At 38.7% G+C, this 144,179-nt stretch overlaps 2 protein-coding genes across 3 annotated transcripts; one reads left to right on the forward strand and one right to left on the reverse strand.

The window, feature by feature from the left end:
• The first annotated feature begins 24,583 nt into the window (after nucleotides 1-24,583).
• On the forward strand, nucleotides 24,584-29,994 carry Ermn (ermin). Of its 2 annotated transcripts, none has more exons than XM_051183998.1 (3): nucleotides 24,584-24,827; nucleotides 25,522-25,614; nucleotides 29,467-29,994. In XM_051183998.1, the coding sequence occupies exons 1-3, from the start codon at nucleotides 24,584-24,586 to the stop codon at nucleotides 29,976-29,978; spliced, it is 849 nt and encodes a 282-aa protein (XP_051039955.1). In that variant the 3' UTR covers nucleotides 29,979-29,994. The 2 variants fall into 2 exon arrangements, with proteins under 2 accessions (XP_051039955.1, XP_051039956.1); XM_051183999.1 differs by having other exon boundaries at nucleotides 24,584-24,809.
• Nucleotides 29,995-37,604: 7,610 nt separating this feature from the next.
• On the reverse strand, nucleotides 37,605-76,912 carry Galnt5 (polypeptide N-acetylgalactosaminyltransferase 5). The gene is made up of 10 exons (XM_051184668.1): nucleotides 75,324-76,912; nucleotides 61,418-61,584; nucleotides 58,998-59,117; nucleotides 55,487-55,622; nucleotides 54,840-54,959; nucleotides 54,143-54,260; nucleotides 52,517-52,840; nucleotides 48,480-48,560; nucleotides 45,947-46,111; nucleotides 37,605-38,364 (listed from the first exon to the last, which is right to left on the reverse strand). Exons 1-10 carry the CDS (start codon nucleotides 76,685-76,687, stop codon nucleotides 38,224-38,226), a joined length of 2,736 nt encoding a protein of 911 aa, XP_051040625.1. The 5' UTR covers nucleotides 76,688-76,912; the 3' UTR covers nucleotides 37,605-38,223.
• Between the last annotated feature and the right edge of the window lie 67,267 nt (nucleotides 76,913-144,179).

Genomic DNA, 144,179 nt, shown 5'->3' on the forward strand with positions numbered 1-144,179 from the left:
CTAAGAGTAAACAGATCATTCGATTAAAATTCTACAAAGGAGCTGAGAGGATGGCTCAGTAGTTAAGAATGCTTGCGGTGCAAGCATGATAGTCCAAGTTTGGATATCCAGCATCCACATTAAAAAAAAGTCAGCTATGACCTTGGATATTGTAATATCAGCATTGTGTAATCTTTGTAATAATGGGGCTGCTGGGGTCTGGTGGCTGCCAGCTGAGCTCTGGGATCAGTGAGACACTCTGACTCAAGTAAGTGCAGAGTGATGGATCAGGATATCCAGCAATTGTGGTCTCCATAGGTTGACTTACAATGACTGCAATCCAGAGAATGGCTTCACACCCACAAATACATAAATTCAACTTTGTGGGTTATATATAAAAAGGTAAATGCAGATCTGAGACAGAGAGGGTAGATGGACTGGGTGAGAACGGATTGGGGGAAGAATAAGGAATGAACACAAACAAAATGCAATTGTATAAGTACATGAAATTCTCAAAGAATTTGTAAAAATAAATATTTAAACCAAAATATAGAAACAAATATACTGCTGCTGTGACATTTACAATTCATGCTACAATTCATGAGGCAACTGCATGAGTTTGAGGGAGAGAGAAAGAGAAATGTGAGTCAAGGTCTGCAGATCAGTTTGTTAGACTAGACTCACAAGTAGGCTTTTCTCCAGTCAGTTACTGTTTATAGTGGTTACTTTTAGGAATGGGCATAGTAATTATACACAACTCTAAAAGAAAGACAAAAAGGTGAAGCCACGACACCCATCTGATGAGTGTTGTTAGGTGAGACTAAATGACATTATCCTTTGCACTTAACCCTAAAATGAGCCTTGCAAAAGGATGCTCTCAGGACTTTAATAAAGAACAGAACTAAAGTCATACACTGCATGCAGATTCCATACCTTCCAGCCAATTTTGGCAGCTGGCACATCTCTGTACCTATCTGCCATTCAGCTCGCCATACATTCCACCTCCTGCTGGGAAGAGAGAGCTTCCAGGACTTTGACTCCAGCCCATTACAGAAGTTAAATATCAAAATTTTCTGTGCATGCATTTTTAATATGTGACTGAGGTATGCCATCATGTCTCTTTCCTCTCAAACAACAATACAAATAGCCATTGGATCCATGGATCTCTATCATGGGCTACCGTGGTTAAGTAATTTACCCCTGATTACTTTAATTGTCACAACACACCAAGTGCCATGATTCCCTAATAGATGGATCCATGGATCTCAGGAAGGTTGAGGGACTTTTCTAAAGCCACATGGCTTGTAGTAAAAATACTGGTAATGCAACTAATAGAAAATAGTAATAAAACAAATGTGTAAAAGTTACCTAATATGTCACACTGTTCTAAACCCTTACCTAAGTTAGATAATTTGTTTTCCAAGTTTTAAGGAACATATAAGTATCTATCTTTAATTTATGCAGAATCTAGTATGTACAGTGTGTTGTATGTGGAAAATGACCATACATCCATGTGGTGTTGTGCATAAACATACATACACACACACACACACACACACACACACACACACACACACACACACACACACACACATTAACTACAGGAAGACATTGGTTTCTCCTTCTATCCCTCTTTACCTTAGTTCCTTGAGACAAGCTACTCACTAATCTGGAAGCTCACCATTTATTTAGCCAGGCTGGCTGCTTAGCAAGCATCCAGGACCTGCCGGTATGGGAGTTACCATGCCCAGCCTTCCTATATGGATACTGAGAACTCAGACTCAGGTCCTTATGCTTGCACAGCAAGTTCTTTTACCCATTGAGCCATTTTCTCTGCCTTACAATCTTGTTTTTTTAGTACGGAAAGTATCTACTAACTGTTTGCCATTTTCATTTTCTGTGGGCATTTTCCTGCTCCTGGGTGGATTCTTCCCAGAATTTGACAGCTAGAGCATCCATATAACCCCTCTTGTTATCAAAGTTGGTTAGGAAATTAGTCAATATCCCACACTAGCTCTATAGAGGCTATCACTGGGACATTATTCATGGGGATAAAATTAACTCTAATAACTTCATGAGATATAGTTACTAGATGATTATTTACCAAGATATGTGGAGTGTTTGCTTAAGAAAAATCCAATATAAAGGAAGTAGGACAATGAGAATTGTGAACTTTCCGGAAGCCAGAATAAATCCTACTACTATTGTATCTGCATTGGGCCAAATCCCTTCTTATTTTCAACTAATGAGACATGGCAAAGAAAGGAGTACCATGGATGGGATTTAGATTATAGACCTTAAATTGTGGGATTACCTCAATGAGAAACAGAATTTGCCCCTTCATAGGTATCAAAATGACCACCACTGTGACAAATTACACCTTCAAATCTGGAGTCGTATTTCTAGATCAAGACTGAGTTGTTGGAGACTTGTTAGAAAAATTTCAGGATGTTAGACAGTTTGTGACTTTCTTTCTTTTTTTTTTAATTTATTATTTTACATGTCGATTCCAGTTCCCTCTTCCTCCCTCCCTCCCTCCCTCCCCTCCAGCCCTCCCTCCCTCTCTCCTTCCCTCCCTTTTACCCTCTCTACCCTCTCACATGCACTCTAAACACCCTCCCCTCCCAACCCCCCACCACAATACCATATGTAGGGTAATGCCATCCAGTTGGGGTCATGTGGATCTGACAGGTCCTGTGAAGTAGGGACTAGGGCTTCTCTCCTATCTCTAGAATAAGACAGTTATCCCTCCATGGGGGATATGTTCGCAAAGTCCTTTTGGGCACCAGGGATACATCCTGGCTCCACTAGACTGCTCAGACCTTCTGGCTGAGACCCATATTCAGGGGGGTCCCAGTCAGTCCCCTGTTGGCTTCCCAGCTATCAGTCTAGTGGCCCTTAGCTCCTCCTTGTTCAGGTAAGCTGTCTCTATGTGCTTCTGTCGCATGGTCTTGTCCTCTCCATCTGCTTCTGGGTTCTAGTTCGACTCAGTGTTTATGTATGGGTGTTTGCTCCTATTTTCAACAGGTATTAGTTGTGGGCTCCATGGAGAAGTTAGTTGTTGATCTCACTCTCCGGGAAGGGCATTTATGATAGCCTTTCCACGGAAGCTGAGATTGTTAGTTGGGAGCAGTCTTGTAGTTCCCTCGACCTTTCTTTGTGTTCAACTATATCTTCAAACCAATATTGGCTCCCTCTTTTATGTTCTCTCTCTCTGTCTCTGTCTCTCTCTCTCTCTCTCTCTTTCCTATTTTCCATTCCTAACCAGGCTCAATCCTCCTGGTCGCACATGCCTTCCTCTCCTCCCCCTCATTTTCTCCTACTTCTCTCTCCATTAGCTGTCCTCCCCCACTTTACCTGAGCTCTGAGAGACTTGTCCCTTCCCAGTTCTGTGAAGGACTTTATATGAATCTCTTAGAATACAACTTGTATCCTAGTTCCTCTGGTGATGTGAATTATAGGCTGGTGATCATTTGATCTAGGTCTAAAATCCATATATGAGTGAGTACATACTGTGTTTCTCTTTTTGTGACTGGGTTACCTCATTCAGGAAGGTTTCTTCAAGTGCCATCCACTTGCCTGCGAATTTCAAGGTACCATTATTTTTTTCTGCAGAGTAGTGTTCCATTGTGTAGATGTGCCACATCTTCATTAACCATTCTTCAATTGAGGGGCATCTAGGTTGCTTCCAGGTTCTTGCTATTACAAATAGTGCTGCTATGAACATAGTTGAACAGATGTCTTTGTTGCATTGATGTGAATCCTTTGGGTATATGCCTAAGAGGGGGGATTGCCGGGTCCTGTGGTAAACTAATTCCCATTTTCCTGAGGAACCGCCATACTGATCTCCAAAATGGCTGTATGAGTTTGCACTCCCACCAGCAGTGGAGGAGTGTTCCCCTTTCTCCACATCCTCTCCAACATAAGTCATCACTGGTGTTTCTAATTTTAGCCATTCTGGCAGGGGTAAGATGGTATCTCAAAGTCGTTTTGATTTGCATTTCCCTGATAGCTAAGGATGTGGAGCATTTTCTTAAGTGTCTTTCAGCCTTTTTGATTTCCTCCATTGAGAATTCTTTCTTCAGTTCTGTACCCCATTTTTTAATAGGGTTATTTGGTGTTTTGTTGACTAGTTTCTTGAGTTCTTTGTATATTTTGGAGATCAGCCCTTTGTCGGATATAGGATTAGTGAAAATCTTTTCCCAGTCAGTGGGCTGCCGTTTGGTCTTGTCAACTGTGTCCTTTGCCTTACAGAAGCTTCTAAGTTTGAAGAGGTCCCATTTATTAATTGTTTCTTTCAGTGTCTGTGCCCCTGGAGTTATGTTCAAGAAGCGGTCTCCTATACCAATTTGTTCAAGGGTACCTCCTACTTTCTCTTCTAAGAGGTTCAATGTGGCTGGATTGATGTTGAGGTCTTTGATCCATTTGGACTTGAGTTTTGTGCATGGCGACAGACATGGGTCTATCTGCAGTCTTCTACACACCCTCATCCAATTGTGCCAGCACCATTTGTTGAAGAGGCTGTCTTTGCCCCATTGTATAATTTTAGCTGTTTTGTCGAAAATGAGGTATTCATAGGTGCGTGGATTAATATCAGGATTTTCAATTCGATTCCATTGGTCTACCTGTCTATTTTTATGCCAATACCAGGCTGTTTTCAGAACTATAGCTCTGTAGCAGAGCTTAAAGTCAGGAATGGTGATGCCTCCTGATGTTCTTTTATTGTATAGGGTTGTTTTGGCTATCCTGGGTCTTTTGTTTTTCCATATAAAGTTGATTATTATCCTTTCAAGGTCAGTGAAGAATTGTGGTGGGATTTTAATGGGGATTGCATTGAATCTGTAGATTGCTTTTGGTAAGATTGCCATTTTTACTATGTTAATCCTACCTATCCAAGAGCATGGGAGGTCTTTCCATTTTCTGGTATCTTCTTTAATTTCTTTCTTTAGAGTCACAAAGTTCTTATTATATAGGTCATTTACTTGTTTGGTAAGCGTTACACCAAGATACTTTATGTTGCTTGTGGCTATTGTAAAGGGTGATGTTTCACTGATTTCTTTCTCTGCCTCTTTGTCGTCTGAAAAAAATAGGGCTACTGATTTTTTTGAGTTTATCTTGTATCCTGCTAGTTTGCTGAAGGTGTTTATCAGCTGTAGGAGTTCCCTGGTAGAGTTTATTGGGTCGCTTATGTATCGCTTAACTATCATATCATCTGCAAATAGAGACAGTTTGACTTCTTCCTTTCCAATTTGGATGCCCTTGATCTCCTTTTGTTGTCTTATAGCATTAGCTAGAACTTCTAGTACGATATTGAAGAGATATGGAGAGAGAGGACAGCCTTGTCTTGTTCCTGATTTTAGAGGAATTGGTTTAAGTTTCTCTCCATTCAGTTTGATGTTGGCAGTTGGTTTGCTGTATATTGCTCTTATTATGTTTAGGTATGTTCCTGTTATCCCTGACCTCTCTAATACCTTTATCATGAAAGGGTGTTGAATTTTGTCGAAGGCTTTTTCCGCATCTAGGGAGATAATCATATGGTTTTTGTTTTTCAGTTTGTTTATATGGTGGATCACGTTGATAGATTTGTTAAACCATCCCTGCAATCCAGGTATGAAGCCTACTTGATCATGGTGGATGATTTCTCTGATGTATTCTTGAACTCGGTTTGCCAGTATTTTATTGAGTATTTTTGCATCGATGTTCATCAGGGATATTGGTCTGTAGTTTTCTTTCTTAGTTGTGTCTTTGTTAGGTTTGGGTACCAAAGTTATTGTGGCCTCATAAAAAGAGTTTGGCAATAAACCTTCTGTTTCTATCTTGTGGAACAGTTTGAGGAGTAGTGGTATTAGTTCTTCCTTGAATGGCTGGTAGAATTCTGCACTGAATCCATCTGGCCCTGGACTTTTTTTCATTGGAAGGCTTTCGATGACTGCTTCTATTTCAGTGCGGGTTATAGGTCTATTTAAGTTGTTTGTCTGTTCCTGATTTAATTTTGGTAAGTGATAGTTATCCAGAAACTTGTCCATTTCTTTTGAATTTTCAATTTTTGTGGAATACAGATTTTCAAAGTATGACCTGAAAATTGTCTGGATTTCCTCTGTGTCTGTTGTTATGTTCTCCATTTCTTTTCTGATTTTGTTAATTTGCATGTTCTGTCTCTGCTTTTTCGTTAATTTGGCTAAAGGTTTGTCTATCTTGTTGATTTTCTCAAAAAACCAACTCTTTGTTGCATTGATTTTTTGTATTGTTTTCCTGGTTTCTATTTTGTTGATTTCAGCCCTCAAGTTGATTATTTCCTGGCGTCTGCTCCTGCGGGGTGAATTCGCTTCTCTCTGTTCTAAGGTTTTCAGTTGGGCTGAAAACCCAACACATTCTTTTATGTGACTATCCTCTGTTTTCTTCATATGGGCACTTAGTGCAATGAACTTCCCTCATAGCACTGCTTTCAAGGTGTCCCATAAGTTCGGGTATGTTGTATCCTCATTCTCGTTGAATATTATAAAGTCTTTAATTTCTTTCTTTATTTCTTCTTTGACCCAGGAGTGGTGCAATTGCACATTGTTAAGTTTCCATGAGTTTGCATGTTTTCTGCTATTTGTGTTGTTGTTGAATTCCAATTTTAAAGCATGGTGGTCCGATAAGATACAGGGGACTATTCCTATTCTCTTGTATCTGTTGAGGTTTGTTATGTCTCCTAGTATGTGGTCGATTTTAGAGAAGGTTCCATGTGGAGCAGAGAAGAAGGTATATTCTTTTGTCTTTGGATGGAATGTTCTATAGATGTCTGTTAGCCCCAGTTGAGACATAACTTCTGTTAATTCTTTTGTTTCTTTGTTGAGTTTCTGATTTGTGGTCCTGTCTAGTGTTGAGAGTGGTGTATTGAAGTCTCCCACTATAAGTGTGTGAGGTTTTATATGAGCTTTGAGTTTTAGTAGTGTTTCTTTTACGAATGTGGGTGACTTTGTATTAGGGGCATAGATGTTCAGAATTGAGACTTTGTGTTGATGGATTTCTCCTGCGATGAATATGAAATGACCGTCTTCATCTCTTTTGACTAGTTTTGGTTTGAAGTCTAACTTGTTAGATATAAGGATAGCTACTCCTGCTTGCTTCTTATTTCCATTTGATTGGAAAATCTTTTCCCAACCCTTTACCCTGAGGTAATGTCTATCTTTGGAGCTAAGATGTGTTTCTTGTATGCAGCAGAAGGATGGATTCTGTCTTCGTATCCATTCTGTTAGCCTGTGTCCTTTTATAGGTGAGTTAAGACCATTAATGTTGAGGGTGAGTAAGGACCATTGATTGTTGATGCTTGTTTGATTTAGTTTTGTTTTTGGCAGTGGTATTGTGAATATAATTGTTCTGCTTCACCCTAGGTTTCTGGTATAGTTGGATTATCTGTTGCCTACATTTTTGTGGGCGTAGTTACCTTCCTTGGGTTGGAGTTTTCCTTCCAATACTTTCTGTAGGGCTGGATTTGTAGATACATATTGGGAAAATCTGGTTTTGTCATTGAATATCTTGCTCTCTCCATCTATATTGACTGAGAGTTTTGCTGGATATAGTAGCCTAGGCTGGCATCCGTGTTCTCTTAATACTTTTAGAACATCTATCCAGGACCTTCTGGCCTTGAGGGTTTCCATGGAGAAGTCAGGTGTAATTTTGATAGGTCTGCCTTTATATGTTACCTATCCTTTTTCCTTCGCTGCTCTTAATATTCTTTCTTTATTCTGTATGCTAGGTGTTTTGATTATTATATGTCGAGGGTCTTTTTTTCTTTGGTCCAGCCTATTTGGGGTTCGGTATGCTTCTTGTACTTTCATGGGCATGTCCTTCTTCATATTTGGAAAGTTTTCCTCGATGATTTTGTTGAATATGTTTTCAGCACCTTTGAGCTGGGCTTCCTCACCTTCGTCTATGCCTATTATTCTTAGGTTTGGTCTTTTCATGGTGTCCCACATTTCTTGGATGTTTTGTGTTAAGGATTTGTTGGATTTATGATTTTCTTTGGTCGATGAATCTATTTCTTCTAGTTTATCTTCTGCGCCTGAGATTCTCTCTTCCATCTCTTGAATTCTATTGGTTATGCTTGTGTCCGTGGTTTTTGATTTTTTGCCCAGTTTTTCAATTTCCAGCCTTCCTTCCATTTGTATTGCCTTTATTTTCTCAATTTCAGTTTTCAAGTCTTGAACCATTTCCTTCACCTGGTTAATTGTTTTTTCTTGGCTTTCTGTACTTTCCTTAAGGAATTTGTTCATTTCTTCCACTTTTTTGTTTGTTTTTTCCTCCATTTCTTTAAGAGATTTTCTCACATCTTCTTTGAGGGCCTCTATCATTTTTATGATGGTGATTTTTAAGTCGTACTCTTCTGCTTCCTCTGCTTTGTTGTTGTGTTCCATTCTAGTTGGTGTAGATTACCTAGATTCTGCTGGTGTCATGTTTGTCTTTCTGTTGTTAGGTGTTCTTTTGTATTGCCTTCTTCCCATAGTTTCTTCCAGTAGGTGTTGGTGGTGTCTCTTCCCTCTCTCTATGGTCCTTCCCTGATGGGCTTATGTGGATCTGAGTTTCAATATCTGTAGCTCTGTGTGGTCCAAGCTCTCTAGGAGGTTTCTCAGCAGACAGGGATCCAGGGATGGGGTCAAGGATGAGGATCCAGAAGATGCCAGCAGGTACTCACAGTGGTCCTCTGGCCAATAGCTCTGGCCAATAGCTCTGGCCAATAGCTGGCGGAAGAGGACGAGGGCTGCTCTGGAACTTGAGAAGGTTTTGCAGGGTAGTGGGATCTCACTGGAAACTGGCACTCTCCAGCTGAGACCTCGTTCTTAGGCAGAGGCCAGGATTTGGGGGTCAAGGATCTAGCCCTCAGGAACTCCGAGTGGACCAGCAGAGATAGGCGGATCTCTGGGAGGGGCCCGGGACTCCAGCAGAGGACTGGAGGCGGGGTCAGAGACCAAGCTGGTGGAAATTACAGGTGGTCCTGCGTGGATAGTCAGGTCTCCTTTGTTTGGAGTTGCTCCGAGAGGTCTCCCAAGTAGGGTGGACTGTTGGCTCCCAGTTTGTGACTTTCTTATAGCTTTTAGAAAACTAAGAAATTTTAGACAAACCTAGATTGTCAGCAAGATGATGGGGAGCATGCAGCCTTGTTAAAGAGATTATTTTTCTCAACAAGAAATAATCATAGATAGTTAAAATTAAGGAAATATGGATCTGATAACTGGTCCCAGGAGCTGAATTTTCTCCCTCTAGCCAGTTAATGAGATTGAAGACAGAAAGGCAGCATTACGGTGCCCAGTTACTGCTCTAACAAATTAACAGGCATTCAATGGCTTAGAAACTGGAAAAATTTGTTCCTGTTCAGTTCTGTAAGCTCGAAATATAAAGCCAAGGTGTTGATGGAGCTGTATGTCATTTAGAGACATCAAAAGATGACATTTCCATCTTCTCTGACTTCTCTATGTTTACTATGCTCACTGGTTCATGGACCCATTTGTATCACTGTACGGATTTTACTTTCAAGTTACATCCCATTCTATTTCCTTTGACTTCCTTGCTTTCCTCTGTTCAGCATCTTTGTGCCTGTATCCAGTCCCTAAATCTAGGAAAATATCTCCATCTCAGATTCTTAATCTGATCTTAACCACCATGTAAGGTAGTATCTCAAAGTTTCCACAGATGAGGATCTTGGTGTCACTGGCATTATTTAACCTGCTACTAAATACTAGAGACAGTAGGGAATCCAGAAAAGTGTGGGCCCAAATGCCCACCCAAGTATTTCCAATATTCTAAAGTGTCACTTTTTGTGATCAATAGTTATCAGTTACCTGTTACATTATTTACTTTAAGGCTGGCTTTAAACTCCTTGCATAGATGGAAGTGGCCTTGAACTCTTAATGCTCTTGCCTCAGCACCCACCCACCACAGTGCTAGTTGCATCATGCACCACCATGCCCTGTTTCTTAATTTTAACATTTATATTCTTAGATCCAAACAAATGCAAGGCCAATCTTAACATTTATGTATACTGCTAAATCTACTCCATGCTGAGTCTGTAATCTGTATGTCCAAAAGGTTCAATGTATATACTTCTCCAAAGTCAGCTGGGAACAAGCTAAGTTTCTGATGATAGTGTTTGCTTGTCCTCTAAGGGTCACTAAACTCTTTATTTAGTGCTATTACTCCCTGTTACCTGCTTTCACCTGTCCTGGCCATAATGAGATACATGTGGCTCTTGTTTAGGAACAAATGCTCCTCTAGAAATACTTGACCTGTTCAATCCAGCATTTTTCTTTCAAATACTGTTCAAGGATTCACTGGAAGGCTAAGCTCTCAACTCTAAAACCACAAAGAGATATACCTTCCTTGGGGTATAAAAGGCTTTGCCATTCAAAATAATAAATAATCAATAATCTTGAAAGATGCAATTGGAGTTTCAAATTTGGCTGGATTTAATTTTTAAAACTAACTGCTTCGGATGAGAGATGTCATTCTGTAAATATGGTTCTCTAATTGGTTAATGAATAAAGCACTGTTGGCCAATAGGAAAGCATGAGAGGTGGGACTAGGAGACTAGGAGGAGAGAGGAAGAAGTGGGGAGGAGTCAACATGTAGACTTGAGAGAACAGAGGTCCGAGGTCTGAGCCCTCTTTCTGGTAAGATGAGACCATGTGGAAATACTTAGATTAATAGAAATGGGTTAATATTTAATATAGAGCTAGCCAGTAAGAAACTAGTAATTTGGCCAACAGATTTATATATACTACAGCATATCTGTGTGTTATTTGGGGCTGGCACAATGGAGGAACCAGACTGGCAGGGAAAAACTGCAAAACTGCTCATAACTTGCTTCCACTAAGTTTTCTTTTCTTTTCTTTCTTTTTTTTTTTTTTGGTGTTTTTTTGTTTGTTTTGTTTTGTTTTGTTTGTTTGTTTACTTCAGGATCTTATATCAGCTGAATGGCAGTTGTTACTTTGTATGGGCATAAGAAGCCACATCAGGCACTAACATGGCACGGGATGTTCAACTTTATCTTAATTACACTAAGTGGCAAGAAAGTAGTGTTCCTTGAACTGAAACATGTTCATGGTGACTGAAGGTAGGATGTGGTATTCTGTTTTCATAACACTCTCCCTAGCTGAAATGCCACTTTATTTGGATTTTTAACTCTTTAAGTATAACAATCTGGATGATCATGTCTTTTGTGAGTCATAGGGCTGTACATTGCTCAGAAGCATTACTCTATTTCTTACAGCAGACACAATGACTTATTGGCAGGAACAGTGACTCCATGTGTCTCTGCTTAATTAGTCTAAACTATGCTTCCCAGGATTACTTTCCCAAATTTCAAGAAAAAGAAAAGTAGGGCAAAGGAGATGTTTCTGTGTGCATTGTGAGACTGAACTGGAGCAGCAGCTAATTGCAGCTGAAAGAAACTGTTGATTTGTTGACTCACCTAGTACACGGGACATCATCTGTGCCTGAAACCTCTCCATCGTCCCTTGCATGTCCTATCAACACCAATGGTTCTTGGGCTATGACGACAAGGACCAAGTTCACTTGGAGGACATTTATATCAGTGGGGTTAGAAGCAGTGGGAGCTCATTCTTACGTCTTCTATTTTGTTGCTCTTCCATCTGTGCATCTAGTTAGGTAGACTGCAGGCTTTAGGTTAAGACAGAATTGCAGTCTCATGGAAGAAATTTGATACAGTTGTATAAGATCAGGTCCCTTCAGATACAAGGCAGTAGGTAAGTGGGGGGATAGACCAACTGGAGGCAGGTCTATCCACCTACCCAGGCACTATGGGTTTGTGTTTGTTTTATTATGTTGTTTCACGGCTTTGTCAAAATACTTGGGATAACATGAAAGGATGTAAGATGTATATTGACAAGTTTTTTTCTCCCCATGGGATTCAATCCATGGTTTCTTAATTCATGTGCTTGGTAAAACATCACGGAAGTGGGAGTGTGTGGCAGGGGAGAAGTATCTATGTAAAGCAGCAAAAGAGGAAGTGTGGAGACAAAGGGGATTGGAGACATGGTACAACCTTCAAAGCACACTGCCAATGACCCACCCCAAAAGTCTCTCAGCTAATATGCAAAAGTTCATAACTAGATCCTGTAGGGGATAATTTTGTATTAGAACCACAATATTCCTACTCTAATCTTCAAGGCTGATGAATATACTGTTCAAATGTTCAATTTTTCTCTAAGACTCAAGTGTGAACCTACGTACAGTCCCAAAAAAGGTTTTATTTTTCCAAGACATAGCAACACATCCAAATAGCAATAAAGACTAGGACTAAAGCAGACTGATGTGGGATGAACCTTTGTATAGACAGAAGGGTCCCATCTGGTCCTGCAGCCATTCATTTCCAAATAAACACACAGAGGCTTATATTAAGTATACATTGTTTGGCCTAGTGCTCAGCTTTATTTCTAATAAACTGTTACAACTTAAATTAACTCATAATTCTTATCTGTGTTTAGCCACGTGTCTTGGTATATTTTCTCAGTAAGGGATCTCATCTTGCTTCCTCTGCATCTGGATGCTACTCTTCTGCCTTTCCTCTTCCTGGAATTCTCCAAGGATGCCAGCCCTGAGTATGCTTCCTGCCTGGCTAACTAGTCAATCGACATTTTATTAAACCAATATGAGTGAAAAATCTTTACAGTGTACAAGAGCATTCATTATCTCACACATTACCTTTGTATGCTGTGAATGTGTTTTATTATGATTTATCAGTAAGGGAGCTGATTTTGTCTATAGTCAGGCAGAGTACAGCTAGACAGGAAATCCAAACAGATACAGAGAGAAAGAATAAAGTCAACATACGACTTTTAAAAAGCTGTAAAAAGATTATAGGAGCACAGAAATGGAGCCAATGGACTTTCTAGTATCTCATGCCAGACGTGGTGCAGAGACACATCTCCAACAGCTCCAACAGCCACCATAAGCTAAGCAGTGGTGCAGGTTTCTGCAGTCTCACACAGACCTTGCTTGATACAGAGAGGCTAATCAGCTGTGCACTGTGTGGGGGATTTAGCTTTTGATCATACAGACAAAAAAAAAAAAAAAAAAAAAAAAAGAAAAAAAAAAGAAAGAAAGAAAGAAAAAAAGAAAGAAAGAAAGAAAGAAAAGGTTTATGGGCAGCGTGCTACAAGCTCATTGGATGCAGCGTGTATCCACTACTTCCCAGAGTTGGGACAGTGAGCATGGCTCCTAGAGCTGGCAACACACATATTTCCCACATGTTGGAAAGCAGAGCCAGGGCTGTGCAAGCAGCCAAAGCCACTGCTTAACATTTTTAAAACTCCCTTGGTCAGACAATGATTGCAGATGTGCAAGAAAGACAGATTCAGACAAAAACCCTCTCAGTGAGACACGGTGTGTTTTGAAAAGCGTATTTAAGCTTAAGAAAGAAAGACAAAAAGAAAGAAAGAAAGAAAGAAAGAGAAAGAGAGAGAAAATGGGTATAGGCAGTTGTAGAAAGACGCAAATGCTCTAAAAAAAAAAAATAAAATAAAACCAAGTCTTTAAAAAGACAGGAAAAGTGACATTTAAAAAGCCATGTAATGATGGAAAATACACAGAGAATCTGGATTATGTGTACTATTGTATTTTTTTTGATTGTTAATGAACTAACTGCAGAGAGACAAGCTAAACAAACATAAAGGTATCTTGACTTCAAAATTTGAGTCTAAGGATATGTTGCTTTTTGGAAAAGAGGTTCTGTTTTTGTTTCCATAGAAGATGAAAAAAAGCTGTGGATTTCTTCAAAGCCAATATTATTTGATCAAGACCCCAATGAGGTCTCCAATGGCAGTGATGGCCCAGGTGAGCCAACATCTGAAACAGCTTCAAAAGGCTGAGATAATGTAGCCTTTGAGACGATTACAGCCAAGATTTAAGTGTAATCCTAAATCTTTTCAGGATCCCCAGTGGCGCCAATGAGCAAGAAGTAGTAAACTATGCCAAAATTCTAAAATATATTGTTTATTTTCATGTATAGGGGGTTGGTTATGCATAATTAATGGTCAAAGTCAACTTCTTTCTAAAGAAAAATGGGAATATGCTATAGAAATGAATATTTATGGTGGTATGGATCTTGGCTTGTTGATACACATTTGAAGTCAATTTTGTTATATGTGTATTTCTACTCTTATTTAAGGTATTATTTTTATGCAGTTCATTTAAAATGTAACATATAGTTAAGAAATACAAATTAATTGGCATCTATAATAGTCAAATTTACAGTCATGTTAGTTAGGTTTTCTAGATGTACAGAGATATATTTCATATGGATAGGTAATCCTCAAATACTTCAAAGACCCACAGAATATGGTGTTTAAAATGTTTTAGGAAACTAGACTCTTTTTTTTTTTTTTTTTTTTTTTTTTTTGACAGTGAGACACATCTGCTCCTGGCAACACCAATTACTTCAAGAGGATGTTGGGCATCAAAGAAACTCCTTATGGAGTTTGCTTTCAGTGTGGCAAGGCTAACCATTTGGGCAAGAACTGCTCTTGCCTAGACTATTTGACTGTATGCTGTATAAACTGGACATACAGGACCCACATGAAAATGGCTGCTAAACTTGCCAAAACAAGATGGGACAGTTCTTCAGGGTCCCTGCTTCATGGAAGGGTTCACCAGACATTCTACAGGACACAGAGAAACATGACTGACAAAGTGCCAATGTAGGCAGGACAGTTTCAAATTTCCTGTTTCACTGAGAAGTCAGCCAGAGAATCTAGGCCTTTAGGCTAAAGATGGATGCCCAAATGATACAGAAGAACTTGGGGTGACTGTCTAAGCAGCCAGATATCTCTGTCATTTCTAGAGTTCTGGAAGTTGTTTACAATGTATTTCCTATTGACTTGGGTAATATTATACCCTTCTGGGATGGAGGTGAAGAGTAGTTATTTATAACCATAGTTTTCCTTAGTTATGGTAAAAGATTAATTATATATAAAACTTTAGAATTACAAAGATAAGACAGATGATAGAGAATTTATTTATGCCAAATACAAATAGACTAAATATTATAACTGCAATCTTGCTTGTTACATGTTTTGTTATATGTAACATTTTCAATGTTAAAGTTAAAACCTTCCTTTTTAATTAGACAGAAAGGGAGAGATGATATGGGATGCCACTCTGTATGCTGTGAATATGCCTTATTACCATTGGTTAATAAAGAAGCTGATTTGGCCAATAGCCAGGCAGAATATACATAGGTGGGAAATCCAAACAGAGATACAGAGAGAAAGAAGGTAGAGTCAGGTAGAAGCCATGTAGCCACTGGAGAAGCTAGATGTGAGGTAATAAAGCATGAGCTTATGGTAAATTATAGACTAATAGAAATGGGTTAATTTAAGCTGTAAGAGCTAGTTAACAAGAAGCTTGAGGTAATAGACCAAACAGGTTGTAATTAATACTAAGCCTTGGGAACTGGAAGGCGGGAAAGAATACTCTAGTTACACAAGACTAACTCAGCGAGGAAAAACATCAAATTTTTTAGCTCCCTTTCTGGCATCTAAGATATGTAGTGGCATGATCCTTGTCTCAAATGATTAAGGAAACTTCACCTGTATGGCATTGCCACATGACTCCCATAGGCTTTTCTCTTGGTATGGGTCACTTCTTGCCTATGGCTTTCCTAAGCAAACATTGCATGTTCCTGAAATCTCTAACACTCTGGAGCTCCCATTGTAACATAGTCTTTACCCTCACAGTGGCTGCTTGCTGGAATTCTTATTTGCCCTTGTAATCATCTGCCCTCCACACATTCCTCTGAAATCTTGGCCAAGGCAATATGACTCTGTGACTCTTGCATGTTGCATGTTGGTAAAACCCAAACTAAATGAGCAATGTCAAGTTATACATCAGCTTGAGTAGTCTCCAGGCTTCCTTGGATCAGGCCTTAAACTGCTTTCGAGCTGGAAGACTGAACTCAGGAAAAAAATTGATAGGGGTAAGTCTTTAAAATGACTTTATAATTCTGCATATTGGAGTGGACAGTGGGTGGGATGGGTGGGATCTGTCTAATTTCTGTAAAGCTGTTTAGACATTCTTCCAACTATCCTAGTGCAAAGTGTTTGACTCTTTCTAAAACAAACAACAATACAAAGATTTATTTTTTCATTTTAACTTATGTGTGTATATGTGGTGGTTTGAATAAAAATAGCTCCTATAGGCTCCTGTATTTGAAAGCTTAGTTATCAGGAAGTAGTACTACTTAAGAATGATTAGGAATGATTGCCTTGTTGGAGGAAGCCTGTTACTAGAGTTAGGCTTTATGTCTTTGTGTGTCAAGCTGACAAAGTGTCAGTTGTGGGGGATAGTTTTATGTCAACTTCATACAAGCTAAAGTCATCTGAGGGGAGGGAATGTCAATTAAGGAAATGCCTCCATAAGATTGGGTTATAGCCAGGCTTCTAAGACATTTTTTTTAAAATCAGTAATGGATGGGGAAGGGCCCAACCCATTGTGGGTGGTGCCATCCTGGGCTGGTGTTCCTAGGTTCTATAAGAAAGCAGGCTGAGCAAGCCAGTAAACAGCATTCCTCCATAGCCATCAACATCTATGTTCATGTTCCTGTTTTGCTTGAGTTTCTGTTACGATTTCCATTGATGATGAACTGTGAGATGGAGGCATAAACCTAATAAGCCCTTTCATCCTTAATTTGCTTTTTGGTCATGGTGTTTCTTCACAGCAATAGAAACCATAACTAAGATAGGGTATATGTGTCTGAGTGGGGATGTGTACATGTAAGTTCATAATCAGATGTCAGGTCCCTGGAGCTTGAGTTACAGATGATTGTGAGCTACCTAACATGATCTCTGGGAACTGAACTGAAGTCTCCTTGGAAGAACACTAAGCACCATTTACCACAAACCACATCTCCCACCCCTTGGCTTTCTTTTAGAGACATTAACCTTTTAATAAGCAAAACTTTTTTTGCTCACAACATGCCCTATTTCTGAATAATTATGGTATAGCCTAAATATTATGCTATCTTAAAATTTCCTCTATCAAATTAATTAGCCTATTAGTTTTGAAGTCAGTCTTATTCAAAGACAGGACATGACAAAAATGTAGACAAATTCTTTATTAAAATGTAACATGAATGGTTTCTAGTCTAGTTTCAAATACAGCCCTCTTTCCCATCTGAAATCTCATGGCCTTCACTGTCTCTAGTATTGTAGGAATTCTGATCCATTGCACTCCCACCAGAATTGCTCATTAAGGTCTGTTAGCAGTGTCCTGGTTTTCTCTAGTCAGCTTCTCAACACTCTTCCAAATTCCTCCCACAACTAGTTAAGAATCGTGATCAGTTTGTTAGTGCAATTGCCTCACTTCTCTGGTACTAACTTCTCGTGTCATATAGCTTTCTTACTGCTGTGATAAAATTCTTGTCTGACACACATATGAAGAAGGAAGTATTTATTCTGACTTAATATTTTAGAAGTTTTACTTTAGGTTGCTAAGCCCTATGTGTTTGGGCAGAATACCACAGCAGTGAGAGTGTATGGCATGTGAGAAATGGATTGTTTTTCCTATTGAGGATAGTTAGCTCTGTAAGATGCCCTATTTCCTTAAGTTCACATCTCTCCTTTGTGCTGATTGGTCAGTTATGCCAAAGCATGAAGTTGATTCCCACTAACGGTATCAGACTCAGTCATCACCTATGCCAGGGATAAAAGACAGCATCCGGTCTGTCTAGAGTTTGCTACTTCCTTGCCCCGTTTGGGGTCTGCTGCTTCCCCTTTTCAACAGAAGTTGCCTTTCCAACTTGCTCTCTCTTTGTTGGTGTGTCCCTTATTGTTTTCTGACAGGCAGAAAAGAGTCATGTCTCTTTGGAGGCCAGGAAGCGCAGCGATGAGAATGTGACTGTTGGAACCTTCAAATGCACATATCCAAAGGCCCAGTGCTCCAACAAGGCCCTGTTTCCCCACGTTCCTAGAGTCTCTTACATGGTGGTAACAGCTGGATGCTCACACCATGATAAGCTGTAAATGACACTTCATATTCAAGACATAACAGATGGGGTCAATTATTTGATCTCTTCATGGTTCTAATTTACTCCAGCAATTCTGATTAAAAGAGTAAGCCTGTCTCAACTATGCAAACTTCCATTTGCATGACTGTTGGTTCCATGCTTCCAGGATCAAAAAACTATCATTGGAATTAATTTTTTTAAATGTAGTGTTTATTGGTCATTCCTTAGCTCCAACATAATTAATGGCTTGTCTTTCATATGTTCTGTGATTTATTTTTCTTTCAAGTTCCTGTTTATGTTTTTTGATCCCAGTCATTACATATTTGACAAGCATCTGCACATTTATTTCAAAGCTCCTTTCATTTTGTTTAGCTGAAGATGTGATAAAGATTAAAGTTTTATTATAACTTTACCATTAAGAACAATAGAGAGCATTTACTGCTCTTGCAGAGGCCCTAGGTTGAATCCCCAACACCCACACTGTATCTAACAACTGTCTGTAACTCCAGTTCCAGGGGATCTGACACCTGCTTCTTGCATTCATGTGCACATGTACATGGCTCACAGACATACATGCAGTTAAAACCACCCAAAACCATAAAGTAAAACTAAATCCTTAAAATAATGAAAATAGAGAAAAAGTAAAATACCTCAAGATATTATATAAATTAAAATAATGTTTCACTTAATGAGTATAAAGCAATAGAATTTGAATTAAAACCCACTAGCCCAGATGCCAACAGCTTTTCTAAGTCATATTTGCTATAACCAATGGGTGATAACTCTCCTTTGTAAGGACAAAATAACACGTTTTATTGAATACTTAGAATCATCTGGGTGTCAAATGTATCTCATGGTTCTTCCTGTGTGTGTGTGGGGATTAGCACACTATCCATTATTCACCTGTTCTCCATTTCTCTGTAGTTTATCAAACACTTCCTACAGAAGCAAGCACTCTGGTTAGCCAAATTTGACAAGATTCTGAATTATTTTTTTTTCTCTCCAAACCTGATGTAATTTTAACTTCACAAAAGATCAGAGCATGCATTGACAGAAAACAGTCACAGGCAAATAAAGTTCTATTTTAAAGCTAGGGTACAAGTATATGCTACACTTGCTAGGGGCAATAGTCACGTGGAAGTAGAAAAGACAATGGTTTTAGACTCCAAATGTTGTGGTGATTCTGAAGTGAGGTCCTTGGAAACCTCCACTGAGAGTGGTTGGGGATTGGCTTCTTAAAACTAACTTGAGTGTTGCTACATATGTATTTACTACTGGCCATTTGGTTGAATTAGGGTCACTTCTTGCTTTTAAGGATTTAATATGTTCCCACTTGTACCTGAACTTTAGTTTCAACTTCTGCACACCCTCGTAGCTTCCCTTCAATATTCCCTCATGTGTAGGCTTCATGATTATTTCTTATGTGGACAAACCCTTCCCTGTCTCCAGCAGCTCTCCTGTGCCTTCTGGGAAAGACAGCCATGGCCTCCATTCCTCTGCTGCCCTCTCATGGCTGCAATTCTCTCAGATGCTAAGGTGGTTGGTGATGGATCCTTGTGGGAGCTGTGGTCAATACAAATAAACACTGCTCAAAGGCTAGGGCTGGCAGGCAGCCTCATTTATGGTGTGTGCCATTAAAGGTAATAAGAGTAGGAGAGAAAAACTTGTCAGTTTTAAGGGCAGCAAGCCTGGCAGTGAACAGTTTTAATTATTTTCCTTGAGTAAAACTGTCATTAGTCATATAAAAAGCCCCAAGATTATAGCAAGCGCCAGCTACACAAGACCTCTGAGTCCTTTCTTTTTCTTTAAGTTCCCCATAGGTAAACTTCTTTCCAAAATTCACCCTTTGCAGTCTACTTCAAATCTCTAGATCATATCTGGAGCTACTGGCCCAGCATTTTTTTTCTGTGATTGTGAGATTCTGATTTAGCTTCCTAAGTCCTGAGTGAAACCCTTCCTGATGTGTGAAGACCCCCACTGAACTGAGAATCCCCCACCATCACACCATTTCACCTGAGGACATGGCAGCTATGTAACACCCTACCCATCTAACAAATAGTCAGTGTGCTAGAGATAGAAGAGCTGGTAATGACAAGAGACGGAGTATTAGTCTCTGTTGGAGATGTTTCTCTGGGACAGGATTGAGTAGATGATGTCCAAGTAACATGTGTTTGTCGTCCCTGACATAGACTCATCCTTAGACACACATTATTAAATTTTTAAATCTTTTAAATTTCAGTTTATGTGTATGGGTGTTTTGCCTGTTGGTATGTCTGTGCAGCACTTGTATGGCTGGTTCCAGCAAAGGTCAGGAGAGGTCAATGGATCATCTGATATTGGAATGACAGATGTTTGTGAATGAGCGTGCAGGTCCTCTGGCAGAGCAGCCAGTGTTTTTAATCACTTAACCCTCTACCCAATCTCTTAGACACAATTTTAAAAGAGATAAATTTACAAGCACATCTCAGTCTCTATTCTTGATTTCCCATAAAAATATTCTCAAGTGTATTTTCTTGGAGGCATAGACTTACTCATTTCTTCAAACACGCACTTATTTAAATATTAAAAATAGAATGTCGGTTGCCAGAGCTTTTAGGAAAGTTTAATGAAAGAGTAATATTGAAGGTCCATTAAGGGAAAGAGGGTATCCCCATATGATGAAAAAAAGAATCTACTTCTAGGTAGAGACATGTCATTTTTCTCACCATCATAAGTTAATCCAGCTGAGCCAGCAAACCAAGTGGTCAAGGTACCACCCATTGAAGGTGAGCTCATACTAATCCACTCTACACAGTTAGGAGAAAAATTATGCCTTTAAAGAGATAATGTCCTTTTATTCCCCAGATTCCCCACTCTGTAGTGCAGTACCTTCACTCTTTCAAGAAGTTCTGTTAGGTCTGCCTCTCTTTCTGAGTCCTAACTCAGAATCATGTAACTTTTTCCTTTTCTTTCCTTCTTGCCCTTTTGGGTGTTGGCCTGAATCTGAATTTAAGTGTGCTTTTTTTTTTTTTTTTTTTTTTTTGCTATCTGGGCCTCTTTACCCTTTCTCTAATGCTTTCCCCTGTGGTGTGTGGTTGCTTGTCCATCACATGGCTGACTTCTCCACAGGCTATAGTGCAAAGGGTACAGCTTCCCCTCTTCCTCTTCTGTATATTTCTTTCATAGACAGGTGCAGGGATTTAGAGCTCGTTTGGTTGGGGATTTTCTTTTCTTTTTTCAGATGAATTATGCTGTTAATTTTATTTTTTTCCTTTTTTCTTTTTTAATATATATTTATTATTTTTTCTTATTTTACGTATCGATCACAGTTCCCTCTCCCTCCCATGCCCCCATCTCCCCTCCCATCCCATACCCCCCCACACTCCACAGGGAGGGTGATGCCTTCCAGGAGGGATCATAAAAATCTGTCAAGTCATTTGGAGTATGGTCTAGGCCCTTCCTCCTGTCTCTAGGCTAAGGGAGTATCCCTCCATGGGCAATGTGCTCCCAAAGTCGTGTACCAGGGATACATCCTGATTCCACTGTCAGAGGTCCCTTAGACTGCCCAGGCCTTCTAATTGAGACCCATGTTCAGGGGGTCTGAGTTGGTCCAATGCTGGATTCCCAGCTATCAGTCTGGGGGTCCATTAGCTCCCTTGTTTGGGTCAGCTGGGTCTGTGGGTTTCTGTAGCCTAGTCTTGACCCCTTTTCTTATTACTCCTCCCTCTCTGCAACTGGATTCCAGGAGTTCAGCTCAGTGTTTAGCTGTAGGTGTCTGCTTCTGTTTCCATCAGCTACTAGATGAGGTCTCTATGGTGGCATATAAGTTAGTTATTAATCTCATTATCAGGGAAGTGCATATAAGGTAGCCTTTCCACTGTTGCTCAGATTGTTAGTTGGGGTCATCCTTGTAGATCTCTGGACATTTCTCTAGAGTCAGTTTTCTCTTCAAACCTATAATGGCTCCCTTTATTATGGTATCTCTTTTTTTCCCCTCTCGTCTAAGAAAGTGCTCAACATCCTTAGCCATCAGGGAAATGCAAATCAAAACAACTCTGAGATATCATCTTACTCCTGTCAGACTGGCTAAAAGCAGAAACACCAATGAAAGCTTATGCTGGAGAAGATATGGAGAAAGGGGAACACTTCTCCACTTCTGGTGGGAGTGAAAACTTGTGCAACCATTTTGGAGATCAGTATGGTGATTCCTCAGGAAAATGGGAATCAGTCTACCACAGGACCCAGTAATTCCACTCTTAGGCATATACCCAAAAAATGCACATCCATGCAACCAAGACATTTGTTCAACTACGTTCATAGCAGCATTATTTGTAATAGCAAGAACCTAGAAGCTACCTGATGCCCTTCAACTGAAGAATGGATAAAGAAGATGTGGCACATTTACACAATGGAATACTACTCAGCGGAGAAAAAACAATGGAATCTTGAAATTCACAGGCAAATGGATGGAACTTGAAAATACCATCCCGAGTAATGTAACCTAGTCATGAAAAGAGGAACATGGTATGTACTCACTCATATATGGATTTTAGACATAGATCAAAGGATCACCAGCCTATAATTCCCACCGCCAGAGAAACTAGGATACAAGGAGGAACCTGAGAGATTCATACAAGGTCCCTCACAAAAGGGGAAATGAAGAAGATCTCCTGAGTGGAGAGGGCAGTGAGTGGAGAGGGAGTTGGGAGAAAGAGAATGGGAGGAGAGGAGAACATCTGGGACCAGGAAGATTTAGTTAATTGAGTTAGGGGACTTAGTTAATTGTCTTAGAGGGGCTTTTCTTTTAAACTAGTAAGATGATTGAGTTTCCATTTGAGTCCATTGTTAAATCATTTATAAATGAGACCAGGAACATCAAGTGGTCTGCTTTCCTAAGTAGCATATGGTGATGTGATCATGAAAGGGCAGCCACAATTTCCAGTAGCACTAACAAATTCGGCTTGGCTACTCATTATCAGCAGACCAACTGTAGAGTCAGATGCAGCCAAGCCAAGAGCAGAGAAGAGTCATTCAGTGTAGAAGATCGGGCCATACACTCAAGTTCATCATGGAGTGTTGACATGAGCTTTGGGTTAAATGGGTGGCAAGAGCTATGCCTAACTATTACTTAGTCTTTGCCAACATGTGGTTTTGCCCACCTTGGTCATAGTTCCATCCCCTGCTGCAAGGTGGTCTGATGACATTGCAGAACTGGATGAAAGTCTTCCTGGGAGAGAAGTGCCTTCTCTGGCTGGCACCAGGCTGCATCCTATTTCTTCCCCCATCTTGAAATGCCTAAGGAAGTTCCAATTCCCTGGGAACTGCTGTTCAGTAATCTGAGAGCTGAAGAAGGGGCACAAGTGCTTCACCATTAGAATGTGTTCATTTCTTCCAGGGTAGCTTCAGATCAAGACAGGTAATGTATGCTAACAACAAGAGCAAGCAGACTCCCATTAACCTGCTTTGATGAAGTTTAGACTCAGTGGTAAAGTGTCATCATTGTGTAATTACCTAGTCAACCATAACCAATTAAACTGAGGAGAAAAATGTGGGTCAGGGAAAGAGATTGAAGGAAAGATATGTTAGTCCAGAGCCTGAAGAGGTGCTCAGGCCAAGGGTTTGGCCTTGAGGAAAGATTGGGCAATGTATCCTTTAAAAAGGAAAGGGAAGTGAGCTGCTGCCTAGTTTCAACCAATCACCTGAGGGCAGACTACATCACAAATACCAGTAGAGAATGCCAAGGATAATTTTCTTTGCTGCAAGGGAAAACTTCATGGGAAAGTTATACTAGGGTTTTATTGGATAAGGTGTCTACCACAGACATAAAGAAGCTGGAAAATCAGAGGAAGCCTTAGACAAGATGAACTACACCAAGATTGTGAAATTCTTGCTCTTAGCACATCAAGAAAATTTGCTTTCTTTTTTTCCTTAGGTCCCCTCTCAGCTTCCTGAAGGCGTACCATAAAATCTGTTGCCAAAGGCATTTACAATCAAGTTGTCATGTTTACAGGTCCTTGAAAAGCTGGTTTTATTCTTTAATAAATGAGAAAAGATGGCTTTGTTTCCTACAAAATAGGTGAGGTTTTACTCAACCAAATCTGTTTGGAAATGTTAAGCTGGTTACACAGAACTAATGTGCCTCAAGGTGGTCATTCTCTCTGGATTAAAGCCTGGGAACAATTGTGGCTCCTGTTACAAGGAAAATTACAATGGGCCATTATGGAAAAGGACAAAAATCTCTGTTCCCAGAGGGGGACTGACAAGCTGCAAGTCCCTCCCCCCCCCCTGCATACCAACACAAAAGCATGATTGCTTCAGATTGTTTGTTTATGAAAATTGAAGGGCAACATTAATTCTGAGAGTGGGGCTGTGGGGGGCTAAGTGGGGAGGTTACTGATTGGCTGGTTTTTCTCCTGGGCAGGCAAGCAAGCTGACGTGCCCTATCACATTCCTTCTGAGCCCAGGAAAACCTTTAGAAGGAAACTTGTTATTAGATTTCAGAGTGAAAGTTTATGTTTTTAGGATAGGTTTTGGAACTATAGGATCTGCAGCATTAGATCTTATCAAAGACAAGTTCCCTTACTTTCTCCATTGCTTTTCTCAAAGCAGACCTCAGTGATCATCATGACAGATGCTCCTGTGACACTGAGTGGGACAGAGTGTAATGGGGACAGACCACCTGAGAATGGCCAACAGCATATCACTCAAACCAGCAAGGACATAGCTGATGCAGATGAAACTCAGCCATACTACAGGATTGAGCCCAATCTTGAAGATTCACCTGCAAGAGGACATCAAGAAGATCGTGGAAACACTAAAGAAAACATACTACTACCCAAAGAGCCTGCAGGTGAGAAGATTCTGCATGGTAAAGTATTTCCTCTTCTCAGTTGATTTGTTTTGATTTACAAACCAACTTGGTCCCCCCTCTTTTATATAAACAAGTATTATATAAGTAAGCTGGACCTTAGAAATATAGTCCTGTATCCCAATAGGGGCTTCCTATCATGGAGACTCATAGTCTAGGTTTGTCTGGTAGCTCTGTACCTGTTCTTTCTCTTCTGAACTCTTTCTGAACTTTCACTCAGAATAAGAAGAATAATAGTAACCACCTTTATTGAGTTGTTAGAATAATTTCTAAATGTTAATTCAATCTTAACCACTGCTATTTATTGTTAGACCTAAAAGTCCATTATTGTTTGAAAAAGGAGAACTCAGAATTTTAAGGTTTCCTTCTGTGCATGTCAAAAGAGCTCTGAATGCATAGTTCTGTATTTACTAAATGCATGTATATATACAGGATTTATAATACATATGATATGTATAATCATAAATATATATAGTATTTAAGGAGATATATATACACATATATATGAAAGACTCTCATTATGGAAGCTAATTATTAAATATACACATCACATTTTTAAAAAATCAGAAAAGTAGAATGATAATTTTAACTAAGCATAATTACAACTGAAAACATTACCTAGAATCAGAATTGATCATTTGTGAACCTTTATCCATATGTGTTGTCAATGTTACAATATTTGTGTTTCCCCCAGAAAACCCAGAAGAGAATGTCTTTGTTGTTCACAAGACCATCAAAGATCTTTCTCTCCAAGAAGCAAATGCTGAGGACATGGCATTCAGAGAAGGTAACAGGAATCCTAGTTTCCGAACATAACTGTTCCACCAGATAGGATGACAACACTGCATGCAATGCTTGGTGTGTGTGCTCTTGGGAAGCAATTCCAAACAATGACTTCAAAATCTTGAAACTGCTTTGGGCAAATTTGAAAATGTTTTGTCTTCTGTGGGTTCTACCTTACCCAGCTTTCCAGATGCCTCAAGCCCCAAATTGTATGGATTGGTCTGACTGGCTTGTCAACACGATAGCCATGTCTTGATAGGTGAGCTCCCTACATCAAGCTTTCTTTTCAGTGTGGTGCTCCATATTGGTGTGGGGCAGCGTTCAGGATGGTTTAAAAACAGGCTCAGTATCAAGTCTCCTTTTGACATTCAGTCTAAAGTAACTTTATGAAATGAGCTACTCTGTGGGAAAATTACATAGGAAAAAGGTACAGAATTGTTAACTATTTCTTGTCCCAGAAACTTGCCCCAGAATGATGAGCTTGATTTTTTGCTGTTTACACAACTGTGAGACAAAAGGTACATGGAAGTGGCTATGTTACTTTTCAAGGAGAGCCAGTAGACAAGGTCACAAAATCTTCTAAACATTTTCTTCTAAGGAGATATTTATGTTCAAATCCTTTCTGTGTGCAGAGCAGAATAGAATCTGTCAATTAATCATTCATCCCCTCTCTTGAAGTTGTAAACAGCTTATTTCCAATTTGAAGTCAGCATGTAGTGCCTAACCAATTTAGTTTAGGACCATACCAGGGAAATCATAGGGGAGCCGCCAAAGGGACCAAAGGGACATTAGAACACCCTGTAAATAGCAGATTCCAAGGGGAACAGGGAGGTGCCTGGGGATTTCAGAGTTTTTCTCTTTGCTTTACCTAGACTACTCCCACACTCTGCTGGAAAACATGTAAACAGTTACAGGAAAGTGTGGCCAGCAGCAGCTGGTATTACAGAGATATCATGAAATACTATCTCACCAGAGAGGAGTAGTCTGTAAAAGTTAAGACGCAACAAAAGGAATTACATAATTTTTTTTTTACCCTTCAATCCTGCTTTTAATGTGGCAAGTCTATCAAAGAAGGGCTCACCATTGTCCACATATAGCTTCTTTATCTATCAGGGGACCTGCTGCAAAAAAAAAAAAAAAAAAAAAAAAAAAAAAAAAAAAGCTCTTGCCAACCAGGTGGAGAGTGAGGGACCCTCTCTATGGTACGTGGTGGTGTCATCAATGAATTTGACCCTACTTAAATCCTTCCCCTCTGTTTTCTGTTTTCTTTTTAAATTTATTTATTTATTTTACATTTTGGCTGCAGTTCCCCTTCCATCCTCTCCTCCCAGTCTCTTCTCCCAACCGCTGCTCCCCCTGCTCCCCACCAATGGGAACAGTTTCCTCCACTCCTCCTGTGTTCAGGAAAAGGCAGGTCTCCCATAGGTATTAACAAAACATGGCATATCCAGTTGCAGTAAGACTAAGCCCCTCCCCGTGTATTAAGGCTGGGCAAGGTGACCCAGTTTGAGGAGTAGAGTCCCAAAATCTAGCAAAAAAGTTAGGAGTCAGATCCTGTTCCTGCTGTTAGGAGTCCCACAAGAGGTCCAAGCTACACAACTGATACATACATAAAGTTTCCAGGTCATTTCCATGCAGGCTTCCTGGTTGTCAGTTCAGTCTCTGTGAGGCCCTTGAGCCCAGGTTAGTTGATTCTGTGGATTTTCTTATGGTGTCCTTAATCCCTCTGGATCCTACAATCTTTTCTGCCCCTCTTCTGCAGGATTCCTTGACTTCCAATTAATGTTTGGCTGTGGGTCTGCATCTGTTTCTATCAGTTGCTAGATGAAGCCTTTCTGATGACGATTGGGCAAGGCACCAATCATGAGTGCAGCAGAGTGTCATTAGACATCATTGCCTTGACATTTCACCCTCCAGTCATATTTGGTTCTATCCCAGGTCTCTGGGTCATCCACTCTGTGAGTCCTGATACAGCATACTTCTACTCTGTAACAGAAGTGCTGGTTGCAGTGCCCTTTATTTTCAAGATGGCAAACATCTATAAAATCTCCAAAGAAGATGATACCCACTAAGAGTATAAAGATGCTGAAAGTAATGAGGAAAAACAAAGGCTACTATCACAGCAAATATCCAATGCACACTGCAATGTGAAGAATAGCAAGTGGAGGATTGACAGCAGCTGTTTAGGACTAGTGTGGGTGGTAATTCATGCTTACTCCTCTCTTTCACAGTACATGGAAACTTGGACTCAGAGAAAAAAACAAAAGCCTTTGATGAAAACAGATTTATAGGGAGAACTGTGAAGGGAGAACAAAGCTGACAATTGCCCCCCCCAGTTTGTAGGGTGTTCTTGCATAGAAACAAGAAGGTGAAGCCACACACTCTAGTATGTTCACTGTGGGTAGTTGGTTTCCCACAGAAGCCTGTCATGTATGCATGTTCAGAAAAGCTTGTGCGCCCTTACAATTCATTCTTGTACATTAAGAAATACTATTGTAGCATGTTAATACATTCCAGCTGTTTAGAAACCAATGATTAGAGTGCTTTAAGCCTTCTAAAAGCCACAATATGGCACCAAACAATGTTCCTCAGCTATCATTTGCAACAACAGGAGAATCTAGCATCCTGTATATCCAAGCCCAATGTGACCATTAGACCTGGAACCCTACAGGTCATTAGAAGGTCCTAAGCCATGATGTGTATGACTCAGTTGCCAGCACATGAGTTCTGAACATCTATGAACCTTTGATCATCTTCTTAATTTTATTCTACGTATATGAGTGTTTTGCCTGCATGTATGTAAGTGCCCTTATTTCCTGCCTGGTGCCTGAAGGCAAGAAGAATACATTGATCCTCTGGAACTAGAGTGACAGAGAGTTGTATAGGTTGCCATGTGGGTGTTGGAACCAAACCTGTGTCCTCTGAAATAGAAAGTACCTCTAACCATTAAGCCATATCTCCAGCCTGCCTTCGCTCTTTTTCATACTTTTTCATTTTTTGCTTCATTTTATGCATATGAATGTTTTCCTGCATGTATGTCTGTGTACCATGTGCATGACTAGTGCCTATAGGGGCCAGAAGAGTGTGTTTGATTGCCTGGAACTGGAGTTAGGAATGGTTGTGAGACACCATGTGGATGCTGGGACTGGAATCTAGGTTCTCTGGAAGAGCAGCAAGTACTCTTAACAACTGAGTCATCTTTCCGACCCAAGCTGTTCTTGTTTACCACTCAACAGACAGTATCAAATGTCAATTCTACTACTCTGAGTGTGACTAGACATGGGCAGTCATCATTTTCACATTGGAATACAGCTTTTTCTTCTAAGGTATTGTTTTCATTGTCCTTGTAGGATATATTTGTGGATGTGAAGTAAAATCCAAACGTTTTACTGGGTACATATATACACACACATAAAATATATACATGTACACACATGCATGATACAAATACAAACATACATACATATGCACACACTCACATGTAAGTTCATTTCTCATTTTGGCAAGGCAAATATTTTAAGTGTGCTTCAGAGAATGGTAACCCTACTAAATACACTAGTCTATGACAATAAAATTTCAGTCAAATGTGGTTGGGTTGTAGACATTCCTGAAAACATACAATATTTGTTAGCATTTTAAAAACTTCAGTTTAAATATGTGAAATGCAGTGTTTTGCAAACTGTTTTGACTGTGAAGCCTGTTTGATTGTCTAGACTCATCACACAGCCCAGAGTCACAGCCCATAAGGCACAAGTTTGGATCTGATTGTCCAGAAGAATGAGTTAGAATATTATGCAATAGCAGCTAGGTGCTCTGAAACCACAGCACATCTCACAAGTAGTCCATTTTGCTACAGGGCATCCATGGAAGAAGATTCCCCTGAGCAGCAGTGACCTGGAAATGAGTACAGAGAAGAAAAGCCTTGTCTACAAATCTCAGGAGCACAGAGAAGATGAGAACACGGCCTACCAGGCAACTGAAATTGAATGGCTGGGGTTCCAGAAATCTAGGCAAGTTGGCATATTGCATTCTAAATGTGATGAAGAACCAGAAGTCTGGAATGAAGAAATTAATGAGGAAGATATTGACGATTGCAATGATGATGAAGATGAAATTCGAGTAATAGAATTCAAGAGAAAACACAGTGAAGGTTCTCAATTAAAAGAGGAAAACCATGTAAGGCAAGACTCCCCACTAAGCAGCCCCAGCTCTCAGCCGGGGACCCCTGATGAGCAGCCTATGTTAGGAAAGAAGGGAGATATCTTCAGGAATACTTATTCCAGATACAATACAATATCCTATAGAAAAATTAGGAAAGGGAACACCAAACAGAGAATCGATGAATTTGAGTCAATGATGCACTTATAAGCTAAATGGGACTGAGAAACATTATGAGTACTACAGAATAGCTAACTCCATTGTGCTGAGACATCTTCTTCAGCCATATTTGCAAGATGTGCAAGCTTAATGCCTTTTTCACCATAAAACATCATGGAAATAACCATATACAAAATTCATTCTGGTAACCTCAAATCAAAAAAGCTTTTGACTCATTCCTGGTTGTTTGCTCTTTAAAAATTAACTAATGTAGCATTATGTGATAAGCATTGCCCCAGAGGCAGATCTGGTATGATTAGACTTTAAAAGTAGCAATAGTAAGACAGGCAGTCAAGGGAAAAAGAACTGTTGATTATAATTCTTTTTGTGTCTTTATTTCTTCAGGCCAATAGGAAGCCTGATATTAAACCCCTCCTCCATTAAAGCTGGTCTTTAGAAATTCTGCCAATGATATTTTGCTCTTCTATTTATCTTTAAAAAAATACTGCATCTTAAGTTGTTTTCTTTGGTATCTACTGGGTTGGAATATTATACAGAAAATTCAACAGATCAGCTTTCTAGGTGTCACCATTCAGTGAATTTCCTCACTTAAAGGCTGAGCAATTGTCAGTCAGAATTGTGTGTGCTAAGTGCTGGCTTTATGCTTTCAAAATGAATTAAATCCATTGTGAAGTTGATCCAGGGAAGGATCACTGGTGAGTGAGCAATAGACTAGAGAATTTGCATTGGATAATTTTATTTTTGTTACTGAAAACAGAATCTTGTCTAACACAATGAAAATAATTAAAAATAAAAGTGGCAATTTTAGCACAATTTTAAGGAAGTGCCTTACTCCATTACCACACTTTCTTGTATTAACAGTGTTTTGAAACCAATTTCTTTGCTTAGAGATGAGAGACAATGACAGTCATAATTGTACTAGTTACTATGAAGATGGAAATAATTATCTTAGACTATTTTAGAAGTAGGGTATGAGCATGTATTTTTAGTGAAAAAGCTGATAGCTGTGGGGAATATATACTTTATTGGACCAAAGCCCAAACCAAGAAGCTTAAAACTGCACATGTGGAGTTTCATTTGAACCAATATGTCAAATAATGCCTTGAATATTTATGAAAAGCGTGGAAAGCTTGGATAGTTTATTCCACAAATTTTCATTTTGGTCTTCTGTATATATTTCTCTGAACTTTCTGTTACCACAGATAAAAATATCTTTTGGCTCCAAATAAAAGACAATTCTCTATTGTCTGAATGTAATACAGTCTTCATTGTGCTATTCAACCCTTTGTGTCTTTCTCATTTGGTGCAAAAGCCTGGATTAGTCCTACTTAGAGGATTGCTTATTTACGTGTAACAAATCCCACTCATTCTCATGGCAGGTTCCTTAATTCTTCCTGGTCATATAATACACTTCCATAGTATCATATACTATTATGGAATATTTAAAAGACTCAATTTTGAATTTGATCAAAGTGCTTCTTTTAGTCTTGAAACCAATAATGTACAACCTGCCCACATAAGATCTGTTGCCCTTAACACGTTGAGCCTGCTAATTTCATTTGGAACAAATACAAGTTTTCCAAATAAAATGAGAAAAATTCAATATTTATTGATTAACTTGGGTAGGGGATTGATGGACTAGAACAATTTCTTGTTTTAATTTAGATCCTTTGGTCACTACACAGAGGTAACCTATTTGCTTTCCTGGGTTCCCAATGAGCAGTATCATTTTCTATTCAACTTCAAAGCACAGTTTTATGTAACAGGACTACATTGCTGACCTACCCACATGATAACTTGTTTGTTAGATGTAATTGACAAATTTCCATGGAGTTGAAGTGGGATGAGTAATATATGGCTAAGAGTCATGAAGAAACTCTTAACATCTATGGTCCTCCATAACCTTGGACTTTTTAGCTGTGTTCTCTCACCACAGAATTCACTAACTATAAAACATTCTGTCCACAGACTGTTTTAAGGTATATTCAACTGGGAAACCATTCATGCTTACAGACAAGGTCATGAAGTAGCAGGACAGCACCGGTAACACTCTTTAGTATCCTTGCATATTGCCATATCTTATCACATACAGCAGGCCCAGAGTTAACATCTGGATGAAGTGGTGGTGGTAGGTGCATATTTAGGTCCTGGTAATCTAGAAATAGCAAAGGTCTTGTTCCTATTTCACAGAGTACATATTTATATCTGTATCACCATTAATTGATAACCATGCATGAATATTTGCTGAGATTTTCTGATCCAAGTTTCAGGGGTGGTAAGAACACTGGTACTTGATACCCAATGGGAGATTATATGAATACTGGAATTTCTTAAGTGACTTAATTCTCTTTTGTTGCCAGATGAACGGGAATTAAAGACAGCTCTACTTCTTTGTAAATTTTAATTTACTTTTTATTTGTACTATATTTAAAGGCATGGAATTTGCCAAGTTCTATGTTTGTATCTATCATTCTATCTATCTATCTATCTATCTATCTATCTATCTATCTATCTATTATCTACCTACCTGCTGCTAAATAAAGAATTTCCTTGTCTGATTTGCTTTCAATAAAAGTGTATGTTCATTTTCTTTATGTTCCCAAACTATTTTCTTAGAATTTGGTGGGTAGGTGTATATATATATATATATATATATATATATATATATATATATATATGAAAAACTTCCAATACTTTAAAAGAAAATGATATTTTGCTTTAGATGCATATTGGCACTAACAGTATGAAAAACACATGTTTTCTTTGTAGTAATTGAGGTTATGCACTTAAACTTTTCTGACACATTGGTATTCTGTGTTTTCACCCAGGGTGCTACTTGTGGCATATTTTTCATGGAATAACAGACATTAAGCTTTTCAAAGTGATCAAAAAACACATTTAAAATAAGTAATTCTAGGAAAGGATGAAATTCTAGAGTGTAGTAAATAAGAAATGTGTTTAATGTTATGAGAAATGCAACCATTTCTCTTGAGGTCCAAACTTTCATTGTTTTACAATAACAAGAGGGTTATAAAATCCAATGTCAAAAGTTACACTTCCCAATATTAAAATGGCATTTCATGACATGATAGAAGAGAAAAATGTATGTTCATCTCTTGAGGCACATAGGAAGGCAAAGCCAAACAATCAACACACACACACACACACACACACACACACACACACACACACACACAATGTATAGTGGGCACCAGAAGTCAATCACCCAGATAACTGAGAAAACACAATAGTTGGTCAGAAGCAAAAGAGGTCACTATTTAGAATTATTAACTCCAACATTCCTTCTATGAGTTTGCTCTATCATTAACAAACTTGTTGGGGTGATCACTAGCAAAACCATTCCTTTGATATTTGCCTTGTCTTTCTTTAATGATCATTTCCTACACTTAATTTGTATAAAACTAGAAAAATCTTGTCAGTTTTTAAAAGAATCAAGATGTATGTGGAATCCTTTAAACTTCCACAAATGTAATTTGATTTCACTTTTTAAGTCAGAGAAACTGGTCAGGGCGAGTCTACTTGAAATGCTTCTTGTAGAGGGTTCAGAGTAGTAAATGCTATTGAACTCGGAAAGTTCCAACTGTCCCTTGCCATTGTTTTATTTTTTTATGCTGTCACAAGATATTTAGGGCTTTTATTCCCTCCTAATTTAAAGAAACACATGCTGCAGGCTGCTGTTTTGTCTTGTTGACTGTGTCTTTGCCTTACAGAAGCTTCTCAGTTTCAGGAGGTCACATTTATTAATTGTCCATCTCAGTGTGTGCTACTTTTGTTATGTTCAGGAAGCGGTCTCCTATACCAATTCCTTCAAGGGGGCATGTGATGGGGGGGGGTGTCAGTGGGGAGCATGAGAGGATGGGAGAGAGAGGGAACTGGGATTGATAAGTAAAATAAGGATGTATTTTAAATAAAAAAAAGAAGCACATGCACACACAATGCGTGTCAACACACAAGGCATATATTTTCACAACTGATGGTTTCAGACAATTGAGTGAATCTTAAAATATATTTTTATTATGTTGACAAAAATTTTAATTGCAATGTAGAATACAAAGGTCTTACCTGTGTACTTATTTATAACCAATATATTTGAGAGGGTAAATAGCTTTCAGTATAAACAAATTTCTTTTTACTCGTTTGAATATGATTGCTTTATTTATTTGTTTGTTTGTTTTGGATTTTCAAGACAGGGTTTCTCTGTGTTGCTTTAGAGCCTATCCTGCTACTTTATCTGTAGACCAGGCTGTTGTAGACCAGGCTGGCCTCGGACTTATAGAGATCCACCTGCCTATGCCTCCCGAGTACGGAGACTAAAGGCATGTGCCAGCATGGCCCAGCCTTGCATGTACTTGTTATTATTAGGTGTTTCACATATTTTAAGTTGGTCTGCATGTTGGAAAATGGGCATTTTCACAATGGTTTCTGTTTTACAAGAGTGGACTCACATAAACTTGCAGAGGGTTCCTGATTGAGCGAAGAACTGTCAGCTATCATCTCAGGTTAAAAGAGACATTGAATTAGCACTATGGAGTTGCTTTTACTGTCTTTCATTCACAGGCACCCCAGCATCTGAAACATCACCCACCAAGCCTCACAGAGGAACGAAAGCAGGCACTCCAACATCTGAAACACCATCCTCCAAGCCTCACAGAGAAACATAACACTTTATGTGACTTAAGCAAAATGTCCATGGAATGAGTAGTTGTCAAAAATAAACATTCTGTACAATAGCTTTGGTTAGCATTTCCCTTTTCCTAGGTAATTAGCCTGCAGCCATCATTGAATACCTCATGTGGCAGTTGTAAAATCTCTATGACACAATCTGTAAAGTGAGTTGAAGTTAAAATCTGTGACTTGTATTCTAAAGTGAAGGGTTTTTCATTTTAAAATTTTATTTCCCATCTCTGTTAAAAATGAACTGTCTGTTAGTTTTGCTTAAAGGCTGGAAGGGAGAAAGGTGGGAAAAGAGTTGGGCACTGCCCTTCACAAAGAAGCAGCTCTCTGTATTTCTGTTGGTCAGTTTGATCCAGCAGGTGGGGAAGTTCTATTTCACATCAAGGCTGTAGATCACTACAAGATCTACAAGGATTGTCACAGACATCTATACTTTAGCTGCTCAATCGAGAGGCCCAAATGTTGATTTCCTCCTTATGAAACATTCAAAAGAGACTAAAAAGTTTTTGGCCAACCATATTTCCTTATCTTTAATCCAACAATGTGCAACCCATGGGTCTTACTTGAGCTAGCCTACATTGATAGCCCTATTGCCTTAAAAAGGAATGCTCATGGCATTTGGTAGTGGAAATACTTTTGGGCACACCAGATAGAATGGTCCCTGGGTTTTATCCATTGTTGATGAGATGGTTATATCCTTCCTTAGTGTAAGGAAGCTGGTGCTACCTGGCATGCCTCAATCCCATTATCTTGCCTGAGAGTTTCCTAAAAATCATTGTAAGCCATTCATGAAATTAGGACTAGGAATGTTGAAGTGATATCCATGGCATGTTGCACTCTTTAAGCCAACACTTGAAAGAAGGTTTTCTAATATCTAGAAGAATGCTTCCAATGAAGTTTGGGGGGAAGCTAATGATGTATTGCGATTGTGGCATGGATAGTTTTTCAGTCCTATGAATGACAGATAATTGAATGTCAGCAAGCAGAACTGAGCAAATTTGACACTCGTAATAAAACAGCACTGTAGCAACAACAGCTGTGTCATCCCACAGGAGAGGAGGGGGGAGCCTACATAAATGTTGAAAGGAGAAAGCCACTGTAGATGCTGAAGGGTGAGACAGCTCTTCCAGCATTCAGGAAGCTAGTATTTTGATCAAATTAGTTCTGTAAATTATTGGCAAGTCTATTCCATGTTCAAGTTGACAAGGTATATAGGCACGTTTTTAAGAAAAGGTAATAATCTAAACCAAGTCAAGGAAATGTAAAGCCTATGATAACTCACCCTCCTGCTGGAGAATTCACTTGGACCACAAAGTGTTCTTTCCATCAAGGGTTTGTCATTACATGTAAAAGATGCTATACTCATTCTTGTTTTCTAAAGACAAATTTTAAAATGTTGGCAGTAGATTTGACGATCAGTCAGTACTTCCAAGACGAGGCCTACAGATTCCTAGCTCATGACTAATTCTTTGCATTTTAGGGCAAGTGGAAAAATGTACGGCACACAGTTTGTTAACATTTTACCCCTACATGAATACATCATGTTACAAACAAAGCCTTTGTTCTACTGACAGTGCTCAGAGATCACTGTATATAAGAAGTATGTCAAGGTGAAGTTGCATACATTGAGCAGACTACACAGAAGGTTGTCTTGGAAAAAAAAAATTACTTTCTTCACTTACAAAGGTGGGTCTATCCAAAGTACAAATCATCTGTTGCTAAAGGACTTGTCTTTGAAGACATTGTCCTTGGATAAAATAGACACTCCATAGACCAGTGTTGGGGGTGTTCAAGGTGTCTCAGTTACTTGAAAATGACATAGGTCACTCAGTGTACTGTTTTGTCACTAACTCAATTAGTTCATTGGCAAAAGACTTGTTTTGTTTTCTTCCCATATGGCTGTTTTGGAAAGAATTATCTCATTTTCAAATTATTCCCTTATCTCATCTCTAATCATCAGTTACTGGAATGAAACATCTTAAATATACAGTATATGCTGGTAAACGTATAAAAAATGTTTCTTTTCCTATTATTCACTGATAGTCGTGCTTTCTTGTAACTAATTGGAAGTTAAATTAAGTGTCAAATAGGAACCCAGAGTTAAAATGCTCAGTTTTATGCTAATCTCCTGTGAATAAAGATTGGAATTCATCTGCAAGAGTAAGCCTGGCTGACCTGCAGGGGTGAAGTGAAGCTTCAGTAAGGAAGTTCACTTATCTCCTTTGAAGGAGCAGACTGGGCACACTCAGAATGATGGTGGAAACAATAGAATGAGTCACAGCTGGAGATCTGAATTCTTACTCTGCTCATCCCATTGGCCTGCCTGTAGAAGTTTTTAGATATGCATTTGTTTCTCCCAATACCCGTTTCCTTATGAAAAGGATTAGAGTAGACCTTGGTCACTAAGCTTTCTTCTGCAATGTCTAAAGATTGGTGTATGTCACATGGGAGCTCAGTTTGGATGAGGAAACACTTAGCTTTCCGTGGCTGGGCTGTATTATCCTCACATCCACATTAGGGTTTTGCTCTGTCTTTCCCTATCAGTAGTGTCACATCCCCTTTCTTGTTGTGCCAGGTCTGTGACACGTCTTCCTCATTCAACTCTCTCCTTAAATTGCTCATCTCATTTTTCTCCTTTTACATCCAGGTCTGTTTTGGCATGTTTTAGAATCTACTTTTAGCACATTTCATCCAAGTGAATGAATATTGCTGAATCTTAAACAGCAATTTTATTGTTTTCATGTTTTACATGTTGTCTTATTATCATTTCCGCTGTGATTTTATCAGTGCCTTTCTCTTCACTTTGTGTTGCAATATTCAGTGATCAAGGGCAGGTGTTGTTAACACAGTATGTTATTACCCAACCACATTTCTTTATCTTAAAAAATACAAAAATCTAAGAAATTATTGTTATGACTAGTTTTTTTTTTAATGTAGTATTGTTAAGAAGCATGGAAAAAGGGAAAGAATATACAGAATTAATTACATTACAGCATTGTCCTTTTCACTTAGTTTTTTCCCCCTTAATGCTTCCTATTTAAAAGAAAACTTCCTAGTCACCCAGATCAACACTTCCATTAGGAAGTGTCATGGAGGGCTGAGCAGTATAACTATATGTTTTCAGGTAAACATAGAGATGTTTCAATAGGTCAGAATCTCTGTGCATCTTGCTGAGTGGTCCAGGTCTCAGAGTCCATGCAGATGTATTTGATGAGAACGGAATCCAGTTGGTTTTATCTGTACTTGTGGGCCATAAGAACTGCTTGATGTCAGTTATGGTCATGACATTATTATATGTCTTCAATTCTAGTTACCTGTCAGAGTATACAAGGAAGACTTGCAGTATGCACTACAGCACAGGGCAAGGACACAGACACTTCCAAGGCCACATATAGCTGAAGAATTCCAGTCCAATGGTGGCCTTTTTCCCTGAGTTATTATTTAGTGCTTTAAAAAGAAAATCTTCCACTAAAATGCTATTAACACGGAAAATTTAAACCACCACGGGGAGAAATAGAGTCACCAGCTTTAGTCTTATTTTCACAGAATTTGGTGGATAAACCAGATAAAACAATCCTCTTTAGCCTTCATAGTATTTTTCAAATTTCCACTTTTGGTATGGTTTCATTGGGTTACACGCAGCCACTTTCAGGGTCTTCTGAGAGAAATCCCCTTCCATGCATAACAATTGCTGGTAGTGTTCAAACACAATGTGATCCACCTGAAGAGAAAGAGGATATGGGAATGAGCTAGTGACTAAACTTGACATATGAAGATATAATAAGCAAATTCTATTTTCATTCCCCCAGGAACACTGAATTAAATTAGTGACATAAGCACTAGGTTTGGAAAACATCAAATTTGTCTCTGTCTCAAACTAATTGATCTAGCTTCTTTAGCTGTAAGATTTTAATTCTGCAGGAAGAAAACAGTCATTTTTTTTTTCTAGTGATAAGGCTGATAACTATATTATTTAAAGAAAAAAAATCTGGTTGGTACTTAATACATTGGGTGACTATTTCATTGATGATGGCAAAGCAAAAACCATGTAGTATGGACCTCCTGAGTATAGGAGATAGTGCAGGCACAGGGGAGCTCATCCAGACAGACTGGCCTGCCCAGAGTCTGCCAGTGTCCTGGTCCCCCCTCCACCCACAGAAGGAGTCCACCTTCTAGTGCTATACTTAGAAACTCCTGAGGACTGGGGACTATGTGCAGGGGAGGCCAGTCCCAGCAGACTGGCCTTCCCAGAGTCTGCCAGCATCCTGGTTCCACCTCCAACCACACCACAGTAGGAGACAAACTTGGACCTGTTTCCAGCCTGCCTTCTGGGGCCCTGCTCAGAGCCTGCTGAGGACTGGGGTCTGTGCACAGGGTAACCCATCCCAGTGTAGCAGCCCATCCAGAGTTTGCCAGTGCCCTAGTCCCACCTCCACCCACTGGGCAAGGAGAGCCAGTAGAGTATTGAACATGCTTGTACCCACGAGAAGAGAACTTCAGTCCTGTATCCACCAGGAGAACTAGAGACCTCACCAGTATACACTGGAAGATGGGATGGGTAGCTGACAGTATAAGAACAAAGTCAACAACAGGAAATTCAATAGGATACCCCCAGAGACTAGGGAATCCACACAAGCAAGACCTGAACATCCCAACACAGAGGAAGCAGAAGAGGACAACCCTAAAAAGGTTCATGGAGATGATAGAGACCCTAAAAGAGGAAATTAAAAAATCATTTAAAGAAATGGAAGAAAAAAACAAATCAAAGAATGCAAGAAAGCAGCAAATGTCTTAAAGAAAGCAAGGAAAGCCTAGAAAAAATACCAAAAAACAAAAACAAACAAACAAACAAACAAAACCCAATCAAACAGATGAAGGAAACAATTCCAACAGTTCATAACCTGAAAACTGAAATAGAGACCATAAAGAAAACACAAACTGAGGGAATGCTGGAAATAGAAAAACTTGATAAATAATCAGGAACTAAAGATACAAGCATACATAACCAACAGATTACAATAGATAGAAGAGAGAATCTCACGTGTTGAAGATACACTAGGAGAAATAGATTTGTCAACCAAAGAAAATCTTAAATCCACAAATCCCCATCACAAAATATCCAGGAAACATGGGACACTGTGAAAAGGCAAAACCTAAGAATAATAGGTTTAGAAGAAGGTGAAGAAAACAACTCAAAGGTGCAGAAAATATTTCAACAAAATCATAGAAGAAAACATTCCCAACCTAAAGAAATACATGCCAATGAAAGCACAAGAAGCTTACAGAAAACCACATAGAGTAGACCACAAAAAATTCTTCTCACCACATAATAATCAAAACACCAAACGTACAGCATAAAGAAAGAATATTGATAGCAACAAAGGAAAAAGGCCAAGGAACATATAAAGGCAAACCTATCAGAATTACGTCTCCATGGAAACTCTTAAGGCCAGAAGGTCCTGGATAGATGTTCTACAAACACTAAGAGCCCACAGATGCCAGCCCAGGCTACTATACGCAGCAAAGCTTTCAATCACTATAGATGGAGAAGCCAAGATATTCCATGACAAAACCAGATTTAAACAATCCAGCCCTACATTAAGTTCTGGAAGGACTCCAACCCAAGGAATACGACTACACCAACAAAAACATAGGCAATAGATAATCCCACTTTACCAACAGCCAAAAGAAAAATGGGGGGAAATCCACACGTAATACGCACCTATAAAAAGGCACAGGCAAGCTGAATGGATATGAAGACAATCCATCCTTCTGCTACATACAAGAAATACACCTCAACTTCAAAGACAAATGTTACCTCAGAGTTAGGGGTTTGGAAAAGACTTTACAATCAAATAGACCCAAGAAACAAGTATGCGTACCACTCATAATATCTAACAAATTAGACATTAAACTAAAATCAATCAGAAGAGACGAAGAAGGTCATTTCTTATTTATCATAGGAGAAATCCATCAAGATAAAGTCTCAGTTCTGAAAATCTATACTCCAAATACAAAGGCAATCACATTCCTAAAAGAAACATTACTAAAACTCAAATTACACATAAAACCTCACACACTTACAGTGGGAGATTTCATCACCCCACTCTGCTAGACAGGTCCAGCAGACAAAAACTTAACAAAGGAACTAACAGAGGTTATGACCAAATTGACCAAATTGGTTTTAACAGACATTTATAGAACATTCCATCCAAACACAAAAGAATATACCTTCTTCTCAGTGCCACATGGAACCTTCTCTAACACTGACCTTTGTATTTTATCAGACCACCATGCTTTAAAGTTACAATTCGACAACACAAATTGCAGAAACCCTACAAAATCATGGAAATTGAACAATGCACAATTGCACCATTCCTGTGTCAAGGAAGAAATAAATGAAGAAATTAAAGACTTCCTAGAACTCAGTGAGAATGAAGATACAACATACTCAAACTTATGGGATACTTTGAAAGCAGTACTAAGAGGAAAGTTCCTAACACTAAGTGCCCACATGAAGAAACTGGAAATTAGTCACATTAGAAAATTAACAGCACAACTGAAAGCTCTAGAACAAAAATAAGCAAACTCACCATGGAGCAGTAGATGCTAGGAAATAATCAAATTGATGGCTGAAATCAATAAACTAGAAACTAGGAAAACAATACAAATAATAAATATAACAAAGAGTTGGTTGCTTGAGAAAATCAAAGATAGATAAACCTTTATCCAAACTAATCAAAAGTCATAGAGAGAACATGCAAGTTAAAAAGATCAGAAATTCAAAAAAGAGCTAACACCAATACTCCTCAATTTGTTACACGTGATAGAAGCAAAAGGTTCAATACCAAACTCTTTTTAGGAGGCTACAATTACCTTGGTATCCAAGAAACACAAAGACACAACTAAGAAAGAGAACTACAGACCAATATCCCACTTGAACATTGATGCAAAAATACTCAATAAAATACTGACAAATCAAATCCAAGAACACATCTGACAAATCATCTACTAGCACCAAAGAAGCTTCATCCCAGGGATGCAGAGGTGGTCAACGTATGAAAATCCATCAATGTAATCCACCATATAAAAAAATGGAAAAAGAAAAACCACATGATCCTTTCACAAGATGTTGAAAAAGCTTTTGACATAATCCAACACCCCTTCATGATTAAGGTATTGGAGAGATCAGGAATAACAGGGAATACATAAATATAATAAAAGGAATATACAGCAAACCGACAGCCAACGTCAAAAATAAACATTGAGAGAAACTCAATGTGATTCCTCTAAAATCAGGAACAAGACAAGGCTACCCACTCTCTCCATATCTCTTCAATATTGTACTTGAAGTTCTAGCTACAGCAATATGAAAACAAAAAGAGATCAAGGGATACTAACTGGAAAGGAAGAAGTCAAACTGTCACTATTTGCAGATGATATGATAGTTTACATTAGTGACCTGAAAAACTCTGCCAGGGAACTCCTACACAGATAATCACCTTCAGCAAAGTGGCAGGATACAAGATTAACTCAAAAACAAACAAACAAAAAACAGTAGCCCTACTATATACAGATGATAAAGGGGCTGAGAAAGAAATCAAAGAAACATCACCTTTACAACAAACAGCATAAAAAATCTTGGGGGTAATGCTAACCAAACAAGTGAAAGGCCTATTTAATAAGAACTTTGAGTCTTTAAAGAAAGAAATTAAAGAAGATACCAGAAAATGGAAAAATCTCCCATGTTCTTGGATAGGTAGTATCAACATAGTAAAAATGGCAATCTTGCCAAAAGCAATCTAAAGATTCAATGTAATCCCATCAAAATCTTAGCACAAAATTATTCACAGACCTTGAAAGAGCAATACTCAACTTTATATGGAAAAACAAAAGATCCAGGATAGCCAAAACAACCCTGTGCAATAACATTCCTGACTTCACGCTCTATTATAGAGCTATAGTCCTGAAGACAGCTTGGTATTGGTGCAAAAATAAACAGTAAGACCAATGGCATCGAATTGAAAATCCTGATATTAACCCACAAACCTATGAGCACCTGATTTTTAACAAAGAAACTAAAATTATACAATGGAAAAAAGAAATGGTGGTGGCATAACTGGATGCTGACTTGCTGAAGACTGCAGATAGATCTATATCTATTGTCATGCACAAAACTTGAGTCCAAATGGATCAAAGACCTCAACATGTATCTAGCCACACTTAACCTCTTAGAAGAGGAAGTGGGAGGTACCCTTGAATGAATCTGTACAACCAGTGGCCCCATAGACTTCCCAGGCCTCCCAACTAACACCCACATTCAGGGAATCTGGGTCAGTCCTATGCTGGTTTCCCAGCTATCAGACTGGGGTCCATGAGCTCCCCTTGTTCAGATCAGCAGTTTCTGTGAGTTTCTCCAGGCTGGTCTTGAACCGTTTTCTCATTACTCCTTCCTCTCTGCAACTGGATTCCAAGAGTTCTGCTCAATGTTTAGCTGTGGGTGTCTGCTTCTGCTTCCATTAGCTACTAGATGCCTTCATCTCATTAATCTCATTATTGGGGAAGGGCATTTAAGGTAGCCTCTCCACTATTGCTTAGATTGTTAGTTGGGGTCATCCTTGTAGATCTCTGGACATTTCCCTATTGTGTGATTTCTGTTAAAACCTATAAAAGCTCCCTCTATTATGGTATCTCTTTTCTTGCTCTCCTCTATTCTTTCCCTGACTCAATCTTACTGCTCCCTCATGCCTTACTGCTCCCTCATGCCCAACTCTCCTCATCTCTTCTTCCTAATTCCCTCTCCCCTTTCTCCATGCTCCAAATATGCTTGGGATATCTTGTCCCTTTCCCCTTCTCCAGGGAACCATGTATGTCTCTCTTCGGGTACTCCTTGTTTCCTAGCTTTTCTGGCCGTGTGAATTGTAGGCCAGTAATTCTTTGCTGTATGTCTAAAAATATATATGAGTGAGTACATACCATGTTTGTCTTTTTATGACTGGGTTACCTCACTCATGATGGTTTCTTCTAGTTCCATCCATTTTCCTGAGAAATTCAAGATTCCATTGTTTTGTTTTGTTTTGTTTCCTCGCTGTGTAAATATACCACATTTTCTCCATTCATTGTTCAGTTGAGGGGCATTTAGATTGCTTCCAGGTTCTGGCTATTACAAATAATGCTGCCATGAACATAGATGAGCAAATGTTCTATGAAAGTGCGTCTTTTGGGTATGTGCCTGAGAGGAAATACTGAACCTTGAGGTAGATTGATTCCCATTTTCCTGAGGAACCACCATACTGATTTCCAAAGTGGATGTACAAGTTTGCACTCCCACCAGCAGTAGAGGAGTTTACTCCTTTCTCCAGTTCCTCTCCAGCATAAACTGTCTTTGGTGTATTTTATTTTAGCCATTCTGACAGGTCGTGAAAAGTAGGTGACTTGGAAACAAATCATTGAGCATTGTCTTCAATGTTCTGTGGTGAATGACAGAGGTGAGTAAACCACTTCCTCCTATCTGAATACACATAGAGACCAGTGATAGGGAGGCCTCCTCTACTATGCTCTGACTCACACACTGAGAGGGCAGAGTATCAGGGCGAGGACTGACTTGGGGAGCATTTTACAATGAAAATTTAGCATTTAATAAGTCATCACTGTCTAGAGTCAAACATTAAAAAGAAAGAAGTTCCCCTTATTCACAGTGTCTCTATTTCTCTTCTTTACAACGTAGATATCTCAGGGACTGCTATACTTGTATCTTGAATACCAACCCTCCCCTCAAAACTGATGAGGCAGAGACTTGGTCGCCAGCATGCAAGGGGATGGTGAAACCTTAGTGAGGCTTAGTGGAGGACACATAGGTCACTGCAAAATGTCTGTGATGAGGACTGTGTGGCCTTCTTTCTACTCTCCTTTACCTCCTAGCCATGAACTGAGCCATGTTCAAACCTGTGCTCTTTCTGTAATGTGTTGCCTCACCACAGGCCTCAAACAACAAGGCCAGCCTACGATGGATTTAGACCTCTAATTGTCTGAGGCAGTGGTTTCCAACCTTCCTAATGCTGTGCCCCTGTAATACAGTTCCTCATGTTGGGGTGACCCCAGCCATAAAATTATTTCATTGCTACTTGATAACTTGTAATTTTGCTGCTGTTATGAATAATAATGTAAATATCCGTGTTTTCTGATGGTTTTAGGTTCAAAGAGTTGAGACCCGAGGTTTAGAACTGTTGACTTAAGGTTGTTTTCTAAAGTGATAGTTAATCGAGGGACTTACGGGGAATTTTATGAGAACTGTCAAAAGAAAAAAGAGAAGAGATAGAAAGAGACTGAGAGAAAGTCAGTACAGGCCACCCACATGTGTGAACATCTACACACATCCATAACTAGGACACATCCATAACTAGGAGACTGAAAGGCAGAAGGACACATGCAACACATCACAGACAGATTTCTAGTTTCTGTTATCTTAGTTAACTACCTTTTTAAAATCAGCTTACTGGGTAAAATTAACCTTTAAACACTTGCTCACTTCATAGCCTATCTAATATTCACTTCTGCAGATAAGAGATGCTTTGATTTCCGTAGTCTCTCTTTCCTTCTATCCTTTCATTCCCACCTTCAGTGCAGTGTTATAGAAGTAGGAAGTGTAATATAATATTGTCAATAGATATTTATGAAATTTCCCCAAAAGTATAAAAAATTAAAAGAGAGGTTTATACACTAATAATTCTCTATTTGGCTGTACCAACTGACAATAATAATCTTTGTCAGTAACAAGAAAGTGTCCCCCAAATTAAAACATTCAGCCAGGTAGTGGTGGTGCATGCATTTAATTGCAGCCCTTGGAGGCAGAGGTGGGCATACCTCTGTGAGTTCAAGGTCAGGCTGGTCTACGAAGTGAGTTCCAGGACAGCACTTGCAATAAGCATGCAGCTACTTACCTTGTCCCTGGATTCCACATCTAGGCTCTTTGGTAACCAATGAAAATAAGTTTCAACTATACACATGGCATTGCTGATTGATTTAAATGAATTTTAGATTTTAACATGATGGTAGCAATATAGTAGGAAGTCACTCATTTGAAATCAATTTTTTAAAAAGCAAACAAAACCAAAACTTAAAGACAAAACCTTAAAATTTTATAGAAACTCTTTCTATATCCCTGAGTGAACCTTCACACTGCCTCTGTTAGAACAAACAGCACTTAAGGTTTCTGACTAAAGAGGCTGATAATGAGAGCTTTATGTCGCCTTTGACTGAAAGTTAATTCTGTGGTAAAGACATTGCACAAATGTTTTGCTTACCAGTTCTGGGTGAAAGCCTGATGTTGATTTGTGTAGCCACTTGAGCCTGTTGTCTCTGTAATCACACGGGTGGTGGAATCTCAGGGATCCTTTATCAGTGATGGCCGCCATGCACCAGTCTCCATGCTTAATAAGTCTTACCCAGGTATAATTAAACTGTTGAAGCTGTAGAGAATGGGCACAGGAAAGGCCATTCAGGTAGCAAGCACAGACAGGAGATTTGCCAAAGACTTTTATCAGCAATAGATGAGATCATGGGTCCCCTGATCTGATGAGTATGTATGTTACTTAACCTATCCACTGTCATATTTTTCATTGTCTCTGTTGGCTTTAGTAATGATTTTCAGATGTTTAGTCTTATAGCCCAGGTGTGTGCTAAAATCATGGTTCTCTTGCCTCACCCTTCCTGACATCTAGAATTGCAGTATCACCATGGCTGGCTTTAAGTTGGGATTTAATTTAGACTGTAAGGATATATTAAAGAAATGGTGGCAAATCAAAGTGTAGCCCCTGAACCAACATCATGTTACCCAGAAATGCTGAGTCTTTGCCCCATCATGGACCCTGTGAGTCTGAGTTTGCACTAAAACACTCCCAAGGTGATTTGTGGGAGTATCAGTGTCTGAGAGCCAAGGATAGAATAGAAGGCCATGCAGTTGCTAAAATAAGCTTGATATCACCTTAGAAAGGGTTTAAAAGTAAAAGCCTAAGACTTCTAGTTAAAATAAAGGACAGGAATTGAGGGTGAAGCCATTTCATTTCTTCTGAGTGTTCTAGATGAATAAAGCTTATCAGTTCTGCCCCTACCAAAATAACTGCCTCTATTTCCTGTCCTTGTTATTATCCAAACAAACCACCAGTAAGAGAAACCCAAAAGGAGCAACAGGTCCAAAGAGTAATGGAGCTTTCTGGTAGGTAGTGGCTCTATTACTCATATTTTGATCTTACCTTCCCAACTTGTTGGTATTCAAAGTTGAGTTTCTGGTGAAATACTGATTTTACAGGTATGCTAAGTTCCTACAGTGCTAGTTTAGACTAATTCTGCAGTTTGTTTTTCTATGATTTGTTACTATTTCCATTGTGAACTTTAACAAACAGAAGTCATTTCTTTCAGCTGACTCCTTAAGCTTACCATCTCAACTCTTTCCTAATTATAAAAATGTTTTCTTGGCTTCAGATTCACAATCCACAGGAGAATCATACTGACAGATCTGTCTTCTATTCTAGGGGCAGCTTGGGACTAAGATGCAGAAATGGGATGTACTTGAAAATACAAGCCACAATGCTTAAATCCAATCAAAGAAGTTAGACAGCAAGCTGAGGCCATCGTCACAAAATGATCTGTCTATCAAAGTGTGATCTGCAATCTGGAGGCTGATTTGTATACATGAGTCAGTCTTTCTGTGAGTCCTATTTAGCATCCAAAGCAGATACCATTCCAGTCTGGGGTGCAGATGCTGGAGAGGGAGGTGTAATCACTTGAAGCTTACCTGGAGCATCGCAGGAGTTGTCCTCTGTTTTTCCTGGCCCCATTCCCTCCTATCCACCATCCTCTGATTTTGTGATTATGTTGTTAAAAGATTTTCCATCAAGGATCATAGTTTAGGGGAAGTCTATCACTCCCTTAAGATATCAGAGGAAAGGGGAAGTTGGGGAAAGGAATGTAATCAGAGAATAAAATGGGTTCCTCAGGATGGCTGCTTAGAAACATGGTTTCTACTTTATCTTTTGACAAACTCTAAATTTATCTATCCATCTATTCATTTGTTGATGTTTTTTTCAAGACAGGGTTTCTCTGTGTAACAGTCCTAGCTATTCTAAAATGAGCACTATAGAGTAGGCTGGCTTCAAACTCACCGAGGTCCACCTACCTCTACCTTCCGAGTGCTGAAATTAAAGGCATGTGCCACCACTGCCTGGGTAAATTTTATTATTATTGTTACATGCATGTGCATATGTGATACTTATATGTAAGTATGCATGTCATAGATGCTCTGTGGAGGTCAGAGGAGTAATGCGGAACTAGTTCTCTCTGTACACCTTCATGTGGGTTTTGGGGATTGAACTCACATTGGCAGGCTTGTATAGTAAGCACCTTTATCCACTGAGCCATCACACCAGCCACATATTAGGCATTTTGTCTTTACACTGTAACAAATGTTTACACAGCACCAAGCATTAGCATTAGGTAGTGCTTACAGCCACCAGAGTGTTGTCAATTCATTTCAGTTTTAGAGATAAGCATTATCTTCACTTTCATTTGCCAAGGTTTAAGACTTTATGGAAGTTAAGCCAAATTTGCAAGTCAAGACTAAATCCATCATGGAGCAATGACTTCAATGCCAACAGTTCCCTCCCTTATGTTGCTTCTCTGTTTAGTGGCATTTCCTTAAACTAGGCCATTGACTACCCTGATATTTAGACATTTACGGTTTCTCCTGGACAGAGATCAATTGTCAAGTAAACAATAGCATGTCAGTCACTATTCTTGTCCACGAAATACTGAGAGACAGAGAACCCAGGCTGAGCCTACCTGGCTGCTCCCATCACAGTCTTCCAGTGTGGCTGTGGTATTTTCAATGGAAACGCACCTGCCCAACGCCACATTAACAAGCTAAGAAGCAGAATATAAAATGCTCATTAAGAACAAATACATCTTAATGTACAACAAAGCATTCAGGCACATTTAGAAAATATAAGGTAGACAGCTATAAGGTTACTAGATAATCAATAGATTAGCCAAAGTTTATAGTAGTTGACTGTCATGGTCACAGCTCTAGAAGAGACACAGTGATCCTTTCACAGCACAGCTTCAATCTGTGAACCTAAGCCTGTGATTCAGCCACAGTGGCAATAAGCATTCGCTTCTCTTTAACTCTTTCCAGGGATACTGAATGAAAGGGAGAAAAAGTTGGTATAGAGAGAAGGGGATTTTTTTTGGCTTGAATTTATCCCAATGTATATTTTACAATTCAATGCACACACCTCCAATGTCATCAAACCAAGACTTACAGGATGTGTTCCTCGGCTGACCTTGCTAAGTGATCTGACTGTTTAGGTACTGACTCCTAGACAAATTGAATGCTCCAGAGAACAGCAGACTCTAGCCAATTCCCTGTCACACTCCCCCTAATGATCCAGTCAAGTTATGACTCATTAGAGGGAAGTCACGGAAAGCTAAAGCAAAGCCAAGCATAAAGGCCCTTCCTGGCAGACTCAGCTTTTTAATGAATTTACAGGTCAAATATGGAGGAAACTTTCTATCAGTCACTATCTAAGGCAGAGACGTTGATTCCCTCACCCTGTCTGACATTTCAGGGCAGGGCTAACAGGATGGTAGGTTAATAATGCAATTTAGGCTTTTCAATTTGCTGCAGGTGCTGTGTTAAGGAGAAATTATACGTGTTCCATGAAAGCCTGCTAAATTTGGGAGGTGGTGACGATGTTTGTGTTTCTTCAGTTTTTATGGGGCCCAATACAGAACTTTAGTTCTGGGGTGCTGTAACAATGGAGGTGTTGGCCACAGAAGCACCAGATTTTGTAGCAGACTCTGTAGTAGGTTAGTATCTTCTTGTGAATACATGCCTTAGCTTGAAGATAAGTAAGGAGTAATTTGCAAGGTCAGAGAATGCAGAAGGCAGCACTGAGAAGGATAACTGCAATAAGTAGGAAGGAGAAGGATAACTGCAATAAGTAGGAAGAATGCCCTCACAGAAACATGCAGGGAGTATGAAATGCATCAGAGAGTTGGGACCGGGCTCTTCCAAACCTTAACTGACCTGTGGCTACTGGGTATTAGGAAGAAGAGTTTATCTACTAAAACAGAAGAAAACAAAGCTGCTGAATTCTCTCTGAGAATCTGAAGACACACATAGACCTTCATTTGGATTGGAGATAAAAACATGCCCTACTTGCTTGAACTAGGAACCCTCGCTGACCTTCAAGGAATATAAGAGCAAACATCGGCAGGTTGGTTATTTCTAAAGTGTCTGACGTGGGGGGCACGGCACACAAAGCAATACTAGAGGGACATATCTCCATTAACACACACACACACATACAAACACACACACACACACACACACCATGCTCCATTCAGTACTTCAAATGGCAAAATGACAAATACGGGCACATCCACCATCAGCAGGTATGAACAGTGGCAGCTTGAAGAAAAGATGCCACAGCACTCTATGTTCAGCAAACATGAACAGACGTGCAGGGGGTAGAGTGATTCTGGAGTTCAGAGAAGGAAACAGAGACCCTCACTGGTCTTTGGATACTATCAGGGAAGTGAGTCCCATATCCTCACAGATCATTCAGAAATTATCCCATCTTAAATAAATTTGGAAAAATCTGGCTCCAACACAGCTGAGGAAGTTGCTTTCCCCTGGAACTTCTCAGAGCCTCCCATATGAGAGCATGCACTCAGGACACACAGGGTTTTCTTTCCAAGGTCTACACTATCAAGATAGTGTTTTGGGGAAAGCTTACTATAGATGATTTTCTTGTTATTTTATTTGTGTTGTTTCATTTATATTTTATTTCAAACAGTTCCTTCCTGCAGGCATTGGAAGGCACTGGAGCATGAGCAAAAGTTTCTTTTCGTGGGTCCTTCATGCAAACCATTTCTATGTAGCAATAATAGTAATAATAATAATAATAACAATAATAATGATCTATCGTGTAGATTTTATATTTTCTGAGTTGAATTATTTCATTTTCCCAATGTCAAAGTTGGAAATCTCCCACATTTAATTGCATAATTGTTAAATCTTAGGTTGAGACTGTTTGCTAATAATGTACTTCAAGGGAAAAACACTGCTGTTGAGGCTATTTATTGATTACAAATATTATTGACTATGAGAAATTGCCTATAATAAAAACTTTCATTGAACTTAAATTTCTAGTGTGAAGGTTGAATGATGAGAAAATGTGAAGTGAGAAACAAAAGTATTTCATGTTCTTGCAACTTTTCCTGGTTATCATGATCGATTGAATTGTATTTGATATTAATTGGGGGGAAAAAAACCTCAGTGACATCTAGATGAGGCAGCAAAGAATGGAAGTAGAAGAAAAATGTTTGGTGAGGTTGCTTTGAAATGTATGATCAGCGTTTTGATATATTACTGGGCAGATATTTGTTTTATTTATTTATTTATTTTTTTGAGAACTTTTCAAAGATAGAGGCAACAAATAACGGGAATCAAAAGGTTGTTTGATTGCACCCTCTGGTGGCTGACGTTCAGTAGTGCTGCTGTTGAGATTCTCAAGAGAAATTCACTGATCCTTCTCTGGCCACCCTTGTTGGGAGGATGGAATTTAAACATGTCAGTAGTATGTTTGATGTGTATCTGAGATCTACTTTGACCTACTCCAAATCCTGCTGATCTCCTGTGAACTAGTGACAACACTTTCCTATGAATAAACCAGGTCCAATGTATTTATTGGTTAAATTTTATAAAATCAGAACAAATGTTCAGACTACCTTTCTGTTTTCCATACCCTCCCTTGATTTCCCCGGTGAGAATAATAGCATCACTTTTATTAATACTTTGTTATCTGGGGATTTAACAGACTGGGAGGGGGGCTGGTTTATACATCTGTTTCCTAGGAAGAGCCAGAGATGGATGTTCTGAAAAAGCAGACATACTGACAGACAAGTTAGAGATCTTCCTGAACAAAAAGGGGCAGGGGCTATGAGTGACAACAAAAGAACACTAGGAATATTTATAAATAAACATGAAAAGCAGTATAAGAGACTGAGCACAACTATAAGCATGAGGTCAATCAAAGGCCACCAAAGGAAGCAGCATTCCAGGGTGAACTCAGCTTTGCCCCAGGGTCTCAACTTCTGTCAGATTCTTGCACCACTCCATATTCAAATTATTTGCCCTTTGTGAGACCTCCCTTAGTGCCTTGAGTGTTTTTTTTTTTCAACTTCTCAACAAACCTTTTAAAAAATACAAATTAAAGCTGGTATTTCTACTGACTAACCCCACTGATAAAAGAAGTAAAGGAAGAGAACTACTCACAAGGACCCACATGAACCAACTCTCGATACTTTACCCACAATTCTCCACCTACATTTCTCCATTCATACCCTGACAATAACATTCATCTCTCCATATCTTGGCTGCCTCCAGTCTGCCCTGAGTTGGGTAGCAGCTGAACCTCCACCTCAGGGCTGGGTTGGCACTGTGTCTCAGGCCTGGCTTCAAGTCTTCTCAGAGGATTTCTTGATAGCACGAATTTCAAAGGAGTCAGCATACAAGAGCATCATATTCCATATTCATACTTCACTTACTTATTGTCCCTGTCCTCCATTCAGTGTCAGCTTCCAAAGGAAGGGATGACACCTATATCTTGAAGTGATATTTACTATAAGTCAGCATGACAATCATATGCTAGACTTTCTCAGATTCACCTCTAATGACTCTCATCTGTACTTTGTCTCAGTGGCATTCATGCCTGTTGCTTAAAGTATATTACTTCATTCTTTTCTAAGCATAGATGAAGGAGTTTATGTATTGTTTTTGCAAAGGAAGATTGTAAGTGGCCACATTAACTTACCACCCCACTAGCTCTCACAATGGGAGCCTTCAAGTCAGGAAAGACATTGTCCAAGTACCACTTGAAACTTTTGCATTTCAGCCTCTTCCGCAACTCCCTTTGCTGGGTAAGGTTACCCACATCCAACCCTTGGTCTATGAGGTGATCCCCATGTCCATAGAAGAGCTCCTTGTACTCATCAAGCCAGACCTCAGCCACCCGCACCAGATTCCGTTCCACTGTCTTCAGGCGGTCTTTGGGGAAGGAATACGGATTGTCATTTCGGAATATGTGGCCCACTCTGGAACAGGGAATGATCTCAATTTCTCCACCACACATCCAGACCTAGGAATGAGTCAGTGAAAAGCACCAATTATCAAACAGTAGTTCACAAATCACAGGCAAGTAACAATGTCATGGTACTACCTAGAGACATTTCTCTTCCTGTTAAAAGTAGTACTTCCAGCTTAGAAACACTTCAACAATAGAAAAGAACACTCAGTAGGTGTATTTAGTCTCATGTATGGTGGAACACTTTTTGAACCCTTCCAAACCATCTATGTAAAATTTCTCTTTATCTCTTTTCCAAAGAACTCTTCATAGAATGCCAGTATATATAATATGCCACTTATGTTCCTGTTTGGGTTGGCTCAGAGAGAGTTATGGATGTTCATTTGTTTACCTCCTTCTTTGGGAGACCTGTAGGCTTATGCTACCCAACTCAAAACTATTCTTGGTCAGGACCTCCAAACTTATACCCATTTGAACACAGACCAACCAGCCACATAAGGAAGCTGGTATTGGTGTTCTTTGTTCTTGCTACAGCTTTCTTAGGCATGAGTCAGTGATGACTAAGTCACTGCATGCAGTCTCCAAAGGTGCTATACTGATCCACTCACTTGGCATGCTGCTGGCCTGCACTGGAGGGTTTTTTTTTTTTTGGTCATTTGTATTCTCAAGATCACCCCTTTGCAGATATTTGCACTGCTTCCAATGCATCAGAGAGCTATTCTAAGTAAGTCCCTGTATGTCACAGATGAATCCCAAAGGAATTTGTATTAAGCATGAATTCCATAGCTTTTGTGTAGAAAAAAGAAAGTAACTTCCCCATAATTAAACCTAGGAACATTGTTGTGAAATATTAATTCTAATAGTTTTACAACAGTGGCTCATTCTCCCAAATTAAGTCTGGCGAATGAAAGTCAGCCCATAGAAACTGTGCCATGGTGATGTTTCTTCTCAGTTGCAACAACATACATGATTGTATTAGTAAAGTGAAGCCATTTGGGAGTCATAAACACTGATGTGTGTGTGTTTGTGTCCATAGGTTGTGGTGATTGTGTAAGAGTGTTTACATGTATGCTGAGGTCAAAGGTCAACAGAAGGTGTCTTCCTCAATTGCTCTGCACCTTAACTTTTGAGACAGTTTCTCTCACTGAAAGTGGAACTCACTGATTGAATAAAAGTAGCTGGAATTATAGATACACATCATTGTACTTGGGTTTCTACACAAGATATGAACTCAGGCTCTCATGTTTGTATGCCAATATCTTCAGCAACTGAGCCATCTGCCCTGTCCCTAGAATGATTAACTTTTAACTGGAAAGAAAGAAAGGAAGAAAGAATGAAAGAAACAGTAGTGAATACCTTGAATGACAGCTCCATATTTTCTCCTCCCCAAACGTCCAGACCAGGGTCATAAGTTCCAAGTTCATAAAAGTAACTTTTATCAATGGAAAATAATCCACCTGCCATGACTGGACACCTACAAAAAGAAAGGATTGTGTTATACTTTTGTCCCATGACAACTTAACTTCTAGAGTGGGTCCTCTTGTCTGTGTGGGAGTTTAGAGGCATTTCTGGATAGATTCAGGGAGGTCTTGGGATAGAGCCCGCAGCTTGTCTTTAGTAAAAATTTTCTGGTTCACAGGGACTGGCTTGATTAGAATCTGAGAAGAAGTAGGTGGGGCTAGCATTCTTATCTGTCAATCATGTTCTGTGTTAGGGCTAAATTGGGTGCATTTCAAATTGAATTTGGGGTTAGGAAATAGCACACTTACTTCTCAGGAAACTTTGCTAACTTCGATAAAGTCTTATATAGAATTATAATTTTTTGAGACATATGCTTACTACTGTAGCCCAGGCTACCCTTAAATGTGCTACCCTCATGTTTCTGCCTCCTAGGTACTGAGATTACAGGCATGAACCATCATGTCTAGTTGATACTTACAAGTCTTGCTGGTTTTCAGAAGATAGAGTACAACTTTATATATTTTTTTTAACATTTTCTGTTTTTACAGAATAACTTTGGACTACTGTCTAGTCTTTAGTTTCACAGACTTACCTTATTATGTCAGTTTCTTTAATTCCATTTTTTGCAACAACATCTGGAGGAATTGTTCTCCAGCCAAAGTTCATGGGCCATGTGAAGACACCTCTTTGGAAGTTGTCCACTGTCATGTAACTAATTCAGGACAAACAAAACAAATGAAATCACAAGTGCTAAGCTTGCTTCTGTGTCCCTGGAATTCACTAACACGGCTTCAAGTCAGGTGCAGGTGTGGGATGGATGATAACACACATGGTTCTGCACCACCAACTCTCAGTTCTGTTCAGATGAGCTTATGGATATGACTTACACTGGTGGTTAGCTGGCTCAATTGCTTGTTTTCCACTAACACTCATCTTTCCCTCTATAATGGCCATTTTAGAGGGAGAAATGATAACTTAGGAAAATATACAGAGTTTCCAAAAAGGGTATGACTAGAAAGCTGAAGAAAATAAATATTTGGGAGTTCAACTGACTATCAAAGGGGATGGTTTTGATAATGAGCAGTTGGATTTATTAACAGAAAAAAAAATGGTGTACTGGTCAAATAGGCTACTGAATTGATAGGTTCTGATCCCAAGATATCTCTGTGGTTTTAACACAGCCCATGTGAGGACCAGCACTCTCTGATGCTTTCCAGTGTCAGGATGTGGCTGTGTTACCTCATGTCCTTGTCATTGATGACTTCAATCACTGGGCATGCCACTTTCTGTCTATTTATGTAAACTCTTTCCAGGAGTGGCTCCAACCAGCCCACATTACATTCCACATGAGAGTCTAAGAATGTCAACACATCACCTTCAGAGAAAAAAGAAAAAAAAAAAACCACTGGAAAATTCGATATGATACAGCATATGCCATGTATTATTGTGAAGCAATTCCTTGCATAGTTCATAATGGGGATCCAAATCTGCATTCACTCTCCACTTGGCCCAGGTCTTACCTCATTAATATTCTCATTCATTTGTTGCTAGGACCTGAGGGAAGAAGCACCTGCCGAAAACATATTTTGGATTTTATATTTTATTTGGAGGAAGAGGAAACTCTCCTACCCACGGATGCCATTGTCCACTTTCAGATAAATGTAATGGGAGAGCTTTGCTTTTTTGCCTGATCGCTCCACTCTTGCTAGTGAGTTTATCTACTCTGCTGCGGCTGCTGTACTTCCTTGCTAATACCAAACCCAGCTTCTTTGATTTCTAATGTGGACTATAGGCCAGTCTTGTGTAGTAGTTTCCTCTGAAATTAAAACTTTCTGTCTTGAAGGTAAATGTCTTAGGAGAGGATGTTCACAAAGAGGTGAAATAACAGAGTGTTCTAAGGGGAGGTGAAATATTGCAGGAAAGGTCCCTAAGACAGGAATTAAATAGCTCAAATACCTTCAGGAGGTCCTGATCAGATTCACTAGGCCCCACCATTACCAAAGGTATGCAAATAGTGGAGACTGCTGAGAAGAGTTTTAGACAAGGCCAGTTGCCTGAAAGAAGCAAAGGCCACAGACCAGCTGAGCTGCCTTGAAGAGGCTCAGACCAAGTGAGCCATCACAAAAGGACACTCTACAACCTGTTGAGCTGCCTACAGGCTATGCAGTGCACTCCAAGTTCCTAGCTTTTGTGAGCTCTCATCCATGCTGGGGTGAGCTGAGGTGATGCAGCTATCTCTGAGTCATTTCTGCTGCTACAAATGATCTGTCACCCTCAAACCTGTAAGTAAAACTGATAAAACTTATTGGCTCACTAAATTGGATTTTGCTGGTATCTTTATGGGCTCCCTATCTGAGCTGAGTAGATTTTGTGTTTCATTTCCTCAGGAAAAGTCGGTAATACAACAAGTTATTCTCCAGGAATTGTCTAGGCCTTCAGTGATGGACAAGACCACCGGAATGTTCAGCCTCATGGATTGAGTTTCTACTCTGTTCTCAGCCTCTTTGGTGTGAGTCAGCCATTGTTGGACTACACAGACTGTATCGTATAAGACATTCTAATAAATCTCCCTATGCTATAATTCCCTATGCTATAATTCCCTATGCTATCACTGCTGTTCTTTTAAAGAATCCTGCCTAATACACAAAGAGATCTAGTTTTATTTTGGCAAACCAATGGGGGTAATAAGAACATTTGAGAGGTCTAGTTACAAGAAAATAAGACTGCAGCAAGCATCATGAGAATTTATTTACTCCAAGCTGGTGGAGACCAGCAATGCCAGGGCTTCCAGAGTGGAGTGGTGCCTATAAGGAACAAAGAGTGGTATCAGGTGAGGATGCAGATGCTGGAGTCGGTGTCTGGGTGCAGATACGTATACTACCCTGATTAGCTTGAGAGAATGACAGTAATTATCCAATGACTGTACTTGTTTCACAGAAGCACTGTAAGGAGTAAGTCATTTGGTTTGGAGGCTATAGAGTGGCATCTGATTTACAAAATCTGCTATTGTGGGGCATAGAAAGATGTAAAATTGATAATGACTGTTTTGTCATCTCCAGAATATTGACTGAGATAAAGGATTCACCTTCCAGTCACTTCACAATGCTACTACAAAGAGACAATGAAATTGGCAGAGTGCTCGTTGGAACCATAGAAATAACTGGGGGGGAAAGAGGCAGCTTCAGAAAAGGGAGATATGAGGACCCGAGCATGAAATGATTCTCAAGTCTTTGAATACTTAGGGATTCATTTACAAAATTCTCAGGTTTAAATTGGTTCAGAGTGGTCAAATTCTGAACAGTTTGAACACTTAAGGAGAATGGTGGTTAGATATTCACATGGAATTTCTACTGAAACATAGTTACAGGGGAATTTGATGGGGAGAGGTTAGGAAGAGGGTAGAAGAGAGAGGGTAGGAGAAAAGAAAGGAGAGGGAAAGAGACTGGATCTTGGAGGGATCTTTATTACACAAGGAAGGCAGCTTAAAAAAAAGAGAGAATTATAGAAAAGTTGTTTTGTGAGCTCTCATTCTAATTGCCGATTCTAGCAAGGTCAGAAGTATATGCTCAGTCACTGTGTAAAATGTGTGAGCATTAGGTTAATCTTTGGAAGCAGAGGATTAACCGACAAGTTACTTCCAACCCCCAATGGAAAGGACTAGTTGTCAATATCATATTGAAGAGTGAGACAGCCTGACAGTATAAGGAAAATAAAAGAAATAGGCAACTGCTGTGACCTGGGGTCACATTGCATACGTTTCTCACACTCAAATCCTTTATCCTACAGGTAACGTAAGGACTGAAAGTTCAGAACATGGTCAGTTGCACAAGGAACCATGGAGTTGGCTTGGCCTCGCTGCCTCGAGAGGCATGCATCATAGGTTTTCCAGGTTAGGGCCCATGGCTCCTGGGGCACAATGTGCCTTCTAGTTTCTGAGAGACTGATGCACTCCCTCAGGCACTGATGTGTTCAGGCCACTTTGTGCCTCTCTGTATGTTGTTAGGAGTCAACGAAGCATGGAAGCTTGATGGGACAATTGGTCTTACGCTAATTTCAGTGTATTCTGGTTCTGATCATGGAAATTACCAGCACAACCTGTTGCTGATAAAGGTATAAAAATTCTGATTGCTCTCAATAAAATTGTCACGGCCTCAGTTATGGTGTGGCCCCTCCAAACAGCCTGATTTAATCCTTCACAGTCATATCAGGTGACTTTGTCCTGGTAAGTTCAGGCACTTAAACACTCGTACAAATATATTGTCTGAAATTTTAAAATAACACAGTATGTCAGTGCAATGTGTGAGACTGAGTAGATTGGCAGATGCTTATTTAAGAGAATGTCCTTATTTTTTTTTTCAATAATGCTCAGTAAAAATTCAGGTGTATAGTGTCATGGTATCATAATGTTTATGAATTTCTTTTCCAAGGCCCAGAAAATATGGCTAGTGTATCCATGACTCTCTCTCTCTCTCTCTCTGTGTGTGTGTGTGTGTATGTGTGTGTGTGTGTATGAGAGAGAGAGAGAGAGAAACAGAGAGAGAGAGGGGGAGGGAGAGAGAGAGAGAGAGAGAGAGAGAGAGAGAGAGAGAGAGAGAGAGAGAAAACATGCTTTTCACAAGGCTAAAAATCAATAGTCATAAGAGATGAACATGTGTATATTCCGGGTTGTATTCTCTCAAGCCCTGTCTGTTTTGAAAATATAATAAATGAATGGAAACACGATAAGAACAAAAGTGGAACAGTTTCTTACCTGTTGCGTTCTGTGCCCCTGCCAGCCTCGCTCTGATCAAGCCATGCCTCTCTTTGAGGCGAAGAATCCGAACTTTTGGAAATTGAGACATGTATTTATCCAAATTTTCTTTTAGGTACTCTATATCAGGATAAGAGCAAATACAGAATAATTAAATTAACTAGGTTTGCCAGCAGTGTCTTCACAATGGCAAATCCAAAGCCAAGTCATTCCAGTTACCAAACTGTATCTCTTGGGCCATAATTTTATGATGTCATCTTATTAAAAATATTTCATGTGGGCTCAATGTTCTAAAGTGATTAATTCCCCAAATCCAAGGTGGAAGCCTAAATCGTGTACAAATGTGAAAATTTGTGAGAAGCCAGCACAGGGATATTGCTTCAGAGTTACCATTCACTCTCTCACTTTTGTATAATGAATGATTTATTGAGTATATTAAAGGGTCAGGGTGCAGAGGAACAATCAGAGTGCCACATTTACACAGGCTGCTGAGGTCTCCATTTTAGAAGAGCTTGCTTCGTTGGAGTGAGTATATTTGTGGCAGTTTTGTGACATGTAATTTTCACCGTGGGAAGGAAAGCAGTCCTGGTTGATAGGCGTAAAGCTTGAGGAAACCAGCCTGAGGTGCCGTGTATGACTTTCAGTTATATAGTCTCTGCCTTGCAAGCAAGGACATTCCTGGTTATTCCAAGTTCACTTCTGGTTCACAGCTTTGGTAACAGAACTTAGGGCTTCAAACACCTTGCTTTTTTAGTTGGCTATAGGGGGAGGGATCTAGCTAATGAACATTTTAGAGATGTTTGAGGATATATTTACTGTTACTTCTGTAGCTATTAACAGCTTGACAGCTATCCTGGGTAGAAATGGCTGCTTCAAGATTTTTTTTTTTTGGAGACTGGATTTTATTATGTAGCCTAGGCTGAGTAGTTTGAACTGTTGATTCTCCTGCCTCTGCCCCCAGGTTCTAAGATTACAGGTATGTGCCACCACATCTGGTTTTTCTGGAATATATTTATAGTTCATTTTGTACTCTCTCTCTCTCTCTCTGTGTGTGTGTGTGTGTGTGTGTGTGTGTGCATTTCTTTTTTGTTTGTTTGCTTGTTTGGAGACAAGCTTTCACTTTGTAGCCCTGGTTATTTTGAAACTCACTCTATGGACCAGGCTGGCCTTGAATTCAGAAATTTTCCCACCTCTGCTTCCTGAGAGTTGAGGTTAAAGGTGTGCGTGTCACCACCACCTGGTTATGTGTGTATGGGTTTCTTAAAGAAGATCCTGAAACTGTACAAGATTCAGGGTTCATAAATACTCATTAAAAACAGACTTCACCAATCCAATAGTTTCTTTTTGCTCCGTAGCTGGTTATTATCTCTGCGTTACTATCAAGACCACTCATTAGCATTTTCAGTTCTCTCCTGGCATCTGATTGCTGCTTGAGTTCACTATGGTTGTGGAGCAGTAAGAGAACCAAATGAAAGCACACACATCACTGTGGTTACAGATCAAGGTTCAGTTGTTCTTTAACATCACTATTCATTTGCTGATATTTCTAATTCAAAAAAAATGTGTGAAAATTTGGAAATTCACACTATGGTTATCAATGGGCCTCTGAGACTTCCTATACAGGGATTATAATTTGGCAATGTAAAGAGCAATATTCAAACAATGGGATCCTAAAAACTGTGAAAGGTTCTGCTTCCACATTGCATTAGAACCACTATCTTTCTGATCCTTTGAAAATGCGACTTCTCCATGTTTAACTGGACAGGGGACCTTCCTTGATCTTTAGAAGAAGCCAGGGGACTTCCATTTCTTTGCTTTCCATGGAGTTTAACTTCGGCTATTGACAATAGAAAAAAATTCTATTAACAAGTGGACTTTACTCATTATAGTCCATGAAATATGACTTGCTCATCACCTTCTGGACTCAAGTGACCATTTCAGAGAGTAGAAGCATTAAAAATCACTGAAAAATATCCCTACAAGGCAGAGGAGTCACGATGGGAATGGCTGAGACATCCAGGACGGCAGACCCCTGGATGACCAGCGATATTCTTAAAGATGTATTTGTGGTATGTGGTATATCTGGGTACCACACACATGCAGTGCCTATTGAGGCCAGACGAGGATGTTGGATTCCCCTGAAACTATAGTTACACTCTGCACTGCCTTGTCAGTGCTGGGGTTTGAACCCAGGTCCTCTGGAAGAACAGCTGGTGCTCGTAACTGCTGAGTCATATCTCTAAGCCTCAGTTAATAATATATTATCAGTGCTTAGATTTATGTTTTCATGGCTCGACATGAAGCAATAATTTGGCATTTACAAATACTTAACTTCATTACATTAAACCTCTAAACCCAAACTACTGTGGCCTTCCATCAAACTTGACTTTTGCAAGAATAGCCTAAGGCAGTTTTCTTACCTTTGGTGCTGAAGTCATCCACCAGCAGAATCTCCTTGATGAGGTGTGGAGGAGAGCGGTTAAGAACACTGTGCACAGACCTCAGGAGAGCGGACCACACCTCATCTACAAAGCACATGATGATGCTGGTGGTTGGGAGGTCATTGTGAACTAGCTGCTCTGCACACCTGGGCCAGAATATAAGCACAGCTCAAGAGATAGACCACTGAGTTTGCAAAGGGCCCTAAATAATCTGAATAGACATACATAAATATCTATCTGTCACTAATTTATATGTGTATCATGATCATCTTGTATACTTCAGCAATAGTATTTGTTGAAATGTCCAACAGGGACAGACATGAAGCCTTGGGCTACTCCTGCAAATGTAGTAGTACAGATTTGGAGGTACAAGACTGCAGTGAAAATGATAGGGGATTGTAGGAGGATAGATTCTACTTTAATCCTACCACCAAGATATTAACCTCAATAATAACCTGCTTACTCTTTCTGTGCCTCAGTTTTTACATCTGCCAAACAAGGTGATGGTGCTCTAAGAGTTTCAGAGACCAATGAACAGGATAGAAGTCATCTACTGTAGTTCCTGGTACAGGCATTCACTGAACGGTAGCTATTGCCATCATTATTCAATTATATAGCAGAAGAGAGCATTCTGAGTTATTTAGTGTTACTAAGTAGTTTATGATCGCCTGTATAAATAGCCATCTGCCAAATGCCAAAAGAGATATCCTTCACGCCACTCAGCATATGAATGTATTTATGGTATAATATACATGAGCCAAATAATTGCACTCTTTCCCACTTCTGTATTTGGAAGTTTCTTGCTGTGACTACTGCAGAGTAGCCACACTTGATGTCATTTTGCTGGCATGGAAATGAGAGCCAGGCTAAGAGGGAGCAGGTGCTTGGTGGGCTGCACCTGGCCAAGGTTTCCTACAGGCTCTGCAGCTCATGCTGCTTCACTGGGGCATTTTCTGTGTCTGGCTTGTGTCACTCTTACAGGATAGCTCCTATTGGGACCTTCTGAATTATATCTGCCATTCTACTAACATAACTCCTCTTAGGGACATAACAACTAACTATGGATGTAATTAAATACTTAAATACTCTGCTTTATTTCAATGTAAGCCTCAGACCTCTTTGCCTTTTAGTATGATGAATGGCTGAAGTCACAGACACACTGGCTCTTGATTGTGTTGTTAGTAATTCCCAGATCTGGGACTGAAACTCTGGTTTCCCCTAGCTCTAGAGGTAACCATGAAAGCTTTAATCCTTAGAGTAAAAATAGCTAGTAGTTGATGCACCATTTGTGAGAAGCAGAGCTTCTGTTAAGTACTGTGGCTCAGTTTTGTTTATTTAATGAACAAGACACAGATAAAAGCAAATGCTATATAGTTAAACAAATAACATCCACTTGTTTTTTTTTTGTTTATGGTTGTCAAAGTACTGTTGTGAATGCAATTTAATTAAATACCATGGCAATTGCCTGAGATGCAATTGTGTAAAGTACTATCACATACTTCTTTAAATGCCACAAAATGAAGCATGAGACAATCAGTGACTCACCCAACATCATTTACATGGTTATAATATACATAGGAATGTAAAATGATGTAGTTTTCATTTCATTGGTCTACAATGATTTTACACACTAATAGAGTGTGGATTGGGAATAAAATAAACATATTGTCACATATCACTTATCCCTAATTACTGGCTTGGAGAAATTGCATAACTTTTTGAACTTTAATTTGCCAACTACAAAGAGGGACTAAAAACCATTCTTGCTTAAATATATACATAATACAGAGATTTGTTTTGTTTTGTTTTGAAAAAATACAAGCAAAGCCACTACAGTTTATAATTTCAGTCTTTTCCTTTTGGTTAGCACAATAACCAAAAGGCCTTGGGAAAAACACATATAGAACCTTCAGCCCCAGAAAAATGTATTCAGAAAGTTTGCATAGAAATTGAGAATCTTTGTCATAAATAAAATAAGACACAGAAGAATGACTCACATGTCACTGATCAATCAGTGGGGATGTAGGTTTTTACATAAAGCTATCTCAGTATCTCATAATATGTGATTAAACTTAAGAAAACATTAGAGGGCTGAAACAAACATCTACTATATTTTCAGGTGCCAGAAAGTCAAAGTTACACATTTCAATCAGATGTCTTAATCTGATGCTAATGTTAACGTAAAATGACACACTTCGTAAATTAATCTTATTCTGTACAAAGAACATCTGTATTGAAATGTCTATAAAGTGTAAGCATTCCTATTATTTAAGGATTACATTAATTATGTGTGATTGCTTAACACCTGAGATTTCTGCTCCACAGCTTCTCCTAATTTATCTATCCTGGCATACATTTTGCTATAAGCAGAAAGAAAATGTTACCAGGGCATAACTTCAAAGCTGTGCTTGCTGCTCTCTTTAACAAATGTCCAAGTTCATCACCTCCAACTTCAGCTCATTTTTATGTGATAGAGGACACAATTTAGCCAAGTTTCCTGCTACTATGTCACTCACATGACCTCTTCCCCAGTTTCCTTTTACTTACTGCTCAGTCCCTACAAGCCATGATGAGAAACACTTCCAGTACCCATACTTTGACAAATATCTTCTTATGATGACATTATGTTCACAGAGGTGATAGAAATGTCCTCTATAGTAGATGCTTCATTTTCTTCTGACCTTCACTGGCATCCTTAGCATTCATATTGTGTCTACTAACGTCTCAGAAAAAAGATTCCAGATGTTTTCTATTATGGTTGGCCAAATTCTGCCAGCCTTTGCCTTGTATTTACTAATTGCCAGTTTTGTCACACAGCATTCACTTTTTTGTTATGCAAAGAATTATTGAAGACTGTGGGAATTAGGAAGTAAATACACCTTTGAAAAGCCATTTCCATCAGCCCACCCCAAGACCTTAAGAAGTTAAAGCAGGAAATTGCTTTTATTTGGGAGGGGCAACATGTCTATATGTCTTTAAATGTGGGACTCCCTCTCCCTCTAATTCAAAGGTAGGTTTACTTACAACTTAAATGTTAAATTAGCCATTTACTCTCATTTTTTCTTTTCTTCTTAAAAAAAAACTACACTCAAAGCTTCTTTAAAGTTTATCATTTTTGCAGAAATCCAATGAAATATTAATTGTAATTCTTTGCCATGAATTAAATATTGACATTCAAATTTAGGAAAGAATTAGGATAAAGAAAGACACCAATTGCAGGCTTTCCAGGTATTCATAAAAGAATGTGGTCGACAGTATAATCACCAGCAGTTGAAGGACAATTTTGGAAACAAAATTACATTCTGAAATTTATCTTCTAAGGGAGCTTATATCTCTAAGGCAAGGTCTCTGTTCTCAGAAGCCATGGTGGAGAGCAGGAGAGATTGCAGTGATGAGAGGGTGGTTCACTGAGAAGGGAATGGGTGGGGCTAGAGTACAATGGTTAGTACAAGCCAGATGCAGGAACAGACAGGGTTATGTAGACTAATTTTTAAGAAGGAAGCAGAAAGCTGCTAGGTGGAAGGGAGTCAGCCTCTGTTTTTCCCTTTCCTGAGGGATGAAGCCATGTTTACGGATGTGAGGTATAGTACAGATAGAATTAAGTGCTGACAAAAAATATCAATGGTTGTCAAAATTATCAGTGGGGCAGGCTTTCCTTAGGTTGATCAACCTTATGGTGTCAGTTGATTCAACAGATATGTCTAGTCTCTTTGAGACATTCTCTATATTTTCCTGATCTCAAGAGATTTCATACTCATCTGATTTTCATCCTCTCCTCATGATATTTTCCTTCATTTTCTTTCTTAGTCCTGTCAAAGTCTAGCTGCTCTATTATTCTGTTATAGCTACCTCAATTTCCTTCATATCATCCATTTGCCAATTTTATTTCCTTCTTGTCTACATGCCAGAGTTCTTGAATGTATGTCAAATCTGCTTCCATCCTGTATTACCACAAACTTCCAGGAGTGTTGCACATAATAAATATTCGATAAATCATATTGAATGGATGAATGAGAGGCCAGAGATGGAGTAGAGATTAAATTTAAAGCTTGAAGCAAGAGAGTGAGAGGAAGATTTTCCTTTGAGACAGGGGGAGAAAAGGCAATAATGACAATATATACAGGTAACTTCATATGCAGGGCCAAAAACCTATATTTTTGTTGGGTAATTTTTAATCATCACACAGGACCTGTAGATTCTAAACTATTTTTTAAAATATTGATTCATTTATAAGCATGGGTATTTGCCTGCAAGTATGTATGTATACTACATGCATGGAGTGCCTTTGGAGGCCAGAAGAGGGTGATGGGTTAGCATTATAGGTGGTTGTGAGCTGCCACATGGGTGCTGAGAAGAGAATTAAATCTTGGTCTTCTGCAAGATCAGCCATCTCTCCAGCCCCATGAACCTATAGATCCTAACTTGTGTGATAGTATGTAGAACAAACAAATAAGTTCATTATCTGAAAAAGAAGTACACTCCTGGAAATATCTTGCAATTTTAAGTTAGACTTTTGTTTCAATCCCTTCTCCTTTAAGGAAACAGAAATTGGGGTTTCCAATGGGAAAACAGGTAATTTGCTTTACTGGATTGGTGTAAGAAAACTAAGAATGTTCTGGAATTCAAAGGAGAAATCTCTTCTACATATACACCCAGAAGACTTTCTTGTGCTTAAAACGGGGCATGGCCGGAATCACATAAAACTGCTGGTTTGGGTGACCCAGCGTTAGGTCATACACATTCAGGAACTTGACCTTCTATATCAATACACAGGTTAAACATGTGCCAAGATTCTAACAAACCACTGTCCTTGTTGTTCATTAGCAGGCACAGTAGGTCAGAGTAGACAGCTTTCAGCACTAGTAACACTTGCTCCTGGTGGTGTTCTTTTGATACAACTATTGCCTATGAAACACAAACACGAGACTCAGCGTCCATGTGGAGTTTATTGAGAGGGGGGAGACAAAGGGGGGATAGCTGTTGGCCAACCGAAAGCAGGAGAGAGAGAGAGAAAAAAAAAAAAGAGCAAGAGAAAGAGAAGGAGCCAAAGAGGGAGGAGCCCTTGCTTTAAAAGGGAAACCTGCACATGCATAACTGAGTCCTCTGGCAGCCAGGTAAAGCCTAAGGTAGCAATGACATGGCCATGAGCATCCGCTCATCATCGGAGGTGGGGTCAGCAGGCTGCTGCTTCCCAACATCTGGTACAAGTAGTGATAGCCATTCAGTTCCATCTAGATTTCATAGGTTGTAAAAACACTTCAAATAATTCTCCCCTGACCCAAGGAAAGTGAATAACCTTTGTTTCTGCTTTGTCAGAGTCTTGATCTCTGCTACTTTTGCAGGCAAGGGAATAGCCACAGAAATCTAACTTACATGCGTGATATTTCAGTTTGTGAACTTTTCTGATATTAAGAATTTATAATTTTATTCCAAAAAATTTATTACATAAAGTAGGTAATTAGAATCTACAGGTCCTGCTCTCTGCTTAAAATTACTCAAACTCTTTTGCTTATAGGACTCTGGGAGTTTATGTTTGGGTCAGTGCAGTAATCTAAAGATTATGGGGGACTCAAATATGAGGATGTTTATCACCCTGAAAGAGTTGATGCAAGACAGGGGTAGGGCAAATGTTTGGAATGGGGAAGGACAGTGAAGAGCTAAACTTAGTCCTCTGTGGCACCTACCGACGGCATGGGCATCAGCCTGCCACTTAATCTTCAGAGCCTGAGATCATTCATTTACAGGGTAGAGACTAAGATGTTTGCATCATAAAACAGACATGAAGGTTTGATGAGACAATGAATATAAAAATACTGGGCAGGTATCACTCAGAAAAGCCCGTGTGAGAGCTTGGAATAGCTCTCTCATTAGACTCACAGGTTCTGACTTAAGCTCTGCTCTGGCTCAAGCAGTCTTTAATCTGAATCTACCAAGTGCCTGTTCATTTATCAATAGACTCCAAAAGCTGATGGCTCACCTTCTTGGCTTCTTGCGCTCAGTCCTTGGCCACTGACTTGGTTTGAATAGAACCTATCAAGTACAGACTGCTTCAAATCAGAACACTGAGGGAATGATAACATTCTCTCTTTTCTATGAATTTTTCATTTTATTCCAGCAGAGGCAAAACACATCATGTGGGTCAAATCTCAGTCTTTATGGGTTTGAACAGAAGGTCGGGAGAATATGTTTCAACTTCTATTTGCAATTCAACTACAGCCTCCAAGAGAGCCTTGAGCAGCCTTCATTTCCACACTCTGATATCTTCCAGAGCATCAAGAAAATCAAGTGGCCAGCTGAGGTGCTCTGTCTGGAATTATATTCTTTCCTAAGACTTTAAATTATTTGAGCCTCTTTGCTTCTCGCTGATAAGAGGGTATACTGATATGAGGGTTTTACCTCTGTGTTTTGTTCCTTTTTTAGGGTAAATGATCCTTGACATTTAGCTAAAATCACCTGATTGAGAGTTCTCAGGACCCATCCTCCCCCCTCACTAAAACCTTCAGCCAGGCAATGGTGCAATTGCAGAGGCAAGTATGTGTCATCAGAGGGAATGGACTCAGGCTCAGAATTACATCCTACCAGCATCAACACTTGCCACTTTAACAATAGTCTATTTTGAGCAGGCAGCTGTCAGGGTGAAGTTGGGATAGAGGAGGAAATTAAGATGGCAGAGTTATAGAATGGAAATAGTGCTAGTGGAGGGTAAAACACCTGGGCACCAAGATTCTTGCCTGCCCCACTGTGAGTGACCTTGAGCAAGTCACTCACTCTCTTCACACCTGCTCTGGGATATAGGTGGTCACCTTAGACTCTTGACCCATTATCATTATCTCATGGGATTTTCTACACAATGTTCATTTGCCTTCTCACCTCTGAACTATGAATGAAGACGAGAGGAGTCTTAATTTCTCCAAAAGTCATGTGACCATAAGGATCAGAAAGAGGTTATGGAGTCCATAGAAAAAGCACTCAAATTAGAAGTTGGGGATCCTTATGGATCTCAAATCTGTGAGTTGGTTTTGACTTTCTCACCAGTAAAGCGTACAGGGCAGGTTCTTAACCTTAGTGCTTCTGGGAGGTGCTTAGTATAAAATGCATGTGCATATGTAACATACACATACATGTATCCATCACTGTCTATGTTATAATACTATAATATGATAAGAATACCTTCGGAGCAAGGGATAGAGTTCCTGTCACAAAGAACCTTGACAAACCAAGGAGGTAGACTAGCTGGGGTCAGGGAGACCAGGGACGATAAAGTGAAATTATTATTCAGTGAGAGAAAATCAGAAGACTAAGCATTGATGTCCAACCTATCACTTTTTAGCTATGAACCCTTGTTATTCTCTCTCTCTCTCTCTTCTTTCTCTCTGTGTTTCTTCATTTGTTAAGGAGATGTAATACATTTATCAGTCTGTCATAGCTGTTGAGGTGGTCAAATGGATTAACAGACATGACAGATAAAAGGTACCAGCTACCTGGCCTGGTGTGCTGGCCCTTGACCAACAATAAGAGAGTAGGGTAAAATGAAGTCAGTGGCCACTGCCTGAATTACCTGCTGCAATGTCAATATCTGACTTCTTTGTAGGTAACACTGGGGTGATGGTTACCATATCAACCTTGAAAACTTGTTCTTAGGGTAAATAAGAATTAAAGTGGCAAGAACTTTGCAAATATTCGGTTCTCTATTTTAAGTCTCACACATGACACACAGCACATTTAAAAGGCAAGCCCATTTATAAGGTACTGAAGTTTGATATAATGAAGATTTTTTCCCCAGGGAAGTCTAAATAGCTCCTTTTAGTTTTGAAAGACAAATAAAGCCTTTAAACGTTCCTGTTTTCTTTTTTTCCTAAGTTTTCTTATCTGTAGTGGGGGGAAGGGAGGAGACTCCTTCCCCTCTTTGTATAGTTCCTTTGGAGCAGGTCAGCCAGAGAGCACAGCAGGAAATGGTGTTCTGGTACAGGGGGATCCAGGGAAGTATTACATGAAGTATCCAGCTTGATAAAATGAGGCTGATGGTTGACTATGACTCTGCGTTAGATATCTGAGAAAGCTGTAAATGGGTTCAAAGTCCTGTACTTACAAATTACGCTCTTTCAAGGGTATATCTAGGTCATGGGCAACATTTAGGACGATATACCCTGATTCACTTTAACTTCCTCAGTTTTGTGTTGATTTGGACCTGTATAGTGGCTTTTTTTCTTTTTTTCTTCAAATTAATGGCTGGACTGTGTTTATATTTCTCCCTTCTGTATTTTTCTTTCTGTTTAGAGATGAATGTGACAGAGAGGGGCACCTGAAGACTTTGGAATTGTCTCTCAGCCATATTTAACCTTTGTTATGTTATGTGGTCTAGCTTCTGCCTTTTAAGCACACATTTCCTCTTACTTTCTTTTGCATATGACTTTTTTTTTTTAATTGTGAAACACAGCCCAGAGCCCTGTCATATAGACACATGTCTTCTGACAAATGCACATGTTTGTATGCACAGATACTCAACTGAAGAAGCAGCATGGAGTGCTTTTCCCATAGGTGTGACATCTGGAATGACGCCTTTTAGGTGACGATTTTCCTTGCCACTGATAGGTTCTTTACTGGCTGGGAAATCTCACAGATGCTCCAGGCTATTGATGATGTTCCCAATCACTATTAGTCACAACCCCCCCACACACCAATTCCAATATTCATCCAATATGAACTAAAATCTTGAATTTTATTTAACTTTAACTTTCTCTTTTCTCTTAGCTTGATAAATGTCAAGAAGTTTGAGATTAGGGAGGATAGATGATCAACTATTGCCTGTCTCATGCATTTATTCCTTCTCCCCTAACTTGTAGCTTTCTTAAACTTCCTACAGTCAATATTAACATTCCAGAAACTTTTCCCTCAGTAATATTGGCAGGTTTGTAGGAAATCCCCAGTGCTAGCTTTTGACTTTCATGAGTGCCAATAGAAACCCCTTCTTTTCTGGATAGGAAGGAACCAAGGTATTGGTTGACAGTCCTGACTCTCAACTACAACAGCAAAATGACTTCATGGGAAAATTTGGCAGAGTTCCTTGGGAACACCCAGAATTAAGGTAGGCTGTTGAATAAAGTTATAATATTTGCATCATGACTAAGATTTTTCAAATTTTGTTTCATGTCTATGAGTGTTTTATCTGCATATATGTATATGCACCATATGTATGCCTGGTGCCCCTGTAGGTCAAAAGAGGACATCAGTTCCCCAGGACTCAGAGTTACAGATGGTTGTTAATCACCATACAAGTGCTAAGTTTTCAACCTGGGTCATCCACAGGAGTACCACGTGTTCTTAACTGCTGAGCCGGCTCTCCAGCCCCAACTCTTACTGTATTTTGATAACTAAATGCTGGCAGCAAAAATTCCTTTAAGTATTTTTTTTTCCAAGTTCAAATTCAGGAAGTGCACTCTTAAATAAGTTCATTTTTGGAGTTCCATCTTAACCATAGATTTAGGCCAGAGAAAGACTTTCCCAAATAGAACTGACCTATTTTAGATAGAGAGAACTTTGGCCTAGGAACACATAAGAGTGTATGCGTGTGGTGGAGGGTAGGGGGGTTTGTGTGTGGTATATGTATATGGGTAGTATGGGAAATGTGTGTGTATGTTGACTAGTGCTAATGCAAACACACTTCAAGAACTAAGAAGAAGGACCTAAATGACTAGGTTTGTTTGTTTTACTTTTAAAAGATTGAATATGGCAGTTTAAAGTGACTGTAAAAAACATTTGATTTTAGGTATATTTTATAAGTATTCTAGGTAAAAATGAAATTCTATTTTACTTCTTGATGAAAAATATCTAAACAGAGCAATTCCCTCACTTGAAAGTCAGAACATTAAAATTAAAACTAAAAGAACAAAAATTAGCTAATGAATAAACATGAATTAATTAAAACAGAACTTAGTTACCTTAAACCAAATGATAATATACTCTTCATATTCAACATAAAAAGTCAGAAAGCAACAATGAATTTACAGTGGCTTATAAACTTCATATGAATTAATTCCTCTCATTCACTTATTGTTTAACAATAGCATTAGTTTACAAAACCCATTACAGAGAAATATGTTTTTAAAGTCAGTATTGTTTAAACCTTTGTTTTTGGAATGCTCAGCTCTGTGCTGTATCCTAGGGAACAATGAAGTAAAGTTGAAAATATTTTCTATAGAAGTCTGTAACTTTAGCTAGAAGGCCAAAAGATGCTCTTGTTAGTAAAGAATGAAAGTGCTTGAGCAAATAGAAGTCTGCATCCATTCAACACTATTTTCCAATAGTGGTCACAGTTATGTCATGGCCCAGGCCAAGGTATGGTACACTAGGATTTTGAGTGATATTGGATTAGCATGTGAGGGAGAAAATAGTGAGGCTATGTAAGCAGAGTGCAGAGGGAGACTATGAAGAAATCAGCTAATTAACCAGCAGGGGATAGTCAGGAGGATAACATATAGAAGACATAGTCTTGTTAGCTGGGAAGGTGGCTCCGCAGAGAAGATCAAGCTCTGTAAGCATGGGGAGTTTAGATCCCCACATTCACCAAGTGGTGGCTGCCTGTAATCTCAGCACTGGGGAAGCAGAAACACAATCCCCAGGGCAAGCTGACTGAACAAGCTGGGTCAGAAAGCTGTGGGTTGTGCCAGCGAACCTGACCCAATAAATGAATCAGAGAACAACTGAAGACATCCAGTGTCAACTTTAAGCCTATAACACACACACACACACACACACACACACACACACACACACACACACACACACACACCACCTAGAATCTTTTTAAGTGCCATGAGACTGGCTTCCCCTATGTTGAGTGCTTACCTTGGGTGACACAGCATGTATACCAGACCAGATACCTACTACCGTAGGGAGAAACATAGATGGCCCTAAGAAAATAGTATGAGCAATGCTGGTGGCAGAGAGGTGTCCTTTGTTTTTGTATAAGAGCTTGAGACTGTGTAGCATGTTAGAAATGTCTCTCTGGGGTTTGGAAGGAAAAGGCTTAAAGAGTTGGTTTGGAAAAGAGACCAATTTTAAAGCTAAAGTAGAAGTTGTTCATGGGCAACCCTGCCTGTCTCTTCTACTTAATGTCAAACTTGTCATAGCATATCAGTTCATTTAGCCTTAAATCATTAACTAGAAACTAGTCATTATCTGTTCTGAGAGGATAAAGTCAAAAGGAACATTGCAAACCTATTCTCTTAATCCTCTTTCAGTCTGTATTCAACAGAAGTTATGATAAGGCACTTACTGTGTTAATTAATCTATAATAGCAATTTTGTTTCCAAATATGAACATCAGAGAGCTATTACTAAAGTTCTGAAATCCAAAGGTTACAGTGGTCCTCACTTCTCTTTGAGCACCCCACATAGTACATGCATATATTTTCTTACTATGTTTTTTAAGAATTTTCTGAAGATGACTAAAATTTATTACCTTAAATATTATTTCAGATACATTATGATCAAAGCTGAAGAAAAATATCAAAGTTAAAACACACACACACACACACACACACACACACACACACAAACCCCTGATTCAAATCTTGCCTATGCCCCACAAAAAACCCACATGTTTTTCATTTGTATTTTCTTCTAGACATTCAAATGAATGCATGATTTGCAAATATTTATACTCAAAATTTGAATAAAAGAAAAGAAAAAATCATTTATCCCCCTTTAAGGAAACGTGGCACAAAAGGGCCAGAAATCCTTTGGGAGGGGAGGGTTTCACATGTAGGTTTCTTATGGCTAGCTTGTCTCCATCGGATTGGGGTGGGGGCAGAACATCAGCCAGGCAGCTTTCCAGGAGACACACCTATATTTAGCCAAGGTGGTTTGTGTGGCAAGAGGGAGAGGACTTGGTCATGTATGCTCTGACTCATCATCTCAAGCACACGTGTCAGTTTCAGGAACAGCGGGACAATCTCCTGCAGAAGACAGAGTCTGATTGTGGCTCTCCTGGGAGGCCTTCAGGACTCCACTTCTCCAAACTAAATTATAAATTAACAAGCTCTGGGAGCCATAGAGCCTTCAATAAATCAGCAGAGTGACAACATCCGTGCTTGCTTTTAGCCTCACACACTGTTCCGAATTTTTCCTACTTGTAGCTGGAGCCGGTGCTCTGTGTCCTGACCGATTCTTTCCTGGGCTGGTAGCAATCTGCTGGGCACTCTTGAACAAAGCTGCCTTCAAAGAGACTTCATTTTCCAGCACTTGTGTGAAGTTGTAGTTAGTGTGCAGTACTGCCACACACAGGATTTCATATTATAGCTGGTCTAACATAATTTTTAGAATCCCTTTTTGGGAGATAATGCAAGAGAGACAGGAAAAAGAAGGGGAATTGGGAATGTGAATTTTAATCGTTTCTCTTCAAAGAACTAGGTCAATGATCAGAGAAAATTTAAGCTCCTAGGACCTCATTTTCCTCCTCTGGGAATGCTACAGTGTTCTTTACGATGCATCACCAGTTTGAAGAGTATGAGTGGCACAGTGTTTCATCTAAATTGTCCAGTGGCACATGGCCAATAGCTAAGTGTCAGTGGCTAAGACTCTGAACTGTTTTCTTGTGGCTGACATCATAGTGCAGACTTTACTCTTGATACCATGAGAAAAGGTTCATCTGTACTTGTCTTCTTTCTAACAACCATGTTCAAAACCTTGCCCCTACTTCCTATGTTCCAAACAAACAAACAAACAAACAAACAAACAAAACAGTTCCTGAAGAAGCCAAAGAAAACCATTGTTTATGTACTACACATGTGCAGAGTCTCAATCTTGCCATTGTGGATTCCAGCTTCCAGACTGGCTTGCTTAGGGAACTTAAAATCAAATTGCAACCAGAGCTATATTATTAATTAATGGATAATAAACATATGGCTACAAGTACCCTCACTTACAAATGCACCAAAGAGAGTCACAGTCTGAATTTGAATTGTGTCTGTGACTGGATACACCTTCTGATGATGGAGGTAAGGAGTTTAATTGTTTGTATAGCTGGATCATCAGGGTCCATTGGGAATCTATAGAAGTTCAGTACCTATAGGCAGGTGATACACTTTTAATAGAAAGAATAAAAAAAAAAAAAAAAGGAACACTACGTGGGTGCCTTCACCTATTGTCAGGGCACAATGCCTGCCCTCTCTTTTCTCAGGGTCATGGAGTTCACCTATGAATTAGTAGACTCCTGAAAATGCAGAAACGCTGTTAGTAGGATATTGTTAGCATGGCCTTGAAGCTCCTACAGGCATTTGCTTATTGATGGACTTTTCCCAGCATTACTGCCTCCCAGCGACTGAGTCCACGAAGGTCTGCTATTCTCACCAACAAAAGGACTTTTAAGCTTTGAGATTAAGTCATCTCCTCCTTTGTCCTAGTCCATCATTACTCATGGTTATTCATATTTAAGATTTAATTTCAGGAAGAATTATGAGACTATGAGATGTCTTTTCAGTGAATATGCCAACATTTCCCAGATACACCCCTGACAAGCTTGTAAACAATGAAAACTTCCAACATGATAATTTACTCCACTGTCACTATTATAATTGAATTATGCTTTTACTACCAAGACATAGCCTCTACTCATTTACACAGATTTTTTCACAGTGGAAGAAAATAGAACCTCAGGAGGGGACCCAAAATAAGAGCGTAGGAAGAGAGTGCAGTGCATTTCTGACATCAGATTTATTTTTCTGTGTTCATGGTAGACTATTTTGCTAGCATCGAGTAATTATTGGCAAGTAGTTCAAATTAATTCTCTATGGCCAAAATTCACACAAATTTAAGCTTCAATAAATATTTCTATACAGGACAGCACAATGCTGGCTTCAAGTAAAGAGAAAAGAAATGGGTCTTACCCTGCAGGCCTTGTGTCTTCAATGGCTCTGTCTACTGGAATCAAGTCGCTAAGGTAGACATTGAAGTTTCCTTCCCTCCATCTTCGTTCTGCCTCCTTCTCCTTTCCAGGGGGAACAACCACAGCGCGCCCAAATTGACCTGGAGCATTGGGATCCCTTGGAGAAAGGGTCAAATCAATTCTGAGCACACGGTGCCTTCCAGGGTTTTCAGAGGTGTTTGTGTGGCTTTGCTGGTGTCCCACAGTCTGGGACTTGGAAGTCAAGTTGCTTCTTGCTGGATGGAGTCCCCTGGCTAAAGCCAGCTTGGCTTGAGACACTGATCTCTGTGGAGCTAGTAGAGAGGAAGATGTCATGCTTTGATTCCCAGGGATGTGTTTCCCTTGGCTTGCACCCAGTAATTTAGGAATGACAGTTAGGGTTTTAGAGTCAGATACCTTTTTAGTATCTGTCCCCAGATCCTCCTCTTTGGTTATAATCACAATCTGACTTTCAGAGAAACTAACTTTCTTCTCTGGGGCCACTTTGGCCACACCATCTTCTGACAAGCCTCTCAGCTGTGTTTTGTTCACCATTTGCCTGTTTAAACGACTTGCATCAGCAACAAACTTAGAAAGAGGTAGCACTTTATGAGTTTTGTGGTTTAGTTCAGTCTTCTTTATGGCTATGGCTTCCCCATATTCCAGAATTGGTGGGCTGACAAAGCGTGTCTTCAATTTTGTTACTGTCTGTGATTGATGCTCTGATGGCTCAGTCCTGACAATGATAGTCATATTCAGTGTCTTTGATGCATTACTGCTGAGAGTATGATTCTTTGAGGCCTCTTGGATTTTAGCAAATGTTTTTGTGTGTACTGGAATTGTGGTCAGTGGAGTTCCTCTTGATGCTGTGGATGGGGTCCTCTGTGACAAAACTGTTGTTTGCTTGGTTGACATGTGCTGGGAGGAGGCTTCAGGCTTGCTGTCTCTCCCCACTGTCTTCTGCATGGTGAGAGGCACTGGTAAGGTTTGCAAATGTGCAGGGTGCCACAAAGGCATAACTTTCCCCCTTCCCAGGGAAATCTGCATTTTCCACCTTCTCTGGACTTGGTCCATATTCTCTTCATTCTTGAGTGTGTGGTCCTCTAGCCTGTTCTGGGGCAGCCTCATCCCTGTGATGCTGGAGTGACGGATCTTCATTCGGTTTGGCTGGACTTTGAATCCTGTCTGCTCCCTCCTCCTGATGTGTTCTTTGAGTACCCCAGTGCTGATCTCACTGAATGAGAGGCGGAGAGCTGCCATGTCAAAGAGCAGCCAGATGACAGAAGCTACAAATATAAATGCCAAGACGCGCCCACTTCCTCGGAAAAACTTTCGGATCTTGTTCATTGTACAAAGGCTTGCCCTCTGAGTCGGCTTACCTGGAATGGAGAGAGAGTTGAGACAGCAGCAACAGCGGGAGCCAGGCCCTCGATCTCCTGAACCTAGCAGGAAACAGCCATCCAAGGGGAAAAAGCATGGTTCCTACTGACTGCCTGTCACTCTCTGCCTGCGTGGCATTTCACAGCAAAGTATCTATGCCTGCTCACTGGCCCCGGCTAAACCATAGCAAACACTGGCCCCAGGTGACTGGCAGAGCAGTCTGCTGCAGCAACAAGACAATTCACTGCCTCTTGTCTTAGAGGGCCATGTCCACCATCCTTCAAGCCCAAGAAAAGGTGGGGGCTAGGATGGTGCTGCCTGCTGCCGCTTATTCCCTCCCAGTTCCCTGCATGCTGTAACTCAACACCACTTCTCAGAAGGAAAACATTTCAAGCCATTACTCAGAAAACTTCATTGGCTTTCACCTTCTGTGCTATATGAGAGAGAGAGTGTGTGTTTTACGGGCAATTAAACAGAAAACAAACTTAGAAGGCATGTGTTCCTGGTTTGTAACCCCACCTACCGTACTCCTACTCATTAACCCTGTGGTACCCAGTTGCTGGGGAGCTCTGCTGGATTGATTAATTCTTAACCTTAATTTTTCTGCTCCAAAAGGTTAATGGCTTAAACAAGGGACATCTTATAGCCTTATTGCATTCAGCTATTCAGAAGGCTTTTACGAACACATGAACTGGTAAAGAAATATTTCTTTATAGGTCAGCTATTCTTTTTACATTAGTCCATCAGGTGTTTAGTTTTGGTTTTTGCATTCTTAGACTTAATAGACATAATTTGTCATATTCCTATAGAATGTTCCTATAGAATTTGTTATGATCTGAATGTCTGTGTCCCCACTCAACGCAATGTGGAAACCCTAATCACTAATAGGGTGATATTAGCATATAACGTCTTTGGAAGGTACTGAGATAAAAAAGAAAGAGCCCTCATATATTAGATTAGTGACCTTATAAAAGAACCCAATGAGATGCTTTACTCCCTCCACCATGTGAGGGCACAACAAGAAGCAATCTTGAAGGGACCAAGTGATAAAACCTTATAACACCAAGTATGCTGCTCATGGTCTTCTCAGAGTCTTTCTTACCTCCCTCCCTCTCCCACCATGTTACCAGTTTACTCAGGAGATCTTGTCCCTTTCTCCTTCTGGGTGGGGTGAATACATGCATGTCTCTCTTAGGGTCATCCTTGTTTCCTAGCTTTTCTGGTGGTGTGGATTATAGATATGATGTGACTAGCTATTCTTGTGTCTGCCTCCTTGACTTCCAGACAATGAGATTCACTGGAAGTATACTTGGCTTATAAGCCAAATAAACCCTTTCACCACTAAGTTGCTTTTGTTGGGGTGGTTTATCACAGCAACAGGAAATGAAATTGCGTCAGAGTAATACCTAAAAATAGCCACGCTTCACAAGACAACTGAACAAGCATGTGCACTTTGTCATTGCTAATTATAAGGATTGGGCAGCACGTCTGAAACCACTTCTCAGGAACTATTTTCTGAGAAACTCTGAGATGATATGATGGCACTTACTTCAGAGAGTCAGTCATCTATCTTTTGAAGTAAACATGGACCAGGGGACTCTGTATTCTTTACCCTTAGTTATTGCCTTCTACAGTGATCGAACAAGGCTTGTACTTTGCCTCCAAGGAGATAACCCAGGCTTAACATGATATTTCAGGCCCTTATTCTCCTTACTCTTCAGTACCTGCCTTGCTACTCTATGTTAGAATATCCACACAAGTGGTAGCATCAGAGCTCAGCTATTTCTTCCATACATATCTGCCTTTCTCAATCTGTCCTTATATAGAGTAGGCCCCATGTAAGATAAAAGCACATAATTACTAGCATTCAGGGTATCATAGGGCAGGGAAAGATAGGTACATTGTGAATATTAATATACAATATCTACTGTGAAAAAACAATTGGATTCTGTGGTGACATAGTTTAGTAAGTATGGATGGATTTTAAAGAGTCTATTTATAGACTAGAAGGATAAGATACAAATATAATCAACTCCTCTTGTGATATTGTCATCTGGAGAAGAAATACTAGTTGAACTGTGCAAAACTGATAAATTAAGGGAAGCATGGAAGAGAAGGCAGACTGCTGAGGCAGGGGAAGCACAGCTTTTGAGAAAGGCATACAGGCTCCGGCTTTAGCATGTGTGTTTTTCTCCCGCTATGCCCCAAACACATTGCTGAGCTCTTTCCTTTGAGTATCACAGTCAACACTTACAATAGCTCAGCAGAAAGATAAACTCTTTCTCGGTAGACAGGACATGAAGACAGAGAGAAGCAAAATGCTTTACAATAGAGGCTGGAAGAGCAGGCTCTTGAATACAACACTGTGTGATGCTCTGGTCCATGTAGTTAAAAGTTGCAGAGAGTTGTTGTCAGTTTCAGGGCTTGTTAAGTTCCTCACCACAAGAAATTTTATGTGAGTCTGGGCATATAAATTAAAGACATCTATTTGAAATGGATTCTTTGATATGCATATAATTTAAGCACTTACTAAAGACAAAAGCAAATTCTCATACTAGTATGATAGGTGTACTTATTTTAACTTAAAGAATCAAATATTTGAGACTGTTATATGTAGAGCATCTTCAGCATTTTCAGAGCTAATAGGCATTTTGATTTCATGATTACCAGTGCTCATATATAGCATAAACCAGTAGAAATGTGTGTGTGTAATGTTTATTTTTTATCAACTTGGCACAAACAAGAGTCACTGTGGGAAGAGAGAATCTCAGTTAAGGAGACTAAAAATGATCATGGTAATGACAAATGTTTATCTGGGTATTTTGTCTTGTTCTTACCATTATTATTACATTTTACTTTTCTGAAAAGATTTTAATTTATTTCACGTGTATAGTGCCTGAATTTATACATGGGCACCAAGTATGTATTAGTTACATTTATGTTGGGGAATTAAAACACCATGGCTAAGGCAACTAATAGAAGAAAGGGTTTATTTGAGATTACAGTTCGAGATGAGTGGAGCAGAGCATGGTAGCAAGTAGCAGGTATGGCTGTAGGAACAGGAAACCCAGAGATCACATGTTTAACAAGCACAAAGCAGTGATGAACTGAAAGCATACAAGGCTTTTTACTCTCTAAGACCACCCCCAGGGACATATTTCCTCCATTGTATAAATCTTTCCAAAAAGTGTCATCGTCACCAAGTGGGGACCAAGTGTCCTAATGGCTGAGACTATGGGAGACATATCTTATTCAAACCATCACAAAGTGTGAACAATATCTGTGTATGTCAGAAGAGGGCAGCTGGTCCTCTGGAACTGGAGTTACAGGTGGCTGTGAGCCACCCAATATGAATACTGGGAACTGAAATCGGATCCTTTGAAAGAGTTGTAAGTGCTCTTAACCACTGAGATATCTACCTCCACTCTGTTGTTAAATTTTATTATAGATTCTGTCATGATAGTTTTTCACTGAGAGCACACTATGCAAAACATAAAGCAGATGACACTGTTTCTGCCCTCAATGGCCTGAGAGCTCCACTTAGAACTTTATCAGCACAATGACAATAATTGACTTTCAGCACTTCAAAATAAAGTGGATATGTTCACCATTATGGTTAGTTTGCATCAAAATACCATGCTAAACTCCAAATCAAAATGCTGTGTAGATAATTTACAAAGTTGACATTGGTTCTAGTTATATTCCCACTTAAAATGGCATCAGAGTTAGAGTTACCCAAAGTTTAGTAAGGAAAAATCAATATTCATGTCAAAGTTAATTATGCTGAACAGCCTTAAAACACTGCATTAAATATATTATTTTTCCTCCATATCCATTTCATGTAAGATCAATAATTTATTTCTCTATGATTTGAAGGAAATGCAGAATGAGTTAAAGAGATCTGTATCAGAATTAAAGAATTAAACTCTAGGCTGCTCTTCAGGCTCGTGGCATATGATTCAGGAAGAGACATGAAGAGTTCACCAGAGAGAAATGAAACATTGACCAAACCCCAACAGAAGGTAACATGGACTTAGACCAGTTTTGAAGCATTGGCTTGGCTGAGGATAGTCACAAAAGCATGGCTATGCCACACACTCAAGTGCTTCTTTGGGGATGGCAGACACTGGTTAAATGCAATGCTACAGCCTTAACATTGCAGGAGCTCAGGGACCTGGTATTACTTCCTGATAACCTTGCCTGCTGTGCATCTCCTAGTCTTTTCTTGTCATTTTTTTTAAGCTATACATTTCCCCCATCCCCTTTCCCTCCTCCCCTCTTCTGTTTCACCCCCCCCCCAACATGGTCCCAATTTACTCAGAAGATCTTGTCTCTTTCCTCTCCCTAGGCAGATCCATGTATGTCTCTCTTAGGGTCTTCTTTGTTACCTGTGTTCCCTAGGGTTGTGGCCTGTAGGCTAGTTGTTCTTTACTTTATGTCTAATATCCACTCACGAGTGAGTATGTACTACTTTTGTCTTTCTTGGTCTGGCTTGTCTCACTCAGGATTGCTTTTTCTAGTTTCGTCCATTTGCCGGCAGATTTCAAGATGTCAGTGTTTAATACCACTGAGTAGTACTCCATTACGTAAATGTACCACATTTTCCTTATCCATGCTTTGTTTGAGGGGCATCCAGGTTCTGGCTATTACTAATAATGCTGCTCTGAACATAAATGAGCAAATGCCCTTGTGGTGTGAGTGTGTATCCTTTGGGTATATGCTGAAAAGTGGTATTGTTGGGTCTTAAGATAGATAGATTGATTCCTAATTTCCTATCCTCTGAGCCTCTACAAATTCCTGTTCAACTTTCCTGGTTCTGAGTTTGTCTCTTAGATCCCAAGTGGGAGATCATGCAGCATTAATCTGATTGTTTCTGCCTTATTGCATTCATCATAATGTCTTTCAAATTTATTTATATTGCTATGAATGGTAGGATTTCTTTACTTTCAAAATAAGACTAATATTCCATTGCTGTCTTTTTAAAATTAATTCACACATTATGGATTCTTAGGTTGATTCCAGGTAGAGTTTCAAAGAACCTGATGCAGGTATTTTTTTTTTGAAAGACTGATGTTTATTTCCTTTAAAGACATATATCTAGAAGTGCAATTGTTGAATCTGCTTATCTTTCAGACCAGTTGTCCATTTTCTACCAACAATGTGCATGGACCCTCTTCTCTCCACATGCTCATTGATAATTTTATAACAACTGTTCTTTTTTTATTATTTTATATAACACAGTCCAATTAAATGAAAACAAACATTTATACACAATATTTGGGAATTTGGGGGTCGTTCTTTCCAAACTACTTCCTTCTGGTAAGGGACGCTGTCATGGGGGATTCGAAGAAGATTCAGAAATCCTGGCTGTAGTCTGTAAGGCTGCTTTGTCCAGCTGTTTTGAATGTAGGATCACCTTGTACTCTGTTTCAGGCAGTCTGGCGTGATCAAACCACATTAGTCTGGAAGGAATCCACATCTTTTCATTTTCTGTGGAAACAAAAATAGAAATCCTTTTCCCCAGTAACTTGTCCTTCAACTTAAATTTTGGAGTCAAAGCATTTTTTTGAATTTAATTTATTATTTTACATGTCGATCACAGTTCCCTCTCCCTCCTTCCCTCCCTCCCTCCCTCCCTCCCTCCCTCCCTCCCTCCCTCCCTCCCCCCATCGCTCCCTCCTTCCTTCCCTCCCTTTTACCCTCTCTGCCCTCTCACATGCACTCTAACCACCCTCCCCTCCGATCCCCCACCCCAATTCCATATGTAGGGGAATGCCATCCAGTTGGGGTCATGTAGATCTGACAGGTCATGTGAAGTAGGGACTAGGGCTTCTCTCCTGTCTCTAGATTAAGGCAGTTATCCCTCCATGGGGGATATGTTCACAAAGTCCTTTTGTGCACCATGGATACATCCTGGCTCCACCATCTGAGGTCCCTTAGACTACTCGGTCCTTCTGGCTGAGACTCATATTCAGGGGGGCCTGAGTCAGTCCCATGATGGTTTCCCAGCTATCAGTCTAGTGGCTGTTAGCTCCTCCTTGTTCAGGTAAGCTGTCAGTGTGTGTTTCTGCTGCATGGTCTTGTCCTCTCCATCTGCATCTGGGTTCTAGTTCGACTCAGTGTTTATGTATGGGTGTTTGATCCTGTTTTCAACAGGCATTAGTTGAGGGCTCCATGGATAAGTTAGTTGTTGATCTCACTCTCCGGGAAGGGCATTTATGATCGCCTTTCCACGGAAGCTCAAATTGTTAGTTGGGAGCAGTCTTGTAGTTCTCTAGACCTTTCTTTGTGTTCAATTTTATCTTCAAACCAATATTGGCTCCCTCTTTTATGTTCTCTCTGTCTCTCTCTCTCTTTTCTATCTTCTATTCCTAACCAGGCTCAATCTTCCTGGTAGCACATGTTTTCCTTTCCTCCCCCTCATTTTCTTCTACTTCTCTCTCCATTCGCTGCCCCCCCACTTCACCTGAACTCTGGGGGACTTGTCCCTTCCCAGTTCTGTGAGGGACTTTATATGAATCTCAGAATACACCTTGTATCCTAGTTCCTCTGGTGATGTGAATTATAGTCTGGTGATCATTTGCTCTAGGTCTAAAATCCATATATGAGTGAGTACATACTGTGTTCCTCTTTTTGTGACTGGTTTTCCTCATTCAGGATGGTTTCTTCAAGTGCCATCCACTTGCCTGCGCATTTCAAGATACCATTATGTTTTTCTGCAGAGTAGTATTCCATTTTGTAGATGTGCCACATCTTCATTAACCATTCTTCAATTGAGGGACATCTAGGTTGCTTCCAGGTTCTTCCTATTACAAATAGTGCTGCTATGAACATAGTTGAACAGATGTCTTTGTTGCATGGATGTGAATCCTTTGGGTATATGCCTAAGAAGGGGATTGCCGGGTCCTGTGGTAAACTAATTCCCATTTTCCTGAGGAACCGCCATACTGATCTCCAAAATGGCTGTATGAGTTTGCACTCCCACCAGCAGTTCAAGGGTACCTTCTACTTTCTCTTCTAAGAGGTTCAATGTGGCTGGATTGATGTTGAGGTCTTTGATCCATTTGGACTTGAGTTTTGTGCATGGCTACAGACATGGGTCTATCTGCAGTCTTCTACATACCCTCATCCAATTGTGCCAGCACCATTTGTTGAAGATGCTGTCCTCGCCCCATTGTATAATTTTAGCTGTTTTGTCGAAAATCAGGTGTTCATAGGTGCATGGATTAATATCAGGATTTTCAATTCGATTCCATTGGTCTACCTGTCTATTTTTATGCCAATACCAGGCTGTTTTCAGAACTATAGCTCTGTAGTAGAGCTTAAAGTCAGGAATGGTGCTGCCTCCTGAAGTTCTTTTATTGAATAGGGTTGTTTTGGCTATCCTGGGTCTTTTGTTTTTCCATATAAAGTTGATTATTATCCTTTCAATGTCAGTGAAGAATTGTGGTGGGATTTTAATGGGGATTGCATTGAATCTGTAGATTGCTTTTGGTAAGATTGCCATTTTTACTATGTTTATCCTACCTATCCAAGAGCATGGGAGATCTTTCCATTTTCTGGTATCTTCTTTAATTTCTTTCTTTAGAGTCACAAAGTTCTTATTATATAGGTCTTTTACTTGTTTGGTAAGCGTTACACCAAGATACTTTATGTTGCTTGTGGCTATTGTAAAGGGTGATGTTTCTCTGATTTCAACCACATTTCTGCTGGCTGCCTATATAAAGAACATAGAAGATGGAAGCTTTCTCTCTTTGCCTGCTTTCTCTCATTCTCACTGGCATTAGAGCCTGCTTCTTTGGGATTACAGTATATACTGAAGACCAACTGAGACATTCAGCCTTGTGGACTGAAGCACTATTGAGTTATTGGACCTTCTGTTGGTAGATGGCCTATGTTGAACTCAGTGGACCACAACCATTCTAATACCTTCCCCATTCTGTTATGTTTCTCTAGAGAACCCTGTGGTGATAAATTATTTATGACTTTTCAAGCTATAGGCCTAGCATCTCTGACAGACTTTCTGTGAAGCACCTTGTCTTGGCAAGATTTTTCAGTCACTCTTTGGTGTCCTGTTTGTCTGTTTTGGACAGTATACTATCAGCAGTCAAGGGATCTGAACCCAGAATAATACAGTGCTTCAGTGAACATAGTAGAATAATATATTTTATAAGATAGTTTCAGCAGGTACAAAGAAATGCTTTAGTGCCAATAGCATGCAGATTATCAGGGGAGTGATTGTTGTACTATCTTTTTAGAGTTCTTGATTATTCAGACTAAATCTAGCCTAGCCTGTCGGGGATTTGTCTGTTCCAATTCTTTCTCCTACTTTCTGAGAGGGTTAGACAAATAACTTTGCTCTGGCATGATCGCATAGGATTTCACAGTGAGTAATTCCACTGTGGTCTACTAGGGCACAGTACAGTGCTCAGTTCAAACCAACAGTCTCCTGCACATTTTCCTTAACAGTGGCTGGTATGCCATGCATGTGATAAAGTTTTCAACTAGTAGTTAGGAGAAAGAAATGCTTAGATACATATTCCTTTTGCTCTTTATAATATTGAATATAATTTATGTGATAATTTACTTGAGAAAGATTATGATGTCTATACAACAAATTCCATAAAAACAATTATTTACAATATTTATAAGAAAAAATAATACCATCAGGCATGTTTAGAAATACAAGACATAATTTGAGCTTTCTATACCATATTATGGTTACTATGCACTATATATATGTATGTATGTATGTATGTGTGTGTGTGTGTATATATATACATATATATATATGACGAAAACATGACTAAAACTCATCAACAACATAAGAGTATGTGTAATTTTTAAAAGTACACAGAATATTTGGGCAGTGGTGGCACATGTCTTTAATCCCAGCACTCAGGAGGGAGAGGCTGGTGGATCTCTGTGAGTTCGAGACCAGCCTGGCCTACAAGAGCTAGTTCCAGGAAAGCCTCCAAAACCACAGAGAAACCCTGTCTCAAAAAAAAATACACAGAATAGATTTGTTTTCTAATATTATTTTCCTTGTAAAATTAAATAGATCTTTTAACCTGTCTGGATTCTTTCTAATAATAATGTTTTCTTACATCTTTTTTAAAGCACATAATATAATTACATCATTTTCCTTCTCTTATCCCACTTTTTGCTCTCATCAAATTCATGCTTCTTTTTTCATTAATTGTTATCACATGCATTTATGGTGTGTGTGTGTGTGTTCATAAATATAATTTTCTCAATCTGTATAATGTTATTTGTATGCATAGTTTCAGGGCTGACCATTTGGTATTAGTTAACCAATTGGTGTGTTCTTCCCTGGTGTCTCAGTGTTTCTTAGATGCCTGTAATTATTTGTGTAGGTTGCGGCCTTATGATCTTTCCCCCATTCATCTTATCATGTCTATTGTTATCTTTATTCATCTCATGTTTGGGCATTCCTTTTGATGAGACTTATTGGTGTAGTTTCTGATATTACCTGGAAACACAATTTTACAGCAAACTCCCTGAGTTGATAAGGCTGTTACAATATTTTCTCTTCCCACCTTCAGCAATATTCCCTGAGTGGGAGTTGTTTTGTAGATGTATCTATTGTGACTATGTTTGCAACTCTGAATTTTGATTGGTTATAATTTTCTGTAATGTTTTCCATCTGTTGCATTGAGAAGTTTCTCTGATAAGGGCTGAGGATTATACTTAACTGTGGTTATAAGAACAAATATTTAGAATATAGTTGCAGGTTATGATGTTAAATGAAGAGATAGTTGCAGGTTCTATTCCAAGACCCTTAATTTCACTAACCCTGGGTAGTTGGGTAGGTTTGCAGTACCAGACAGGATTCCTTCTTATTGAGTAGGTCTGCCCAAGAATTAAGGCCAACAATTGACAAGTTGGACTTCATAAACTTTAAAAGTGTCTTCACAACTAAAGAAACAATCAACTGGATAGAAGAAATCCACAGAATGGGAGAGAGTCTTTCCCAGCTGTACATCTTACATCTGACCTTTGTCATATTAATATTCATAGTATATAACAAACTCAAAAAGAAGAAGGAGGAGGAGAAGAAGGAGAAGAAGAATAATTTTTAAAAATGGGCCTGGGACCTGAACAGAATGCTCAAAAGAAGAATAAGAATGGCTAAGAAACATCTAAAAAATGTTCAGTGTTTCTAGAAATTTATTAAAATGCAAATCAAAACAACTTTGTCACATGGCAAAGATGAATAGACAGCAAATGCTGGAAGGGGTGTGAGAAAGGGGAACTCTTGTTCACTGCTGGTGGAATTGATAACTGGTAAAACCACTATGGAAATCAGTGTGGATAATCATCAAAAAGATAAAAATAAATATACCATATAACCTAGCTGTTCCATATTTCAATACACTATTCCACAGATACTTGGTCAGCCATACTTGCTGCTGTTCTATTCAGAATACCTAAGAAATGCAAACAACTTAAATACCTTTCAACCAATGAATAGATAATGAAACTATGGCACATACACACCCATGGATTGCTATTGAGTTGTACATAAAAATGAAATCATGACCTTTGTAGGTAAATGAATGGAACTAGAAAAAAATCATATTGAGTGAGGCAAAGTAGATCCAGAAAGACAAATGTCACATGTTCTTTCTCCAAAGAACCATCTTCTCAAGGATTGTACTGCCCACAGTGATCTGGTCCCACCCATTTTAATCATTAACCAATAAATTGTCCTACAGGCTTGCCTACAGGCCAGTCTGATGGGTACACCTCAGTTAAAGTTCCCTTCTCTCAGATGACTTTAACTTAAGTCAGCGGACAAAAATGTAACCAACACAACCTGAAAAAAAGGAGCAGGTTTAAGTGGAAATGAAGCTGGGAGGCAAAGAAAAGAGGTTGCTGTTTCCTTTGTATTTTTTTTCACTATTTGCATTTGTTTACATCATTATATAAGGGCAGAGGTATTGGGATCTTCAGCTGTGAAGCACTTGAATGATTTCTTTCATTCTCAGAAGGCGAGGGAGATCTACTCGGGGCTGGGCACATATGACAAAGAGTGTGCATACTGCTCTGACTAAGCCAAACAATGTAAGTAGATCTCTAAAGCACTCTTCTTATTTCTTCAGGGATGAAGTCAGCTTGTAGATAGATGTATGAATGAAGGAATGAATGAATGATTGAATGAATGGGCTGAACTGAATCCAGGCAAAAGAGGGAGCACTTGAGGGAGAAAGAAGGACTTTCAGCAGGTAACTTCCATACATGCTTACATGACTATTCGTCTGACTATTTGTATGTGTGCATGTGTCTCTGTGTGTATACTCTATGCAGTTAGATTTGGCTGTATGAATTCATCTTTATACACATGTGTATATGTGGAGTTCACCGAGATCATGCACACACACACATGCCATGCTGACTTTATATATATATATATATATATGTGTGTGTGTGTGTGTGTGTGTGTGTGTGTGTATGTACATACAATGTATATATTATATGTGTATACATGTGAGTGTGTGTGTGTGTGAGTATGTGAGTGTGTTGTGTGTGTGTGTGTGTGAAATAGTACAACCAAGGTGGAAATGAAGCTAGGCTTCTAAAGACATTGGACATGCAGCCAGGCATATTGCCTTTTAGAGGGCAGATCATATGTTTCACATATGTTTATTTGGGGTAAGGGAGGACTCAGGGGCAAAACAATCACTTCAGAATTTCATAGGGATCTCGTGTGGGAGGATTTAACTTATTCCATATGGTTCCAGAGGGTGGGACAGAGGCTGAGACATAGCAGATGTCTGAACTAAATGAGACGCCTCTCTGACAATTAGTACAAAACAAAATAGATATGGATTCCTTCTAAAAGTAGCTGATGATCTGCCTGCTCTTGAAAGTGGCATGTGGCAGAGATGATCAACCATCTGTCACAAAAGTTGTAGAGGAGCACTGTGCAATTGGGTGAGGTTTGGACAAGCCCCACAAATGGAAGTTCACCCCATCTCCTTTGGTCAATGCACTGATTCTCTAAAACATAGAAATACGTGTTGAGGTAGGATGTGCCAGATAGTGGCATTGCTTTATACTCCCATTACTTTTATTCATAAGGACAGATGTAACTGTATATGTATATTGAAATAAAAAGTGAAGCTGACATTGAACCTCAGGATAGTTTCATGGTGCAGAATAGAGTGATGAAGCACATGCATGGCGATGGCAATCTCTGGCCCTTTGAGCTTGTCTCTTTCAATTCAGACTCAGGAGCAGCTCAACAGGCCTACAGCATCCTTTTCTCCTGTCTTCTATGTTGCAAGGTTTTGATTTTTCTGATGTTGGTTATGGGATAATTTAGAATAACACTGTTGAGTGTGAAACTTTTATCTGCTCCAGACAGTATACAAATAAGATGTAAAAAAAAAAAATGACAATTACCAAAAAAAAAAAAAAATTATGGCAGAGTGACTCTTGAAGTTACAAAGCTGCTGTGCTTTGTATGCACTGATATCAACAAGATTGAGTTCATTTAATGTTCTCTTTCCTTGCTGCTTGTATATGCAAATAGATACCCAGTTCTTTTCCCAATCTTCCCACTCTTGACAAAGATGACTCCATAGTCCATATGCAAATTCCCAGAAATCCAGAAATTCTATTCTAAGAGTTGAGTGTACACAACTACATCTACCATGCATGAGGAACTACGGAAATAAAGAACTTTCTCCTGTCTTAACTTTGCAGTCATAGAGAATGTTTTGTGTTATTTACAGATTGAATCAGGAGGCATTTTAAGATTATGTGATGTCTTGAAGTCACAGCCTCAGACTGAAATGATTATTCTGTCAGAAGCCAGTCTAGAAGGCATGTTTGATTAAGTGGAATCTGTTAAAAGAGGGTAATGTCTTAAAACTTGCTTTTAGAACAATAATCTATGACATCGATTTGTTTACTTTTCATTTTTAATTTGTTTTATGTAAACAAAGTTGAGATTCTTCATAATTATGTGTGCTTTGGTTTAATGACAATATTTTCAATTGATTTTCCCCATCTGTTTAAACAATTTCCCCTTCCCATTTGACCAGCTCATTTGGAAGGAAACACAAGTACATATGTAAGATTTGACAAAATCATACAATTCTCTCATGTTATGATTATTATATTATTAATGACTATATATTGAGAAGTATCAAAGCTTTTCCTACAGCTTATTGTGCATTTATTGATTAACCTTTACTGCACATAACTTTCTTGTGCTAAATTGACTTCATACAGCTGTTTAAAAAAGCACAGACAAACAGAAACACACACACACACACACACACACACACACAACACACACACACACACTTTCAGCATATGTTTCAGTATTTCTACAGGTTGGGAATAGGCAGTTTGTGTTCATCTTATGTGTTGGGGATATGAGAATATCTATATTTATATTAGTTTTTAATAAACTATGGTCAGTATTCACAAGTTCCATGGAGAGAATGGAGGTAACATATATTAAAATATGATCTTTCAACCTAATACTCTAGTGAAAGATGCTAATAGCAGGGGAGGATATGACAATTAAAGATGAGGAGGACACAGTTGCCTACCTCTGGTACAGTAGTTGCTTATGAAATGTTGGGTACCAGTTAATGGCAGTTATTATTTTATTTGTACTGAAAATTTTGATTTTAGTTTTGTGAAGTATTGTAATTTGTTTTTACTAAAAACAAAGGACTCAAGATTAAGCTCAGTGATTTGCTGTCTAATAAATAGAATCTACCATTCTCAGAAAAATACTACCCAAGTGACTGAAATATATCCCGTTCTGCCATGGTAGTTTAAATAAGAAATATCCCCACAGGCTCGGATACTTGAACACTCATTTCCTAGCTGGTGACACTGTTTGGAGAGCTTGAGGTGGTAGAGTCTGGTTGGCTGTAGGACTGGAGGTGGACTTTGAGATGATATGCCCTCTCACTTCCTCTAGTTCATTGTCTCCCCTTTGTGTTTGTGACTGAGATGTGGCCTCCCAGCTCCTCATTCATGCCACTATGCTTGATACTTACTTCCCTTTGTACCTGCCATAATGAGTTCTAATCCTGCAAGGACCACAAGCCAAAATAAATCACTGTTTTCCATAATCTGTTTTATGCCATGATGTTTTTATCATAGTAATTTCCTAAAATGCACAGGCTTAGAATGTACTTCAAAATTTCCCTTGAGTAACAAAATTATTTTGTGATTTGGCTACAGGCAGCCAATAAGCTTTAGTATGAGTAAATGTGTTCACAGAAGCCTTTTCAATATATAATTAGAAGGAACCATAGCTGTGAAGGCATGTTGCCATACACTTCTAGTCTTTGGTCTGAGCACCAGAGAAGCTGAGACAGAAGAGATGCTTATTTGTGGTTAATGAGACTCTGTCAAGAAAGCAAGGAACATAAACTTGAGATGTGCTAAACTAAAGTATAAAAAATGATATATGCCTGCTATTCTGGAAACATGGGTGAACCCATTTGCACCTGTCCATAATATCATAATATCAAAGTTTATTGAATAAGAGTGAATTTACAACAGAAATTTGTTACAGAATGTCACATACCTTGGTAGCCTGGCTGATTTTATTTCTATTTTAATTTCTAGTTAACATTCTTAGCACATATTGAACAATAAAATTATTGTTTACATAGATACATACACATATATATGTATACACACATATATATGTATATACATATACATATATATATATATATTGTCTGCATATAAGCTATAGAATTAACACAAGCTGAAGAGGCTGCAGAAGAGTTCAAAATGTTTGAGCAGTGGGCTACTAGAGTCTGGAATGGCAAGGAACCCAAATGGTGGTATGAAAGAAGGGTCTGAAGCTTCTGGAGTCAGGGTTTGAGAGTGAAGATGCAGACTGAAGCTGCCAGATGAAGGGGCAAATATTCTGATATCAGTAAAGGGCTCTGAGGAAGATCCAGACATGTGAATAGATGGATCAGTAGTCAAGTTGCTGGTATCATCAAAAGGGACCAAGTTTAGCCATAGTTCCAGGGATGTCAGGGAATCCTCTGCTTGTTGGTCCTTGATGTAGACACCAGGTATCAGATGGTAAGTTGATGTGGGGTAATGCTATTGCTGGATTATATCTCCATCATCATGGGATATAGTGTGGGAGTTATATCCTTTCTTTGGTCTATTATATGTCCAACAAGTTCTTGTGCCTGGTTTCCATGACATTTTAATGCATCCCTGTGTCCTTATGGTCTTGATTTTATCTGTAGAGCCTCAACTTACTTAGAAGGTGGCTCTCTTTCTATTTCCAGGAATAAGTCATTTATAGATCTGTGCTTTATTCTTCAAATATTAATAAGAGATAATGTTATTTGAAGAATGTAAGAAAAATAAGACCTAAATTAAAATTTCTTGAACTAGTAACCTAGCATTATGAACCAATGAGTGATAAATGCTAGGAAGAGCTTTATACCACAGGTAATAGGTATCTACAGAAGGACAGCGTCCTTCCAGAGATCAAGGGAAATAACCTTACAGGTGAGTAATAAAGACTAAATAAAAACAATCTAAAAAGTCAAGGAGATGGTTAACTCCATTATGCAGAAACAATGTGCAAAGGTTCAGAGTAATGGGAGTGTGGTATATGTGACAAGGTAATGGGAAGAAAATCTGGAGGATTAAGAAGGGACCATATCATGTCTTTGTTTATATAGGCTAGCAATAAGAAAAACAAGAGGCCTATCAGTCTCCAGTTGGAAGATTTACCTGTTGTCCATTTAGGATCAACAACACTTGGCTTTCTAACATAGATATTATTTTGCAGAGTCCTTGTTCTATTCTCTGACTTTGTGTATTAGGACAACCTCACACATGATGACTGACACCACAGAGGATGCTTATGTTCTGTGTAGCACTCAAACTCCTAATCTACCCTCAAACATTAATGGCTTCTGCTGGCTCAATAACTTGCTACCCCAAGAAGATGATTACTAAATATAGTGTTTTACTGTTATTTTCCCATTGTCTCACCTTTCTTGCCTATATCTAATTTATATTTTTTAATAGCTCAAGTATACTTGCAAACCATCTTCAATGTCTCTCTCTCTCTTCTTTCCATTCTTTTTTCTTTTTCTTTCTAGAAAAAAGAGGACATTGAAATGAAAGGAAAATGAAATGACATGACACATGTCATCCTTTCTCCCTCATCCTTCTGAGTGCTTTACTGTAGGTGAACATTGTCACACACAGTTTGCCAAGAAATCTTTAATGTTAAAACTGAATGTGGGTCTGCAGGGGTGGAAAGGCATCAAAACAGATCCGTTGATGTTGTGAGCAGAGGACTCTGGTTTCTTCTAATCTCATTCCAAGGGCTTTGATTAGCTGAATAACTACTTTGTTAAAATTCAATTTTACTGTTGCATCTCCTTTTAATATATAATTTTGTTCATTTGAACCATCTCTTTCTCTCTTTTGGTTAATTGGTCCAATAATCTCTTGGTTCTAATTTTCTTCTCAAAGAACCAGCTGCTAAATTTGTTGATTTTTGTATGATTTTCTTTGTTTCTGGTTCATTACTTTTTGCTCTAAATTTTATTACTTCTTCTGTTGCATTTGGGTTTGTTTTGAAGCTGCAGCCAGGAAATATCAACGTTATGGTTGCCTACATGAGACCTAAGTAATGACAGTGTGAATGGCAGCATTCTGTCTTCAGGGATTAAGTATTAGGAGAAAAACTACAGGCAACTGATGGTTGCTTGGAAAAGGAGAGTTAGTCTTCCCTAGGGATGAGCCTCAATGGGTTAACTAATCCTTTTGGTCACCCATAGGTATCCATGACAACACTAAATAATCTTAGTGCACTCTATTTATGAATTTATATAATAACAATTATAATTTAAAAATAAGAGGAGTGATGAGAAAAGGGGTCAAGTCCATGTGAGGGAAATTCACAGAAACAGCTGACCTGAGCAAGTGGAAGCTCATGGACCCCAGTCTGACAGCTGGGAAACCAGTATAGGACAGAATCAGGCCCCCTGAACATAGGTGTCAGTTGCGAGGCCAGGGAGGTCTATAGGGCTCTGGCAGTGGAAACAGTATTTATTCCTAGTGCATGGACTTTAGGAGCCCATTCCCTGTGGAGGGATACTCTCAGCCTAGATACATGGGGGAGGGCCTAGGCCCTGCTCCAAATGATGTGACAGACTTTGATGATTCCCCCATGGTAGGCTTCACCCTCTCTGGGGAGTAGATGGGGGTGAGATGGGGGGTTGTGGGTAGTATGGGAGGACTGGAAGGAGAGGGAACTGGGATTGGTATCTAAAATAAGATTGTTTTTAATTTAAATAATAAAGAGAAAAAACAAATGAACATTAAAAAAATAAGTCATTATTTTGAGGACTGGTTGATACACAGGAGGAATTGGAGGGAGGAGAAGGAAAATGATGTAATAACATCACTCATATATAGTATTCATAAAAATTTGTTTTCATTCTTTTTAATCAAACCACACTAACATGGACAAATGTGCCACCTCTTCTTCATTCTAATGTGCTCACAGTGCTACTTATGGTCCTGTCACTTTTTTCTATGAAAATAATATTGTATTCACTATTTGGAATTTCGTACAATGCACCACCTTCACACTTGTTTCCGGTTCCTTCCCAGTCCACTCTTCCACCCTTGTGTCCCCCAAAACAAACAAACAAACAAACAAACACAACAAACACCAAGTCCAATTTATGTTGCCTATATACTCATTGGAATATGTGGCCAGCTCCTTAAAGAAATGTGAATCCTTTCTTACCCCACCCCCACCAGAAGCCACCATAAAGAGGTAGACTTTATTTCAGATTTTAAGGACTCTCTGAAATAGCTTCCCCCCTGGACTTTTCTAATTATGGTGGGAGATAGTTGTCACAGAAGCTTATTTGAGAATGTCTCTCATTCTCAGTTATGAGATACTACTGCAAAAGAAACTTCCTTGTCCATAGAGCCAAGGGAATTACAGATCAGGAACTTCCACATGGTTTCAGGAAGCTTCATGGATCATGGACTTAACACACGGTTTCTGGTGACAGTGCAGATGGCAGACATCCACTTTGTCCTTTTTGACTTTTTCACTATTGACATTCTTTTTATTCATTTTTGTGTATTTTAGATGTAATGCTTATTTTCTTGCCCATGGTCTTACATAGCCTAGCCAGTGAATGCTCCTTGAAGAGGACATTCATTGCACCATTTCAGAGGTGCAAACCACTACATTGATGTTTGAAGGCAATGCTCTTGGATTTTCTTCGTGTGATGATATTTTGTTTATGATTTAACAAATAAAGCTTGCCTGAATGTCAGAGTGCAAAGCTATCCATAACCATAGAAGGCATGCAGAAGTGCTACAAATCTTTAATTCTTTTTTATTCAGGAGACAGAGACAGAGAGTCAGATGGATCTCCATGAGTTCAATGTTACCCTGGGCTACATGAGACTGAATCAGTCTAAAAGAGAAACAAAGCTCACACTTTTGATCCCAGCACTTAGGATGATATGCCTTAAATCTTAGCACTAGTGAGGTGATTTGGCTGGGTGGAGAGAGGAATATAAGTCAGGGGGAGACAGAAACTCATGTCAATCTGAGCAATCTGCTGTTTGGTGGAGACAGACACAGTCTGGAGATATAATCTGAGGACAGGATCGCCCCTTCCATCTGAGAAATAGTTGAGGTGAGAACTGTCTAGTGGCTGGCCACTTTGCTTCTCTGATATTAGGATTTAATCCCAATATCTATCTCTGAGTTTTTGTTATTCATGTTACAGCTTTGCATATTCATGAACACATAATATGTGCCTGCCTCATCCTGGATGCTATTATTCTACACTTCCTTGACCTGTGCTTTCTCATCATCTCCTCAAATTGAAGTGCATTACAATGATCTGTTTGTCAAGCCACAATGACCATGCACACAGTAACTAGAATAAGATGAGATCTTGTTCTTGATGTAAGGCTAGTTGCAACTATGCTGTGGAGAGTGGAATTGCATGGGAGGAGAGTGTTGGGACTATTTTACTTGATGATTTTGCTTTGATTGCACGTTCTCATTTGTAGCAAAAAAAAAAAAAAAAAAAAAAAAAAAAAAGAAAGAAAGAAAGAAAAAAAGAAAAAAAAAAAAAAGAAATTCTATGTTCTATGCACAGATTAAAACCTATCCTATCTTTTGGACCCTGTGCCTCCCACCCCACCCCCAACCCCGTATTCAGTTCATTTATGCTCTAACAGATCAGCAGGTCCAGTGAAGATCATCAAACCCTTTGACATGAGAAACTTGTTATCATTTGTTATTGTTGTTTCTTTTGTGTGATATAAAACATTGGGTCACCGCTTCAGTCATTAGGAGTAGGGGTTTCTTGCCCCATTTTGAATGTATCTCAGGTCTTAAATTGCAAATTTTAAATTTTAAGTATTGAATACAAGGTCCTTTATACTATTTTACAGTTATAGTGGTGTGGCCTGAACTAACTGCCTTTTCCATAGTAAAAGTGACTTTCTCCTACATCAAGGATATTTGTTTAAACAAACAGAGATATGTGTGTGTGGGGGCATATGTGGGTGTGTTAGGTCTTACTCTATGGTACAAAGTTTAACTGTATGGAAAGTTGTCTTGGGATAGCTATGAGAAGCTACTGATGGTGGGCTAACTGCTGACCTCAGAAAGCTATATGGCTAAATGTCATTGTATCCCTTTTAAGATTTATTTTAATTATATTTATTTTATTAGATAAAAACATTAGATTTCATAACATCAGTTTTTAAAACAAAAATTGTGTCTCTTGTTTCCCTTCCATTTCTCCCTTCCATCTTCCAGCTTTCATGTCACAGATGTCCCACTGCCCCTCTACCTTGCTTTATTTCCTTGTCTCCCATTTAGATTCAGAGTATGTCTACTCTCACATACTTATTTATGTCTACTCTCACACACTTATTTTACATGTATACCAATATAAAAGTTAAGATTTGCATTTAAAGAGAAAATAAAATTTTTATATTTATGAATCTGGGTCACCTCATTTAACACTTCCCATATCCATTAATTTCCCCCAAAAATATCTCAATTTCATATTTCTTAACAGCTGAGTAGGGTTATGTTGTATATATGTGAAAATTGTATTACCTGTTCTTCTGTTTGTGGGTTGTCTATACTGGATCCATTTTTGAAATAAACATGGATTTATGTACATATGCCAAGGACTCTGGTAGCCTATAAAGTCCTTGAAGCATATGCCCAAGAGTGGTATAGCTAGCCCATATGGTTGTTTTATTTTTAATTTTCTTAGAAAACATTGATAATGATTTCCACAATGGCTTAACTAGATACTGAACCACAATAGCTATCAAAAATTTATCCAACATTCTCTCCAACATTTTTTTTTACCATTTTTTCTTCTTGATCTAAGGCATTCTGACTGGGGTGAGATCAATAGGGAATAATATGAGAACTCATATCTCAAAAGGCTTGAAGACTGGGATGAAATCAACAGATTTCTAAATAAACATGACATAGCTTAATTAAAATAAGATGATATAAATAATTTAGACAGTCCCAAAGTAAGCAATGGGATTGAAGCAGTAATTAGAGTCTCCTCAGAAAGGAAATCCATAACCCAGATGAAGCCAACACTTCAAACTGTTGCCTGGGATAGAAAGCAAAAGGACACTGCCAACCTCATTTTATGAAGATAGTGTTATCCAGATCTGGAACTGGATAAAGAGACAACTGCCAAACTAGGGACCAATTCTCATGACATACATGGACACACAATCCTTAGCTGTTTAAAATTAGGTTCAAGAACGCATTTAGAAGATCATATATCTTTATCAACTGTTTCCCCCTGAAAATACAAGTTTGGTTCAACATACTTAAATCAATCAGTGTAGTAATTCAATGTGTTAATTGACAAGGACAGAAATGACAGGACTGTCTTGATGGATACATTAAAGTCTCTTGATAAAGTTCAGTATGTAGTCACTACTAAAAAAAAAAAAAACCTGAAAAATTAAGAACAGATGAATTATGTCGTTATTTCTAACAGCTTTTCTACCTTAATTATTCTGAAAATAATTTTGATTTTCAACTTGTAAAATTAATTGAAACTTTGCTTGAAAGAATATACAAATAAAACCACACACCAAAATTAACCAGACCCAATAACCGTGCATTTCAATGGATCTCTAGAAAGTGAAAACGTTTTATAGTTGCATGCATTTTTTAGAGGTGTATGTGTGTGTGTAAAGAAGATCGGAGGCAACTTGTTTTTTTTTTTTTTTTTTTTTTTTTTCTTTCACCATGTGGGTCCTAAGGATACAACTTACATAGCAAGGATTGGTAGCAAATGCCTTTTTCACTGAGTCATTTCACCAGTCCCCTGAAATAATCTTAAATGAAAATATAATGACAATAAGATATTACAATAATAAATTGAGGCTTTCATACATAGGGACATATATTTTTATCTCTAAAATGCTTCTTCCTTCATCTGAATATAGAAATAGCTTCTGGGGCCCCTTAACTTGCTTTCTGCCTGAGGTGAGTCTGGGACCAGCCCAGGCTGATGCCTGAGAACTCCCTGAGTCAACTGCACATCTTGACCCCTGCCCCCCCCCCATGCCTTTGGCCTGAGTGATCCAGTCCTGGCACACTGGACCATCCACCATCCAGAGCCTGCCTTCCCCTCTTCCTTGGCCCTGCTGAGCCCATTGCTTGGGATGAGTATTTGTTCAGAGCTTGGGTCCAACACCCCACCTACTCCATGGAATTTCCTAGGTCATCTCTGCACATACTGGACCCACCTCTCCACACAGAACCATCTGGGGCCTGCCCTCACCTGGCTTCTGGGCTTATTCACCTGCCTTCTGTCTATGTTCTTGAGACTATCCAGGGCCTGCCTTCCCCAGATCATTGGCCTTGCTGTGGCTTCTGCTTGAGAGACCTCAAGAGAGCTCAGATCATCCAGAATTACTGACCTCAAACTCCTGACAGACCTACACCCACCAGGAAAGCAGGGGGATAGAGAGAAACAAACACACACACACACACACACACACACACACACACACACAGAGAGAGAGAGAGAGAGAGAGAGAGAGAGAGAGAGACTCCACCTGCACCCACTGGAAGAAGTGATGGGAAGACAGCAATACAAGAAAATACTCATCAATAGAAAGATGAGTATGACACCACCAGAATCTAGTAACTCTACACCAACTAGACCTGAACACACCAAAGCAGATGAAGCAGAGGAGAATGATCTAAAAAATAACTTCATGAAAATGATAAAGGCCCTCAAAGATGATATGAGAAAATCCCTTAATATAATGGAAGAAAAATCAAAAAAAAAAATTGGAAGAAATAGAGGAAAGGACCATGCAAAAAATGCAAAAATTGAACAAATCTCTTAAGGAAAGCAAGGAATGCCAAGAAAAAAATTAAATCAGAGTAAGGAAACAATTCAAACAGTTCATGACCTGAAAACTGAAATAGAGACAATAAAGAAAACACAAACTAAGGGAAGGCTGGAAATAGAAAAATGGGGTAAATGGTCAGGAACTAGAGATGCAAGCAAAATCAACAGAATACAAGAGATTGAAGAGAGAATCCCAGACACTGAAGATAAACTAGAAGAAATAGATTCATGGACCAAAGAAAATCTTAAATTCAACAAGTCCTTAACAAAACATCCAGCAAATATGGGACACCATGAAAAGGACCAACCTAAGAATAATAGGCATAGAAGAAGGCGAAGAAGCCCAGCTCAAAGGTGCAGAAAACATATTCAACAAAATCATTGAAGAAAACTTTCCCAATCTGAATAAGGACATGCCTATGAAAATACAAGAAGCATACCTACTAGACTGGACCGAAAAAAATAAAAAAGTTCCCTTGTCCCTTGCCACATAATAATCAAAACACCTAACATACAGAAATACAGAATAAAGAGAGAATGTTAACAGCAGAGAAGGAAAAAGGCCAGGTTAAAAAAAGGCAGACCTATCAAAATTACACCTGACTTCTCCATGGAAACTCTGAAAGCCAGAAGGTTCTACAAACACTAAAAGACCAAGGATGCCAGCCCAGGCTACTATAACCAGCAAAACTCTCAATTACTATAGATGGAAATGACAAAACCTGATTTTCACAACACATATCCACAAATCCAGCCCTACAGAAAGTTCTGGAAGGAATAGTCCAACCCAAGGAAGTTAGCTACACTCACAAAACATGGGTAATAGATAATCCCACTTTACCAGAGGCCCCCCCCCCTGAAAACAATCTGAGCAAATATACTCACAATACCACCACCAACAACAAATCTAAAATAAACAAGAACTAACATTATTATCCCTCAATATTAATGGCCTTAACTCACCTATCAAAAAACACAGGCTAACAAAATGGATACAATGACAGAACCTATCCTTCTGCAGCATACAAGAAACATATATAAGGTTCAAAGACAGACACTATCTCAGGATAAAGGGTTGGGAAAAGATCTTCCAATCTAATGGACCCAAGAAGCAAGCAGGTGTGGCTATCCTAATATCTAACAAGTTATACTTCAAACCAAAATCAATCAAAAGAGATTAAGAAGGTCATTTCGTATTCATCACAGGAGAAATCCATCAGTAAAAAGTCTCTATTCTGAACATCTATGCCCCAAATACAAAGGCACCCACATTTGTAAAAGAAACGCTACTAAAATGCAAAACTTACATAAGAACTCATACACTCATAGTGGCAGACTTCAACACCCTACTCTTACTACTAGACTGGACCACCAGTCAGAAACTTAACAAAGAAACAAAAGAACTAACAGAAATTATGTCTAAATTGGGTTTAACAGACATCTATAGAGCATTCCATCTAAACACACACACAAAAATATATACTTTCTTCTCAGCTCCACGTGGCATCTTCTCTAGAAGTGACCACATACTTGGCAACGTAACAAATCTCAACAGATACAAAAAAAAAAAAAAAAAAAATTGGAATATCCTCCTGTATCTTATCAGACCACCATGCTTTATAGTTGGAATTTGACAACAACACAAATTGCAGAAACCCTACAAACTAATGGAAACTGAACAATGTACAATTGCACCATTCCTGGATCAAGAAAGAAATTAAAGTCTTCCTAGAATTCAGTAAGAATGAAGACACAACATATCCAAACTTATGGGACACTTTGAAAGCAATTCTAAGAGGAAAGTTCATTGGACTAAGTTCCCATATGAAGAAAATAGTTCCTTGGGAAGATGGAAATCAGTCTACCACAGCACCCAGTAATGTCACTCAGGCATATACCCAAAAGATACGCATCCATGCAGCAAAGACATCTGTTCAACTATGTTCACAGCAGCATTATTTGTAATAGTTAGAAACTAGAAACGACCTAGATGCCCCTCAACTGAATAATGGATGGAGAAGATGTGGTACATTTGCACAATGGAATACTACTCCATAGGGGGGGGGAAAACAATGGAATCTTGAAATGTGCAGGCAAATGGATGGAACTTGAGGACACCGTCCTGAATGAGGTAACCCAGTCACAAAAAGAGGAACAGGTTGGAAGGCCTAGGTCCTACTCCAAATGACTTTACTGCCTTTGATGATCCCTCCTGGAAGGCCTCCCTGTGGAGTGGGAGGGGAATGGGATGGAGGTCGGAGGGCATAGGAGGATGGGAGGGAGAGGGAACTGGGATCAATATGTAAAATGAGAAATAGTTCCGTTATTTGATGTCAGGATACCCAGGATGTTGATGCTAGCTGAGGTTGTCAATGTCCATGCTTTCAACATTCATGATGAGTAATGTTACAGTAGTAAGAGTTTTCATAATCTTCCTGTATATGACATTTCTCTCCAATTTTCTCTATTGTCATTCATTCATTCATTTATTAATTTATCCTTTCTTAGTACCTTTATATTTGATACTATGTTAAATATTTGGGACATCAAAACAGAATAGTTATTATCTTAGATTTTTGGAAGTTTTCTAACCCTAGTGGATGAAGTAATATATAAATAGTCAAAAATATATTAAGAAAAGATAAACATGATATGTACTCACTCATATTTGGACTTTATAAGGATCACCACCCTACAATCCACAGAGTCAGAGAAGTAGGAAACAAGGAGGACCCTAAGAGAAACATACATGGCCCCCCCAAAGAAGGGGAAAGGGAGAAGATCTCCTAAGCAAATTGGGAGCGGGGTGAGGGAGGGTAGAAAAGGAGGGAAGAGGAGGACATGAGGGACAGGAAGATTGAGTCAGTGAAAGAATATACAAGAGCAAGAAAAGAGATACCATAATAGAGGGAGCCATTATAGGTTTAACAAGAAGTCTGCTATTAGGGAAATGTTCAGAGGCCTACAAGGATTACCCCAACTAATAATTGAAGGAATAGTTGAGGGGCTACCTAAAATGCCCTTCCCTGATAATGAGATTGATGACTACCTTATATGCCATCCTAGAGCCTTCATCCATAAAATAAAGAATTGGGAGCATGACATTTTATAGGTAATGAAAAATATATTCAACTAAACAAGAAAAAACATCATCAGAAAAAAACTCAAAGCCAAAAACAACACAAGAGAATGATGCATACCAGACTATCACAACTGGCATTAATGGAGACATTTTTAGAGACAAGACTGCTGACTAGAGATTTCAAGATCTGGAACAGAACAAGGGACCAAGAAAATAATAAGGCTGGAAAATGTATCTAGGTCCAATTACACAATGCAATAGGAATAATAATGATGTTTTTGCTAACTTTACAAAGATTCACAATATCAAACAACATGGGATACAATATGGGGGAGATTAGCCACTTATATAGAAATAGTTCAAAGTTCTTATATTGTTCAGAAGATGAGAAAAATACCAAAAGTTATTTTGATACATGAAGAATGCACATTGTAATTTCTAGGATAAGCACAAAATTATACAAAGCTTTTAAGTTAATAGATTAGAAATATTTCTTAAAAGGTTACCACATCTTTCCTTATGTACTATTTAGGACAGCTATACACTGCTGCTGGAACTGCAAAATGATGTAGATCCTGTGGAAAACAATAGTTGCTTTAAAATGGTGTATGCTCCTGCTGGAGTTTATTCTTGCCTCAGCTAAGGGCCTGTTGGGCAAAGAATTGCCCCCACCTTGACCACTGATTTGGACATGCAGTCCTATGTGCTTGCAGGAGACAAATATAGAAGACTGCTGGACCTTGCCAAGTCAGGGTAAGACAGCCATTCTACCTCCCTGCTGTTGTTGTGGTCTGTCAAGTTCTCTTGGCCTTAGCCAAAACTGGGTGTACCAACGTTGCTGTGAGACCTAGGGTGACTGTCCAGGTGGCTTGCTGCTTCTGTCCTTGCTGCACCTTTTGGAAGTTGTCCATCTGCACTTCCTGTCTACTCTAGTATTGTTATTTTCCTTCTCAGGTCTTGATGAGATTGAAGATTAAACTATCACAACTATTATTCTCTCTTCCTAGTTAGATATATTAGGTACTAGACTTACGTTTTCCAGCTTAGCACAACTCTATTGTAAACTCTGTTATGCCTTCACCCTAGGATTATATACGTAGGCCATTTTGTTCTCGATTTTCCTTTTCTTAGAGCACACTTGTTATTCACTGTTTTGTATATAGTTTTGTATTAAGCCTAAATCTTTTCTTTAGACTAAAAGGGGAATTGTAGTGAGATAGTCCTCCTGTGGCACTGACCACGCCCATGGGGTGGGTGGAGCCATGGGTGGAAGTGACCTGTGGAAGGAGGTCCGAGAGAGAGCCAGGAAAAGCTCTCTTGCTGGCTGGACTCTGACAGGAGAGCATCGGGTGGAATTTCTTGGTGTTCATCTGTCTAGGTTGTAAGTTATTTCTCCCTGAATAAACATCTATTCGGCCTATTTGTTTATCGTGATCCTTATTTAACCGCAATACAAAATTGATTTATTATGTTTTTAAAAGTCAGTGGATTTTACAAACTAGCAAGGAAAAATAGTATGGGGTCATATCAACACACTGAAAAAGCTTATGGTAGAGTTAAATTCCTATTCATAAGCAAAGTTCTTACCAAAATTTGAATTTAGAGGGAACTCTTATTTTGATAAAGGACATCCACAAATCATCCATAAATATCATAATTTGTGGAAAAAAACGGAAAGTTCTTTGACTTTGGGGAATGACTTAGTGTTGCTGAGAATCACTGCCTCTTTTCAAAGTGGTCTTGAAGAGTCAGGTGATATATTAAGCCAAGAAAAAGTAGCAAGTATTAAGGACCTGAAACAGTCACTGTATTTCAAAAGATGGAATTGCATACATATTAATTCTTGGCATTATCAGATAAATGATTAGAATTATAATTCAGTTTAGCATGATTACTGTTTAAGACAATAGTTTAATAAATGTATATTATATTTGAATATGCTACAAACAGTATAGGGCAGAAATAAACCTCCAATGTGTTAGCGTTTTAATCCAGCTGAAGCTGTGGAAATATAGTGTCTCAAATGTCTTCAAATTCTCTAAGGTTTAGATTTTTATAGTGGTTTTTTACACATCCTAGCACAATCCTACAAGTGTAAACATGATGATCTGAAGAAATGATTTTTTTTTTTTTTGTTTCTTTTACTCCTTCCAAGAGAGCGATGAGCAGCAAAGGCTAGCCCTGGAAAAGTCACCATCAGTAGTCAACGGAGTTCTATTTTGCTTTCTTCTAGAGCTCTCTCCACAAGTGTCTGTGGCTCCTTGAGAACAGCCTTTCTTTCCAAGTCCTCCTGTGGTGAGTCCAAATGTTGTTTATCAGGCAGGCGTCATTCAGCCCACTAAAACACTTCCTTGCCAATCCCACTCTCACTCTAAGCTCCAGCCCCTTCTACTTAGCCACACACGCACTTTATTCTCAATTTGCATCATGGAGATCTGTGGGCAGATGTAGGTGGTACCTCACAGATGCAAACTTTTTATTTTTATTTTTGGTGTTTTCCTTTGTCATTTAGGCATGACAGTAGAAAAACAACCATCCATTAGTTACAAAGGTCCAAGCTGCCTGTTCTGGCTACCCACCCCAACACTTTTTGTCTGATCTTGGGAAAAATGAAAGACTAGTAATGTTCCATTCTACCATCTCTATTGCAAATTCTTCCTCTTCTTTTGTAATTGGCCTCACTTAATCTCCTACACATTGTCAGGAGCCCAAAGAAGCAACAGGCAAGACATGCAGGAGCAGACTTTGGTCTGTGGACATCTGTCTACCACACTCTCATATTAGTTAAAAAAAACATGGTTTATGTTATTTTTCCTCGACTTTAGAATGTTTTAAAAGTGATTTCCAGAACTCAGGGAACATAAGCTTGTTTTAATTGCCTATTAGTCTGATGCAGATTCAGTAGACATGAGAACATGTGAAAAGAGAATGAGAAGACAGTATTTCTTAGAGATACCAAAACAAAAGCTCACTTTCTGCTGCTATGCAGATGAGCAGGGAGCTTCCTGGATGGAACTTCAAAGAATATCAAGACCAGATACATCTCAGCTAGACAAAAACAAAACCCCTCAAATATGCCACCTATTTTATTTCTTAATAATTTTTCCAAATTATTGGATCACTAAATAATTCCAAGAGAACTTGGTGATTTTCTTCACAGTGTTTTTTTTTTAAAAGGCAATTCATACTAGTCCAAATAAAACATTTTTCAAAGATGTGACTTGCTATTTGTAAGCAGATCAGTTCAGTAATCAAAACCGTGACATCTGTGGATGATCTAAACTTGGCAAATTTGTATCTGAGAAAGGAACTATGGAATTTGGAAGTTTAGGGAGGCATGTGGTTTGTAAAGAAAGATTGTTACCATGTGGTTTAGTCACTTGATTTAAAATCTTTCCACCTCTTGTAGACAATGTACATTTTGTCTCTAGCTGTTTTCAGAGTAAATATCCCTTTAGCCCCTGCATTGCTGCTTTAGCTTTTGTTCAAAATGCTAAATTTAGATGGACTTTTCATTTATTCAGTGAACTCATTTTATTAAATCAAGAGGGCTATTTTCAAAAGAGAGGAAAAAATTCGCAGTTAGCAATCAAGTATGGTGTTTCTGTGGACTCTGGCTAAGCAGTAGGAAGGTAATAGTGTATTCTTCTTCTGAGTCCTGGCCTTCTAGCTATGATAGGCTGCCACAGGAGCTTTGCCAAAATGGGAGCCTCCTTAATGTCTGGTTTTAGAATGCCAAGTTAAGACTTAAGTATCTGTTTGCTAACCCACAGTCTATCTCCTGATGCACTGTTAAAACTGTCTTGTGGCTTTCTTACACTTCCCCCTTTTTTTTTTAACTGCTCTATCCTTACAACTATATGAAGCATAGAATATTGATAGTTACAAAATGTGCCAGAATGCGACAACACATGACTTTAGGCACTATTTTAAGCATGAACCTGTTTATGTAGCAGAATCCATCATGAATTATTCCTCAAGACATAAATTTTAGAATCATCCACGATCCACTGTGAATTCATGCAAGTTTGGAATTCAGAAAGCTTGTAGGCAAATGGTTTCTGTGAGTTGCTAAATACATATGATTTTGCCTGAGGATTAGGTTTAGACAGGTGGCAGACTGCTTAGAGGCTGTCCACATTCTGTGACAGTACATTGCACTCTGCTTGGCCCTTTCTACTCTTAGAGACAGAAGAAATACCCAGTGTGGCCATTTATATTCAAGATCTCTCCACAGAAGACAGCCATTGGGATAGAGTTCATGGACTTACATCAAGCTCAGCTCTTGTGAGGGATGATCGCTTGTCCTAAGGAAACTTAGGGTTTGTGGTCACAACAACTTCTGGTCCAGACAGGCAGATATCACATTTTAACTCTCCTTAATCTACTGGTCCCTGACACTCCACATGGGTCACCACCATCAATACTTTTCCAAGCAGGGTGTTGATGCAAGTCTCTTGATTTACCTCTGTTCTCAATTTCTCCAAGACACACAACACATTCTAGACTCACTTCCATGTGTTCCAGATAGCCAAAATTTACCAAATATTCGAATGGAAAGTTAACTGTTTATATAAGGAGCAGTAACTTCAACTTTTCTTGGCTGTGGGCAGAGATTGTTTCCAGGTTGGAAAAGGGAAATGAATAGAACATCACTTCCAGTCTTGAATGTTCACTTTATAGTCCCCTTCCAGTTCATTTCTACTCTTTTAGAGGCAGGAAGTAGGACAGGTGGAAGGTGAAAATCAGTATCTTCTGTTACATTACCTCTTTCTTAAGCTGCCGGTAGGTGGAGCTAATATGTATTTCACTATGAGATAAATAATTTATTGCAGACTATTTTCACTATTGGAATTTCAACAACAAAGAGCCTCTTTGTTGGCTTCCGTTATCAATTTGAGATATCTGAGGCAACATTAGTGGGGAATTTCCTTAGCCAGATTGGCCTGTGGTGTGTTTGTGGGGGCATTTCCTTGATTGCTAGCTAATTGATAGAGGAGAACCAAGCCCACTGTGGATGCTACCATCTCTAGATAATAGATTCCAAGCTGTGTAACAAAGTCAGAGAGCCAACCAGACGGTGGTGATGGCACTTGGTTTCTGCTCCACGTTCCTGCCCTGTTGGTGTTCCTCCCTTGAATTCCTCATCTTGAAAAGATGGACTATAACCTGTAGGATGAAATAAATCATTTCCTCATGAGTTGCTGTTGGTCATGGTTTTTAATCATAGCAACAGAAAGCAAACAACAACAACAACAAAAATAACACATTAATATATGTTTGCATTATTATATTGAAGGTCATTGAAAATTGTGGTTGGTAATTTTGAAAAATTAAACATTCTCATCAAGCAATCAGTCACTTTCTCTTTGTGTGTTTCTGATAAAGTTTCTTTCTCCTCTTCCTTTTTCTCTCCTTGTGCTTAGGGTTCTGATTACATTTCTCCACATTTAATCTCACAAAAAGATTAAATGCATATAAAGACTCAGAAAAAAAAAAAGGGTTCCCAAATACTTTTTCCTTTTTGTCTGCTCTTCTTGTACTTTTATTTTTCCAGGAGATAGTTCGCCTCCTATCGATAAAAATAGCCATCTGGAGTTGAACTTGGCCTGAGGATAAGGTGTTTACTTTCTATAAAGAAAGAAGATTGTGGCTCTGTGGGCTTCTATGATTAGAATTGCATTTGCTTCCTTTCCACTTGGGGCTTCCCCCAATCCTTAGCTGGTGCTGTAGCAAGAAATTTCTATCAGGGAGAGCACATGGGGTAAAATCCAGACAAGTGTCCAAGCCAGATCCCCTGACAAAGCTGAATCTCATCTACTAAGAGAAATAAGGGCAGGAGTCATTGATCCAGAAAACTCAGCTCAGTAGATATGAAAAGGAAAAACTATTAGACTCAGGTGGAAGAAGTTCTTGATAAATTCAGAAAGTCTTGCTGGATACAGAAGGTTTGCTATAAGGGTTTGTGGTGAATGTTTATATTCGATTTGGTTGGATTTGGGAGGATACAATGATACATTTTTTCATACTGAAATACTATTTTTTGGTGGGAATTCAGATGCCTTTGAAGCTGCTTGCATTTCTCCAGGGCTAGTGGGCTACATAATAGGATTATAGCTCCTTCTTACTTCTTATTCATGGTAATGAGAGCCCTTCATTTAAACATGATAACTCTGGGAAATCAATGATAATATATACAGTATGGTGAACCTTGGTGCGTCCAGAAGGCAGATTTCAGTTCATGGTCCAAAACTAAGATGCGAGTAAATGAAAAAGCTCTGTAAATGATTGAACGGCTGTGCAGAACTTACTCTTGAGAAGAGACTTGTGTGCTCTTTTAACTGAGCAGCTGTGTGTAGAAGAGTGAGCTGGTAAGAACCAGCAGTGGGAAATAACAGCTGGCTTACAGGAGAGAAAGGACTCCTTGTACAGAAGTATGTTAGAACCATAAAACAGTATCCCCGGGGGCTGATAAAATGGTTCAGCAGTTAAGAGCTCCCGCTGCTCTTATATAAGAGGACCTGAGTTCAGTTCCTAGCACCCATGTTGGCCATGTTGGGTGGCTCACACAGCCCACACCAATTCCAGCTCCAGGGAGTGTGTGTGTGTGTGTGTGTGCGTGTGCTTGCGTGCGTGCGTGCGTGCGTGTGTGTGTGTGTGTGTGAGAGAGAGAGAGAGAGAATACATAATTAAACAGAATAAATCTTAAAATAATGAAAAAGGGTTTTAATAATATCTTTTAAAAAGAATCCCTGAAGTTGTTACAAAAGGTTAAACAATTTCTTTTATATGATAGCTTTAAGGAAGTGACATTAGTAATTTTCCTGATGATGCTAAACATATTAAATTTCTGTTTGTTTTCATCATGGTTCTTCTTGAAGCTGTGGATACTAACACCAAAGAGAAAGGCCACTGACTTGAGCTTCCCTGCCCCACCTGTTTTATTCATTTATTTTATCAATAATTTTAGAATGTCCCTCTTCCCTTTCCTCTCTTCTATTTACTCCTCTTGTATTCTCAAGTTGTTCTCTCTCAAATTCATGTCTCTTTTTAATTGTTGTGCATATATACATATATATGCATATATTCATGAATATATGAATACAACCTGCTCAATATGTATAAGTAAGTTATCTGTAATTACCAGCTGACCACTTAGTGTTGGATAACAAGTTGGGGACTTTTCCCTGTGGAAGACCATCTCTCCCATTCTTAACATTCTTGAGTTGCCAGTATGTTTTTGTCTAGAACTGGAACACCTAGATTTCACTCCCGTGTCCACACATATGTTAGTGTCATTCTTGTTCAGGTCTTGTTTAGGTAGCCAGGCTGATGAGATATCATCACCGAGTCTTCAATGGCATTCTAGGAGACACAGATTCACAGATGACTTCAGACTCCTCTGGACCTTACTTCCTTTCACCCCCCCCCACTATTCTTCAAATGTTCTCTCTGGGTCATTGACATATATCCATTGGTGCTGAATACCACATCTCTGCATTTTTATCAGTTGTGGTTTTCTTTAATTGTCTTCATCTATTGCAAAGAGACTTTTTTTGATGAAGGGTGAGAGCCACTCTTCTCTGTGGGTATAAGGATAAGTATTTAGTATGTAGTTAAGAATTATGCTGGTTTAGTAATGTGAAGGTTGGAAATTCTCTAAGATCCATGACCTCACTAGCTCCATGTGGTTTTCTAGATTTTCAGTACCAGGCATGATTTTCCTTTTGCTGGAGAGGCCTTAGCCCCAACTAGAGAGCTCTTGGTCACCACCACAGTATATATACCAATATTTCACTCTTAGAGCTAACATGCTGTGCTGGCTATTGTTGAAGTTCATGCCTGCAAAGAACTACTGGTTTCTTGCATGACATCTATCTCATTGTTTCTTATAAAGGGATATGGCCACTGACTAAATGGCTGAATTTGGAGATGTTGTCAAGGAAAGTGTGATGTCTTGGATGTTATGCCATTGGCCCCCTTGAATCACATCTAGAAACGTTTAGCATCAGATTTTTCACCTACAGTCAACGAGTGGCCTTCAAGGAATTTTGTGCCACATATCTTTTTTCCCCCACTCTCAAGGTCAGTGAAGTAAAAGTTAGTAGCTATTTTAGGTAAGATTAATGAAATTAGAGAGAGATAGACTTGGGATTGTGTTCCAGCTAGATGAGCAGCTTTGGGAGTCTCTGGCTTAATCACTGGCGCTGCTTGGGCTCTGTTTGTTACTCCAAGAGATTCTTGTCTTTGAATAAGGGAGTGCAAAGAGAGTGTGGGGGAGAGAAACATTTTAACTGACTTTCTATTTGGCACAATGTTAACTTTGGTGTTCAAATATTGCAACCAGCTTCTGCTTCTTTTTTCACTTTTAGTGTAGCTTTCAAGAGTCAGTGTTAGTATGGTCCTCTTAATGTTTATCTATCATAGTCCAATTTTATGGAGAACCAGCCAGACATATTCTATATGCTTCTTTATTTTTGTTTTTGACATTTCCATACATGCATAGAATGCATTGTGAATACATTCACACTCCTCCATTATAATCCTCTATTCTTCTCCCACCTTTACTGACTCTTGTATTCCCAGCAGTCCTTCCCCTTCCTCTGAGTCTTTATTTAAAATGAATGAATGAAAGGGCTAGGAAGACATCTCATGAAATAAATAGGAGAAGGGAGCTTAAAACATCCAGGTGCTTCACTCAGGCTGTAGGTATTTAATAGTTAGATTGCTCTGGGTCATAATATTTGACCAGTTCAGTGCATATGGCCACAGTGATGCTTCCCTAAAGTGTACACACTGTTTTCTTATTCATCACTGACATAGCAGTGAAATTCAGACTGGCCAAATTGAATGGCTTTGTGTGTGATGTGACTCTCCTATGAAATGTGATTGTGGAATAGCTTTTTGGTTTTTCCTTTTCTCCTTCTCTGCTTGCTTCCTTCCTTTCCCTTTTGTCTTGTCCCACGTACAACTTCTTTTTGGGGAAAAGTTATATAAGCATTTGGTTTTTGAGAAATTGCAGGATTACAATTATGGTGTGCTCTCCTTTTCATAATGTAGGGACTAGATGCTAGAGAGAATGCTATTTAGAAGATAATGCATGCAATCAATTCTTTTTTTGTAAAAATTTGAAAATTGATACAATTTCTGAGATGATTTCTCAAGGAAGTGATTTCAGTGAATTCTTGAGTAGAATAGAATTGCTTTCCTGTGCTTTTCTTCTTCCCTTTTACATTTTAACAAATTAATTAATTGATTGATTGATTTACTGTTGTGTATGTGAGCAAGTGTGTTCTTGTGTGCATACTCACTATAGTGCACATGTGGCAATCATAGCCAACTTCCAGGAGTCACTTTTCTCCTACCCTGTGGGCTTTAAGGATAAAAGTCAGGTCATCAGACTTGGTGAGTGTCAAGCACATTTATCTGCTGAGCCATCTAACTGTTCTCCTATGTTCTGAATAAGTTGTTTCTCAGTTCCACTGCATTAGTTTTAGATGATTTTGAAACTAATCACTTCAATTAAGAAATGGACAATCTATTTCAGGTGGAAAGATATTTGCACAATAAGATTGAGGTATGTCTATAAGAGGCCAGTTTGTCATATCGCTCTGTGGCTCCAAACTCCATTTTTAGCATTCCCTCAGGAATCTAGTTCTTACCTTCTGAAAAATATTATTGGCTTTCATTGGCTGCTTTATCTAAAATCTATCTATATTCCAGCAATAAAACAGTACAAGTTTTAGTGGAAGATCTAAGTAAGTTAAAATATGTAAAAGCAATGTAAAAGCAAAGTATCCAAGACTAGTTAGCATGGCATTGTGTTCCTCCAGCCCCCATTTGCTAGCTCACTCATGCTGATGTGTACTTGGCTTCCTCTTGTGACTGTATCAGATCATCTAAGAAGCTTTCATCAAAAGAGGCACATTTGAATGAGCTTAGAAGTTTGGTTAGAGCAGAGGAAGACTGTCTGTGAATCCTGTGAGAGGCAGAGAAGATGCATGGGCACAGATGATTGCTTGTCACACACAGTGCTGGAACGCCTCTAGCTGAGGAGCTTTGTAATGTCATGCTCATGTTTTGATGTGTATGTTTCCCCAAATTTCTTTAAAACTCATTTCCTCATAGGTCAAATGAGAGAAACATATTTTCCTGGAAATGGACTAGAGACATTTTGAAGAGTGGATTCTCTACTCTAATGGACCTCACCTATGCTGAGATTCTACACATGTATGATGGAGTTGCACCCTGCATACCATCATGCTTCTCACAAGCTCTTATGCTTTCCTTTTTTTAAAATTATTTTTTATTTAAATGAAAAAAAATATCATTTTACATACCAACCCAAGTTCCCTCTCCCCCCTGTCCTCCCATTTTCTCACTGTCTCCCCTTTCCATCCCACATCCACTCCTCGGAGATGGTGAGGCCTCATGTTAATGGACTAAATATTGTTAACTACAGTTCGTACTTGATAACTGTTTATTATATATAATTTTATCATATTGAAGTTAAACATTTCCTTTTACTTAGAAAGAAAAGAGGAGATGATGGGGGGTGTCCTTCTGTATATGTTTCTCTTATTGGTTGATGAATAAAGCACTGATTGATCAGTAGCCAGGCAAGAAGTACAGGTGGGGCTACCAGAGGAGGAGAATTCTGTGAAGAGGAGGAGAGACTAGCCTCTAGAGAAGACGCCATGAAGCTGCTGAAGGAGTAACATACTGGAGTCTTCTCCAGTAAAGGCCACATGGAAATACTTAGATTAATAGAAATGGGTTAATAATTAAGAAAGGGTAGCGAATAAGAAGCCTGAGCCATAGGCCAAACAGTTTATAAATATTATAAGTCACTGTGTGTTTATTTGGGTTTAAATAGCTATGGGGCCATGCCCGAAAGAATCTCCCTCCAGAGCCTCCCATGGGGAATTATCAAAGTCTATCACTCACATCATTTGGGGCAGGACCAATGTCCTCTCCTCTGTACCTAGACTGAGAGAGAATTCCTCCATGAAGAACTGGCTCCAAAAAGTCAGTTCATGCACTAGGGATAAGTACTGGTTCCAGTTCCAGTGGCCCCATTGACTGCCCAAGCCTCTCCCCAACTTACACCCACATTCAGGGGCCTAATTTAGTTTTGTGTTGGTGTCCTGACTGTCAGACCGGCGTCTGTGAGCTCCCACTCACTCAGGTCAGCTTTTTCCCAACATGGTCTTGACCTCTTTGCTCATCACTCCTCCCTCTCTACAACTGGATTCCAGAACTTCAGCTCAGTATTTAGTTGTGAATCTCTGCTTCTGCTTCCATCAGCTACTGGATGAAGGCTCTATGGAGGCATTTAAGGTAGTCATCAATCTCATTATAGGGGAAGAACATTTAAGGAAGCCTCTCCACTATTGCTTAGATTCTTAGTTGGGGTCATTCTTGTGAATTCCTGGGAATTTCCCTAGTGCCAGGTTTCTTATTAAGCCCATGATGACTTTCTTTATCAAGAAAGTTCTTGCTCTCCTTCTCTATTCTTCCCCCAACTCAACCTTCCTTATCCCTCATGTTCTCCTCCCCACTCCTCTTCTTCCCTTCTCTTTCTCCTACCTCTCTGGACTCACTTCCCCCATGCTCCTAGTTTATTCATGAGATCTTGTCCCTTTCCCCTTCTCAGGAGGTCCATTATATCTCTCTTAGAGTCTTCCTTGTTTCTTAGCTTCTCTGGGGTTGTGGATTATGGGTTGTTTATCCTTTGTTCTATAATCCATATATGAGTGGGTACATACCATATTTTTCTTTCTGTGCCTGGGTTACCTGACTCGGGATGGTTTCTTTTAGTTCCACCCATTTGCATTCGAATTTCAAGATTTCATTTTTTTTTTTTCTCCTGAGTAGTACTCCATTGTGTAAATGTACCACATTTTCTTTATCCGTTTTTTTGGATGAGGAGCATCTAGGTTGCTTCCAGGTTCTGGCTATTACAAATAATGTTGCTATGAACATAGGCTCTTATGCTTTTCTTATAAAGCAAAAAAATAAATAAATTTTTTAACTCCTTCAGCAAGTCCCTGAATCAAAGTGTAGCCATAGATTGCTTCAGGAAGTGAATAATGTTTAACTTCCCCCCACAAATGATTAATAAGACTGAATTACTCTTCTGCTCTATTTCTTTGAAAACTTAGCGTGTGTTTATACTGTTCCTGTATTATGTATATGTCCTTGCACATGTCATTCCATGTAAGTCTAGGATGGCATTTGGGAAATCTCTGGCTTGGTTTTATTTAAAAGGAAAGTGTACAGGATTATTAATATATAGTTGTATCATAATATGCCAGGGGAATCAGGCTTTGATTCCTCTACAACTACATTTTCTGGGTGTGGAAGCAGAAAGTTGTACACAATGGCATCTTGTGTGACTTAAATTTCCCTTGTATCATTTCTACTCAGTGCTGGTGAAGGTGAAAGCTTAGCTCTCACTTTGGACTTACACAAATATATTTTGAAGAGGTGCCCATGTATCTTTCTGACTTTTCCACTAAAGGACCAGAGAAAACTCCAAGTTACTGGAAAAGTTAAATGATATCTTATATGTTGAATTTGCAGATCAGATGACTAAATTTTAGAAAGAGGCAAATTATTTTCTTCAAAGTCACTTATTTTTGGGATTTCAATGCACTGTTCCTTTCAAGATGTTTATACACCAAAGTCATACTTTTTTTTTTTTTTTATCAAAATCATGATGTGTGTGTGCTTGTGTACTTTCCATTATTTGATGTATCGCAGAGACCAGGAGTAGTAGTTTGCCTTCATATAAATTCTCCAATAACTGGGGGAAATCCTCATGAAAATCAGAGGAATCCTCAGAATGTGAATGGAAATAAAAGCAAGGCGATGCAGGTTTTGCAGGGAATTGTGTTGCAGTATGCATCATTTAAGCATTCTGAATGTGAAACAGAGATGGCAAAACCTGACCAAGAGTTTCAAATTACAAATTATACATAAAATACGAACCAAATTGATGAGAGAATTAATTGAGAAGTACAAGTTTAAGGAACTAGTTGGTGTTGCACAACATTAGATAATCAGAGTAATTTTCTACAATTGTTAAATATAATTTGTCTCATGTTACCCTGTGGTAAATTGCTACAATAGTGTATGCTATATGTAGCTTATTATCAGTTTCATTAATTGTTATTAGAGATAAGAAGCCATGAAAGCTGGTACACAGAGGAACAAATGTTGAGGCAGATGGCTGAAATTAGTGAAACATGATTAGTTGCTGTACCAGTTACCTAATTAGCTTTTTACATCAGAACAGTTAAAAGAGATGTGTCATGTTGTCTTAAAGAAATTGAAATTTAGAAATGATCACATATATTTTTCAAAAATAACACGACAGAGGGCAGAGAGCTGTGGGCTGTGACTCATGACCATTAGTTTATTGTGGAGTTGGAGTCTGCTGAACCGATCGGAATGCGTGGGAAATCTTACTGTGTGTGAATAGCCAACTGTGCAGACATCTTCCTACTGCTTGCAGAGAAGAAGTTGAGGGAGGGAACAAGTTGCAGATTGGCCATTGTCCATGAGATTTCCTTGTGCTACTAAATCACTCTGATAGGAGCTGAAATGAATTTTTTTTTTTGTGCAATAACAATTTTTTGGCTTCCTTTTTAGTGAAATTCCAGAAAATTCCAAAGTATAAAAATTAAAGCTTTCATGTTCAGGCCTACTTATATACCAGTAAATGCCAACAAGAGACTAAAATTTTAAGTGTCTTCAATTGTATCCCATAAAGTTTGACACTGGTACACTTTGTATGGTGGAGATGTCCATAAGAAATATGGTTGATAGCATAAAAACAGGTTTTTTTATTTTAATATAAAAATCAGAGCAATCAAATATCAAAACCTAAAACCTGTGTTGCTTTTATCTAAGTCTCCATCTTTCCTTTTATCAGTAAAGACTGAGAAGCCAGATGCTGGGGTGAAAACCTGTTAGCTCAGAAAGGCAGAGACAGCATCCAGCTGCTTCCTCCTCCACTGTTGTCCCAGAAAAAGAGCTTTCTCCTATACATTCTCAAACAAAACCTCCTCCTCCTCCCTTCTAACTCCTGTGCCTCTCTTTACTTTGTCTCTCTCCCTCCTTTCCTCTCCCTCTCCTCTCTCCCTCCACCCTCCTGATTTTCTCTGACACTGTCTGGCTTTTTGCTTGCTCTGCCTTTTGACCTATGGTTGATTTTATTTAATCCTGTTTACAATATTCAAACAGAAAGCTCTTGGATTAAAGGTGTGTGCTAGTAATTATGCAAGCTGGGGGTTAACAGTGTGATCAAATATCCTGCAACTAAAACTCATGGACATTATCTGCTACACAGCTGGTTAGTAGCACACACTTCAAAATGCATGGGAATGGGTATAGAGTCTATAGCCATAAGTCCACAATTGAGTATGTTGGAGAAGGAGATAGATAGCTAGAGTCTGGGGGATTTGAAGAAGGAGACCAAAAGAGGAGCCATTAGTCACTGAAAACTACATTGTTCAGCCAAAAATGTCACCTGCTCCTGGCCAGTGCTACTATTTGTAACATTATTGGAAAAGAAACATTTATGTGTCTTTTGGTATTCAGCCTTCAGAAGAACAAAATTCATAAGGTAAGGATAACAAAAACAAGGTTACTTATCTAACTGCTGATAAAATAATATATATATGCCATATTTTTAACAACAGTTCTTTATCCTAGAAAAAAATTTACACACACACATACACACACACATCCAGACATACGTGTGTGTATATGTATACATGTGTATGTATATATAAAAATAATCAAGTTAATAATATGTAGCCCAAAGTTTTAAATGTCAATAATTATATAATGACAAAAGATATAGATTCTTATTGAAATGCCAGGACATTATATGGAATACTGTACATAATTTCCAAGTGAAATTTATTAGAAATAACCTTCAGAAAAGTTATTAGAGACATCAACATAGGAATTCATGGTGAAAACCAAATGTGTGTAGCGATATACACTGAATTAGAAAGGATACAAGTTCAGCTGTTGGTAACATGGGGAAAGTGTACATGAAAGCACTCCTGGCATGGTTTTCTGTACTGAAACTGATGGCAGCTGATAGTATTGTTATTTAAATAAGGCAATGTACAAATTATTATCTACACAACATTGGGCAGAACAATGAGTAATTATAGAATGGCAATTCCTGTTGTCATTGAGAAAAGAATATTCAGAGATACTATTGTGCAGTTAAGTAAAAAATACCTCCCCAACTTGTCATGTTTTAATAGGAAATACCAGTATGAAATTAGGATTTTTATTTGTATTGGTAAATTTGCTAAACATTTTTATTTCTGATAAAAATATTAAAAACCAGTGTCCAGTTACTGATTGACCAGGTTATGGGCCTAGAGATGTATTTTTCATTATTAGAAACCAAGACTTTTGAAGAATTGCCTGATTCTGGGGGTTGACACAGGAAAAGGACAAGATGAACCTGGAACATTCTGACACACATTACAAAGAAATTTTGTAAATGACTCCAGAGATAACTGAAGAGGCTCCAGCTAGTCAAAGAGAACATTTTAACTTTCAGAAAGGCTAGGAGTTAAAGTGGATTGAAACCCACAGGATATATATAAAAAATATTAGTTCATGAAGGCTATATTTAGAAATTACTTTCCAAGTAAGAATGTTTTTTTCATTTTACATTTTCAAAATTCTAGGGTAAGAGAAAAAAAAACAAGTTTAATCTGACTTTCCTAGTGGAGCTTTATCACTAAACATTGAAGAGTAGATGAGCAGTAAATTATCATCATAAGATCATTATAGCCAATTAACAAAATGGCAGATGTAAGCTTACAATAGCTACAAGTTTCAGCCTGTGTGGACAGGTGAGTCTGGGGTGGGTTGAGTGTTAATAACCTCTAACATTGCCAAGCAGTTGAAGACTAGGAATTATTTACTTCCAGATAACACAACAGGCCAGCACAAATAGCATTTCTACATCAAGCACCTGCATCCAGGGGCTAATATGAAGGAAATCCAGACTGCGAGGAGTGTTTGCAACTACTTCAACTCCTACTGGAGAAATACTGACTGACTCTGAGAAACTTAAAATCAATGACTCAGGATATTGGATGGCTATAAGCAAAAGAATGGATGAAGGAGTCATCTGTCAAATAAGGGGCTAAATAGAAATGTCACTCTTTTTCAAGAGTCAAGACAAATGATAACATTTAGAAACACATGCTATCATGTTGAAAATATTAAAAAACAAAAAATGAAGTTACTATCATAAGAATCATGATATTTGTTTCCTTGCTGGAAGAGGAGCCAGGGTAGAACACAGAATATAAAGAAGTTCTGGCAGTTGGGAATTGACTGGTGCTGTGGAACATTAGTTTAAGATGTTCATTTATGCTTTGGAATATTTGCTTAATAATGCAAAGATCTGTTGCATTCTTTTATGTTGCATTTGTTTAACTCTGTGAAACTGTTTTACTTTGTCTGTCTAAAACACCTGGCCTCTTTAATAAAGAGATAATAGCTGGGCAGGAGAAAGGACAGGCGGGGCCTGCCAGGAAAAGAGAGTAAAAAGAAGGAGAAATCTGGAAAGACAGAGGAGTGAGAAAAGGAGATGAGGACATCAGTGGCCAGCCATCTAGGTGCAGAGAGAACCATGGAGTAAGAAGTAAAGAAAGGTATATAGAACAGAGAAAGATAAAGACCAGAGGCAAAAGGTAGATGGAGTAATTTAAGAAAAGCTGGCTAGAAACAAGGTAATGGTGGGCATTCCCTAGTAATAATAAGTATCCTCATGATTATTTGGAAGCTGAGTGGAGGGTCCCACAAAGACCAAAGAGTGGGAAAAAATAAGGAAATTGGAATTTGATAACAGTCCACTGATCTTATAACCCACTTGTTTCGAGTTTCATGTGTTTAGATTTACAAGAAAGTGGAAAAGCAATATAGAGAGGGTGAGTAATGTTAATGACATGGCAGGATACAACCAAATAGTACAATGAACATGAAGAAGAAATTATTTGGGGCAGGAAAGTATCTCCATTTTGCCAGTAAATTATAAGGCTTTTTGTGCTCATTCAACAGAAACGTTTCCTGTGTGCCCATCAAGCATCTGGGCCATACCAGGTGCTTCAGCTCTTGGAGAATTTAAAAGATACACCAGTTATTTTTATCAGCTGAGGGTGTAGTGAGATAAACACAATCACATAAAAGCTTCCCACACAGAATGGAATCCAGAGAGTTGGTTTTGCAAATTAACTGAGTGAAAGAAACTAAAGAGGAAGTAGAGGGGGGCAGAGTTAAAAAGTTGCTAGTGCCTCAGGGACTGAAAAGCAAGAAAAATGTCCTGTCCTTACACATTTCTAAACTGGGACAAAGGATGTGGTTTATGTCCTGATCTAGACTGAGCCAAGCCAAAGGCACAAAAAAGATCTTCTCTAGGAACTAGTGGGAGAAAAGGAGAGGGTTTGGCTTTTATCCACCCCCACCATTGTTCTCAGAAACATTATTTTGGAATTTAATACCAAACCTTTAACTTGATTTTAGGTGTCATTTTTATAGGAGGGGAGACTGGTCAGTTTGCTATGACAATGTCTTCCATAGCAGCTTATAGTTTTTGGTATGGACATTAAAATGTATGCCTATATACTAAAACTAGGCGCTAGAAGATGGCTTTTAAAGGCAGTTTTGTCATGTGCCCATTTGAAGCCATAAGGGAACAATTTGCCAGATCAGTGACCCAATATTTCTGTTCTTAACTGATAAAAAACCTGATGGACCCACAAAATTTTAATTTGGGCTCTTCGTTGATCACGACTCTAACAAGTGAACAGAAGGACTTATTTGTTAGAAATTCTGGTGAACAGCTTGTTGCAAGATTAATCAAAACAAGTTCTATTCAGACCACGTTTGCCACTTTGGCACACCAGGTGATGACAGAAAATGACCTTCATGTGGGCTTGGAAGTGAGGCCTGATGAAAAGAAAAACTAGTGTTCTGGCTATTCTTCAGTGTTTGTGTATGAAGACTTTATTTCTTTCCAACTGAGGGGAACTGGTGGATTTCTGTGATCTTCTTGAAAATCTGCCAAAAAAGTGTAACATGAGGGTTTTATGGCTTGCTTTCAAATGACCCTTTTAAAGATATGCGACCTATAACCTTATTTGCAGCAATCATGTTCTAAGTTTGATAGAATTAGATTAGATTAGAGAATATTCATCCTACATAGCACCATTGCCTCCAAAGTTTCAGTAATGTGGCAAGAGGAGGCTGGCTGAAAATACAAAGCTTAAAGAAGTCTGGCTTTGCTTCTTTCATGTTTGCATTTACAGGTCATTGAAGAATGAGGAAGCAACTCAGAGTAGGACCGCAGAGCATCCCTGATCTAAAAGTTTTACGGATAATTCCTCCAGAAAGAGACATCTGAGGTGAAATCACTATTTACATTGAGTGTACGTGGTGTGTGTGTGTGTGTGTGTGTGTGTGTGTGTGTGTGTGTGTGTGTGTGTGTATCTGTCCATCTGTCTGTCTGTTCAGAACTCAATATTAAGCATGTTTCTCTATAGCTCTTCACTCTTATTTTTTGACCCAGTGCCACTCACTGAAACCAAAAGTTTTCTGTGTGGCTAGACTAGCTAAGCATTAGTCCCCCAAATCTACCTCTTTCTCTTAGCCATCTTCACCCCCAAGCTCCAGGGTTTCAGGCACAAGCTACAATGCCCAGCTTTTTATATGGGGATCCAAGTTCAAGTCCTCACATTTGCACAGGAAGCACTATACCAATTATGCCATCTCCCCTTTACTTTTAAAGGTCACTACTGCTTACTATGGAGTCCTTTATAAACCCCAGGGATATCTGACTATGTTTTGGTTTCACAACTGTTTTGGTCAGGCATCTGCTTCTGATGTAGATTGTGATGATTATTGTGTAGAATACAGAGCTTATTTTAAGCATCCTATAATGTGCAGGGCAGTTTTCCCAAGACGTACTCTGCCCTTAATACCAACGATACTGGGTAAAAAAAAAAAAAAAAAAAAAAAAAAAAAAAACTTTCATCTGCAGACTTTGGTTGTTTCTTTGTCTTTAAAGCATAAGGCTGTGAAATCTGGTTTACAACAATGGAGAATTCCCTAACAACTGTGTTCAATTTGAACACAATTACGACAAAGAGAAAGAGAGAGAGAGAGGTATTTAAGTGTTTTTAAGTATCTGTAAATAATTGTTATTCAGTTCCCTCTTTAGATTTCTCCAAAACTTGTACTTCCAGAGGGGACCCAACATTGATTTAGTATCAGAAATGACAATCTTATTTGATAATTGTATAATTTTGTGTTGACTATCAAATGATTTATGTATATACATCTATAATAAATAAAAATGTATGAAAGCCTTCTTTCATAGTTGGAGAAAGGTAAGTCAAGAAAAGGTTGAGATATAATCAGCTGGTGCCGCCTCTCTCTTTCTCTCTCTCTCTCTCTCTCTCTCTCTCTGTATATGGAGGCCGAAGGTCAACATAAGATGTCTTTCTTAATGAGCCAGGGTATCTTGGTGAACTGCAAGCTCACCCATTTGGCTTGGCTAACTGGGCAGGGAGCCCCAGGAATCCTGTCTCCACTCTCCAGCATGGTTATTTCAAACACATACCTTCACTCCCAGCATTTTCCATTGATGCTAGGGGTCCTTAAGTCAAAATGGAATGGAGTCAATTTTGTGGGCTCCTACAGTTACATACAGGAACATGGATGATGAGTTACTGATAGGAGTAGAGGTGACTCAATGACAGCTGCATCAGCAAAGCCCATTCCAGCATGTGTGACAGCTTACAAAAGCCAGAAACTTGGAGTACACTGGAGAGGTGGCAGGTGCTCAAAAAGCATACAGTGTCCCTTCTTGAAGTTGGCTCAGTATAAATCTCTTCCAGGAAGCTCAGGTGATCTTTATTTCTTCTAGGCAGTTGAGCTATTAGCTGCTTCTTCTAGGTGGGGCTTGTCTGAATCTTTGTAGCTAAGCTTGTCTGTGAGTGACCTTAGCAGTCATTTCTGTTTAGCACTTTCGCAGAGGGAGGAGCCTAGTAAATATGGTCAATTTCAGGGACTTCCTGGAACTGTCTTAATGAGCCTCCCTGTGGAACAGAATGTTTCAATCTTGGAAGAAACTGCTGCACAATGTCCATCTACTCTAGAAATCAGTATGAAGAACCCATAAAAAGCTAAAAATAATCCACCCTTATGATTCAGCCATACCACTTGTTGGCATGTGCCCAAAGGATTTGTTATTCTACTCCAAAGATACTTGGTCAGCTGCATTCATTATTGTTCTAGTCACAATAGCTAGGAAATGGAAACAACCTAAATGCCCTTCAACCAATGAATGCATTATGAAAATGTGGTACATATACACTATAGAATTCTATTCAGCTGAAAAGAAATATAAAATTAAATTTGCAGGTAAATGGATGGAATGAAATAAGCTCATACTGACTGAAGTAACCCAGATCCAGAAAGACAAATAGTGCATGCTGTCTGTTACCTGCAGTTCCTAGCTTCAATTGTTTTTGATAAGTACATAACCTGCAGCAGCCACTAAAACAGTAAAGGGAACATGGTTGTGCAGAGTTAGCAGTAGAGAAGAGAACAGTAGGGTACAAGTGACATGATGTGGCAAATGGGGGAGGGCTTTGGTTGAGAAGTAGGGAGAATAATGCACAAAGTGATAGAGGGAAGAATATAAAACAACAAGAAGGATATCATAACACTAATATTTATTTACCTAAAATTTCACAAAATACAAATAAGCCTGGGTATACACACACATCACACACACACACACACACACACACACACACACACACACACACCACTACCCACCAGGGCTAACAAAATTATCTCCAAGAGCCATATTATCTGACAAAAAAAAAAAACCACCCAAAAACCTCATGTCTGATGGCCCTCATGTCCAGAGATAGCACTATGTTCAATGTGCCTAGCCCTTCTATATCAATCATTAAGAAAATATTTTTCCTGCTTGCCTACATACCAACCTTATGAAGGCATTTTCTCAGTTATTGTTCACTCTATTGAGACAACACACACACACACATACACACACACATACACACACACGCACACACACACACACACACACACACACACACACACACACACGATACAGACCAGACTCACTTTAGACTCTTACTTATCATCCCCCAGTCTCTCAAGTGCTAGGATTATAATTTATAACTGAATTATGTATATATTTTTAGGTGAACAAACTTTATTCCTCTTTTGAGATGGTTTGTGTTCACAAGAAAATTAAGTGAAACATTAAGCGAGTATTTCTGTATCACATTTCCAAGTTATACCAAGCCTCATTATCCTGTACCATACCACCATAACACAATTGCTAGTCCAAGAGTTTATGTTGTCTCATCCTTATTACTCAAGGCTACAATGCAGAGGGTTCACTTGTAGTGAATAATTCTGTGAGCTTTGGCTACTGAATAATGATAAGTACTCACTGTTGTGGTATCATTCTAGTCTCAAAATATACCTCTTGGTTCTACTTATTCATTTTTTCTTCCTCCAAACTTGCTTGCAATCAGCCATCATTTTATTTCTCACTTTGTAGAAGGTTGGCTGGTTGGAATCACACAGTATGTAGTAGCTTTTAAAGCTCATCCCCCTTCAGTTAGCAATATGCCGTTAAGTTTCCTCAATGTCCTTTCCTGGTTTCATAGCTCATTTCTTTTTAGTGCAGAATAATCATACAGTTCTGAATGTGTCAACATTTTCTTACTCACCTCCTGAAGGACAGCCAAGATGCCTCCAGATTCTAGTATGAAGACTTTGTGCAGGTCAGTGAACTTGTCTAAGTACTGTAAACTTATTGTTGGTTCATTTGGCATGCGTTTAATTTTGCAAGACCCCCCTCCGTTCAAACGCCTACCAAGAATGATTTCCCATTGTTCCACATCTTCATCGGTGTTTGTGTTGTCAGTGTTTTGAGTTGTGGCCATGCCAACAGTTGTATAATAGTATTGTTTTAGTTTGCAGTTTCCTAAAGGCAAATGCTATGCTGTGCCCTCCAAAGATTGGGTGGTATCAATTAAAGCAGCAAGGGGTTGGCTTTTAAAGAATGGTCTGTGTGACTTCTTTCCTAATTATGGAATTACTATGTAATGCTTGCAAATAGTTTTCCGTTTTGCCTGTAGCAGTGTAAGGATGCAGAAAGAGGACCTTCAACAGACACATCCAGAGCCAGTGCTTTGTTCTTTGGAGAATAGTGAATTTTTCCTATATAACGATCAGAATATCTCTAGTGTAGGTAGTAGTTGGGCTAGCTCCCATGAGAAGCTTTGGCGTAGAAAACATTGAGATGCTCAAGGTGACATGCTTTGTAAATGATTGAGCCTTTTAAAGGTCAAATCATCCTGACTTCAGGGTACATATTTTAAAACTGGTGTCTTTCTCCCCCAATTCATGGTGATTTCACCTCTCTCTCTCTTTGTAAAGTTACATACAGGGCTCATGCTTATTTACAAAGTACCACCTGAAGTGTTGATATACATAAATATTGTGTAATGTTCAGTGGAAACAATAAAGCTACTCAAATAAGTATCACTCCCTTATAGTGAAAATATTGTTTTTTTTTTCTGCTTTGAACATATATACATAGTGTATTATCACCATCTATAGTCAGCCCAACATGTAAAATATCTCACTTTTTTTCCTATATACCTATAGTTTAGTAACCATCAGTACACATTCACCACCTCTTGTAAGCATGCCAACTTCTATTAGATTCCTTTAAGAGTCTATACTGAGTAAATGGTGGTTGTTTCTCTTTATCTGATTTATTTCCCTATCAGAGTGGTCTCTTATTCTCTCCAAAGTGATCTTTTTTTTTTCCTTTGGCTTGTTTTTGTCATGGATTCCATTATATTTAAATGTAGAATCAGCATTACTTACCATTTGGTTGTTGTCTGATGTATTTTAAACATTGCTTACTTAGTTTGACCCAGTAATTTTTGAAGGTTTTTATATTTATGTTGGCATGACACATTGGTCCACAGTGTAGGTTACTGATAGCACTTATAGACAGTTGGTTTGCAGTATTGAGTATAGCAGTTATGTCTGCTGAAGTTGTTCTTTTCTAATACCAGGATAAAAAAGAAATTCAACTACATATTTTATTGTAGTTCTAAGAGATGCACCTTGGATATCTTTGTGTTTGGTTATAAGTACATGAGAAATAAAACTTTTCATCTGTTACTATGATCTTTAGGAATGTATTATTATTTTAATCTATAAGTATCCTTCCATCCTTTTTTAAAGCTACTTATTATTTTATGTATATGGGTGTTTTGCCTATATGCACATTTGTGTACATGTGTGTGTCTAGTGCCCAATTAGGAGACGATGTCAGGTCCTTTGGGACTGTACTTACAGACAGTTATGAGGCACCATGTAGGTCCTGAGAATTGAATCTGGGTAATTTGGAAGAGCAGCCAGTGCTCTTAGCATGGTGCCATTTTTCTACCTCCTCATTTAATCGCATTAATGCTCATTTTGGCATCTGAAATATCTGGAACATTTTCTTGCTCTGACAACTATTCTATCTAGAATTACTGTGGACCCTCTGCTTTCTCTTGATGATTATTAGTATAACAAATATTTTCTATTCCTTTACTTTTACTCTACCATTAAAATTTATTTTTAAAGTGGGTTTCTTAGAAACAATGTATTGCTGGATTTTGGAACTTGTTTTCCTCTCTGTGAAGAAAGGTTACTTGGCTTACAGTTTGAGGGCATCTATTCGGTGCACGGTGCAGGGGAAAGTTGGGCAGAAAGAGCATGATTGCAGCTTGTGTTAGTGTCTGGGAAGCAGGCAGCAGCCTGGAGGTGGGGACAGGCTATCAAACCCCTCTTTTAGGAGTCTACTTCCTCCAGCAGCTTTTTCCATTGTGAGAGTTCTACAGCCTTCCAAAATAATGCTACTGGATGAGCACAAATGGCCAAACCCAAGCCTGTTGGGGACATTTAACTTTCAAACTACAGCAAAGGGCATCTGGAGGTCTTAGAATTTCACAGGAGAAGATGGTGGGTAACATGTGGTGGCAGGAAGAAGATGCCACTGGTCATGCTATGTCTACCATCAGGAAGAAAGAATATTGAAATGTATGTTTTCTTTTTCAGCCACTGCCTAATAGGCTCATGTATTTGAAGATTAGGTTTCCTGACTGTTTAGAAAGGATTAGAAGGTATTGTCTTGTTGGAGCAGGTGTGTTGCTGGTGGTAGATTTTGAAGTTTCAAAAGTCCACATCTACTCAGTCTTGTGCTCCCTCTCTTTCCTTCCTTCCTTCCTTGCTTCTTTCCTTCCTCCTTCCTTCCTTTTCCTCCCCCCCCTCCCTCTGCTTTCTGCCTACAGATCAGGATCTAAGCTTTCAGTTACAATGCCAATCCCGCCTGCTTTCCACCACAATCCCCTCTATAACAGTCATGGACTAACCTTCAGCCCTCAGTTAAATGTTTTCTTTTAAAAATTGCCTTGGTCAGTGTCTTTTCACAGCACTAGAATAGTCACTATGATAACTACTCTGACAACTTTTGAGGTTTGAATATTATATTTAGACAATGTCATTAAAGTATTTAGTGATATATCTGGATTACAGTAATATTTGTCCCACCTGTTGCATTTGTTGTTTGTTTTTGTCTTCCATAATATTTGTCTTTTGTTTCCTGAATTTTGTAATTTATTTGGTTTCTTTTTTTTTCTCTTTTTTGACATTCCAATTTTATGCTTCTACATTTACTTATGTTACTTTATAAAACAGTTGTTACAGAGTTTGAAGTACATTTATAACTCATTCATGTGTGCTCTAAAATAACACTGCTTCGCTGGCTTTGGAAGTACTCCACAATAACAAAAGATTCCTGGTCCCCTCAACTGGGCCCTTGTGTCATTGTTACTGTTCAGATGATTTGATGGTACCTCACATGTGTGAGCACTATTATTTTGAACAAGCAATTATCAGTAGAACCATATAAGTTTTGTATAGTTTTCATTTATTCATTCTCTGATATTTGGGAAGTTTTGTCTGTTTGTATTTGTTTTTGCTTTTTCTACTTGTGGTAGCAATAAGTTTGGCAGATTGCAGCTAGGTGACCAAACACTCTAGAACTAAACTATACCTTTAGTCCTCTTCTTTTTATTATGTAGATTCTTCCTTCTCTGTAAAATTTCTTCAAACCTTCAAAATACACAAGATAATGTCTTTTCTGTTTTGTTTGTCTGTTTGGTGTTTGCTGAGTTTTGTGAGTATGTGATTTATTGGAGCATTAAATTTGGAGAAATTCTTTGCCATATTGCAACAAATAGTGTTGGGGCATTTTTTTTTGCATGTTATTTCATGCATTCCCATGGATACATCTTTAACACAACCTCTAAAATGAAGTATCAAACACAATTGGAAGGGAACTAGATTTGTCATTGTCTTTATTTTTTATGAAATAGATTTAAGGCAACTACTGAAGTATTCAAGTTACCTTTTCTGCAAAATTTGATTTACCAGAGGTGTGCTGAGCCCTATGTTTCGAAATGCCAATAGTTAAACTTTTGGAAATTTGAGACTTTATTATAAAAGTCTATCATTTAAAAAGCATAAATTAAAAATAAATAAATAAATAAAAAGCATAAGTTACACACATTTTTGACTATATCATTAAAGGTAAAATACACTCAAAACTGTGAATTCCAAATTATCTCACAATGCTTCAATATCTATGTATTTTAGTTTAGTTCAGTGACAACTATACATAATACATTATATTCATTGATGAGTGAGTAAACTCTATCACAAACCTATATTTTGAACTTTTATCCTATTCTTTAACTTTAGGAAAACTATCAACTTTCCTTCATGTCAGAACTCAACATGTTTCTAGGTTGCAATGAAGGACTTACTATGGATATAGGAATATCTACTGTGAGAGTTTGCTGAAATACACAATTGACAAACATGTATTATGTAGTTTATTCACATTTAACTGTGGAAAAACTTCCTAGAATTTTGGACATAATCGTTATATATGGCTCTGAGGTGAAGGAGAAATAGAAAAGAGGATTATGGATTATCGGTAAAAGGTGTTAGAATGTACGTATTTTCAGGTAAGGTTTTGGAGTAGGATTGTGACTCATGATAGTTTAAGGCTGGAAGCTGAGATGACGAGAATTCACTGATGTGATTTTTGTCTTTCTTTGTTTGTCTTGCTCATCGTCTTTAGTTTAAATACACTGGATTTTGTCCATAGATCTTTAATTTCAGAGGCAGTCTGCAAAATCAGAATCTCCTGGGGTTTGACACGCTTGGCTTCTAGTCCTGGTGCACACAGCCCGGCTGTGTCTATCCAATGGGCTTTGGGCCGCACTGAATGAGGGGTTGAGAGTTGTTTTCAAATTCTGCTCTGCTACTTCCTTGTTGTGTCACTTGGAACGGGTCACGTAATCTCTCTGTACTTCAATTTTTCCTCTTATACTGAGGGAACAATGGCCAAGAAGCAATAGAGCTGCAATGTATAAGATGACAGGTGACATTTGGCAGCATGGAAAAGTGGGGAGCCCTATGTTATATTACCTTTTTTTAGGTTAAATATTTGTCTTTCTGCTTCATATCTGTCGATACTTAGCTTTTTTTTTTCTTATCCCCCACACCTTATCCTGGAAATATAATTGTCCACAAAGAGAGAATAAAGTGTTTCTTAAAACAGTTTTCTTTATGTTTATTTTTAGGGGAAAAACACAGCTTCTTCTTTTGGGACAAATAATGAACTATATTTCAAAATTTAACATCAATAGGTAAGTTTTAATTAATAAAAGAAAAACATTTTTTTCCTTTTTAAAACTAAATTCTGGTTTTATTTTAAACACCATGGAAGCTTTCTATGTCTCATTTGGTTATCATGTTCTGGGCTTTTAAATCTGGAGTCAATTCTCTATAAATCATATTAAAGATATACTCAATCTTAAATTGTATTAAGTCATTTAGCCATCTGTTTTGGAGAGAGATACCAAGTGCTTAAAATTAAACTTGACAAATATTTCATAAAAAGTTAAGTGTGAAAAAGAGTGGTATTTAAAATTACTCAGAAGGCTTGCCTTGATGAACTTTTTTCCTTTGGCCACAAGATGGTGCCTTTGCATTCTGAATCTCCACCACGAAAATCAAAATTTAAAATGGTCGACAAAAGACTTTAATTTTAAAGTATTCTATATTATTTTCCCCCAATTACTCTCCACTACACCTTTTGGATTGGAAAGAATACAGTTGACATGCAGGTAAAAGTGAATTTCTTTTTGAATCCCAAAGGACAATGTATGTGTGTTTTGAAGCTGGGTTTCTCATTCTGTTATTTCTGTGTATCGCTGAGAAAAATCCCTCCCAATAACCAACATCTGTAAGCCATTACATATTTCTCAAGACAGAAATAACTCCTGATTTAGGGCTTGTGAAATGCTAGTCACAATGAATGGTTCGATCAACCAAATTGGGTGCAAAAAGCGAAAGGTAAGAAGAGGGTCTCCTGAAAACAGTCGGGGCCATCATCTCACAGGTGCCTCTGCTTGACCGGTTAGGAACCGATTTAGTCTTTTGCTGTTTATTCTAAAAGGCTCTTGTGGCTTGTTTGTGCTGTGTTTACATGGGATTTTAAGTTTGGGGAGTTGAATATCTTTCATTCAAATTTTTAAGCAAAGAAAGTATTTCTTATCTACCATCTCTTGATCGATCTTGTAACTGTGGTTCCATCAACAACCCCCTCCTCTTTTGGTCAAAGGCTGTGTCAATGAAAAGTCTGCCTAACTTTTAATTTGCTAAGTCTTCCATGGATTGCGTTTCTTCTAAAGAGTTTCAAGAAGATCAAATACTCTACCTTGGCTTTCAAATGAGGCCATTGTAGAATATTGCATTTGAAAAATAATTAGCAAGCAGGTTGGCAACAGGCACCAGTTGGGGGTTTCTTTCTTTCTTTCTTTCTTTCTTTCTTTCTTTCTTTCTTTCTTTCTTCCTTCCTTCCTTCCTTCCTTCCTTCCTTCCTTCCTTCTTCCTTCCTGCCTTCCTTTCTTTTTTTTTTCACAGTGAAATGGTTAGAACAGATAGAATCTAACCCAACGTGTGTGTGTGTGTGTGTGTGTGTGTGTGTGTGTGTGTGTGTGTGTGTGTGTAGATTTCAAGAAATTACTTCAGTTTGGGGGGGTCCAAATTTTTTTGTGGATCCCTCTGGCTTACAATTCAAGAATACCTCATGTAGGAGTTCCTTTGTCTACCTGACCAGCCTCTTACCCAAGGCTGCATCCACTGCACCAGAGGACATGCTGCTTATGTGAAGGTAAACCTCATTTACAATCAAGCAGAATCATGATCTCATGGTTTGGGTAATTTTTTATTTTACTAAATTCCTGACCTTGTATAAATCTCAATTTCTTTCAAGCCTTTGTGTATTCCTAGGGAGTTGAAGGAAAGTGAAGCTGAAGACCAAGGAAATGAATATAGGGTCCTGTCATTTGCATGGAGGCAGCTAGATGACATCCTCTCCAAGGACCCACCTTCTATAAGTAGCTCCTGATCTAAAACAGCTACTTAGCACCTCCCAAGGTCCCCAGAACAATTTTGTTTGACCTTTAGTTAAAGACTGCCTCCTCTAAGCAACTGATTTTCCTGTTCCCAAGGGTGGAACGTTGAGACAGGTTTTACCATGCTGTATATTAAAATTGTGTCAACTCACCTGGGTCATAGGCAGCAGCGCATAGAATCCTCAGTTACCTAAATATAGAGAACACAGTTACTATTCTTTAACCCAAGGATCAAGTTGCCAGAGAGTAGTTATATCAACTCAAGTCATTTCTCAACGAGATGATTTAACAGCAAGGGCCCTCCTGAAGCATTTGTGACACAGTGTGAGTTGGGGTTCTTTCTAGTCAAAGAAACTTTGAGGAGGTCCACATATATACAAGGTCAGCAATGCTAAGAGTGCCAACTCCTCAGGTTGAACCTATCAATGATAGGGATGGTTTCATGTCAAATTCCTTGAAATGACAAAGGGGATTTTCTGGGGCTTATTCTGAGCCCAAAATAATTCAGCTGACTTTCACTATTTGACTATGCCATTGTCCTCTCCAAGTTAAGGAGGATCTGCCATGCTCTAAAATGTATTTTGATGGATGTTATAATATTTACAATCATCTGTAGTCTTTTTGAATGAGAGTGAGATAGTAGTTCTGAGGACTGAACCATTTTCATCCCCACATGCCCCCTCCCCCCTATATCTAAGCTCCACAAAGCTCATCTGAGCCAAGAAAACGCCTGATCTAGTTGAATTCTTAAGGGTTTTGTGAAGACAAATGTGTCATACTAGGCACTTGCCTTTTATTTTCTCTTCTGTTGCCTAAGATGGCCTGCTTTGTGGTTTCTATGTTATATAGCAGCTCTTCGTATGTTGAATTGAAGAAAGGATGCATTTAGACCGGTGAGTCTCAACCTTCCTAATGATGAGACCCTTTAATACAATTCCTCATGCTGTGGTGACCCCTAAAATTATTTCATTGCTACTTCTTAACTGTGATTTTGCTTCTCTTATGAGTCATAGTGTAAATATCTGTTATGCAGGATATCTGATATGTGACCATTCCCCCAAAGGGGTCATGACCCACAGGTTTTGAACCACTGAGCCAGGTAGTTATACTCATCATTTCCCAAAGATAGTAATTAACCAATTATTGGTCTTTTAGTTCTCACTATGGTGCCTTGCTGGAGTTAAATGTGACTTAAGGAGAACACAATCAACACGGGAGGAAGGTCTCCCCTTGCCAAGGACAGAGCAGAAGACAAAAACCTGGCCTCCACTTTGAAGGCTTAACGTTTTACTGAACAAGTCAGTCCATACCTTGAATCTATCTATTATTCTGGCAAGTAAGATAATTTAAGGATTCACCTTAAAGGAGAAAATGTTTGCCCAGCAGTCTGGGGGAAATGGCAGACCAGTGTGGGATCGAAACTCAGAGAAGACTGGCACCAGCAGCCTGTAACTTGACTGAGGCATCTTTTAAATTCTATTAAAAAAAGAAAAATCTACCCATCGGTAGCTTTTAAATAATGAATTGTGGCCATTGACATCAATCCCAACTGGAAATTTCTTCTAACATCTGACTAAGTTTGTCAGAGGGTAATTATTTACATTCTGATGAGTCCAGGAGGTCTGCTAATTAATTCTTCAGTGGGCTGCTTGCCATTCTTGTTGTTCCTAAATGCTGCATACTGAGGGGTATGCATAAACGGCATTGGCACAGGGCCTACCATAATGATTACACACGTTGGAAGCTGGGTGCCAAGTGTTACTTAATTCTGTTTCCCTGAGGTCAAGGAGGGGGAGCTCCTGCTGTGCTTTGTAGTTACAATTTACAGCAAAGAGTATATGGAACATGCTTCTCCATTAGGTAGTCTTTTGGAAAATTAATGGGAGTAAGTGGCAAAATTATAAACCTGTAAGTCATGTCAGTGTTAGGAACATTGCATTGAGAACATATGAACAATTTTATCAGTAAACATAATCACAAGGCTAAAATTATCTCTGACTTTCTAGGCAAGGACATAGGAAATAAAAAAGTGGACTAAAGAAGGCCACACACTTTGCTAATAATGAGAACAAATGAGAAATCAGGTCCACATGTTTTCAGCAAGTCTTTCCTAACCTGTGACAATGAGAATAGAAGGGATTGGAGTCCCTACCATCACAGGACTAATTAAAATCTGTTTATTTGAGACACTATATAATCTACATAAGAGTAAGTTAACATACAGTATAGATAATATATTTTGTAATCTCTGCTAGGTAACTCAGATTTGGAAGTTTAACATTCAATTTCACTTTTTACATACTTCCTTCCAACAGGCCTCTGGTATATTATTTTATGCTGTAGGGAATTGTGGATGCCAGTTATAAGTAATATTTTATTTAGGACAGACATCCAATTAAGTTGACTGTGTCATTAAGAGAATCTTGTGTTTCATGGCTGGATTTAAAGCTGTGATAATCATTTTAATGGTTCTTCCAAATGACCAGAAATCCTTAGAAAAAGGGATTACAAAATTTCACATTTATTCAGGCAAATATAGGACAATACAGGCCACCTAGTCATGTTCCAGAGGCTTCTCTCCTTCTGTATCACAGGAATATTTATGGCAGACAAGACACCTACAAGATTCATGGGTAAGGATGGTAAACTGTGGAGTGACAGCTGAGGAGAGAGGAAAAACACACAGGCAGGCTGAAGGCCTCTGCCAGGGCACCATCTAACATCAGCCTCCCCATGAAGCAGCAGAGTGAGAAGTTGGGGAGGCAGGAGCAATGAGTAGATAGACTTATTCAACAACAAGGCAGGCTTTAACATTTTTCTGGAATCCAAAGAGAGTTAAAGCACTCTTAGATCTCCCAGCTACAATTTTCTAAAATGAGCCATGTTTATATTTCAGTAAATTATTAGACATTATTTTCTCTTCCACTATGGTATCCACAAATGAGGTCATGTACAGTAGCGTTCATGCTGAACCTGTCCTCCATGAACCCCACAATCTGTTGAGTATGTGTCTTCTTTTGCTGTGTTCTGCTGAGCTAAGGGATACTCTAAAGGGATTTTAAAGTGTGGCTGATTATTATGTCCCAATTGTCTACAGAATGGATGACCTCCTATGAATAAAACTGCAGTAGGTTAAACTTTTTTTTTAATTTATTTTATATAACAAAGTCCATTTAAATGAAAACAAACATTTATAGACAATATTTGGGAATTTGGGTATTGTTCTTTCCAAACTACTTTCTGCTGGTAAGGGGCGCTGTCATGGGGGATTCTAAGAAGATGCAGAAATCCTGGCTGTAGTTGTAAGGTTGCTTTGTCCAGCTGTTTTAAATGTAGGATCATCTTGTACTCTGTTTCAGGCGGTCTGGCTTGATCAAACCACATTAGTCTGGAAGGAATCCACATCCCTGAAACAAAAATAGAAATCCTTTTCCCCAGTAACTTGTCCTTGAACTTAAATTTTGGAGTCAAAGAATTTCTTTAAAATTAATTTATCATTTTACATGTCAATTCCAGTTCCCTCTCCCTCCCTCCCTCTGTCCCTTCTTCCTTCTCTCCCTCCCTCCCTCCTTCCCTCCCTTTTACCCTCTCTGCCCTCTCACATGCACTCTAACCACCCTCCCCTTCCATTCCCCCACCCCAATTCCATATGTAGGGGAATGCCATCCAGTTGGGGTCATGTAAATCTGACAGGTCATGTGAAGTAGGGACTAGGGCTTCTCTCCCGTCTCTAGATTAAGGCAGTTATCTTTCCATGGGGGATGTGTTCCCAAAGTCCTTTTGTGCACCAGGGATACATCCTGGCTCCAATGTCTGAGGTTCCTTAGACTGCTCAGTCCTTCTGGCTGAGACCCATATTCAGGGGGGCCTGAGTCAGTCCCATGAAGATTGAGTCTGGTTAGGAATAGAAGACAGGAAAGAGAGAGAGAGAGAGAGAGAGAGAGAGAGAGAGAGAGAGAGAGAGACAGAGAGAGAGAGAACATAAAAAAGAGGGAGCCAATATTGTTTTGAAGATAAAATTGAACACAAAGAAAGGTCTAGAGAACTACAAGACTGCTCCCAACTAACAATTTGAGCTTCTGTGGAAAGGCTATCATAAATGCCCTTCCCAGAGAGTGAGATCAACAACTAACTTATCCATGGAGCCCTCAACTAATGCCTGTTGGAAACAGGTACAAACACCCATACATAAACACTGAGTCGAACTAGAACCCAGATGCAGATGGAAAGGACAAGACCAGGCAGCAGAAACACATACAGACAGCTTACCTGAACAAGGAGGAGCTAACGACCACTAGACTGATAGCTGGGAAGCCAGCAGTAGGTTAAACTTAGACCTGACTTTTCTGAAGTTCCTTTCATCATAACACAAGAAAAATTTAACAGGATACTTTTAGTTTCAACAACATTTAAACAATGTTTGTGTACATGTTGTGAATAGCCCTAAAGGGAATCAAGATGCAAAGCTGTTCTTGGTTTTCATGGGTGGCCTGTGATACGGGACTGTCATAAAGACCTCCCTGAGATGGGATGTTTTTGCTGCTTGCTAAATAAGAGAACCTATTCATTCTTTTAAATATGCATCTTTCTTAGTATTTGCCTTACCAATTCAAATGAAACTCTGTCTTGATGAAAACATGTAACACATGCTTCCTGAGAGACAGAGCAACAAGGTGCTGAGTGTGTGCACACACCATTTTTTCCTTTCTTAACTATACTGTTTCAGGCACTCATGTTTTTAAGCAAGTGTCCTTCACCCACAGTAATCAGCAAAATCTTCTTCCAATATACTGCGTTAAAAGCCTACAATGCAGATGGACCCATGAATGAAACAACCATTATTTCCTTTATTAAGTAATGAATAATTCTTTAACACCAGTGATCTTAAAAAAATGATTTTGTCATGAGCTGCATTGGCAGTAGCTCTTTTGAGCATGTGTTGACTCTGCAATCTCTTTTGATAGGTTATATTTCCCAAATGCAGTGCTGCATGGCTATACCCTCAGGCAGAGACAGGAGGAGTGTGAATTTGAGGCAGTCTTGAGAAATAAGTAGTAGAGCATATTATCTTAACAAATTTGCAATAACATTGTATTCATCATGTTTGTACTGCTGTGACAAATGTGTGAGATAAGCAACTTAAAGAGAGGAATTATTTATATTAGTTTATGATTTCAGAGTATATAGTCTATAGTCATGTGGCTCCATCTTTCTTGTTCTTTGGGAAAGCAAGTGATCATGGTGATGGGAGTATTTAGAAGAAGAGGGAAGTAGAGGGAAGAGGAATACAGAAAGAGACTGTGTCAAGATACAGCTCCAAAGACACCTTGAGTGAACTACTTCCCCAACTACATCATACTGCCTACATACCAAAAAATTCCCGGTAGCCATCATATTATAAATTCATCAAGGGATTAATCCACTGATTAAGACATCATAATATCTAACCATATCTGGTAAAATCCTCATAGAAACAGGCAGAGGTATGCTTTACAAACTTCCTCTGGTGTCTCAATCCTATTGTGCTTACAATCAAGATTATTCATTACTAACACAGTTATAATAATGACACAGTATATAAAATAACATATTTTATATGATAGTATAAATGTGTTTTGAGCATAAAATAGTAATTTATGTTACAGTATAACATACAAACTACAGAAAACAAAATGCATGCTATAAGAAAGCCAATGTAAGCATAAATATAAAGCTTATTTTTTTTTCTTACAAAACAAATTGTCTTATACAACACCCTGGGATTCTTGCATTACCTTTACCAAATGCTGTCTCAGAAAAATCCTAGCAGAGAACATCAATGGAATTATTTCTGTTTTGAAAAAAATAATAAAATTATTTAATCTCTAGTTTTAGAATGTATGTAATTCAGTATTACTTTTATGTAGTTGTAATTAGCAGTCCTAAAGATAATGTTGAAAGCCACTTGAATCCCCTGAGAACATTTGGTTTAGATGGTAACTGTCTTTCACAGGTAACATGTTTTCAATGGATAGTTCCTTGCTGGTGGTACTGTCTTGTGACTTTTAGGGTTATGGGGGGTCTAACTGTAAGGAGTTGCTTGTTGAAATATTTTCTGGCCCTGCATGGGCTCTGCATCTCCATTTTCCCCACAACTCACAATAAAGTTATTTGTAAATTATAGTAAAGGGTTTGCAAGTGACTTTAATTTACAAATGACTTTAGTGTGGCTATATAGAGGATATAATTGTAGGAGTGTCTTCCTAAGGCTTGTTGGCTATGCTTAAGGCAAATGCAGGACCAGAAAATAGGTCAACAAGCCTCAATCTTATGCAATAATTATTCAGTACTGTTAGCATTTGTAATTTGCAATTAGAGGGTATGTACCTTTGGTGTATAATCTAGTCATTTTTAGCAATAGGGTAAGGTCTCAAAAGTCACAATCAATAGTTACAGTTCTATATAAATCATATGTGAAACAGGTTGTTCTCCATTAGGTAACATTTTACTATGAGGTACACATTCAGCAGGAATAATATGGACTTGTGTCTCCACCTTGCATTCATAGCTATAACACAAGCCACAAACCAACCTTCTAAGCTAATGTTAAGTGATGTCTTTTTAAACCCTGTCCTTTACCATGGACATATGCTATATGTTCCCTCATCCTCAAATAATATTTGTGAACTCTTATTTTTGCCTTCTAGAAATTAAATTAAATAATAAAAATAATATTTTTCAATTGTTAATTTCTTGAGAACTTGGTGAAAAGTATAGTCTCTTCCTGGGGAAATGCACATATGTACAAAATGACTCTAGGTTAAACCCTTTGCTCTTGGGATTATTCTAGTATTAAAATGAAACTTTCTTCATGCTTCTCAGTTCTTAGGAAATTACCTCGAGTAAGAGCTTTTATAAAGAGGTTTGTAAGAGACTCTGAACAGTAGTGGGCTGTGCTGCCTTAGATTGGGGAGAGGAACGATAGTCCTTTGTGAATTGTAAAGTATGAAAACCCCATTAGATATGATTTAACCTATTCATCAAACCACGGTAAAACAAAACAAAAACAAACAAACAAAAACCATGGAGGTAGATCTGTTTAAGAAATCTAGGACTTCTTCATTTCATGTGATTAAGATTGAGGCAAAGTTAATTTTCTCCATTTATGAGTAAAAAAGAAAAACCTATCTTTGCTACCAAGGTAACTTAGAGTTAACTGCATTAATGTATGGTGAATATTTTGGTATTTTATTAGCTTAAATATTTGGAGACAATCTTGAAATTCTCTGAGTCTTTACTATAAATTTATTTAATGTTTTATTTGATTTAGTCTCTTCAGTCAAATAACTGTATATATTATTTTGTCCTGACCTGGTGACAGTCTATAGACATTGAATGCTGTCTCATGTCTTCTCTACTTACGCTATTCTCTATGTTCTTTAGAAATAGTATGCAGTCATACGTGCATGTAATGTATTTGGATCAAATGTGTACCCCATCTCCCTCCCCTCTAATTCTTCCCAAATACCCCTGCCATTTTTCATGTTCTCTGTACTACATAATTCTCACTGAGTCTATCTGGTGCTGCCTATATGTGAACAGGTGTTGGACCATCTCCTGTAGTATGTGCAGCTTCTTAAGGGCCACAAGCCTGAGGAAAACTGACTCTCCCCTAGTAGCCATCAATTGCCAGTGGATTCTCAGAAGAGGTAAGACTTCATGAGCTCCTCCCCACCTGTGTTGGGATTTTGGACCTCTTGATCATGTGCTAATCTTGTGCATGTAGTCACAGCCATTGTGAGTTCATGTCCAGCAAATACTGTTTTGCTGCAGACATCTACTTCCTCTTTTTGTTAAAATCTTTCTATTCATTTTCCATGATAATTGCTGAATCTTGCTGGGGTTGGGGGTGTGTGATATGGATGTTCCATTTAGAGATGAGCACTGTGCAATCAAAGATTTATTCTCTGTACATTGACCAGTCATGGGTTTACATGTTACTCATCATCTACTGAAGAAAGAAGCCTCTCTGATGAGGTTTGAGATATATAGTAATCTATGGGTATAAAGAAAAGACCTTAGGAGGCAGTTTATTACTAAGTCCACTTAACAGAACAATAATCCCAAATTCTTCCCTGGGGTCTATATATCTTACCCAGCCATTGTTTTGTGGTCTAGTTAATGATACATGTACCATAACTCCATGTATAATTCCACTGTAGAGTGGGTCTTAAATCCAACCAGAAAATAATTGGTTATTTCCATAAAATTCATGCCATGATTGTACCCGTGGACATAGTTTACTATGACAGTCATTATTGTAGCTCTCAGTGTTCACACATGGGTGGGACAATTGATGATTATTTTTCCCCTGGTAGCATTTTGCATAGAACATTCCAAAACTATGATAGCTAGCCAGTAGAGATGAAGATTCCAGGTTGATACCAGTTTGATTTCTAAACATTCTATGATTCAAATACGTGGTGTCTTATGCCCTAATATTACCATCAATTCTGGAGGGTAAGTGTGAGCAATAGAAATAGTCTATAATGTTTTAAGTAGTGCTTTTAATTTGATATCCTGTGACATCTGTGGAAACACTGTCTCCTCATTACTAGGTATAACTAACTATACCCATTTTATATATGTGTATGTATATATTTTAGGAAACTCTATAGTGGTAGGGTTCCATATGGTATTTTCCAAAGTCTTCAGTGCCAAATATTCTTCCCTATATTCCCTCCTCTATCCTGCCCTCTCATCACTTACCCTATTTAGTCCCTTATGAATCTACTCAATGAGGCTACCTCTAGGTACCCTATTTAATATTACAACCTATCTCAAAGATTCCCTATCCCCTTACTCTGAATTATTTATCATGTTGCACCACCAAGGGCAAACTGCATATGTTTTGTTTATCCTTATTTTATGACTTCCCTTATATATTATAATTTATATTGAAATATGCATATTGAAAGCACTTGGTAGATATGAAATGAATAAATGAATGATGAAAACTATTTCCACTCATTTTCCAGCAAGCATCCATATGGGACCTTTGATGTGCAGATCATGTAAATGGTCACCCAGGAGGTGAGAGTGAATGAAAGTGATATGAACTATACTCTGAAGATGTTCTCTGTGAATATAGGAAGGTGATCCCATGAGTAAACATAATACAACAATGTAAGTATCATAAGCTACTGAGACTGTTCAGGAAAGGAGGCTGGTGGTAGTTCAGGAAGGCTGTTTTTTTTTTTTTTCAGGGTTGACATTAAGCATTCTTAGGGGTCAGCAGGAAGAGTGCAAATGGAAGGAGAAAGCACATTTCCTTTCACAAGTGTGTGCATGATGTGGTTCTCATGGAAGCGAGTATTTCAAGGCCTGTGTTTCCAGACACGTGGATATAAATATGTGTGTGGCGGGATGACTATCATTCCTTTTTGTGCAAGCACCTCTGCAGATAGCTCTTGGCTAGCAGCATCAAATTCAGGGCACAATATTTCCATCTTTGTGGTCTTCCTTGCATCTCTGCCAGGATGATGCTTTTGCTCAGAAAGATCCACTTCTTCCTCTTAGATTGTTTTATGCCAAGTTGGTGAAGTGCCTGTGATTGTTTCCCAGCATTCCACAGTTGAAGTTTGCTTGTGTAGCCTTATGGTGTTTTTTTATGCCTGCCCTGCTTGCAGGCTGCATATGTTGTACCGTTTTACACTTGGAGAGCTTCCAAAATGTGGGAGAGAGAATAAGACCACAGTGGGGTAGATGGGCAAAGAATTCTGGATTCTCAGAATCAAAGAGTTGAAAAAGCCCTGAGAACTCAGCTGTCACTTATGGGCTCTTGCTAGTACTGTAGAAAACCATCCTGGGAATAGTAACATTTTCATGATGTATACAATTAAATAGGCTTTACATTAATTATATGTAACAAACTATACCTATTAAAAATTAAACATAGAAAATACAATATGGTAATGTTGGTTACCATTTTTGATAGTTTATTTGTGTAAATGACAGATACTCTGTTTAAAGCTGGAGTAAGTTTAGCAGCCTGGACTTATGTAGTTAAACAAACTGTTGAGAAATTAAAATATTGCTGTTTTGTAACACATGATGTTGGAAAGGAATTTGTCTTTGTAAAATCTATTGCTGAAGTGGATTGTTTTTTCATTGATACTGACCTTTCAGAATGATGTACATAGGACTGGGTGGAAGAGAAGCTTTTGTAAAGTGATCACACTGGGGATTTATACAGTTCAGTTTTTAAGAGTCACTTGAAGTGAATGAAAAATACAGGTATATGGTGATGGGGGAATTACAGAATGATGAGGAAGGAAATACTTAATAAATACAGTAGGTGCTATGGCATATTGTAAAAGTCCAAGACATGATCCATTCTAATTGAGTAGATAAAACACATATACTTGAGGATGGTGGCTTGTGCCCAAAATTCTAAATGTGCATGGTGACAGCCAATAGTGCTGTGGCTACATGATGTTCACAGAAATTGAGATGTAGTGAACAGAGCATGACATAGAAGAGTGGTGGTTAAGCTTTGTGCATGGAGAAGAGACAGCAAGGAAGTCCCTAAGTAGGAACAAAAGCAAACACATGAGTAATTATGTAAAGACTAAGGGTAAAACATATATGATCATATTAGAAGAGTCAAACTCAAAGGCTTGATAGAGCCCAGAAAATATTTGATGTCTTGAGTGCTGAGTAATCAATACCTGAGTTTTATAAGTTTGGAAATGGAGAATGATAGGAATATGATCAGAGTGGCAGTGTGAGGAAGTAATGCTTACCCAAGAAAGCACTGGATCCTGGTGACATGAACAAGGCCTAATAACAGAGAATAGATTGAAATATATACAAAAGCCACCCAGTTTTGGAGAATCATGGTCAATAAATGTACCCCTAGAATAATGGTTTCAAGACTTGAATTCCAGTCTTACCACTTAGGTGTGAGTTATGACATTGGGTAAATCAGTTAACTTCCCAGTGTGTTATTTTCTTTAGAGTCTGATTTTTGATATTCCTCATGACTATGGTTCAGCGGACTGTCCAGAATTTAATAAAACTGTTATATTAATTTATCTTTTATGTAGTGTGTGTGCAATCACAAATATGCCCACATGTACCATGACATGAAAAGAGAGAGCAGAGGACAACTTACAGGAGTTGATCCTCTCCTTCTACCACATGAGGCCTAAGGAATCAAACTTAGGTCCCAAGACTTGCTTTTTATCCACTGAGACATCTCACAGGCCCATGCTGAGGGGCTTAAGAGCATGTTAAGATTTTAATGAATATTAGCTAGTTATATTATTAAAGAAAATTGCTAGCTTGATTCCACATAGAGCCCACTAACAAGATTTTCTCATAGTCTCTAAAATAGAGATGATAAGGACTCTAATATTGGGAAATGTGGTCACTTGCATTTAAAGCCTTGTTCTAAAACGATCCTACATAGAGCAGCACTGGTGACTATTAATTGACCAATGCATGGCCCCAGGAGTCAGGACACACACTAACTGGGAAAGTTTCTAATTTGGATAGACTTATGTGTTAAACGTGGTAAATTATCAGTCACTTTAGTCTCTGTGCTGAAGTCGGCCACCTAATTTGGGTAACTTGTAGAATGACGACAACCCCAGACATGAACTATAAGCCTTTGTTTGGGGAAATTGGATACACTTCTGCCATTGCCAAAACAAACTCATTTGGACAAATAAAAGTTGACTTGGAAATTTTGAAATAAAAATTACAAACCAAACAGGATGTAGCCTGATTAGGGAGGAAATGATTCATTGGATTAACGCAAGGGGTCAGCTTTATTTGTGAAAGACTTAAACAATCGTTCAGTTTTTACCTCAATCCTCAGTGTTTCTGGACTGCTCAGCTCTGGTCTATTGATGTCAGAAAATTAGAAGCCACTGTATAAACAACACTAATTTTGTGTGTGTGTGTGTGTTTGCATTTATGCATATACTCATACTAATCCCTTTACTACTAGCTACTTTACTTACAACTGTGTGCTTCCAATGATGTTTAAAACTATAGTATTCTTTTGGCAGAGGTAGCTCTCCTGTCCACAAATAGAAGGTAATGGGAACAATGATACAAGGTAAAACTTGCCAGAAAGTAGGGGAACACAGTCAAAGAGCCCTCTCTTTTTCCTGTTCTCATGAAAGACAGGGTATGGAGTGGTAAGTGCTTAGATGATTTGCAGCCACATGATGGGGAGCAGCAAAGCTGTCACCTGCTTCACTATGCAGGGTGCCCAGCTTAACCCATCTTTCTTTGGCAACTGTGCCCCAGTGAGAAAAGCTAGCAGTCCATATGTTGAGTAGGCACCATGCCATTTTGACAGGCGTGAGTGTCGGCAAGAAAGGGACCATGTATGAGCATCAAATGTGTTTGTTGTGGGAAGGATTCTAGGCCAGGAATATTAAAATAACTGTCTGTCCTTCGCTCTAGCACATATGGTTAAGGAGATATGCTATGATGACTCACATTAACATTGGAAAAAATATATATAGAATTTGCAGCCATGCTAAGTAAGTTTCTGGTGTTGATAAATTGGGCTTGGAATCTTCACAAAGGAAGACTGTAGAGAGACATACAAAGTGATGATAGTCCCTTTCCTATGTATCAAGTAGAATTTATTAAATTCAAACATTATTACAGTTTTCTGGACTGATGGACAGGGTGAAGGATCCTATTAGACGTCTCTGAGAGGTCCTCGGGTATTTCCTGGCATAGTTTGAAAAGTCAATGTGATAGGTTGGGCTCACTTAATATTTCAATTCTAAAGAAATTAAATTGATATTAGCAATGTTAGTTCAACTATTTTCCCGCTACAGGGACCATTTGTTTAAAAATCATTAAAGGGCTTTAAATGACATTGTCCTGACATTTTGTGTGATTAAATTAAGGGAATTAGTATAAAGTTATTTCATTGCTCCTTGGCTTTCTAAGTGAATACCTTAACTCCCTATATGGGAAAAAGGAGTCACTGAGCCATCCTTTATAGTTTTGGTGATTTGTGTATATGGGTCTGTTGACTTTATAAATGTTTATTTATGAAATTTACTCATTTCACAATGACCTGCCCCTTCATGGATTTCAAAAGGCTTAACTCCTTGGAAAGGCAGCAGTACATAGTATATAGGATACTCCATGGAAAATTCTAAAGACACCCATGTAAGATTTGATAATAGTCCATAAGGTGTTTAAATGTAAACTTGCTTGCACATATACACATCTCCCCCTCCAAACACACACAAGCT

The sequence above is a fragment of the Phodopus roborovskii genome, unplaced genomic scaffold, assembly GCF_943737965.1.
Source record: "Phodopus roborovskii unplaced genomic scaffold, PHOROB, whole genome shotgun sequence".
NCBI lineage: Eukaryota > Metazoa > Chordata > Mammalia > Rodentia > Cricetidae > Phodopus > Phodopus roborovskii.

Excerpts from the sequence above, each read along its gene's own strand:
- Galnt5 (XM_051184668.1), bottom strand. The coding sequence starts at position 76,687 with ATGAACAAGATCCGAAAGTTTTTCCGAGGAAGTGGGCGCGTCTTGGCA. Across the intron at positions 54,960-55,486 it reads ATCAATGACAAGGACATGAG|TTACATGACAGTGGACAACT; the intron begins GTAACACAGCCA and ends GTCCTGAATTAG. Across the intron at positions 48,561-52,516 it reads TTGTGAGAGCTAGTGGGGTG|CTTGTTAATGTGGCGTTGGG; the intron begins GTAAGTTAATGT and ends TCTGCTTCTTAG.
- Ermn (XM_051183998.1), top strand. The coding sequence starts at position 24,584 with ATGACAGATGCTCCTGTGACACTGAGTGGGACAGAGTGTAATGGGGAC. Across the intron at positions 24,828-25,521 it reads AGGTGAGAAGATTCTGCATG|AAAACCCAGAAGAGAATGTC; the intron begins GTAAAGTATTTC and ends TGTTTCCCCCAG. Across the intron at positions 25,615-29,466 it reads GGACATGGCATTCAGAGAAG|GGCATCCATGGAAGAAGATT; the intron begins GTAACAGGAATC and ends ATTTTGCTACAG.